The sequence below is a fragment of the Salminus brasiliensis genome, chromosome 2, assembly GCF_030463535.1.
Source record: "Salminus brasiliensis chromosome 2, fSalBra1.hap2, whole genome shotgun sequence".
NCBI lineage: Eukaryota > Metazoa > Chordata > Actinopteri > Characiformes > Bryconidae > Salminus > Salminus brasiliensis.
Genome location: NC_132879.1, coordinates 27046133 through 27175045, shown reverse-complemented (window position 1 = coordinate 27175045; position 128913 = coordinate 27046133). Strand labels below are relative to the sequence as shown.

General features: G+C 39.9%; 8 protein-coding genes across 13 annotated transcripts; 6 read left to right on the top strand and 2 right to left on the bottom strand.

The window, feature by feature from the left end:
• Positions 1-3161: 3161 nt before the first annotated feature.
• rfx7b (regulatory factor X7b) lies at positions 3162-24785 on the bottom strand. Of its 2 annotated transcripts, none has more exons than XM_072672224.1 (10): positions 24308-24785; positions 22429-22462; positions 13965-14050; positions 13473-13511; positions 13199-13321; positions 12277-12393; positions 12002-12086; positions 11258-11465; positions 10091-10395; positions 3162-9597 (listed from the first exon to the last, which is right to left on the bottom strand). In XM_072672224.1, exons 1-10 carry the CDS (start codon positions 24445-24447, stop codon positions 6064-6066), a joined length of 4671 nt encoding a protein of 1556 aa, XP_072528325.1. In that variant the 5' UTR covers positions 24448-24785; the 3' UTR covers positions 3162-6063. The 2 variants fall into 2 exon arrangements, with proteins under 2 accessions (XP_072528325.1, XP_072528326.1); XM_072672225.1 differs by having other exon boundaries at positions 10091-10392.
• Positions 24786-32980: 8195 nt separating this feature from the next.
• On the top strand, positions 32981-43346 carry LOC140549971 (transcription factor 12-like). 4 transcript variants are annotated; one of them, XM_072673761.1, is made up of 13 exons: positions 33098-33164; positions 33507-33585; positions 35562-35661; positions 36509-36648; positions 36959-37100; positions 37211-37275; positions 37797-37893; positions 38430-38503; positions 38671-38856; positions 40195-40291; positions 40394-40622; positions 41186-41418; positions 42502-43346. In XM_072673761.1, the coding sequence occupies exons 4-13, from the start codon at positions 36577-36579 to the stop codon at positions 42645-42647; spliced, it is 1341 nt and encodes a 446-aa protein (XP_072529862.1). In that variant the 5' UTR covers positions 33098-33164; positions 33507-33585; positions 35562-35661; positions 36509-36576; the 3' UTR covers positions 42648-43346. The 4 variants fall into 4 exon arrangements, with proteins under 4 accessions (XP_072529860.1, XP_072529859.1, XP_072529862.1 ...); XM_072673759.1 differs by lacking the exon at positions 33507-33585 and having other exon boundaries at positions 32981-33164; positions 41189-41418; XM_072673758.1 differs by lacking the exon at positions 33507-33585 and having other exon boundaries at positions 32981-33164.
• A 2303-nt stretch (positions 43347-45649) lies between these two features.
• On the top strand, positions 45650-57777 carry LOC140549970 (cingulin-like protein 1). The gene is made up of 18 exons (XM_072673757.1): positions 45650-46754; positions 47018-47112; positions 47652-47748; positions 47929-48030; positions 48140-48288; positions 48418-48553; positions 48681-48893; positions 49353-49559; positions 49853-49957; positions 50486-50638; positions 51154-51324; positions 51755-51907; positions 53184-53273; positions 54934-55017; positions 55652-55776; positions 56018-56126; positions 56542-56705; positions 57218-57777. The coding sequence occupies exons 1-18, from the start codon at positions 45720-45722 to the stop codon at positions 57303-57305; spliced, it is 3276 nt and encodes a 1091-aa protein (XP_072529858.1). The 5' UTR covers positions 45650-45719; the 3' UTR covers positions 57306-57777.
• A 133-nt stretch (positions 57778-57910) lies between these two features.
• Positions 57911-63832, top strand: aqp9a (aquaporin 9a). Of its 2 annotated transcripts, none has more exons than XM_072672210.1 (6): positions 57911-58141; positions 58383-58537; positions 59801-59938; positions 60345-60463; positions 61347-61564; positions 62888-63832. In XM_072672210.1, the coding sequence occupies exons 1-6, from the start codon at positions 58089-58091 to the stop codon at positions 63090-63092; spliced, it is 888 nt and encodes a 295-aa protein (XP_072528311.1). In that variant the 5' UTR covers positions 57911-58088; the 3' UTR covers positions 63093-63832. The 2 variants fall into 2 exon arrangements, with proteins under 2 accessions (XP_072528311.1, XP_072528312.1); XM_072672211.1 differs by having other exon boundaries at positions 57913-58141; positions 58411-58537.
• A 2451-nt stretch (positions 63833-66283) lies between these two features.
• lipcb (lipase, hepatic b) lies at positions 66284-76273 on the top strand. The gene is made up of 9 exons (XM_072672209.1): positions 66284-66481; positions 66762-66952; positions 67238-67417; positions 67592-67709; positions 69057-69287; positions 70712-70954; positions 71097-71211; positions 72542-72760; positions 74456-76273. Exons 1-9 carry the CDS (start codon positions 66361-66363, stop codon positions 74631-74633), a joined length of 1596 nt encoding a protein of 531 aa, XP_072528310.1. The 5' UTR covers positions 66284-66360; the 3' UTR covers positions 74634-76273.
• On the bottom strand, positions 74730-89311 carry LOC140549005 (disintegrin and metalloproteinase domain-containing protein 10-like). The gene is made up of 16 exons (XM_072672208.1): positions 89098-89311; positions 85433-85583; positions 84836-84954; positions 84550-84708; positions 84355-84455; positions 82435-82593; positions 82236-82328; positions 81912-82095; positions 81637-81800; positions 80775-80958; positions 80239-80389; positions 79841-80024; positions 79570-79678; positions 79206-79426; positions 78884-79010; positions 74730-78698 (listed from the first exon to the last, which is right to left on the bottom strand). Exons 1-16 carry the CDS (start codon positions 89162-89164, stop codon positions 78511-78513), a joined length of 2361 nt encoding a protein of 786 aa, XP_072528309.1. The 5' UTR covers positions 89165-89311; the 3' UTR covers positions 74730-78510.
• A 2513-nt stretch (positions 89312-91824) lies between these two features.
• Positions 91825-93259, top strand: LOC140549969 (galectin-2-like). Its single transcript, XM_072673756.1, has 4 exons — positions 91825-91903; positions 92096-92175; positions 92748-92922; positions 93113-93259. The coding sequence occupies exons 1-4, from the start codon at positions 91901-91903 to the stop codon at positions 93257-93259; spliced, it is 405 nt and encodes a 134-aa protein (XP_072529857.1). The 5' UTR covers positions 91825-91900.
• A 602-nt stretch (positions 93260-93861) lies between these two features.
• On the top strand, positions 93862-118425 carry LOC140549004 (calcium-independent phospholipase A2-gamma-like). Its single transcript, XM_072672207.1, has 10 exons — positions 93862-94321; positions 94913-96248; positions 97485-97634; positions 99047-99198; positions 99309-99403; positions 101965-102136; positions 102339-102396; positions 102504-102698; positions 114169-114364; positions 117410-118425. The coding sequence occupies exons 2-10, from the start codon at positions 95001-95003 to the stop codon at positions 117682-117684; spliced, it is 2541 nt and encodes an 846-aa protein (XP_072528308.1). The 5' UTR covers positions 93862-94321; positions 94913-95000; the 3' UTR covers positions 117685-118425.
• The last annotated feature ends 10488 nt before the right edge of the window (positions 118426-128913 follow it).

Here is a 128913-nt window from a genome sequence, read left to right as displayed (position 1 = left end):
CCCCCCCTTCCGCATTCAGGATGTGGACAATGAAAGAACAGCTGTTAAGTCAGCTGAGCTTTATCAGCATCAAACCTGCTCAGACCTAACTGATGTACAACACGGAAAGCTAAAGAGCACAGATAAGAGAGTCATCCTGACCACTCAATTTTGCTTTAGAAATAGCAGTTCGTAATGATCTGGACTGTGGAGCTTTTGGATTTGGCTCTGTATTCCATCAGGCTAGAGTTGTAATGAACCATTGACAGTGAAGAATAGAGTAAAGTGAAGAATATCAGCTTTCAATTCAAGTGTGTGTAATTTTATATTGAGTGTACAGGAGCCATGACCCAATCCAGCACCCATTTTAAAAGGCTCTAAGTAATTCAAAAGATTTTCTTTATTAAAAACCCCTTTAGACATATACACACATTTCTTTTGTTATGTTATATTTAATGGTAACATGCAAGGTAGTTTTAAACTAGAAAGATATGAGAAAAACAATATTTGATAGTGTTTCATTCAGTATGTTATATATTTTGGGAACAATAACAACATGCAACAATCAAACAAACGTCATGTAAGTATCTTCCCTGTAAATGATAGGAATAGAAAAGCTATTTGTAAGCTATTTGTCTGATACGTTACTCTTACTTATATTATAAAGTATTACTATGTCAGTTGTAGATATAAAATAGCGAATGAAGCTCCAAAACAATCCATTAACTTAGACATTAAATTAGACTTTACACTCCTGCAGGCCAGGAGGATGAAAGCTTTGGCATCTTGTACCTGAGAAACTGACCTGCTCAACCAGAAGGGCAGGAGATTTGAAAAAGTGTGGAAATTACCATTAGAGTTTCTTGAATGCTGTTTTTCCCCTGGATTTGATGATAGATAAAATCATGATTATATGTATTTCTGTTTAAAATAATTATTGTTATTGTTGTCATTGGTATTATGTCAATAGAAATATATTGTTTAAAAAATTGACTTACAAGTCTTAATTAATCAAATAATTAATTAATAATACCATTACTAATATAAATAGCTTTATTAGCTACTGTTCTTTTACATAAAACCACATTCATAACACCACTATAACTGACATTAGAATGGCAAAGCCAGTGTCCACTAATAATGCACTTTGGCACTGCCTACAAACAAATGGCCATGTATGCAGTTAAATCAGTTATTGATTGGAGCAGATCATTGATCGGCCTTCCTCCCTCACAGCTGAGGGCCTGATCAGCACACTCAGCACAATCAGAGCTGGGATCTCGTCTTCTCTAAGAACACGATTTATTACAAGTTGTCAATGAGACTGTAAAATTGAATATCATTTAATTAATGCTTCTGTATATTTGTGAGCTTCACATCAGATGTGAAAAGGTCTGATCTTTTTAAACTGATCTAAGACATGTTTATGATACACTGATCTGATTCAATGATGTAACACTGAAGTTAACGTTAGATTTAAATACACATATGGTTTCTGGGACAGTGATTAGGCCTAGATCTGAACTATATATTATGTGCAAGACAGATAAAACAACAAGACATCCCTTGAGAGCATGGCTAAATTCCTGAGGATGTTTATTATTCTGGGCCTCTGTGCACCTTCTGATCATGTCTGTTGAGGACCATCAGTGGTGCAACTACTATCAACCACAGACATACACCCTAACCCTCTCCCTTCCGTCCTTCCTGTTGACCAACATACGATGGGGGTTCATAGTGATAAAAGGCCAGTGAAGAGGTCAAGATCAATAGGCCAAAAGTCATTAACATATTATGAATATCATTAAGGCCACAGGGAAAAACCGACCACACCCAAGTGTGTCTCCCTTGTTGGTCAAAGGCATGGCCAGAGCGAATCCCTGCCCCATGACCTCTGGGGGCAGCTGAACAGCCGGAGAGGCCTTCAGCCTTTGTTAAAACTGAGTGGCACACAGAAACCACACACTGCTTTCTCACGGTTAGAATTTCAGATGAAAACCTGTTAAATGTACTTTACTCCAACAACTTCAACAACATTTAACTCTAATCTTCAAGAGGTTATATGACTTTCAGATGATCAAGTACGCAATCATGAGGTCAGTATTTTTACATCCCATCATGTATTCACAACCAATATCCCGTCTTTAAGAAACTTAGGTGGTTTCAGGTAGAGCTGGACAAAGATAAAGATAAAAGTGCACGTATTTGTCACTGTACAGTGTACAGCGAAATTTGTCATAGAAAAGCTGTGACATGTGCCCAAGTTAAAGGTTGCTCATGACAATAAAATCTCAATGATATTCTAGATTGCTGAGCAGCCACACAAACTCACTACATGCACTACAATGGCACAGCGTCCTTCAAAAAGTTGAGCAGCTAAAGCCTTCAGACAGAGCCAGTGTATTTAGTTTTTTGGGGAGGAGAAATGTACATTCATGCATAATTAAAAGAAGGTCAGCCACACAACAGACAAGCTAATGAAAGCTCATAGCTGTATGTTTTGGTTATAGGGGCTTATAGCTGTGTAACCTACCAAATATACATATTAGACCACTAAAACAAAGGCATTGACCTGATGGAAAGACTAGTTACAGTTATTAACAGTTATGTTAGCAAAGGCCATGTTTGCTAGTAAAAAGGGCATTGATAACACAAGCTTGCAAAATTAGCGCCTAGAGATTAAAAAAGATTTTTAAAATGTTATCTAACACAAATTGATGCAGACAGAATAAAAAGTTCACATTTATTTTTTTTGCAGCAAATGAATGAATTAATGTATGTGCGACCATAATTAGTAATATAATACTTACGAACATACTAATTAATATGATCCTTATTGCTACTACTGTTATTAACTAGCAGAGGGTACAGCTGTGCGCATCCCGGTACAACAAGTAGTTTAAAGAAGCCCCTGGCTGGGAATACAATGGTAGACTGTTTTTTTTTTTAAATCATTTCATCATCAAGAAAGAAAGAAACACACTTATTTTAATGATTAGGTAAATATGGTGCATGTTGAGGACTGCTCTGAACCTGTGAAGATTTTTTCACATGAATGTCTTTAGGTGACCAACAGAGGGCAGTGTGTTCCCAATTTACTGTCATCATCAATCAGTAAAAAAAACACACTGAACATGACTATGGAAAATGTGTTCCACACCAAAAACGCAAAACACGCACACTTGTTATTTAAAAATGTTTATTGGCTTTTAAAACCACTTAAAAAAATCTCACCTGTGAGTACTTTCCATTGAAAAAAAAGAGAAAGAAACATTGCTAAAACGCTTCTGCAATATTAAGAAGCTACTGTACATTGAGCAGTACACCAGACAACAGCACAGAGAAGGGTTCAGTTCTACTGTTTCAAAGAGACAGAAAGAATAAACACATTTGTATCTACCAGACCAGTCTGAAATACAGCATTAGACTTACTGTTTGATGAATCTTCTGAGTATCAAAAAAGTAAGGATTAGATCTTTCCTTCTCAACATAAAAAAGTAAATAAAATCAGTGCCTCGATAAATGCCAGAACATAGAAAAAAATATTTACAGTTTTCTTCACAAAGGCATTTTTTTCATATAAAATAAAAAAGGGAAAACAAAAGCAAAACAAAAGCAAAACAGAAAGATGCATGTACTGAAAAAAAGAGAACATATTCATGAACTAAAACATACAGAACAATATTAACTTAGCAAACATCACACATATAGCTTTTATTCCAAAGAACTACATTTTTTTCCTCGTCTATCTGGTCAACACAACCAGCCCTCAGTTTTTTTTTGCGGAGGGAGTGGTCACAAAGTATACTACAATAGATAGTTTTAACATACATGCGCACATACAATCATTGAATAACATAGTGAAGCATGTTCTCTTTTTTTATTCACTTTTAATAATGTTATCTTAAATTTTGTTTGCTTTTATCTTTCTTATTCTCATGGATGAGAATGAGTAAAATGCGTATCTCATTGAGATTAGTGCACATTGCTACACAAGGCAATAATTCATTGTAATTTTCTGACATATGTAATTCCCCTTTTGTAATTTACCTTTGAAAAAAATCAGCTTTTTGCCAGCTTCAATTGCTCCATTTTGTCCTTTAAATCTCTGACAAAGTCATGGTTTACAAAAAAGGAAACTCTTTAGTGCAATAAAGTGAACTTTCCAAAGTTTGCTGAATCATGAACCATTGAATTTCCAGTGCCTGCCACTCCAAGGTTCTCTGCGCAATACATTTGACTGTCACAATAAAATGAACATTGTATATATCATTATTCATCTTTTTTTTAATATAAACCATGCTATTTTCTCCTCTCTCAATGTACACATCACATCTGCAGAAGCAGAGACCAATATACTCTTTTAAGGAAAATGGCACATCAGCAAGCTAGAGACCAAACAGACAGCATTACTTGCACAACACATAAAGCCAAAAACATAACACACAGCATATCGTGCTGACTATAGATTCAATATGATTTTTTTTCTCCTTCTTCAAGGGCGCTCAGCTCTATCTAAATCACCGTACAGTGTATTAATAAAATGGAATTTATTTTTTCATCCTATATCTCTCTTAAAAAAAAAAAACCAAATCAATGTGGTGTTAATAGGATGACTACAAATAGCCAAGTTTTTAATGAATTCATTAAGTAATGAAGTTGGACAACATGCTTCCCACCCTTAATTAACTGTACATCAGATACGTCTGCCATATACATACTATACACAAATATCAACCCACCAGGAACTTGAGCACCACAAAACCCTGTTCAATTTACCAATGAGTTCAACCAGATCAATTAAGCGAGGATGGTTTCTTGGAGATGGAGATAGCAGATCTCGATCACTTATTGTTCTTCAACACTTTCTCTTTGGTACGGATTTTAAGGCTGAAACTCTTTTGATCACAAGCCATAGCCTTAGACGGAATATCTACTCTTCACCATACCGTTTCACTGCTGTCTACCGCAAGAATAATGTGGAGAAGAGCTACATGACATGGGAAAATGGTGGGGACAATAGTTTGCAAGCATCATTTGAAGAGATGTGTTTGGAAATCAAAACAATAATTCACAATGACAAACAGCCAAGCTTTGTCTGAAGTGCAGCAAGATGTTTAGAAATCCTCAAATTCCATACATTAAAGCCTTTCTTAAGATGACATAAGGCCTTGGACTTTGGAAATAAGGCAGACCAGACTCCCTCATATAATATTCACTTTTTTTTCTTCAAAACAGTGTAGATATATCAAAAAACGGACTTCTCTCAGTCATCCTTTTATTTAACAGTACGAGTAATATGTCCTTCTATTAAATATGCTAACTTACTATTTATTAGGCAAAACATAGCAATGACCGAAAAGTGATTTGGCAGATGCCAATGACTTTTATTCAGCACCTATTAGCACCTAAAATTGCATGTTACCTTGACTGACAATTTAGGTAAAATATAAAGAAGTGATCAGAAACATCTGTCATGACAATGAAAGTGACGCAAATTCTTTAGCAGTCTGACTCATTACCTTATTTGCAAAGACAAATGAAGCAACACATTGCTCTTTGCCTATGCAAGTTATCAAAACTTAATGGTCCGTTATTAAAATATTGCATTCAGTGCCACATCACTGACTGATTTATGGGGGTGGAATAATCAAGATTGACTAATTTAGCAAGTTAAAAATCTGTGGATAAAATTGTGGATACGTGGGGAATAATATAAAAAAAGTGGAAATGATGTGTATGTGTATATTATTTAAATGATAATGTTACAAATTCATATTGAAAAGAAATGCCTGATTACTGCCAAATGCTTTAAATCAACTTCAGGCTGATTACCAATGGGCTTTAACTATAAGAAAAAAAAAAACAAAAACAAAAATAAAACGCAAGCCTGTAAAAGATCACTTTAGGTCAGGCTGGCACTTCTCTCTGGACTGACTGATACATCCAGATTGTTGCTGCAGTGACAAACCTTAAATCACATTTTAAAACTATATAAAAGAGAGAAAAACATAAATGAACAATGAGGAAAAAAAACAGCGACAAACAGCAATAACCATGACAGTAAAGGAATAGGACACAAAACTAACCCAACATTTCCACTGTTGGCTGGTCTTTGTTCTCCAACCAGTCAAATCCAGCAGAGTTCACAGTGTCACTGCATATCTGCTGAAATAATGGGTCGTTCTTCAGCTCTTCCAGTGTGGTGTCTTCATATTGGTCCTGTTGCTGACTTGGGTCAAACAGAAGGTTGGGATCTAAAGTGTTCAGGTCGTTGATGCTACCAGAAAGATCAGAGGTCAAACGGATTTCACTGGAGAAATCTGACGCAACCGCGCTGAGTTCTGATGCCACCTGCCCAACGAGTTGCGAGCTGGGATTCAGTCCGTCCTCTCCCAACAGATCCTTGACAGTGCTGTTGAAGTCCAGCTGCTCCTGCTGCTGTTGCTCCTCATCCTGTTGTGAGGTTTGAGGCAGCAATTGCTGTTGACTGAGGTCTGGATCATTTTGTAGCTGCTGTTGGTCCTGCAGTTGCAACTGTTGGTCCTGTAGTTGTAACTGTTGGTCTTGTAATTCCAGCTGTTGGTCCTGGAGATGCAAATGTTGCTCTTGAAGCTGTAGCTGTTGTTCCTGGAGTTGCAACTGTTGATCTTGCAACAGTTGTTGATCCTGTAGTTCCAGCGGTTGATCCTGCAGTTGGAGCTGCTGCTCTTGCTGCTGCAGCTCAGAGCCTGACTGTGCTTGGACATCACTGGAGAAAGCAATCTGTTCACCCCCAGTGCTTATAAGGAAACCAGGCTTCTGGAAGTCAAACGGTGAAGGGCTTGAGCAGACAGGTAGCTGTTGTGTCTGGTGGTTTGTGCCTCCAGGAAAGGCCTGTGTAGTTTCCAGGATCTGTGTGAGGTTCATCCGAGCTGTGTAATTGGAAGGCATGTTATTTACACCCAACCCACGCACTGTGTCATCCCCGTCTGCATCCATCTTGCTGAGGAGCACACTGGTGATCTTGGCACTGTTGCTCTGCTGGCCAATTGGCAACATCTCAGACTGCATCATAATACTTAGCGGTACTGATTGGCTCCTTTGGGCCATGCTGTTGGCACTTACCACTGATTGGGTGTTGGAAAGAATGCTAAGAACTTCAGAGGTCAAAGGTGAATTGAATGGTGAAACAACAGATCTTGGCGCAGGGTTGGTTTGCACAGTGGTGCCACTAAGATTTCGTTGACGTACAGCAGGGCTGACACTTCGACATCTGAACGTACCACTTCCATTCCCAGATGTTGCTTTGTTGTCTAGTGGCGCTGGCACCGCAAAGCTTTCTTGCTTATTTTCAACAGTTTGCTGTCCTTGTTGAACAGGTGACACAGTTGTCAATCTGCCCAAATGTCCATCCTGGTGCCTGGACTGAGACTGAAAAGACTGCCCTGGTATGGCAAATGCATGGGGTTTACGGAAGTGGTCCTCAACCAGGTCCTGATAGCTTGGAAGGATTCCAATGGCGTTACTGTTTGAAATTGATGGGGAACTTGACGTGCTGTTATATCTGTTGTTGATCCAATCCATTTTAGCTTTGTCTGGGTGAGTGGCCATGGGCCTCTGCATGGGCTTAACTGGGCTACTGGACACTACACTGCCATCGTGGTAACCTGGTATGTTGGAGTTAATGGGAGTAAATGCAAAGGGATTACGACACTCAACTGGACTTGGTGGAACACTACTGCTGCAGTTGGACAAAGGAGTGCTGATAGGTGTATGTCGACCCCCTAACATACCATCAACTGGAGTAATAGGTGCCATTCTAGAACAAGGACTTTCTCTTGTTAAACTGTGGCCCCCTGGTAACATTTCAGAGGTCGGGGTTGGGGTTGGAGTCGGTGTCGGAGTTGGCGTGGGTGTAGGAGTGTGGACTGGAGTGGTGCTACTATGTGCAGAGTGATAGAACTGCGTACCGGTCTGGTGGGGGGAAAGGATAGTGCTTTGAGCAACTGACTGGCCTTGTAAAGGTATATCAAGAGAACTAAGATAGGGCTGCAGACTGCTATTCAGCTTCATTTGCTCCTCCATCTGCACCAGCTCTTCCACTATACTATCCTGTGTCATGTCATCATCATTAAAAGGGAAATAGTCCATGCTAGCTTGGGCTCCATCAAAGTCAACAATATCCTGTTGGAGGGTCAGCTGAGCAGATGCTTCAGGCGTTTGGGCTATCAATGGAAGATGGCTAGCTGTTACCTGTTTTTGTTCTGCCTGTATCTGTTGAGTGTAGTCCTGTAATGAACTCTTTAGCTCACTCACAGCAGATGCCTCCTGAGAAATGGCAGTAGTGACTTGTTGGTGGCTCACGATTTGTTGCAATAAAGCTTGATCAGACGCTGTGCTATTACAAGAGGCTATATCAGCTGGGCTTATTCCAGCAGAGTTGTCCTCATGCTCAGGTTGTGAGCTCTGAGGAGTCACAATAGTCTGAGAGGTGTTTTCAATGGGTGTATCTGAAAGTGCCAAAATTTGCATTGGTAGGGAGCTCTGTTTCAGTGTCACTTTGCATGGAGCACTTTCTGGTCTTGCAGGAGTCCCTGGTCTTTGTATCTTCTTTGCAGCTATTATAAGACTAGCTTTAGGATGGTTGCTGGCATCCAAAGGCTGCTGAGATATAAATACCCTCTTCACAGGGATTGCATGCGTCTCCAGAACAGAAGCAGAACGCTTTCTAGGACTTTTTGGACCAAGACCAGCATTTTTAGATAACTGACCAGAGGGGGAAACAGCACCATTGGCTGACAATCCAATATCAGCATTCTGATTCATTACGGTCAAATACAAAGTACTCTCTTGACGGTCACTGCTGTTATTGCTGCTGGGGGCAGCTGCCCCTATGATTGTACTTGGAGGCGTTGCAGAGTCACTTTTGGCCCTACTAACTCTTTCAGGCACTGGGGATGCCTTGACAAGAAGAGAAGGTTCACTGGAAGCCCTAAATTTAGTGGCCCTCTCATTCTTTTGCCCAGTGTTAGTCACTGGTGCAGTACTCTGCTTTTCAACACCAGCAGAGGAGTTACTGTCATTCACAGCTTCAGACGTCATCTTGACTTCAGTAGTGGAGGAAACGGAGGGAATCAGGGTTGTGACAGGATGGCCAACTCTTCCAGCTCCAGATGACTGAAGAGTGGCTGAGCTGCCATTCTGAGATTGCTGGTTCTGGTTAGGCTCTTCCTGGGAAAGAGTGCTACTTACACCAGCTGAAGCAGGTCGTAACGGTGTTGGTGTGCTGCTGCCACTGCTACTGTTAGGTGTTAATGATATAGCGGTCATCTTGACAACATTCACTGAGCTGACATGCTGAGTGGGCATCACTGTTTTGATAGGGCTGTTGTGAGTAATAAGAAGTGTCGGAGGTGATCGAAGAGTGATGGCGCTTGTGGCAGAGGGTTTAGGTAGGATCTGGGCATATCTGTGTCTGGCTAACCTGTCACCAACAGGACTGGCAGGAACATTCTGAGGAGTTTTAGGGGACTGCTTAACAGGCTGCGTAACCACTTGGAAATTCACTGGTAGGACTTTTCCTTCTGCTGCTGCCACTGGACTTGGGGAAGTCATCAGCTGTCTATTCCTTTGCACCTATGGAGGGGAAAAAAGACAACATTAGCTAAAATATTGAATAAATGACATTTTGATCAGAAATGGGACATAAATGGATAGAGGTGTACGGTACTAGGAATTCTCATTAGTAATTTTTAGATGTGTATTTAAACTTAAAATAAATAATTCATCACCTACAATACAAAATTATATATATAATTATTTATATACATCTACAAAAAATATATATTCTGCTTGATTCAGCAAAATGATAAACACCTAAACCAACTATTTTGGTTACACTAAGATTTGTCCAATCTCTTTTATTCCTTAGCTTTAAAATAGCTGGCTTACATTGGCCCATGAGGGAAGTGAAAAAAGCATACTCCAAAGATGACCAAAAGCCTACAATTACGACTAGCTGGTAAAAGCTCTCTTATACATGCACTAATGATGCAGTTAAATACAGGAATAAGACAGATGACAATGTGCTGCCAATGTGAGATGTTATATTAACAACATTAATATTTACCGTGATGGGACTTGGCACTGCAGCTACTACAATGCCTATTGTGGGCTGTGGGGACAACAAAGCAGGACTTCCAGATGTGATACCAGACCCAGGGCCTGGTGTGCCTGCTTCAGCTCTCCTAGCTTGGGCATCACTGGGCAGTGGAGAAGTAAGTTTCTGCTCCTGCTGTTTCTTCTGGATCTTTCGCTGTAGCTGCTGCTTGGCATCGACAGAGGGCGAAGGGAGAGTCTTCACTTGGGGCTGGAAAGAGTTGGCCTCACCAGTAGGCACAAACGCAGAGGCCGGTGTGGGTGTTTTCACTCCTGCTAAGATTAGCAAAACAGTGAAATAATCATAATATAATATAATATAATACAATAATAATATATATTAACGAGGCTCAAATATGTATACACATCAGCTAGAAGAGCAATTACACCTAAAAAAGCATTATAAGAACTGCAAAGTGTTGTCTTGTACTAATAAATGACACACTAATTTTCAAACTGTCAAAGCACTGTTATTGTGGTCAGTCACACCTCTTCAGCACCCCTGTGGTTAAAACAGATTACAGGCGCAAAACAAATAGCTCAGTATTTTGCAGGCTGCAAGCTAGTGTTACCACCATCTTAAGTCGACAGTTGATTGTGAAAACAGTTAGAGATAACCAAACTACTGTTACCATAGAGACACTTAAATATATTCACTACAATTCCAACATCATTATGCAAATCCAAATCCAAGCAAACTTTTATTGCTAATGGCTTACAGCTTAATGTTTACGGGATAACCTTTGGGAGGCATTTGTGAAATTTGGTTACACATCATGTTCATCAATCCTTATTCACTACATGGACCACGGTCCACGGTTACCACATATTGTGTATTCTATTTGCACCAAAAAATGACAGTACCAATATGTGTACCGTCACACCCCTAAACTGTTAATACTAACTGTTTTCCCCTTTAATATTTACTGATACAAAAATGATAACAAATGGAAAAGTATATTTGATATTTTCATTCATTCCTCTTTATCTCGGTCTCTGCATGTATACAGAGATTATAAGAAAGCATAAGACATTTTGGAATGGCATATCTTTAACTCTTTAAGTGTCTCCTCAAAGTGATGGTAATGCGTGTAATTACTCTTTAAGGTGTTATGACTCATTAGACTGTAGTGCTTGCCTGTTGGGGTCCCAGTCATAACAGTTAGGGCAGCCATGGACTTGGTGCCAATATAATGGCTGTTGAGCAGAAAGCGTGCCAACTCTTCCACACTGTCAAACTGACGACTCAGGACTTTCTGGGCCCATTCACATACTAAGCCGCAGGCTGCAGAACGTAACTCATCTTCAGCACTGGGAGACTGAGCAGCTGGCTCCAACAGCTCACACTGTGAAAATCAATAATAATAAAAAAAAAAACAATAGGTCTGCTTGAATACAATGTTGCTTTAATAAGATGATAAGCATGTGAAATGATGAATCCAAGGATTAAGAGACAATATGAATTTTAGATATACAGTGTATTCCATATGTGACTGAACAGTATTGCAATGTTTCTTAGCGGGCATTTACTGAATAAAAAGCCAATTGAAACAAGTAGGGAGTTAAATACTGATTATAAAATGATTAATGGCTAGCTGTTGTATTCAAGCAAAAAATTCACTTCAACGTTTTGTTAGATTGTATCATGCCTGATTTACAGGATTTTCTGAACATGGCATTAGAGATGACCTGAACAACACCTCAATTCTGAATTTGGCATTTGGTGTATATAAAAGGTTTCAATGTGTGGTTTCAGCAGCTTGTCAATTTATTTTCAATAACACCAAAAAACATTTTCCATAAAATGCTGCAGTTCCTGCTTTTGTAGTTATTAAAAATGGATGGGTATGACAAAAAACACTGGTGGCTGACAGAGACTTACCCCATCCCCTGATTTATGCAGGTCCAGGTTGGGCAAAGATGGCATATGCACAAAGGCTTTCTTCCTCAGCCCACTATAACAGTATGTGAGAAGCTGTTAAGTTTTAAAACTTGTTAAAATGACAATGGTTAAACATAATTAAAAATAAATTAGTAACAAGATCAAAATTGGGAGACCACATGTGATCTATACAAATAAGGCATAACGCATACATTCTGAACACTTTGTATAAATGCAATTTACAGAAACCATGTATTTGTAAAACAAAAGGATATTTAGATTTTCCTCGCATTCCAAGGCGGCGTGCCTTCATGTTTGGAAAGACATTTTTCATGATCTTTCCAAAATCAGCAGCACTTAGAGGATGGTAGCCAAGATTGTCACAATAGCTCCTGTAACAAAGCACAATATAATATTGAAGTACTTCAGAAAATTGTCATCCTGCTAAAATAACTAGATTTTGATTAACTTGATCATAGATGAACTATGAGTACAGCATTAAGATGTCTCTAAACATGCTTTGTGAGAATTTCAACTACTTAAGGTAAACACATTTATACTGAAAATTAATGTAACATAAGAAAATCTACCCTGGCAATAAGGCAACAAGACTATGCTTTCATCATGTCAATACGTCTAAGGCCAGAGATGTACTTGTTGGTTGGCCATGCGTTCGTGACAATCAGCTGCGTCATGAACGTGACTGTTCACATACTTGCCTATGGTCTACGCATGATATTGGAGGCTTCCACTGGAGGGCAGACCATAGAACACTAACCATAAAGAACTTCCAGATTTAAGTAATGTGAACATGGCAACAGTCTGGATTAGTCTTATCTTAGGATAATAATACTGATCTCTTGCCAGCTGTTCTAACAGCCATATTTCTCACTGTGCAGCAGCAAAAACACATCATACAGACGCAGGTAACTGCGCAATTGGTCACACAGCCTTTCTTTAAAACATTTGAAGCTGCTCAGTGTCTGTGAACTCTCCCTACCGTTTTAGTGTGTACTGCACTTGCGTATGCAGAGTGTTAATTTCTGAGGATGTTCACAACTGACGCACCAAACTGACGCAGGATACACGAGGCATCATGTGTATGCAAACCATCAGTTAACAGCAACTATATTTCTAGCTTGAGTAGTAAGAGTATTAGCTGATGAACGATCACATCTGGCAAGCAGACACACTTACTTGTACTCATCATACACCTCTTGTTTTGGCAGTGAGGTCTCAGGATGCTCCTCTAGGTGATTTCGGATCCAGTTGAAAGCATACATCTGTTGGGTCCGGCTGGACGACGTGGAATTCTGGTCACTGGACAGGAAAGAAAATCAATAAAAAGAATGGTTTTCCATAATCCAGCAGTACAGAATACTCTGTTGCTTGTAGGTGTCTTTTATATGTAACGTAAGACAAATGTTTTCAGTTAGTTTTTGCCTTAAATAGAGTTGTAAAATTTTAATACCATGTTGCAGGACTTGCAGACCCCCTCTGATTTTCAGTTCTATTGGACATCATGTTGAGAATTAGGGGTTGGAGTGATGAATAGATATGGGGAAACAAATGACAAAACACAGGATGCTGGGTATTGCAGTGCCAGAAATTTTGCGAAAATACTGCTTTATAGTGGCATGATAGTTCATGTGGACTATACGATTATGGACATTGCACAACAGGGGAAACGGTAAACACAAAAGTATACACTGTATACACAAGAGGTACTTCATTTGCTACCCAAAGTGTTTTTTTTTTTATTGTATGAAGCTGGAATTGCATGTAGCGGAATAATATCAAACATATCAGTAGCAGTCAATGGTAAAGTCCGTGGTATGTATAAAATGGGATAAAAGGAACAACAGAAATTTTAAATGGCAACTAAAAAAAACAGTGAATGAAAATGTGCCAAAAGAAATGAATATAAAAAATATTAAGATAATGATGTGACTTGTGTACATACCTTTTGTCATTTCCACTGGTAGGACCAGAAGGCAACTTAAGGTAGAGGTAGAGTTTTTCAATGTCTGTAAACTTCTCAACATCTTGCTGCATAAAAAAAGACAGCCAAGGAGAGATACATGAGTAAGGAAAGAATGGGTGCGCACATTGACTATTTTTCCCCTATGTTAAATAATGTCAATACTGACTTCAAACACCACAAAAGTAATGCTCAGTGGTATTGCTAAATACATTCTTTACTGAAAAAGCATCTTCTGTCTGGTTTACAATTGGGTTATCCCGATCCGATTGAATGGATGGGTGGGAGTCTTTGTTTTAACCACTGTGCCATTAACGGGCATTATAACAGTAAGGACGCTCTCAGAAGGTAAATAAAAGAGTTTAGGGTAATAAATAATAACTTTCTAATAAACTAAATCAAGTTGTCCCACTCTGAGCATCAGAGCATGACCTGATCGGGACATCCCTACTGCACAGTATTGAGTAAGATTTTTTTTAGTACTTTTTAAGAAAAGCATAACATAACAGCCCAGTACACTTTTGAAAATAAAGGTTCTACAAAGGGTTCTTTAAGCGATGCCACAGAAGACCCATTTCTAACTCGTTTGGAAGATGGATGTGTGAAGAACCTTATTAAAAAGAAAATGTTAATGTCGGTTACCAAGTTCAAGGTTCTTCACACCTACAGCTTCTATACATGATGGTTTGTTACAGAACCAAGTGGCTCTTTTAGGGCACTGCTCAAAAAAACATGTTTAGCACTTTTATGCTATGAGTGTATCATAAGGTACTAGCATTTAAGAAGCATGGGTGCATTCATTTTATTTGGACCAGAATGCAACTTATAGGTAGATGTTTTTCAATGTCTGTAAACTTCTCAACATCTTGCTGTATTAAAAAAGGGCAGACAGGGAGAGATAAATAAGTAAAAAAAAGAACAGACGCACACAATGACCCCCCGCCCCCCCGCCCCAATGTTAAACAATGATGTAAATAATGACTTCATACACCACACAAGCAATGCTCAGTGGTATTGCTGAAAACACCCTTTACTGGAAAAGCATTTTCTGTCTGGTAAACATTTACAACTGGGTTGTCCCGACCCGATTCAGTGGATCAGGATCAGGGCTGATCCAGGTCTGTTTTAATGGATCGGGTATCAGCTATTTTAATCCCAGTTCAGTTCCAAGTCTTTATTGTAACCACTGGCTTTTTTTTTTAATGGGACCAAAAGTGGGTCTTGGCATTGCTCAAAAAACCTTCTGTGGCATTTTTATACAATGACTGTATCATAAAGTACCAGAATTTAAGAAACATAGGTGCAATCATTTTATTTGGAAACATACAGATCATCTCATACCATGATATATTTAGAAAATATTGTGATCCAGGATTTTAACTGTCATGTCAAGCACCAATATGGAGTGACTGACACATTTCCAACAACACTTTTATGAATGTTACTACAATCTTCCAAACATACCTACTAGATGACTTTAGGTCTTTGCCTTTGTTTTGTGGCTACGAAAATGATACTGTAAAGACATTGTGACTGTAGTTATAACACAAAGAATATACTGTTTGGTCTATAAAAGGTTTGTTTTCACAAAAAAAAAAAAAAGTACTACGTTTGAGGGTTCAGAAGGAAGGGCTTCAAGTCTTCCATCCACCAAAAAGGGGACATGGCCCTGAAGTGTGCTGGAGACCAACATCAGCAAACCTGAAAATCCTTCTCTTCTCTAAGCTGGTTGCCATGTAAACCCTGACAGTAAGCATGCATGTCAATGCTGACACACTGGCAACACATCTTTTCAGCGTGGGCTCCGCCCCACCTCGCTTTCAATTGGCTTGTGAGAATGAATTCATTTCACCTCTTCCTATTCTATTTGCCTCTTTGTTGCTAGGGGAAACCACTGCTCATGAATGGGGTGAGACTTGTGAGCCAATGAGCAGTAAATAAAAAAATAAAACAATTCAACATGTCTAAAACGTACAACCTCTGACAGGACCGATTGATAAATGACTGGCTTCCTTCATTGCACTGTTACAGTGTAATAAGCTGATTCAGTTAGACCGTTTCAATAGAAGACTGAAGAAGGAGGAAACATGCAGGCCATCTCTGAGCACGTCAGGCTACTGCATGAATCTCTGACAGTGCTTTGATCTGAATCAGACACACAACAAGAAAGCCCACCCCCATTACAGATACTGAACAGGCAATTATCCTTCTATTATAGTGAGGTGGTGTTTGCGTGTGTCCTGTCATAAAAGACTACATCATATCAGAATATCAACACTGTATAACTGCACATACGGTGCAACAGGTTTTATAGTCAGCCTGCAGAGCAAACGGCTACGAAATGACTACATTAAGTAGTACACAAGTGCACCAGGGCCTTTTGATACAAAAGAAATAATAGAACATTCTTAATAAATCCATTGTAAGTTAACCAATCATTAAAATAAAATCTAGTGGATGTACTGCAGAGATCCAGCTTAAGTACCAAATTCCTACTTAATTACCAAGTAACAAATTATTATTTGAAAATAAAAATTACATTTCTGGGTAAGACTGGAAATTCACAAATGTAGAACTGTACAAACAATGAAATGACATTGTAAGCAAAGAGGCTTTGATGCTCCACAAATACGGTGCTATATAGAATCAGTTTATAAAAGTTTTTTTAAAGACCCACATAACAAAAGGTCATCAATCATAGTGAAGAATCATTTTATTCAGCAAAGAACCATTTAAACATTAAATGCTGGTTCTGGAGTTGCCAAGGGTCTATACAGAACCACTGACTTGGTAAGAGTGGTACAAACATGAACATCAAACACATTTTGTAAAAAATATTGCAGTCCATAAGTAACTGGACAGTGACAGTGTTTTTTTTTTTTGCTGTTTTGGCGCTGTTCTTCTGCACACTAGGCCAGGTTAAAGTTCAGAATGTCAGTTTCCCTTTTAATATATGGTCCCCGTTTCAGGAGACAATTGAGCAACTGATGGCTCTGTTGTCTCTGTAAAGAAAGCCAACCTATCATTCTATCAATTTGGGTTTTCAAACATAGCTGTCATTTTTGAGCATTTCTACTGGTCCAATCATTACGGAAATTATCCCAGATTAAAATTATGTCAAACAGTAAAAAAGGGCAAAAATGCCTTAAACGGCTGTTGTGGAGTACAGGACTTGTATGCTATGCCATGTGGGATGTTATGTAGCGTATGAGCTATGTGGAGTTCACTGTTTATCTGTGCTGTTTTGTATGAAATATATATGCGATTTATATGTACAAAGACTTATTAGCAGAATCATGAAATGGGCTGGTAGAGCATTACTAAGCAAGATCCCCAGCATATGGTTACATAAACACTGTAGTTTTGTAAAGATTACAGTGTGTAAAGCTGCTGTTTGCACTAAATCCAGTTATTCCTCTGTTTCAGCATCTTAATAAAACACATTTTAGGATCGCAGACTGCATGGTGCTATGCTTGTGAACTGCTTTACATGCCACAAAAGGGTTATGACTGGGTTCAGACATAGGTCTTTTTTCATAGTTTTTTTCTATGACCTACTCCTAGAGACTTCCTGGAAGCCTTCTTTTAACCACTAGCTTTGAGGAAACTGTGTAGATCTGTCTATCTCTGTATCTACCACTAAGGCTGCACCAAATACCTTATTGCAATCCTAATGTAATCACAATATTTGCCTCTGCAAACACTACTACAGAAGGAATAAGCATAATAAATATTTAGCTTAGCATAACTAATACAATACTGTATCTGTGCATAAAGATGAGTAATTTCTTAGTACGCATGGTTCAACCAACTGATAGTTAGTTAGGGGTGGACAGGTTTTAAAAACCACTGTGGAAAAACTGTCTGTTTAAGCATTTTAATTTAAACTCTGCTGCACTACAGCCAATTATGGTGACTTATTATGCTCTCTGTAACAAAACATGCTATTGGTCAGTGAGTTGTCAAGCACTGATATGCACAATACCCTCAGAAAAGCACACTGTAATTTCACCACATGATAAAAAGTTGTTATACAAAAAGCCCTACGCCTACAATATGTCAGGGGTCCACAAGAATATTAATGACTATGCTTTTATTGGGTAGAATATTTAGTGGCAATTAGAATATGCAGAAGACTAGGAAAAATATGATGTGTGATGTGTGAACAAAGACTCATTTCAGATGTTTCTGATGAATGTTCTGTTGCATTACTGACAAATCACAGTCTTTCACAAACGCACAGTCATTTCTTCACAGCCCTATTTTTAACCACGTTACCCTGGAAAAAGTGCATATTCATCTACCCAGCCAATATCATAATATGTGGTGACACACCGAAACTGAAATATGATCATGTGTAGTTTTCTACAAACAATAAAAGGGGAACCCAGGCTTTTGATGGAACTGAAATAGTGAACTCACTGCTTTTAAGCTGTTAAGCACACAAGTTATAAAATTCACTTTTGTGTCTGCTATTGTAATAAAGAAGCTTAAATTTGAATAATCTTCATTACACTAGTAGTTCAATAAGTGCCTTTAATTTGATTTCTCCCAGTCCAGTGGGTCCTGGGCTAATTCTCCTGTTTTATTTCTGTCCAGATTGGCCATGTCTGTGTTTTTCAGGTCTCTCTCGTCCTCTGAAAAAAATACAGGCAGAATTACTCTTTGCAGTGTTTAACCCCAAACTAAAACAAGAGCTAGTGTCTCTTCAGCAATTTGTCGTTTTATAAATGACGTCTACATTTTTTTAATTATTATTACTGAAGTCCCCCTGATCAACTAACCCAGTCCCAATAGGACTCATGTCGGTGTTTCTCACCCTAGAACTGACAAATACATAAAGTAGCAGAGTCTGCAAACTTCCACAAAAAACAGACTTTTCTACTGAGTTTTTTTTTTTGAGTTTTTCTTTATATTTGTAGAGCCTTTACATGGATGCCAACAGGATGGGGTACTTAGCGTCTTTACTTAGTGGCTGAGCAATTTTTTTTAGCAGCGTCAGTGATCAGGCAGTCAGATACTGTGTTTTGAGGTGAAGTGGCACATTACAGTAATGTAGACGTTCTTTCTTACTATGTCAAAAAGTACTTACAGATCAGGAGAATTACACACACACACAAACACACACACACATACATATATAATGTTGGAGGTATGAGAAATGGGAAAGCTTGTCTTTCAGCAAATTTCACAAGTGCCAAAAGAGTACAGTCAAATGACTATAAAACATCTTCTAAACAGGGCTGTTTTTATGGGAAGATACTAAGGTACTAGGGCTCTCCTTGTCAGAAGGGTCAAACATGACTGCACTATAGTCTGTGATATTGAGTCCACACATCTGTCTTGACTTTCTGATGTTTATTATTTTCTATAGTTATGCACCTTTACTCTGTAAATGCAGTTTCTCTTTTACACTCAATTTCAAAGTACACTACTGGACCTTATGGATCACAGTCATACCTTTGTGGATATTTTCATACTGTTGGAATATATTTATAGAAGAAATACATACCTTTACTCAGAGCATATTGTTTAACATTCTTTTCAGAACATAATTATGTGCAGCCCAAATCTATCTTACTGTATTCAACAATACATCTATTTTAATGTTATATAATAAGTTGTTAAACTATGCAAAACGTGACCGCCTGTATGTCACTTTGACATTCCTATGTAGACCTAGAGCTTATTAAAAAATATTGCAGTCTTGTCCTTCAATAGCAAGACACTTAATCAACCAAAGTGAATTATTGCAACCATTAAAGTTAAGCTGCTAGGTGCAATAATTTAACTGGGTTACTGTATGGCCTGCTCATACACTATATGGACAAAAGTATCAGGACACCTGCACATTCATTGTGTTCTACTAGATTTTGGAACATCGCTGTGAGGATTTGATTACATTCAGCGACAGAAGCGTTAGTGAAGTCAAGATGGTGGATGATCCCGACCTCACCTCATCCCAAAAGTATTGGATGTAACACAATAATTACAGAGAACACAGTTCCTCTGCTCCACAGCTCAATGCTGGGGCGCTTTATAACCCTATAGCCCACGCCAGGGATATCTGTGTCAGCAATGGGTGCAACTAAATTCATTAGAAGGGCTGTCCACAAACATTTGGACATATAGTGTAAACAAATGCACATATTTAAAATTTTACATTTCCTTTGAGCTTGCCTAAGCACAAATCCAAATAAATGGTTTATAACAATCCAAAAATAAACTATCATTGCAGAAAATCTTTGTCACCTAAATTAAAAGTTACCTAAATTCAGTATTTGTCAAAAATATATTCTACTGTTTGGATGTTTATCAAAAGTATAATTATACAAACCAGTTTTTGGTCATTTTTTTCCTTTATGTGTTGGAAATATATAACTTAAAAAGGTGGTATTTTCTGAAAATAGCTATTATCATAAAAACCTAAAAAAATGTGTCCAATGGAGAAAAGATAAACTTACAGTAACACACTTCCATTAATAATTTCTTTTATATTCAATAACAACCTGTATAATGCATACTTTATTACTGTGAACTACACACCATAAGGTACTTACATATTATATTCATTATCTCATATATTTGTCAACAACCAACTTATTTAAGGATAAATAAGATAGATAATTACTGTGTTTGTATCCTATTGATAGGATTTTTATTAAGACCTTAAGATGTGACAGTCACTTGAAATACAAGGCACTGATATTTTATTACTACCTAATTTAAAATTTTTACAATTGTTTACAGCTCTACTAGATTAGTGAACTCAATATAAAACCACATTTCACTCACAATGTTCAGCTCCTTGAAACCTGTTGACCCGTTAGCTCAAGCTGATTGGCGTCTAAGTATGACGAGTACAAATGACACACTAAAGTTGTAAGACCTGCATGATTTTAGAATTATCTACAGCGATGTGACCAAATAACTGGCTTTTAGTTTACACATTATTTGTTTGACAAATTGTGTAAACTTACAACAAACTCTTGACCATTTCTAATAATGCAGGCAATAAACAAAATAAGCTAACTGGTCAGATTGTTTTAGAAATATAATTTTATACTAATGCACAACCACTGCAGTGATATATTAAAATTAGAAAAGAAATAGAATAACCAACATCAATCAACACATAGTTCTGACAGTCAGCTCTCTTTTTCCCCCTTTATCATGTCTTCTAAATTTTCTGTTTCGCCACGACTTCTCAAAAAAATACTGATGACTTTCTACTGTACAATGTTATCATATGTAATTCTAATAATGTTTATAGGATTCAAGAAATGCAGAAATAAATATGGTACTCTTTAGTTTGTTTGATTCAATGGCATATGTATGACAAACAAACATGAAGTTTGTAAAGCATGTGTCAGATATGCAATATGCCAGAACTAGGCCCTTAGAATGACTATAGTCTTATTAGTTTGCTGAAGTTGAAGAATTCTACAAGTCACATCTAAGATTTCACAAAAACGCAATCAGTAATTATCATGTTCAACACTAGGGTGTGACTCATATCTAATATACTTAAATAATATAAATATAATAATAAATTAGTTATTACACGATATAGGAAGCAACTGACTCAGTGTCACTTTGATCACCATATGTGGTTCCAGTCTTATCACTCACTGTATTTGCATTTACGGTCATATTTGCTGTGTGGTTTACATACCCCAATTTAAGTAAACTTGGGCTACCATTATGGTTCAGTGCATGCAATTGTTGGGAAAATACATGGTAGCCTATGTGCAAAAATTGAAGAACAAAATGCCATACCATAGGTGGAACAAAATGTAAGTTGCACTTGGGCAGGACAATATATGGTTTCAGCATAGTCATTGCAATGTGGCAATGCGCAACAGTCACAACGCATGATGTGCAATGTCATATAAGGCAAATTAAATTAAATGTTCAATATTTTTGATGCTGCCTGCAAATGGAAGATTCACCGTCGTAATTTTTCATGACATATCTAACATCTAACTCAGATTATATCTTCCCAATATCATTTAATTTACTTCAATCATTGACTTCTGGTGAAATCTGGCAAATATTCCTGTATTTTTCCAATATTGTACAGCTTTTATTTTAATGACTATCTGTTTAATATAAATGAGAAGAAACCTAGCCCTATGTTTTAGGGGTTTTTGTGTTGCTTTTTCCCAGTATACCAACATCAAACCCTGATGTCTAAACCTTGGTGGGAACCGAATGATACCCTGGGTCTAATTACATTACCTTACACAGTATTGTGTATTCCCTGCTCTCAACATACCTGATCCGGCTAATTATCTAATAATAAACCCTCCATGGTGTGTATTAAAGCAGGAACACAAACATTGAAACCTGTACCCTACTACATAACTGCATGACAAGAAATAAATACATTTATTAAAAATATATAAGTTTCCAATATGTGCATTATGTGCAAAACATTACTTACCAAAATGCTGTCCACTTTTGATTGTACAGATTTGCTGAAAGACATGGTAGAAAGACATGGAGAACATAAATATAAGGTCTGATCAACGAGTATAATGTGCACATTTTTCATCTGGAGCACAGAAAGTGTTCCCAGCTAGCCACCAACATCAATCTGTATGTTAATACATGGTTGAATGTAGGTTATGACGTTGGATGTCCAAAATTCAATGTCAGGACAATGTCTAATGCCAACATCAGTTTGACGTAGAGTACTGATAACGCAGGATACCCCATCGACACATATCCAGGTACTTTTAATAACAATACAGACTCTAAATCTAACTTGGGTTTTATAGATTTGTAATAGAACAGTATTTACATTTATTCAGATATCAACCCAAAATCTAGTGCTATCTGCATGTAGACACTGTAGTTTTATGACTTTTGTAGATTACCATATAGGTAGTAAGGAGGGATTTGAGATTCAGCCAAAAACATGCATGGTTTTGACGTGAGCATATTCATTTCTCTGTCTACACAGAAAACCACCTTAGAGAGTGTTTTCAAAAAGCCCCGTTTTCAGTGGTCAAAAACAGTGACAGATATATTTAAAATATATATATATTCGTATAAAGGTGGACGGGGTCTCCAATGCCTTCCAAACCTCTAATGCCAACGTCATATTGACATTGAATAGCCACCTATAGTCAAGGTCTTGTAACCAAAATTTCTACCTGACATCGGAGCTTGATTTCAACCCAAAGTTGATTTTGCAGATAACCAAAGTCTGTTGTGGGTGGATGGCAACCCAACATTAGATACTAAGGTAAACCAACTTTTGGGTTTAAGGTAAAACAACAAATTTTTAACTAAAATTTAATGTCTCTTCAACACTGGAGTTGTATGCCAAGCCAAAATTGGGTTGAAGGTGGATACCAAGTCAGCGCCGGGACATCTGGGATGTCAACACGATTTTCATGTTCAACAAAAATTTGACATCCGTCCGACACTGGAGGTGGAGGTCAAGCCTACATCATCTTTATTTTCAACTAAAATTCAACAGCCAAGTCCAAATTCAATCTCGGCCCAACGTAAGAGTCAGACATCATTTTGGCACTGGGTAATAGGAGAAGGCATAACTCTGAAAAGACTCAGCATCACGTTGGTTGGTTTACAATGAAAAGTCTTCATCACATCCCCTAATTTATGACTTAATTACATAGCAGCAAGCAGAGCAGAGGCAACCAGGTGCGTTTCTTCTTCCAGCTCCTGTCCGGCTGTTATCCAGACAGTAATGCATCTAATACCCTCAGGTAGTTGCACAGCAAATGACGCCTAATTCTAAATTATATGTCATTATATTTAATAAGGCTTGTAGGGCAGCAGGTAAGCTGTCTGTTATAGCTGAAAACTGACTAGTTCTGAGGGGGGGGGGAGTAAAAAACATAAGCTACAGCCATGTCAATCACAACTGAAGAAGGCCAAACTTGACCGTCAACCGTCAGTGCAGCTTTAGGGATCAGACAGCTAGTGCTAGAGATGCTAGCTGGAGCTGCTGGCTAGCTAACTCGAGCTATGTGAGCCCCGAAACTGCACTGGCGGCGGACGTTCAAACGGTGACCCCTAAATTACGGGTTTAGCCGTTTTTGGTGCTAAAAATGCAGAGCAGCTCTGTCAAAACAACAGCTCCGAGGCGCTGGTTTACAGGCAGCTCGTCTTCATTACAACCCCTAGCAACCGCAAGCCATCTCGGCAAGCAGCTCGCTGCTAACACGACCTGGAGAACCGCTGTTTTCGAGAGCTACAGCCGCTAATCTGTCAACATGTTTTCGCCTGGCAGGCGGCTAACGAGCTAAGCAGCTAAAGCCACTAGCCGGTATCCAGCGCTGCCGTCTTACCAGATTGAATTCTTTATCTTGTTGTACTGCAGCGCGGTCGCCTCGGGGCCTTGTAGACCAGGCACCGCGGTGGGAAGAGAGCCCAGGCCGGACAGGGGACTCTGCTGCAGCTGCCCAGGTTGTTGTTGATCATCAGCCATCACGGTGAAATTTCTCGCGGGGAGGAGGAGGAGGAGGAGGAGGTGGCGGTGGTGGTAGTGGTGGTGGCGGAGAAGGAGGGGGAGCGAGCTTTAACATGTAGGCCTCATCTCAGAGAGGAGCAGCAGCAGCAGCTCTCCGGGTGGTGCGCATAGCGGCGGACCGCGACGAGTTACTCTCTCCTTCGACCGAGCAGCCGGGTGTAGCATGAGCCGAGACCGCGGTCTTTAATGCATTAAAAACGAGGACACGAGCGAGTAACGCGGAGGGACAGAGAAGCAACCGTCGTGCTGCAGCGGCAGCCGCCACGGACGCTGCTGCTGCTGCGGCCAAAGCAGTAGCGATGTCCGACTGGTGAACGACTCGCTTTGAATCGGCTCTTTCCTATGCATCGGTCGAACCGACTCACACATGCAACTGTAGTCTGTTTACGCGGGGGGGGGGGGCTTAAACAATTAAGCGGTGAGCGACATTGTACATGGGGACGCTCATCCACCTCAGTGTTATTATATCGTATAATTTAAATACATTATGCACCTACATATACTGCTTGCAACAAGGAATCACTCTGGTCTGATTATCGAGTGAACTTTTTAATTAATAGTTAAACATTTTATCAATTATATTATAATATTATAATAATTCTACAAATATAACAATTTAAAAAGCCACGTTGTGCACAAAACCGAATTGTATTACCCCTTTTCTCTATAAAGAATCGCAGAATCTTTCGCGCGATTCTTTGAATCAAACCTTTCGGAAGAATCGAATCAGTAAACTGAACCGAACGTCCCATCACCACTGAGCAGAGGCAATCAACGCATGCGCACTGCTGGGCGGAGGGCAGCGGGAGCAGAAAGCGCGTTGAGGACGAGGGTGGACCTGCACGTTTTGTACAGTTCTGGATAATAAGACACCAGAAACATGTTTTGACACATTACAGCATTCATTATCGAGAAAACATCTGAATAGGCTGTGTTGGCTTAGTGGGATCTACAGGAGCAAAGGATAGGGCTCCATGACAAACAGTGTCCCAAAAATAGGTCACTTTAAAATCATGTCTATAATCAGTTCATACAGTCTGCAGTCCGTTTTTTAAACCTGGATTGGAGGAGGCTGCTGTCATCTAACATCCAGACACAGTGAATTATTTAAGGAGCGCAAATGTATTGATAAATAAGCCTTCAGTTCATTGCACAATTCAGTATTAGTGAATTGCCAATACCCACAAAATGTAGAATTAGTAATTTAGCTGATGGTTTTGCATAGACGACGTATATCACCCCAATGTATGACCCTGGATAGACTTGGTCAGTATGTGGTTCAGGGGCAAACTGGCAGTAACCAACAGGTACTCAATTTAAAGCTTGAGTTTCAGAAATGACTGTCCGTGCCTCGTTATTTCATAAAAACAGGAGATATTTATAGAAATATCGTGTGTAAAAATGCAAACACCTGCAGACGAGTGGGACTGCCATGAGTAATGGGTGTTGTTGTTGTGATGCTCTTTAGTACCACAAGAGGGAGACACCTGAAGCTGTGGGCTCATGACATTCACAGGCACGCCCCCTTAGACTAAAGCCCGCTGATAGCAGCACCACGCCCACAAATCCGCTGAAATGTAGCGTGGTAAAATACATTACGACATAAATAGTCAATATGAATCTGGTGAAATGCATAAATCATTCCCTTATTCAAACATTAAGTTTGAATATACCAAAAGATTGAAGATGTTTCATAGTTTAAGCTTAAACAGGAAGTTCATATGGGCTCTGTAACCCCTGAATCTCTAGGATTATTATTTAATAAGTACTATGGAACTAATAAGTAAGTCTGTATTAGGGCTTCTACAATATGCATGTTAATATTCCTTTTTTAAACAGGGAATTCAGTACAATGTGTGCCAATATGTGGCATCAAGTGCAGTTTAATTTCATGTAATCAAAAATTTATGATACTAGACAGACATACAGACATACATTAGAATGTTTTTCACTGCTCTATTAATCTGTTCATGTCCATATCTAAAGTATTCATTTCCTTTCATTTACATTTCCTTTCATGTAAATGTATTTAATCATCTGTTCAAGTGATTTGAATATGAATGCCACTTTACAAATTCTTTATGATTTTTTATTGACACTTTCTGAATGTTGTAAAGCCTACTTCTATTTACACTGTGACTTTCCACATGTGGAGCTACGTTTCGCTGCAATAAGAGATTTAAGTCTGTTGGATTCTTTCTTTTTTTTTTTTACCTACAGTTTGAGAGGGACTTCCTGCTTGAAAGGGACCCATCCTTCCTGCAGATTTGCTCCAGGTTGTTCAGGTTTGTTAGATGATGCTTGAGGATTGCTGTGATTTTTTTCTGCAGTAGTGCTGCAGATTCTTGATTGGACTGAGATTTGGACTTTGACTTGGTCACTGTAGCACATTCTTTTATTATTGTTTAAGTATTGCTGTGTAGATCTAAGCTTGTACTTGAGATCATAGTTCTAAAACTGAGGTTTCTGCTAAGCTTCAGTTTTTTAGGGGATTGAACGAGGTTGTCTTACAGTATCTCCCTGTATTTTGCACCATCCATCAATCCTTTTATCCTTCAATTTTAACAGCAAGCCCAATCTCCACACCATGATGCTGCCACCCCCATGTTTCACTGCTGGAGTATTGTTTGTTGAAAAATGAGCTGTGTTTGATTTTCACCACGCATAGTATTTTCAGTTTTGGACGAAGACCTCTTTGTCCCATCTGACCACAAAACCTCCTACATTTGAGCTGGGTCACTCTGATGCTTTCTGACCAACGTCAAACGGCATGCTTTAATGTGTTTTTTTTTTTTTCTAGTAGTGGCTTCTTTCTAGCCACCCTCCCATATAAGCCAAAGATCAGTAGTATGTAGAGCTCTTGATATCATTCAGTGGTGCTTCTTTTCTTGAGTCTCAGTCACTGCAGTCTGTGGCTCTGTAGATCTATCTATCGCATCAAATGACAGCCTCTCTGTCCAGATTCATTCCTGTGTCAGTCTCTTGTCACGTCCCATCTAAATTCAGCACTGTGTCACATCTGAGCAGTCCCTGCTACCTTGGTTGTTGTCCAGTGGCCTTTCAATGCGAAAATCTACAGACTATATAATATTGCCATGGACAGATTTATTTTCACTTACTAAGATATTTATAGCAATATATATATTGCTGTGTTGGAGAAGACCAGGGTAGCTGCACGTCTGTGCACTTCTGTGATGTTTCTGACCCATTTTTTGTGTGTTATCTCATCATGTTCAAAACCACAGGATTTTAAGACCTATTAAAGTAATCTAATCTGAAAAGGATTACTGTAACTTAATCCTGGTGGTCTCCCACTGTAATGGAAGACCATAAATGGTGTGGAAGAAGGTAATGGTCCAAGTGTTGAGTCATACTGACTCAAATGGGACATTTGTGCAGTTTTTTTTTTGTTATTTCACAAGTGCTATGTGTCTACTTTATTAATTACACAGTAAGGTTATTGGGACTTACCTGGTTGTACTTATATTACCTCATGAGATTCTGCTAGTCCCCATATGGGAATTTACAGAAAGAAAAAAGTCTGTTTAACTATAAATGTAAGTCAATATTGTAATTTTAGAGCATTTCTAATGGTATATTCATCAGACAACAACATCATAAAATGTAATGAACAACTATCATATTTAAATAATGTCAAAAAGGGAAAAGCTAAAGGGAAGGTTGTCGCATGAAACTGCATGACAATACATTTGACATGTTTCCGTTTTAAAGAGCCCTGACACAGAGCTGCTGCCACTGTTCTCCATTTCTAACAGTTGACTGAATCCTGATTAGGCAGCCGTTGGTATTCCCAGTGATGTATACAGGACTTTCAGAAGGTACGAGTGCTTTTTTTCCCATCCACTTGAAATTTGCCCCACCTACTAGAACTTTAACTGTGATTGTTTGGTAGCTCAGTCACTTCCTATCTATGTAAGCAGTCAGTCTGATGTTTTAGGCCTTCCGTTCTGTTCATAAAGTCCTAGTTAACTGAAAAGCTTGCCAGGTTCACACTTAACGACTTTCATACTCATCAGATCGTTGTACCCTTTACATTACACAACTTGTCTTGTAATTGGAAATCTTTTCGTCCTTGTGGTTTGCACACTATATTACTGATCAGCGGCCGCATCTTCAATAGTTCAGTAGTCTCTCACATAGCGACCGAGCCAGTGCCAAGCAAACACTGATTTAACCTAAGGCTTTTGTCAGTAACCTCCAAAAACAGTCTGAGATTTGAAAATCGTTGAGTGTAAACCCAGCATTAGCTGTTTCTACCTGGATACCATAGAGAAAAAATCAGGATCAGGATTGTATCATATTTCCACATGGCATTCTCATTTGTTAACTCTGCTCCCAAACAAAACATGTTTATGAAATATAAAAAAATCATAATCAAATAAATATTATTCAATATCTATCTAAATAGTAAGTCTTAGGAGTAATAATGGAATAATAACCCTGCAGTTGAAAGAATTGATTAGGAATTTAGCCATTAGACTTGACTTTTATTTAAATTTAAGGCCAATATACGTATATATGAATAAAAGTGATTCTGCAGATTAATGAGTGGTCACACATGCAATGTTTACGCCGATGATGGAGATGAGGAAGATTACAGGTGCCACTTTGCCCTTGCGTGAATCTCACTGAGAGATTCTGGGCCAGTGTGGCTCAGGTCAGAGTTCAGTCAGTCTGGTGCTCACATGCTCCAATCCTCTTACTCTTTGTCATCCTTACACACAAACACACACTTACAGACACACACTGACTGTTGGAACGACCTGGCACCTGTTCACCATAACAAAGTGCAATCCTTTACAAGGTTATTAGCTCACGTCAAGAGTGTTTCTTGTCTGTTTTTGTGGCAGGATGTAGACAATGTCTGTAACTGGCCAGACGGGCCTTTGCTTTCATGGAATTCCCATGTGGGCCAGGACTTTCCATCAACAAGCTATATTGTGTCAGAGTAGGTGGTTGTAAATGTTAAATGGATTTTAATGTAAAACAGAATGGTTCATTGGTTGTAGTAAGTTGTTTTACATATTTACATTGAAAACAGGCCAAACAATAAAAAAAAAAACATCTAACTTATAATGAACAATAACAAACTGTGCTTGTAGAAAGAAATGCGTTTGTCCATCAGGCTCTGTTTCTTAGTCAAGTGTTGAAGTACAGACTGAGGACATTCTGATACAACATATTCATAAGGAGACTCTCTCATGGCTGTCACCTTACATCATGTCCTGTGTTGTCCTGGCAGTGGTGGCCGTGGCGAGACAGTAGGGGGTTGTCTGGCCGATTCGAATGAGAAGTCACAGTGTTGGCTCTGTTGGGGGTCCCTAATTGGATTGACTGGAAGCTCACTGTTAGCATCGTGCTGCATGATATTGTGTCACCCCAGGGCGCAACGGTCAGGCTTGCACCACCTCAAGATTTGGTTGCCAAATCTAAAAGCTTAGGAGATCTCAGTTTTTCAACTGGGTGTATGTCCTTATTAGATCATCTGTCTCTGAATAGAACACCAGAATCGCAGTGTATCACTGTACAAATACCTATGCATCGTAAAAAACACTGGCTTGTATGTCTTGTATGACCTTGCACATATGCCCATACATACATATTTGCATTTTCATCTCTTTGTGGCTCTTCTTAATTTTATTCTATTTTATTGCAGTTAGCAAGTTTCATTGGGTCATATTTCGTTGTGACTATTTGTCAAGATGTATATTTGACACCATTGTTGTATAGCATACATGTTTGGTGTTTGTAATTTACAGGATTAAAATGTGTCAGATGTCCCTTCTCTGAGTGCTGCTTCACCTCATCGGCTAACACAGATAACTGCTCACTTCCCTATTTTTCTGAAGTAGTCATTCGTTTAGCCACAAAAGTATTTTACTAATGGACTGAGTATGTAAATGTTATTTGGGGGGAGTGATCAACACAGGAGGTTCACAGTATGTCACCACAACGTACAGAACTCTCATTATTCAACTATTCCAATACAATTTTTACACATGCTAGGGCACCTTTAAAGGGGTAATTTACCAAAAAATTCCACAAGTTACCACTTTACCCCAGCTGTAGAAAATCAGCCACAACATGTTTGCTTCTTTAGATCTGGGGTGTAGATAAATAGTTGAATTTAAAATTTTCAAAGTAAAAACAAGCTTTATGGTTCCAATGTATTGAATGTGTTGACTTAAAATAGACACTTGTGTTTATGTATTTTATTCATGTAAACAAATATTTTAAAATAATGAAACAATTATTTTTCAAAGTGATTGGTGAAGTAGAACAAAACATAACACTTCATTTATAAGTAATAAGCTGTATTTATCTGGGGCTGGGGGACAAAGGCAGCACTAACCTCATGCCTTTTTTAATTAATCAAATGACATTTTACATAATTCCACATTTGTTGCCATTTAGAATAACATAACATACACAGTAAGTTGAAGCCTCCAGGTTGCAACTGGAGCCTTCAATTTACTTGAAACATTGCTGAAGATTTATTTAGGTAGGTTTTTATTTTCTTTGTGACATTCACCTCTGTCTCGTAGATTCTTTTCTCCTGGAGGGTGACGCGTGCTTTCTTGGGTCACCCATTCAACAACAGACAGGTCGGCAGACAGTAAATCAGGGATTAAGTCGTAGTGGAAGTCCACAAGAGGTAATGAGGAAAAAGCACCACAGCCGAGACCCAGACAGAGCAGTGGAATAAAAATAACTTCTGCTCTCCCACCCTCTCAGACTCATCACACAACACGTGCTAGTTTACCTGAAGCCGTCTGAGTCGGAGTCTACAGAGGAAGTAGGTCAGAAGACAAAACAGGACACCACTTAGTGGCTTAAAAATAAATTAGAGTGAAAACGCCTCTCTGATTTGTCTTTTAAGAATAAAGGCAGTTTGCAGGCCTGAAGTATGCAGGAACTCCCTTTCAACTACATTATGCTGTATTTGTCATTGGGCCTTTGAGCCATACATGTTTAACTTGCAAGGTAGGTCTTCCTGACTCGTACTGTGTGGTCTTGTAAACATAAGCGTGTGTGTACGTTGTGCCGAGAGCTTAAAGCAGTGCTTTTTCATGCACACTCACCAAGCACTTTATTAGAAACACATAAAATCATAAAATCACGCAGATACGAGTCAGCAGATTCAGGTAATGTTCACATCAGTATGGAGAAAAAATATGATCTCAGTGAGCATAAATGGGTACTGTATTATAGTGAAAATAGGTGTTCTTTGCAGCATTTAACTGGTTCTTTAGGTTGTCAGGGTTCTGTTTAGAACCACTCCCTTTCATTTTTTGATCTCAGTGATTTTGAGCCTGGCACGCAGGTATTTCTACAACTGCTGATCTCCTGGAATTTTCTGAAGAACAGTGTCTAGAGTTTACTCAGAATTATGTCAAAAAACATCCAGTGAGCCTCAGTTCTGCAGACAGAAACGCCTTGTTGATGAGAAAGGTCAACAGTGAATGGGGAGGCTTGTTTGAGCTGACTGAAATAACCAGTCTGTACAACTGTGATTAGCAGAAAAGTATCTCTGAATGCAGAATCCAATATGTCAAACCTTCAGCCACAACAGCAGAAGACATTATGTTCCTCTTCTGTCAGCCAAGAACAGAGAGCTGAGGCTGCAGTGGGCACAGACTCACCAAAACACATCTCACATGAGTTCAGTGTTCTTCAATTGCTTTGCCAACCACAGCATCTGAATGCATCCAATAGAACACCTTTTGGGATTCACTGTGTCATGCAATCATGTTACCATTGACCCCCAATATGAAAAGAATGCTTCCAACATCTTGAGTCCATGCCACAAAGAATTGTGGCTGTTTTGAGAGCAAAGGGAGGCCCGACCTAGCGTTAATATAGTATGTGTTTTTGATGACTGTGTGGTTGGGGTCTTCTTGATCTTGATTTTTTACTCAAAGATTTTTACTCAGAATATTTATTTGAGTTGATTTAAACCAGTTGAAGTACTTGCTAACTCATGACGTAATTAATTTAGGTTGAAATATTTTATATATGTCTTAGGCCCAAGGCAGTTCTTTTAGAAGCATTGATCTGGTGCCTATTGCCTTCGCTGTGAACAATTCTGAATCAACATTTTCTCTAGAACTGCTCATTTCTCATTAATCCATTCTGGTCAATCACATCTATCACTTTCTTCTCATTTTAACATTTTAATTATAAAGCAATTTGAACAAAGAACCAGTTGACCCCCCTCCTCAACAACCTGTGGTGTTTTCTATGAACAAACACTAACATCATTTCACTCTGGGCAGCTGAGTTCAGTACAAAATCTGATCAAAAGGAGATTCTACTTGCACCCCCCCTCCCCCCCCTCCATCCTGTCTCACATGGTTTGTCCCAGCCTCAGTAGCCACCCCCTCATGCGCCTCTCGCAGTGGTTCGGTCTTACTTTGCATTAGCAGTGTGGGAGTAGGTGTAAAGTCAGATGAGAAGGGCTGTGAAGAGAGAAGACCTCTAAGCATCTGAGGCTGAATCTGATCTGAGTGAGAGAGGAGTTTTGGGAAGTTTACTGAGCAAAGGACACCTAAAGGCACTGAAGGGATTTTGCAGCAGCAGTCATGTTTTGTGCATTTCCTGGCCCAGGGTCAGCCAGCAACTCTCTGGTGTATCACTATGGCAATGGGAAAGGGGTGAGTTGTGGCATTTCTTTATGTGTCTGCTGTAAATTAAATTGGACCTAGCAGTGTTTAGGATGTACAAATGTCAGGTATGCCTGTGTAATACAAATGTGATATTAATACTGATGTGATTGTAGTCTTCTTTCAACTGTCTGTCAGAAGCAGTACATATAATAGATAGCAGCAGTTAATGCAGGTCCAGGCTCAGCCAGCAACTCAATTACTAATGTAAAGTTACACTCTGAGCATAAATGGGTACTGTATTATAGTGAAAATAGGTGTTCTTTGCAGCATTTAACTGGTTCTTTAGGTTGTCAGGGTTCTGTTTAGAACCACTCCCTTTCATTTTTGAAGGACCCCTTTATAGAGGTGTATGGCAACTGCAAAACGATGAATTGGGAGACTTCCCCTTCCATGCGTCGGCTGTAAAATAGTAGGTTTGCACACAGGATCTTTTGCAATATTCAGGATGTATATACATATGTACAATAATACAACCAATACTAGTCATGCACAAGCTACCACATATATTAATAAGATATGTAAGATATATAACAGTCTGTATAACATACGTATAACATTGGCAGCTATATTCCATGAATATTTTGCATGAGTGTTTGTTTTATTCAAACAAACATTCATGCATAATACTGTTTAGTACACTAAGAAAATATGCTCATGATTCCTGTTATCTATCACTTATCATACAATAATCAATAACCTAGCTGATGTCATCATAGATTTTGTGCATGTGAAAATGATTCAGTAATTCAATGCATAATGCCTCTAAAACCAGGCCAGTGCATGTCAGTGATTGTGTACATCCCTAACATGCTCCATCCTCTTTGTATAACTCAAGCAATTCTCTGGAAGAGTGCTGCTCATCTCTGCAGTAGTTCAAAGTTTGTTTAGAGCCTCTGGCACAGTGTACCTACTACTTTCATGGTTCTTCTTGCCCGCCGTTGGCTTTTGGGGCTTAACTTTAGAAGTCCGAAAGCAGCCTATCCTGTGTATCTTAGAAGTCCGAGCCCAGCTGTAGTAACGAGTGGGATATTTTTTTGCCGTGAGGTGAAATGCCCTGGATGGTATGTGGCTGAACTCTGGCAGATGTTTTCTTCCCCCCATGCTCTCCACCCCATTACAACAGTGCACAGCCCCCTCTTTGATCTGCACACATGGTAAGTGCCTCCAGACGGGCATGGATGACACAGAGCAAGGGGGGAAAAATGAGTTGCACATGTGTGGGGCTGATTTGGGCTAGGCCGAAAATCTTCAGGCCAGCCAGTCAGTGAGCTTTGATGAAACGTGTTTCATTGAATCCAGCCTTTTGTATGCCATGAGACATTTGCAGATACATTCCTGCACAGTGCCTTGCTGCTTTGGTTTCTGTGGCAGTGTTTTTACTGGCTCGGGCACATACTTGCTCAACGTCATGGCTGTAAGTAGCCCCGCTGCTTGAACGAAGAGACTTCTTTGATCTTCATCTTACTGAGTTCTTTGATATCTAATGAAGTCTGGGTCATAGAGTCAAGCAGAGAGACAGAAAGAGAGAGACAGAGAGACAGGGAGACAGAGAGAGAGAGATCTCTTCTCTTTCTTGGCCACAACACTTCCGTGATGACCCCGGCAGGTGAGAGAGGTCATGCTGAGGGTTGTTAAGATTATTAACGGGTCGCCTAGCCAGCCACTACTGACTGGGGGCAATTGGCTTGATCCTGCACCATATGCTGCACACCGTAGGTTAGAGCATGGCTGCGGCTGACGCGGCCCAATCCTTTTGGGAGAGGAGCCAATCAAGGTCAGCGCTGCGCTTTCTGGGTCATGTGTCTGTGAATGGGGCAAGCGGAATCCTCAGCCGTTCTTGTGGGAGTCTGATTCCAGAAGGCCGTTGCCCAGGCGATGCACGTGCCATTGATGTGGTCCAAGGAGGCCTGTGGTCATTTCCTGCAGTGGGAGGGAGAAGGAGAGAGAGAGAGGCAGGGGGAGAAGGGAGGGAAGTGAGATCAAAGCACAAAGCAGGTGCATAGCAGGCTGAGAGGAGGCTTAAAGTGTGTGTGTGTGTGTGTGAAATTAATTAAGATAACCACATGAAATCCATGTTAATGACTGTAATATATAGCTGACATATGTATTAAATAAAAGAGCAATACATATGGACACAGGGTGCAAAGCTGCAGGCCTCTTTACCGGACAACCATGAATTCTAAGCATGATATCATCATGAAAGTTTAATAGGTCAATAAATAAATTGACAAAAGTGAGTCAGTTGTGTTGGTGAAATATATTTTGTTAATGTGAAATTCCAACTTAAGTACAAGTCGATTCAAATGCATGACGCTCTAAAAGTGTGTGAGATTAGCGAGTGAATGGGCATTTGTTTCAATGTGTTTTTTGTTCTTTATATGGCAGGTGTACTCTCCATCTCCAAATCCAGAGGAGCTGAAAAGGGAGTCTGCTTCCTACTCATCATTCAAACTCCCCAACACAAACTTCACAAACACAGTGTTTGGTAAGTCTATCTTTTGTATGCTTCAACAATGTGTTCTGTCAATTTTCTACTCGAAATCTTTTTAGTCGACCAGGGACTACTATTGTGTGTGAACACTGTGTGTGAATTGTGCATGTGTGTGTGTGTGTGTGTGTAGTGTAGATGATTTCTGTTGTTGGAAAGTGTTTTACTCTCAAGGACACCACAGTCCCTTGGGAGGGGGAATGAAATAAGATATCCTCTACAGAATTTACTCCACTGCTGTTTCAAGGACTTCTTTGGGGCAGGGGTGGGGGTACAGAAAAGCGTACACACACACACACACACACACACATGCACAGACTATGTTTTCTCAGCTGCTTGGGAAGCCTGGTTGGTTCACATTTTGAAAAGAAAGTCAGGCATTTACAGCCAAACCGAAAATCATTTTGAAAGTCACAAAGGAAAGCACTGTGAATTGAATTCCTGGTATTAACTGCGCTTTAGAAGTGCTCTCATGAGCTTTGGAGTTCTTTGCCACACTTTTGACTTCTGCCAAAGCCAATACGCAGTAGTGGACTACTTTAGGCCTTCGCCAAAGACTATATACACTCCGGATTTGACAGTGATGCAGCTTGACATTTGCTTTGAATTGCAAATTAAATTGTGTAACTGCAGGGAAAAGAAGTGCCATTAGCAAGTTACACCTTCCATTATTGCTCCATCTATTTTCCTTTGCCTGAATTGTGCTTTTTATATGCCATGCAATAATTCCCACTCAGTTGTTAATCTTAGGGAAAGGTCTGAAGAAATAAAAGAGAAAAGAAAGCAGGAAGGAAACCATACTCAGATCTTGTTTTTATTAGTTTATTTTGTCATTTTCTTTCAGATGGGCCAAACAGCTCCACAGACCCCTGGAGCTCATCCAGTGGGATCAGCCCATCAGGCCATGGAGGCATGCTGGGATCATCACCATCTAGCCAATCACCGCCTGGGAACTACTGCAACCTTCCAACACATGAGCGTCTGGTAGGATGTTACTTCAGAGTGCAGATGTGTGTGTCTTGAGATAGTATAGATGTTCAAAAATCAACATTACTTAGAAACTGTGCCAATTCAAAGGAAGAAACGTGATGATGCACAATGAGAAATCTTCAAGGCTGTATAGGCCTCAAAAACAGTAAACACTGACAGTGCTGTTCTCCCTCCAAGACTGATTTAGCTTATATTTCAGAGTCTGAATTGTTTTCTTACAATATTCACCTACAAGTTAATTATTTCATTATATTTAAATAAACTCTCATATTCAATACTAAAAGTCAGTGTTTGTTTTCCTCAGAACATCCTATCAAATTCTGCAGTACCTGAAGCCAGCAAGCGTCTTCCACCAATGTCTACATTTCATAGAGGCAGCGGCAGTGCTGCACTTTTTGTGCCTGCACCCCATACTGTAGCACCCAGTGCCACAGACAGATGCATGGGTAAGTAATTGTGTATAGTCATCGTGATTACAGCTCAAATTGACTGGGATATTGTGGATATATTGATATTTGTAGATATAGTCCTGAATTATCTATGTGAATGCTTTCAGGTGGTCAGGGGAACCATGTTGGAGGATCACACACTGGAGACGCCCTTGGGAAAGCCCTGGCTTCTGTAAGAACTCACTTATTACAACAGCCAGTTTCACGTACACTTAAGGATATAGGATGCCTTGATCACCATAGTAATGATGTTTCATTTTTGGGTAAATTAATGCTTGTCAAATTTACATATAGGTAAACTTTGATCTGGCAGTTGTGTATATTGTTTAAATTTTTCATGATGAATGGACCAATAGAAATGCTTTATAAAAATTATATTGACCTCCTTCTCTTATCAAATGACTGTTTTGGATGTATGAGGTTTTTGCACGACAGTGGCAATTTACTGTATGTGATTTTTTTTTCTTTCTGGCTCATGTGTTATGAGGGACTGTAAATCCTGGGTAGTAAAAGGGATCAGGATTGATGATGTAATTTACTTCACTACATTTTCACCTAAGACCCTGAGGTGTTGAGAAAAGGGTTTCCTATAGATGACAAGTTGTGCTTTTAAAATGATGCATGCGCTGTCACTGAAATCCCATCCCTGCTTCTCTTTAAACACCCTTCTCTCTGTCTCTCGCTCTGTGTTAGATTTATTCCCCTGATCACACCAGTAGCAGTTTTCCATCCAGTTCCTCCACTCCGGGGAGATCTCCATCACCTCTTGCTGCTTCTACAGTCTCAGCAGGTAAAATGCATTGAGGAGATCAAACAGCGTTTCCTTTCCTTTTAACATTAGCGTAACTGGCCAGGAATTGCTAATGACACCTCTTAGAACTGTAGTGTGCACGGTACATGCTATTCACTGTATTTCTATAGCACATTCTTAAGAAATAAAGAACTTCAAATCGTTCTCTGAGCAATGCCATAGAAGAACCACATTCCATAAAGAACCATGTTTGTGATAGAGAGTGAGAGTCTGAAGAACCATCACTTTATGTAAGCATTCTTTACCAATGTAAAGGTTTTTCTGACTCATCTCTACATGTATTTCCACATACATGGTCTCTCTGGAACCAAATGTGGTTCTTCTATGGCATCACTCAATGAACCATTTGAAGCTCCTTTATTTTTTAATATTGCAGGTCATAACTCCTACAGGATACTTTTGTGTAGAATTATAACTATAATTGATAACTCACAGACACTGAGAATCACTCTTTGAGATGGTCAGTAGAGGCCGATGATCATTCCATCTCATTCATCTTTTTTTTTTTTTTTCAGGAGCCAACCAATGGCCCAGATTAGCTGGACAGCCATCACTGCCGTCCAATTACGATAACTCCCTGCAGTCTCTGGTAAAGTCCTCTCAGTAACATCTGTTTTAGCTGTGAACTCTGACTAATCTAACTCCTCCTGCTGTTGGATGTTCAGCCGGATTTTATTAATGCAGTTTCCAAAGACAACATGATGGTTTCACATTTTTCCTTACTCAGAGTTCCCATGTCTGCTTTCTGCATTGCAGATTGAGGACAGGTTGGACAGACTAGACGATGCCATTCATGTTCTACGAAACCATGCAGTGGGTGGGACAAATATCCCCTTGACCAATGACATACGCTGTCTAATTGGACAGACACAACACGGATCAATCACAATGAGGCCTAACTACCCCATCTCGGGACTAGTGACAAATGGATTACCAACAGATGTAAGTCCTCCTTATCTCTTATACTAACTGTTGTCTACGCTATGAGTGAAAAATACTGATACACAGAAGTGACATGATATTATGATTTTCATTACTGTATTAATTCTCAAAAACACAGTATTGGTTTTGATTAATAGTTTAAAAGGAAAGATTGGTACCAGACAGTGGTTCATTTGTGTCACTAGATAGCAGTGTTGTACTATGTTGATCCCGCTGTTCTGATTGCACAGAAAGTAAAATTCTTTTGACTCAGATTTACTGCATAGTGTGTTTTTATTCTCAGATTTTCTTCCTAAATTTTAATGTAAAAATTTGCAGTATCGCAATATATTGAATCGTAACACCTGTATAGTGCTACGTATTGTATCGCAAGGTTTTTGCCAATACACTGCCCTAGTCTGCACTGACGTTACAGACATATGCGTAACAAGGGTTTTGCCATTGTGTACAGTGGGTAAAATTATATGACCTTGCATATTTTCCATGTACTGGAGAACTGATGATCAGGTTCTTTTGGATTGAGAACATTTTCATGACTCAAGTTTATAATGCAGGTGTTATTGTTATGCAGAGTACTAAAAAAACATTATGGTGTTCAAGAAGCCCAGCAGATATTATCAAAGCAGGGAGAAAAAGACTAAGAGATTAAGAGAGATATTTAACAACTTTCTCTGAACCAGTGGCGACGATACAGCCACCACTACATATTTACATAGTTTACAAAGGTTTAGCAAAGGCAGTGGTTCTAAATTGAACTACGACAACTCAAACAACCATTTGGATGCTTAAATGGCTCTTTGCCTAGTCAACAGGTTCTTCAGATTGGGGGAAAACCTAGATGCTTCCACACAGAACCTTTTAAAACTGCTTTTTCATTACTATACACAAGCCTTTTTTCTAAGAGTGTATGAACCTTTTCTGCTAATTTCCAGCATTTTTATTTTAATTGGTACAAATATTATAATATTTTACATCATCAACACTGCAAACATGTTCTGCATGACCCTACAATAATGACAAAAATAGTTTATTATATAGATGATAACCGTAACAGCATCCATCAGTCATTTCTCCAGACAGGCCTTGGATTTTATTTTTCACACCAGCCCACTTTTAAATAACCATGGGGTTGACTGTCGTAGACCAGCATGGCCTTCACATTTTAGTTAGAATGAGAGATGTGTCTGGAGAGCTGAAGTTTAATTTAGCGAATAAAATGGTTCAAAAAATGAGATATGCAGAGGAAAACAGGGGACTAAAAGAAGGAGACCAGAGGACTAGGGGTGGGCAATGTGACAGATATAAACTGTTATGGTTTCTGCTTGTGTGTCTTGACAGGTGTCAGCTGACCCAGGTGAGGCTGCACATTTGGCCATCCATTCTTCAGCTGCTCCTTCCTCTTCTGATCTGACTAACCATGAAGACAGTTTCAGAGGTCTGAATCTGTCAGATGTGAATAGCTCATTAAGTCAACATCATTGTTTTAACTGATAACTGATCATAAAAACAGCTCACTGATCAGAGTTGTCCCTCTCAGCTCTGGCTGCAGGGCTGCTCTCCAACTTATCTCCCGGCCCTCTGGAGGTGAAAGTGGAGCCGTCTGACGGAGAAGAATTTAGACTGCACCAGGCGCACCTTGCCCACCCGTCTCACTCCTCTCATTCCAGCTGTCTGTCTCACCCCTCGTCTGATGGCATGCATTCTGATGCAGAGAGTGACACCAGAGAGCCAGAAATGCACAGTGTTGATCCTTCCACCAGGAACAGGTGATGTCCTCCCGTAACAGCAGGATATCTTCATTTCATCACCTACAGCTTTATAACTATATTGTAACTATATAGCTGTTCTGTGTTATGATAATGTATGTACATTGTTTTAAGGTGTGCAGTATGGTTGCTTTGCATTAATTACGGTCCAATCTTTTCAAAAATACTAACCACATACCCAAATTGGCCACAAGAGGGCAACAGGGAACTACAATAGAAATATACAGGTTAATGAAAAAGCTGAAAACCAACATTTTGAGCACTGTCCGTAGGCCTGTCCCACTATCCTATAAACACATTTTGAAATTAAAATTTCCAGTGATCTATTTTGTTTCTTGATGTCATACACCTCAATAAAACAGGAAATAGGACTGGAAAACAGGAAAGGAGCTAATAGAGTAAAAAAAGTAAAAAAAGACACATACAAAAGTGCAACATTCAGTTATTTGAGCTTATACTTACATCTTTTCTTTGTGTGTTTGTGTGTGTGTGTGTGTGTGTGTGTGTGTGTGTGTGTGTGTGTGCACATCCGTGTCTGCCTGGATATGTGTGTTTGTTTACAGCAGCATCCATGAAGATGAAGAGCTGTCTCCGGAGCAGAAGGCCGAGCGGGAAAGGGACAGGAGGATGGCGAATAACGCCCGCGAGCGTCTGCGTGTGAGGGACATCAACGAGGCGTTTAAAGAACTGGGCCGCATGTGCCAGCTGCATCTGAAGAGCGATAAACCCCAGACCAAACTGCTCATTCTGCACCAAGCCGTCGCTGTCATCCTCAACCTAGAGCAGCAGGTCCGGGGTAAGCATTCCCTGCACTCAGAATCAGCAGTTTACTCACTTAATCTATATGTGGGCCCTCACTCTCATAACTACATAACTTACATATTAGTTCCATAGAGGTTACCAAGTAATATTTAGTAATTATTAAATAATTAGACATAATAGTCTTAAATAAATATCTGAATAACACCACTAGACTTATCATGCTCTAGAAAGTAGCCATTACAACACGGGTAATGAAGGAAGGGTGAGCCTGTGCCCATTGCAGCCTCAGCTTTCTGTTCTTGGCTGACAGAAGGGAAACCCCACATGTTTTTCTGCTGTTGTAGCCCACCCACCTCATGGTTGGATGTGTTGTGCATTTTGAGATGCTTTTCTGTTCGGTATAATTGTACAGTGGATATCTGAGTTACTGTAGCTTTTCTGTCAGCTCAAACCAGCCTGACCATTCTCTGTTGACCTCTTTCATCAACAAGGCATTTCTGTCTGCAGAACTGCTGTTTACTGGATGTCCTTTTCTTTATTACACCACTCTTAGTACATTCTAGAGACTGAGGTGCTGAAAATCTCAGTAGATTAGCAGTTAAAGAAATACTTAAATCAGCCTGTCTGGCACCAACAATCATGCCACACTCAAAATCACTGAGATCACATTTTTTCTCCATTCTGTTGGGTGGTGTGAGCATTACCTGAAGTTGCGGATTCCTTTCTGCAAGATTTTATTCCCTGCAATGCTGCCACATAATTGGCTGATGAGACAATTGCATAAATGAGTAGGTGTACAGTCTTATTTATACTACTGCCTTGATCTAAACCTGTATTTGAAAGATATCCACCCACATAAAATCTGTTCTCGGGTAGAGAATATGACGAACGAGCTTGTCCTGAAGAAAGTAACTTGGTAACTAACATGAGAATAATATGTCAAGGGAGTGAATAATTTATAACTAAAGCATGGGCCTACATACAGGCCTCTGGGGTTTAAAGACCCATATGTGGCCTACTTGTGTGAAACAATTCCGTTGTGCTGGAAAATGTAATTATTTTGATACCTGCTGTATGGACTAAAGCAGCATCAACCTGTGCGCTGTGTCCCCTCCAGAGCGTAACCTGAACCCTAAGGCCGCATGTCTAAGGAGGAGAGAAGAGGAGAAGGTGTCAGCCCTGACGTTGGACCCCCACACTTTGCACACAGTCATCCACACAACACTGTCTGACCAAATCAACAGCCTGCCTGGACATCTCTGACAGCCCATATGTGGTGTTTGTGTGTGTGGCCGTATGTGCGTGTTTGTGTATGTGTGTGCATCTGGTTTAATTCCATTAATGGCAGTATTTAATCATAGCCAGATATGTTTTACCAAACGTACACTCCACTTTTATAGCACTTTCCTAGCCGTTAGCAATATAATTGTCCTTCAAAAAAAAAGATGTACATTTTTGTCTCCAGTGTACACTGTTTATATGTACACAGTTACCTGACAAGCCAGTTTTTGTTCCTACTTCCAAACTGCTGTTGGAAAACAAGCCGCAGGTCAGAGAATCCTTAGCATTCTCCAATGGCAATCCCACTTTATGAGATAAGGAGACCAAGATCATTCAAATATTATTCAAATCATACCATTGTTGATATAGTAGACTTCAACGGAGTAGTTGTGTTGTGTAAAACTGGTTTTACAGTACTTACTCTTTGTAAACCTAGGTCTTTGACGAGGATCAATTTCTACAAAAAGTGGATTTTCTTGATGTATCTGATCATATATCAATTATATGGCTAATTTGTCTCTTACATTATATGTGACGACATTACAGAGTATGGAACCAAAATGTTAATATTTTGTTGTGATTTTCTACAAATACGTTTTTTACATGTGAAATGGAAAGACTGATATTTCGCTGTATAACTTACTTCTTTCATAGCCTTTTGAAATAAAGTGCATAAAAAGAGCTCTGTGAGGTTGTGTGTTACTGAGACGCCCCCCCCCCCACAAATCAACATCTCTATATTACAAGAACATATCTTGTTAGTATTAGATATGTCATGAAGACAATGTATTATGTTGTAATTATGACATATATCTTGTAACCAAGTATCCTTTAAGTATTTCTGTAACACAGAAAGCTTTAGCACAAGTAACAGCCAATAGACAATATTTCAGAATAACAAGAGATTCCCTCATAATTACAAGATCATAATTGCAGAATAATACCTCATGATAACGATATTTTATTAACATTTGAAATTCACAACAAAACATCTAGTATTAGTGACATGCTGAAGAAGCAGGACACCTCTGTAGTCACACCTATGGACGCCCATTCTCACCACGTATAAATAACATTATTTTGAGACACTGTCTTATTATTTTAAAATATTCTCTCATTCTTTTAAAATACTAAGAGTATAAAATACTTAAGGTATTATTCTAAAATGATTTCTAGTTATTTTAAAATCCTTTATATTATATATTATATATTTCTTTTTTAAAAAATGATTAATGCTCTATACTATCTAAATCATATGCTATTTTATACTATTTATAATAATTTTATACTATTTATTTTTGGTTTAGGGACTGAGCTTTCATGCACACGTGTTGGTGTTTATGTATTTTATTTTAGACCAAAAGTGCCCCCCCTAAAAAAGACTGCTGGGAGTAGTAACTTCCATTGGTTACTCAGTTTTTATAACCTTGCAACTCTTGCACTTTTACTCACGTTATGTTTAGAAAGACCCTTTTATTTCACTGAATTTTCCACTATTTTACTGATTTGAACTTTTAGTTCAGCTTCAGCTCTACCCATCTCAGCGAATATCGTCGCTGTCCGATGAAAAACATGAATCTCCAAAATGGTGAATTTCTAGAAGAAGGCTTTTTGAATTTTCTGATCCTGAAGTCAATGTAAAATAAGAGTTTATACCAAGTAATCTAGAGTTTCTTCTACTGGTCTGTTCATCCAGAATGCTTGACACAGTGTACAGAAGCAGCTACAGGGTTGAAAAGTAAAAACAGACAAAAATGGAGATCCATGTTTTTCATTGGACAGCAGTGAAATCCTAACGTATCGTAGGTGGACGTCCTGTTGACACCTAGCTCCAGCCTGGAGTTCTGATCAGTCACACAGAGAACCAGGGTGTTCTACTTCAGGAACCAGCGTTCTGGAACGTTCTAGATCGGCGGTCCGTTAGCTCTGGGTCAGGGTGTGGACTCTCCTGGATCAGTCGCGGGAGTCAGAGTTCAGCACGCGCCTCCTGCCGACCAATCGATGCTCTGTGGGAACTTGTAGGAGTGTCATACCAGTCCAGCGAGACTCGCTTCCAGACGCTGGAGCTCAGAGTTTCTCACAGGACGCCAGCCTGCTAACCTGGCGCTGGACGAGCGAGCTGGCTTCAAACGCCTGCTGAGCGGGATGCCGTCTCCACTCTGAAGCTCTGAAGCTCTGAAGTGAACATTGGTAAGCTAGCTAACTTTCACACCTACTTCGCTGCCGTTATTCGACCGAGCAGCAGGAGAAACGGGCTTATTGATAACAGTGAAAAGGGGGTTGAGAAAACATGGAGGAATTAACCAGACATTTTAACGCTGTAGTGACATATAAAGTCGTACAAAGACACCACAAAACGATACACTGAGGTGTGTGCAAAATACTCATCGAAAAGTCATTGAAAGTTGACATTTTTTCTCGTCCTGCAAGCTGTGTGAAATGTAACCCACCTGAGACAGCCAGCGAAGACCAGGTTATGTAGAGATAGTTGTAGGTCACGTCAGTTGGGGAGCTAGCTAGGTCATTTTGTAGCAGGTATGTCTTGGTTTTATTAGCCTTTCAAACTATGTTGGGGAATAATTTGAGGATAATTATTGAATTTTTGTATTAATTAACTTTTTTTTTTAACTCTATTAATTATATTTGAATAGTGAATATTAAAAAGTTGGTCATCCGCAGCCGATCCTCATGCCTTTTTCTCTCTTAGACAAATCCAATCCAGTGCTGATAAGGACCCGAGCCGTCAAGTAGGAGGCCGATACAATAGGACACTGTTAATGGACAAGAGCATCTGTTGTCACAGTAGACCCCAGAGTTGGAGCACTGCTCGATTTCTTCTCCTCTCATTTTGTCGTAAGTGCAGCTGGATGACCTACTAATGCTGTACTATTGTTCCACAAGATGATGTAAAAAACTTGCTGTCATTGCTCACTATTGTTTAGTGTCAGCCTGGACAGAAACATACATACACAGAAGATCCCAGAGACTGCGTGCCTATCCTATTGTTTTTTCAGCATCTCCTGTATCCTGGAAGACCTCACACACAAACTCAGAATGGCACTGCATGGAAACAGTGAGCTACAGGATGACCACATGCATCTTGGCGATAATCAGTATGACCAAATTCAAGAGTCGCACGCCGATGGACCAGGATCCTTTGGGTTGAGGGTACAGGTTCAGGGTATACAGGGCCGTCCTTATGTGATTCTAAACGGGCAGGGTCCTCACAAGTCCTCGCAGCCTCCTGCCTACCCAGATGTCTTCTATGAGGATCAGCCACATCAGGAGTATGTTTCAACCATGAATGGTCGAGGTTCCAGCATCTCCAATCCTCTTACGGATTACAGATCAACGAGGCATCTTCAGACAGCGTCTTCAGAGGTTCCTGTGTCCAGCCCAGGCTCTCCCTTGCTAAACTACCAGAGACACCCTGAGCTCCTCAGACCCTATGATCCAAGGTCCAACAGTCTGGACCTACAGAGAGTTCACCATCATGCTGACAATATGGCTGACTCTGACATAAACCAGTGTAGCACAAACTCTTCACCTGTATATGCATCTCACGTTATGGTAAAGAGAGCCAGGATTCCTGTGCCCGGGACAGGGAGGGAAAGAGCCCAGGGCCAGCTTGATTCTGAAGTACCAACAGCAGAAAGTGTACCCTATCGCCCATCACACATTATCTGTAGACTGTCTGTACCTGACTGTGGCAACGAGCACCAACGGTCCTCACAAAGAATCAGCAGAGTTAGACACCGGAACCAAATGGGTCATGAGGAGAAGAGACGATCACAAAGTATTGGAGCGTCCAGTTCTGGTGACTCTTCCAGGACAAGCCCAGTACATGCAGGATTACGAGGAATGGGAGAAGGAGCTGACGCTGTGCCGGCCTCCTCTCGGAATGACACCCTGCTGAGGCTGAAGACAGGAAAGAGCATTTATGAGGCTGATATACGATCTCTGACTGCTGACCAGTTTGAAGAACAGCAGAAGGAAATTGTAAAGCCATCAAGGCCAGGAAGGCCCATCTACAGAATGGAGAGGGCAAAACAAAATGGTGACCACGCTAGCTCAGAGAGGGAGGCACAGGTAAAGTCTTTGTTGCTGTGTCCAAATGTTAATGCTCTTGCTGTCGCTATCTCACTGCCACATTTCTAATGTCTGTACTTCAGTAGTTACATACTTTTTTGTTTATGTCCTATAACATTAATTATTAATTATTTATTATCATAAATTGAAATAGAATTAAAATAGATTAATGTGTAGATAAACAATATTCTGTAGATCTCCTTCAGTATGGGAAAGATTTATTTTTAAGTCCTTATGTGGATTTTTATATGTTCCTGAGTAAGGTTACCCCTGATATTTTGAAAGGACAGCGAGAACTTCTAGACCAGCCAGATGAAGATGCAACTAAACTGGTGCTGTTCAACTACCTCAAAGAAGGGTAAGAACTTAAATATCAAAAATCACATTAGTCAACATAGATTCATAAGATAGATCTTGCGGTGAACTGGTGGGGTTATCTTGTGAAAAAATCTCATTCCACTAAGCTTTAAAGCCTTGTTTGAATCTTTTGATGATGAAAGTTGGGGAGAGCTGTGCTCTTCTATAATCCTCAGATAACGTGATGTTATTTCAGCTGAGTGGACTCAAAAGTCCCAGGCTTTGGAATGTAGGATTTCCAAGCCCGAGTCTGAACGTTCCACATTAGCAGTTGAGCCCTTTGTGGTGATTCACATTTTACAGATGTGAAATACATATCTAAACATCTCCAATAAAAAAAGCAAACTATATTGATTCATTATTTTAGAATGGGTATTCAGGCCCCAGACCGAGATGTTCATGTACTGCTAAAGACAGTGAACCAAATGTCCCTCAAGCACAAACAGGATCATATCTGTGATATGGTGAACAACCTTCTCGTTTAAATGTATTGTATGTATTTGCACACTATGCTGTATATATTTGCACACTGGCCTACAGGAGTGGCGAAGGTGATGAGATCATCAGGCAGAAGGTGAATCTGTTGTTTGAGAAGATCCAGATGTTGAGGTCATGTGCTGTCCAGAACATGGAGGAGGTAAGGGATGATGCGGCCACTGATAGATCAGTGTTCAGGGTTTTTCATCCCTTGAAAAACAAGTGTGGATACTGATATATTAGACATATTTGTAATTCTAATCATCTTGTTGATGTGAGCAAAGAAAAAATGTGAGAAATGTGAGAAAACCATTGTCATGGAATTGTGTTTTGAGTTTAGCTGTCTGACTCAGTGGCTGAAATAAAGAAGCTCCAGGACAAAAAGACAGCACTGGAGAGCGAGGTTACTCAGCTTAAACAACAACTGGAGGAGGAAATCAAGGTAGTTATTAATCCGTGTCAATTGTGGTGAGATCTCACAAGTAAACAATGTGAAGTTTTGTACGGCGTTTTGTCGTATTCCTAACTGTAGCTTGTATTTGTCTTCACAGAACCGAGAGAGCCTGTCAGAGACAAGTGAGAGGAGTACAGAGGAACTGAAGAAGCTGCAGGACAAGTTATGTAGAAGTGAACAGGAGCAAGTATCCCTTCGTCAGCGACTTACTGACATGGAGAAAGAACTGCAAGTCTCACTTGAAAAGTAAGTAATTTTCATGTACAGAGCTTTACAAGTGCTGAATGACAACCCCTGCCTGCTTGTTCCTGTCACACTAAAAGAACTGTTTCATGCAGATGTGTATCTGTGTATCCGCTGTTTTGTGTACGCCAGACTCTTACAGATAAAGAGGGAGCGAGAACAGTATCGGGCAGAGACGAAAGGTTTGCAGCAACAGCTTTCAGACATGCATGATGAGCTGGACAGCACTAAAAGCACTGAGCAGGGGGAGAGAGAAATCATTCTACAGGTTAGAGACCCCTTAGAGTCACAAACAGTGATACATCAGTGCACCTGCTTCTTTTTACCTTCATTTTGTTTTGCTAAAAAGTGTTGCCCATTGTTTATTCAAGTCTGGCTTCATTTTCCCCCCTCAGGAACTTGCTAATTTACGCATGGAATTCCAGGAGCTGCAGCAGGTGCAGGAGGAGCAGGAGGAGCTGCTGCGCTGGAAGGAGAGGGAACTCACTGCCTTAAAGGGGGCTCTAGAAGAGGAGATCTCAGCCCATGCAAAAGAACTAGAAACACTGAAGGAGCAACACAAAGAGGAGGTGCAGAAACTACTCAAGGCCATTGAAGATGCTAAAGAGGCAAGTTGAAACCACATAGAGTTACTATGAAATATATTATTTTAATTACAATACACTACATTGTATGTTCACTGAACATATTATCACTGTCTTGCTAAACTTGTATTTCCAAAATGGCAACCTTATAGGAGAAGGACCTTCTTAACTTTGGGTAGAAGTCAATGTAAAATGATTTTATTCCAAGTCATTTTGGAGCATTTCTATTGGTAATATTGAAACCAATGTAAAGAGCAACTGTCAAATTCAAATGATGTCAAAATGGCAAAAATTACAATTAATTACATTTCTGTAACACATTTACATTTCATTAATATGCTCATTACACCAATGAATATGCACTTCCTTACCAGCAGTTTGTTTCTTACCACATCAGTGTCTGACAGAAAAAAACTCGTTGCTTTGAGTTAGCAACCATGAGCGACTCAGCTTTCTCTCTCTCTCTCTCTCTCTCTCTCTCAGGGCATGGCAACTCTGGGACATCAAAAATCAGAGGTGGAGGCTGAACGAGGAGCAAGTAGGGCCCAGGTCCAGGAGCTCACCTTGGCTAAAGAGCTGCTTCTCAGCCAGGTCCGTAGCCTGGAGACTCAAATCACTACCCTCAGCAACATCATACAGCAGGCAAAGAACCAAGAGAGCCAACTCAGAGAACGTCTGGACATGCTGATGGTGAGGGAGGGAATGTGTTTGCATCTTAACATCAGTATTTATAGATTTGGCACTGATTATTATTCAGTTATTAATTCAGTACCTATTGTGAATTATTCAGCAACTGCTATGTATGCTATGAGAGTAGTGTAAGTAGTGTAAGAGAAGTGTAAGGAACCGAAATGTGAGCCCACATACTTTTGGGGCTTTAAAAGATTACCTCACACATATTTTATTTCCCTATTATCTTCATATATTGAATATCCCCATTCCTTATTTAAAAGAATAAGAATAACATTAGTGTGGTTAACTAGGAAGAGAAGGAGAGGCTTGAGGAGGAGTTTTCAGAGGTGCGACAGCAAGAAGAGGACATGTGTGGTGCTAACAGAGCTCTGACCAGACACCTGGAGGACACACAGGTCAGACACAAGTGCATAATATGCTCCTGTACCTGCAGACACACCTAAACATATCACATAAAACAGATACTGTTGTATTAGAGGTGAGTATACTGTTGCTGTCGGACAAAAACATGAATCTCCATTTTTGCCATTTTTGACTTTTTGATGTAAAGTGATTCTGCTGTTCTTGTGTCATGATGAATGGACCAATAGAAATGCTCTAAAAATATTTGGAATAAAATATTTTTACATTGACTTCCATTGAAAGTTAAGATTTTTCATTCTCCTGTAAAGTTGCTATTTTGGAGATACAAGGTTTTTGTCTGACAGCAACAATATCTAGAAAGTTCACAATAGAGTTTTTTTTTTTACATTAATTTCCTTATTCTCCTTATTCGAGTGTTCTCTGAGTAATCAGGAACTGTAAAATGGTTATTGTACTTTGTACATAGCATTGCATTTCTCCATATGCCATATCCAAAATAGTTTGACTGAATTAGACATGGTCTTTCTTTGCAATGAAATCCGTCATCTCCCTGCTTGTAGAGTGAGCTGACCAAGCTGAACTGTGAGCACCGGCAACTGAAGGAGAGATTGAAGGAGGAGGAAAGGCAAGTAGAGGTGCTTAGGAAGAGCAAGAGGGAGCTGGAAGAGGAAAGGAGGAAGCAAGACAGAGCTTTTGAGAAAATACAGGAAGAGGTGAGGGGAAATTAAAGCAGCGTTAAGTGAGAACTGATATTCCTTGCTACTGGGGTCCCTCTACAGTCAAGAAGTATAATTCGCACTTTGAGGCACCACTGATGGACACGCTTTACACATGCAATTCTAGACAAGCTGTGAGATACAAAGACATCACCGAAAGTGATAGAAGCATGTAGACTGATGCAGTAGAGTAATATCACAGGAATTACACCAATATGGCTCAGGTTGTGCAGCGTTACACAGTTCTGTCCTGACAGCTTTACCAAAGTTACATAGTGCAGAAACCGGTGGTCTGTTATTTTAAGGTACAAATTTTGCATGCTACGTCACATGTTTCTTTAGGTGATTTACATAAATGGAGAGCAACAAAAACACAATAAAGGGTGTCAAATATTTATTTTAACAGGCATTTGAACAGATGAATAGTAAGAAAATACTGTTTAATAGAAAGAGTTGCACTTAACAATTCCATTCCACTTTCTCTTTTCCTTCCTCTTTGCATGTTTATGTAGATGAATGCAGTGCTAACAGCTTCAGAGAGAGAAACTCAGAGATTGCAGGATCAAGTGGATGAAGCCAGAGAGCAGAGCCTCAAGGAGCTCAGTGTATTGCGCACACAGCTACGCAACTCACAGGCTGAGCTGGAGAAACACACACACGCTGCAGAAGAGTGTCAAAAAAAGGTATTATGTGAACATAAACACACCCACCCACACACACACACAGTATATGTACACACACTGCTGGGTGTGGTCAGACAATTGTCATCTGGTACCAATTATTGACCCTGGGAATAAAATCACTGAGTTGCTGCCAAAAAGGCGATAGAGGTAAGAGTAGTATAGTAAACAATCTGTGGATGAGAATTCTGTTTAGTTTTAAAGACACCAAGCAGGATTATCCACTGGAAACTGTATGTTATAGTAAATAGAAAAGATGTATGATAAATGTAGAACTTCCACATTTATATTCCACATGTATATGACCATAGCAGCAAGCTCTTAGTAAAACATTTACTATTTAGTCTATTGTTTTGTACTTGTGCGTGTGTGTGTGTGTGTGTGAGAGAGTGAGTTACTTAGTGCACTGCTTTGTCTTTGTGTGTGTGTGCAGCTTTGTGGATTGGAGGCTGAGTTGGCTCAGCGTGAGGGGGAGTTAGAGCAGGCTGAGTTAAAGTGCAAGCAGCTGGAGAAGAAAGTGGAGGAGCTGCAGGAGGGCAGCAGAATGACACATGATGACCAAGACAGACATATGAAACTAATGGAGGTACAAACACACACATACAAATTTATATTTATACTCACAGTAAAAAGAATTGCCCAGATATTCATACAGTGATGTTTCGCTGTTGTTTTGTTGTACACCAAAGCTAAAGTCTTTCAAGCTCAGTTTTTCCTAACTCCACACATCTTTTGTCCCATGTTTATTTTGACAGGTTAATTACAACTATTGTAAACACACACATTCATTTCAGCTCTTATTAACTGCATGATTATTAAATGGCATACAAACTCTGCATTGTTCAGCAAAGAGGTGCCAATAATATTCCATTGTGGTGAACCAATTTTGGTCCGAAAGGTTCAAATGAAACCAAAGACATCAAGAAAGGAACTGGTAAGGTGTGGAGCTGGAGACATTAAGTGTCTACATTTGCCATTAAGAGACTGCAACATCACCCTTGCATGGGTGGGTGTGACCCACACATAACCCCCCTAACACACCCACATACTGTAAACATTCAACATGATGTCATTTGATGGCAAAATAAAAGAAGGAACAGTAGACTAGGGGCCTCATATAAACAATGCAAACTCCTTACTAGGAGCACAAAGGTCACATATATATATATATATATATATATATATATGTGTCTTTTTATATTTTTATATCTGTCTTTTTGCCACTCACTGGGTGTGGCCATAGTGACTCCCACATGTCACATCAGATGCATACCCTCTATAGGAAAACTTTGTAGTTATTTGTATAATTACAGACTGCTGTTAAAAGCGCAGGTAGTATATGGGTGATGGGTCATTCTCACCTTCAGTAACACTGTCATGGTGGTAGTGTACTAGTGTGTTTTTTGCTGCTACGAGTGGATCAGACACAGCAGTGCTGCTGGGGTTTTTAAGCACTGTCCACTATATTAGACGCCCCCACCTAGTTGGACCACCTTGCTCATCTGTTGCTGCAGTTTGTTGCCTTCATCATAAGTCACAAGACACTGCCACAGGACACTGTTGGCTGTTTCTGGTTGGTGGACTATTCTTAGTCCAGCAGTGACACCACCACCACGTCCATGTTACTGTGCAGTGCTGAGAATGATCCACCACCCAAAAACATACATTTATATTTATATATATATATATATTTATATATATATATATATATATATATATATATATATATATATATATATATATATATACACTATTTTAATTGCATTAGTATGCATAATTATATATTCTGTTGTCATATAAAATTTCCCGTATAGTGACCTTATTCATTTCCTGTGATAATATTGCATTTTGTGTGTGTTTAGGCACGGGTGGCTCAACTGCAGGAGGCTCTGGCAGAGGAACGTAGCGGCGGCGACTCACTGATGCAGAGAATGGAGAGAGTCGGAGAGCAGGTGTGTACATTACTGCACACAGCTCTATTAATGAGAAACACATCAAATCTATCACAACTACCATATTAGCTGTTATTAGCTATATTAGCTGGTATATATATCTATTATTTACCATTCTGGAGATTGTCCTCCAGACCTTTTAACACAGACCTTTGTTCACATGTGCTTGAGACCTGATTATAACATTTGTAGATATTATCTGCTCAGGACTGACAGGATTTACTGCTGCTTTGGTTTTTCTCTCTGCTTTATTTTACCCCCTTTACTTTTTTAGCCTAAATAATGATAAACTGTCCTAGATATGATTGTCCATGAGGCCAGTGCAACAAAGTTACCTAACATTGACCCTAGTAACTGATTACAGGGCATTTTTAAGTAAATTCAACTTAGGATAACTAAGATGTTCCCCTAATTTTTTATTTAGTTTGGTCAACAGTTCATTTTGAATTAGCATCAAAAATGTATGACCTTCTCACTCTTGATGAGCAGGCAGTTAAGATTGTTGTGTCACTTAAGGGCAATGAATTGACACTACATGAAAACACAGTTCTGAGTAAAGATCTTGAGCCATCTAACTCCTTGCTTGATAAGCACCAGGATGTTTGTATCCCCTCAACACAACACCTCTTTGTGGTCAGAAGTCTGAGAAAAAGGGGAGTTGTAAACTGCACTGAAGAGTACAAGTTAAGGGGGAGAAACAACTCATGTGTTTTTGACCAAACTAAGATGCAGAACTTAAAAAATGTGAGTTAGAGCAACTTGAGGAAGTTGCTTTAACTCAAATAACCCTCTGTAATCAGTTACTATATTGTTTAACTTGCCTTTAATTTTTTAAAATATTTATTAAGATATATTTCAATCCCACTTTCAGGCCCAATTAAAGCTATTGTGTGTCTCATAAACAAAAGTATGTCTACCTTATCAAACTTCAGATTGCTGTTGAGGCTTGTCTTAAGGCAAAGTAGTGGGGCATAAGCTGAGTCTTACAAAGGGCTTCTCTGAAATGAGTGTTTACTTTTTTTTTTAAATCCTACAGTCAGCAAATAAGCTCGGAAATACTGGTTTGTAAGCTAACACACACCTTCTCTCAGCAGCTCACATATCACTAGACATGTTGATTCAACAAACCTATGAAATCTTAAAAGGTGGAGGTCTCTCCTTTATGCTCTTCTTTTCTCTGGTTCTCTGTTGCTCTCTCTTTCTGTCTTGTCTGATTCTAACAGACAGGCATAACAGGGCTAAGTGTGTTAATTGCTAACTGATCCGAGTTCAGCTGCTAATGCACTCCAAGCCCCTGACCCCATTTAGGGCCCATCTAACAAAGAGTAGCGACCATAGCTATTTTTGGTAACCATTGAGTGTTGGCCTCAAACTAAAGCTCCTCAGTTGAAATCTTGATGAAGTTGGCTTAATGGAGCACTGCCTGTCATGTTTGTATAGTAGGTTAGTAGTCCATGTTGTAAAGAGAACCATGTAGCATTTAAAGGAGCACTTATTTGGGTGTGTTTATATTTTATGCGGTTGATCCTCTTTTCCTCAGCACTACATTCTTATTACAGTAGTAAAAAGGCACTTTTTTGTTCATTAGTTCATTTTTGTTGTATTTGCTCGCCCTGCTTACACAAGTGTGTGACTGTGTGTGTATGTATCCTTCTTACAGGTAGAGCAGGTAAGAGCAGAGTTGTTGCAGGAGCGAGCTGCTCGGCAGGATCTGGAGTGTGACAAGATCAATTTGGAGAGACAGGTAATGAGCCACAAACAAATTACGTCAAATAAACAAATAGACAAATACACACAGTAATTGTGTTCATGTGACATATTTAATTAGTACTGGTACTATTAAATAATGTTCTATTGAACACAGTCAAATCAGAATATTATGACCACCTCTGGTTTGGAATGAACTCAGACCATTATATCAGCTCCATTAACCATACAGGAGCACTCTGTAGTTCTATAATTACAGACTGTAGTCCATCTATTTCTCTACATACTTTGGTAGTCTTCTTTCAGCCTGTTCTCAAATGGTCAGAACCCCACAGGACCGCAGCACAACACACACTAACACACCACCACCATGCCAGTGTCACTACAGGGCTGAGAATGACCCACCACCCAAATACTACCTGCTCTGAGGTGACCTTGTGGGGTCTTGGCTGTTAAAGAATAGGGTGACAAGGAGGTTAACAAAGTATCCAGAGAAACAGATGGACTAGAGTCTGTAATTATAGAACTACAGTGTCAGGTGTAGGAAGTGGAGCTGATATAATGAGCAGAGTTCATTACAAGCCAGGGGTGGTCATAATATTCTGATATGATTGTGCATTAAATGTTTGAATGTCATTGTCTGATGCAGACTCATTGTAATCTTTGTCTAGAATAAAGACCTGAAGTGTCGAATATCCCACCTAGAAGGCTCTCAAAGGTCAGGTCAAGAGGGTCTCGTTTCCAGACTGGAGTTTCGTATTCAGGAGCTGGAGGAGAGACTTCTGGAAGAGGAGAGGTGAAAATTCATACACACAGAAGCACAGTAGCTTAAACCTCTCCTTTGTCACTTATATTTAGATGTTTTAGTTTGTGTGTGATGATTTGCATATGGATTGACATAAAATGTGATTTGATTTAACAATGTCTAAAAATGCCTTTCTTTATCAGACCCAGAATGGTAGATTTTTACTGTGCAATATTTAATGTATTTGAGGTGGTCTTATGTGTACTCCAATAGTGCCCCATCTTATGTGCAGAGACAGTAACACTTTGCAGCAGGCAAACCGTAAGCTTGAGAGAAAGATGAAGGAGATGAGCATGCAGGTGAATGATGAGCAGCTTTCTTTGCAGAACCAGAGGGACCAGGTGAGAGCCAGCAAACTTTCTACTTGGATCATGCTGCACTGCCCTTTACACTTACATGGGAACTCATAACTGTCACAACTTGCTGTATTACAAAAACAACACATACTTACATTTCTAGTTCAGTCTTACTCTTGGCTGGAGATGTGAAAACTCTTAGAACTAGTTGCTTTTCAAATCCTGAGATGGACCTGGTTCACATCTGCAAATAAAAAGGGGGAAGTCAACAGAATACACTTCTGTTAAGAGACTGATAACCCCTAGTTCAAATATGAAATGAAAAATACCACATTTTCATTTTTTTTAAATAACAAATCTGTAGTATTTTTCCTAGGCTAGCAGCTGCCTAGACGTTCAACTGTAGATATGTCAGATCCCCTTCAAAAGTGCATTGCTCTTTCTTAAACTGCTCTTTCAGTTGACTCTGCGACTGAAGACAGTAAAGAGGCAGCTGGATGAGGCAGAGGAAGAGATAGAAAGGCTTGAACACAGCAAAAAGAAACTCCAGAGAGAACTAGACGATCAGCAGGAGACCAACGAGCAACTTCAGAGCCAGCTCACAACCCTGCAGACTGAGCTCAGGTCAGACATCAAACACATATATACATCAGATAGTAGGATGTACTAGATTTTGTTCTATTTCAGAGATATCTGATCAAAATTATATTAAACTGTCAAACAATGTAGATCATTTTGCTGTAGTATCTTCATAGATGATATTATGATGATTGATGGGCTTCCCCTACAGTCGGGAAGTGTAAGTCACTTAGCCACCACTAAAAGACATTTTTCTGGACGTGTTGAGAGATATAGAACATCACAGAGTGAAAGACGCATGTGGACTGGTACAATGATACTACAGGATCTTAGACAAATATGACTCTGGTTATGCAGTGTTATGCAGTTCTTGTGTTCATTATCCTGCTCACTTTACATAGTGCAGTTAGCAGCATGCTGAGCCCAATGACAGTCACTTTTCAGTCAGTGAAGCATCTCAGTGACTTTGAAGCTGTTATTTTAACGTAGAAATGCTACACTGTGTTGCTTTATTCCTTCATTAGCACTTAAGCTATGTATGCATTTCTTTCATCTAGGCGTAAGAAGAAACCAGTTCTAAAGAATCTGGATGATGATGATGATGATGATTATGATGACGAAGACGGGAATGTGAGCTCAGCATGAGGGACTTAAAAAAAAAAAAAAAAATCTGACTTATTACTGTATATTAATATTAATATAAATTATTGTCTTGTGAATTTTACCCTCTTTGCTGTTGAACATAACTTATACGGTCAAGCAAACATCTTTTGTTTTTATCTTTTTACTGAACTGTGTATCATAAATTGTGAACCTGCCTCTGACTAACCAGTGAGTTGTGAGAGAGTGTGATCTTCTGCCTCCCTCTGGCAATACAAGGGAAGTGCATTGCTGCCGGAATATTACTTACTTTCAGTTTTGTTACTGCCTAAAACTATATTACTAAACTCAGGGAAGGATTTAATTACAGTTCACTAACTTTAGTGTGTAGGTGTCTCATATCTGTCTTTTATCAGACCATACAGGCCATGTGACTACAAAATATTATTCATTAATTTAAATAAAGAAAATATAAAGGAAATTATGCCTATTCGTCAATTTATTGTAAGTCTGCACAAACTTAATCAACACATAAGGACTGTGTTTGAATACCATGCTATTAGTCTTAATACAATCAACCAGTAGTTGACAGTGTTTGGATCCAGTCTCATCGGTCTACACATTCAATAGGACGAGATGAGGCAGCTCTAACAGATCAATGACCCATGCTAGGACCGCTCAGTCATGCTGGGGTGGGGGGGCGTGTTAATGTGGCTGAGCTTAAACCTAGTCAGACAATTTGTGTTTGACTGGACCAGAGAAGAGCGTGTTCCTGTGAGAAGGAAAGCGAGCCAGAGAGAACCATGAAGCAGCACTGTGCTCTGAAACATGGCATTTTTAAAGAGTTCTTGGCAGAATTTCTTGGAACGTTTGTCCTGGTGGTGAGTATTCAATTCTAATCTATTTAATGAGGATGAATCTACTGAACATAATGACACACATAGTCCACTCATTAAAGGGTAGCCTGAATCCTTCTGCAAGAATGGCTAGTAGATTCTTCATACACACAAAAATAAATATGGGTCTTTTAGCTGGTTTAGCCTCGATTGATTGTTAATATGCTTTCTTGGTTTATGATACAATTTATTTAAAGGGACATTTGAACCATCATCTTTTCTGCAGTGTAACTGTCTTCTGTCTCTGGTGTCAGTTATTTGGCTGTGGATCTGTTGCTCAGACAGTCCTGAGCAGGAATACACTGGGCGAGTCTCTAACTATTCACCTTGGCTTTACAACTGGGCTCATGATGGGTGTCTATGTGGCTGGCGGAGTTTCAGGTAAACACACAACCTTTCTAACTTGAACCTAGAAAGCTGTTTGACCTGGGTGCATGAATTTGAGCAACACATCTCCAAACACTTGTTTTAGCTTTTCAGGCTCTAAAATCACAAATCTTGATGGATCTTAAAATGTACTGAAATGTGCTTAAACTGGACTGGTGTAAATAGGTTTAGTACTCTATTGATTTATAAGTGTGTGTGTGGTGGTGGCGGAAAGAATGTCTTGTGAGAGATTAGAGGAAAAGCATTGACATTCCTGACTTGCTTCTTGGAACCATCAATAAATCAATGATGGCCATTGTCAAGTTATATAAGTGGCATGACTTATACATTGTGATGGTGTATCCTGTTAGGTGTGTTAGGTGTTCTTGTTTTAAGCCTAATTATCTTTTAGATCTCTCTAATTAAACAGTGTATGATATCATCACTGTCATGCAAAAACACTACATCTCCATTTTTGCTGTTTTTCATGTTTTGACATCATTTTAATCTGACATTCCCATGATGAATGGACCAGTAGACTTTACATCAACTTCCATTGAAATAATTCTGCATGACATGTCAGATGTGTATGTGGTGTATTGCTTGTTTATTAACATGAAAGATGAACCGATTTGCTTCATGTGTTTCTTTTGTTTTATGGGACACATTTATTCTTTTGTTTATTTACCCCTTTACCATTTATAAACTGTTGATTTCTATATGCCGTTCCAGTTGGTTCTCGTGAATGGATAATTGGATAAATAAATGGATTTTTTTAGGCCTAGCCAAACCTTCTCTGCCTTTCTTTGAGAGGTCACATGCAGCCTGAGGCGAAAAACACCCAGCATTCTGACAGCCACATTGATCTACACACACACTCACTGCATGTACACTAGCTCTGGTGAGCAACCCTGGCCCCAGTATATATATATTTGTTTCTGTCAGAAATGTTGTAACCATCGGTTCAGTTTCAATGGCATAACACAGTAATTAGTTAGCATTATTTTCAGCTTTTAAATCTTTTACGATCTTATGTTGACATACATGTCATTATTTTTTTTCTGTTCCTTTGCTAAATTTAACAAACAAATCTAATAATACAAATATTTTAAACAAATTAATAAAAGTAAAGTGTACTGAATTGTGCAAACTTTACATTATATTTTCACTTGAAAAATAAACAAAACTTTTTAGTTGACCAGGACCTTTTCATACGACTGTAATCTAATATAATGAGTCTATTGTAATTATCTGCTGTTTTTTATTACTGTACACCAGGAGGTCATTTGAACCCAGCTGTGTCATTGGCCATGGTCATACTTGGAAAACTGAAGATCTGGAAGTTTCCTATTTATGTAATCGCTCAGTTCCTGGGTGCCTTTGCTGGAGCAGCTGGAGTTTTTGGGCTGTATTATGGTGAGTGGGATTAGAGAGGCTCGTACACACAGACATTCTCTATAGTCCTTCATGCGAGGAGATCCTTACCTATTAGGAGATACCTACAGCAAGAATATGGTATAAACTCATCACTCAATTCGCATTTAGTGATACACACACAAAACTAAACATTATCAGCAGGGTATTCTGACGATTGCTACATTATTCATGTACCTATGTTGACTGAAGGTCAGAAATAACCTTGGCCGTATTTAGTCAACAAGTAACTTCTGCTATAAATAAAGGTATCCAGCATTCAGCGTTCAGACTGATGTTACTAAAAGTTGTCCATTTTTGTTGATACATGATACAGAATTAAGGTCATCCAAGGTGGCTTTACATTTTAATACAATTAATACCAAGTGTAACAAGCATGTTTCTGCAGATGCCTTCATGGATTTTACCAGTGGGATACTGTCAGTAACTGGCATCAATGCCACAGCACACATTTTTGCCTCCTATCCTGGACGACATCTCACTGTACTTGGAGGATTCGTAGACCAGGTGACTTCTTCCACAGATTAATGGCAATATTCTGGGATCTGCTTTTCCATTGTAGTCCTTTTAGCAAGTTATCAACTATATTCTCACCAGAATTTGGAAATTGGTCCATTTATTGAACATTTTATAAAGTATAGGGAATGTTTTAAAAAGCAGAATGAGCAGGTTGGGAGGACAGATGCCAACTTGAGCAGTGAGACAAGATTCAAGGTCTGCTAGGCTTGGTCTGCATGACAGATTCCCAACAAATGTTTGACCTTTTTAGTACATCACAGTTATTTGTCCACTATATTCCATAATTGAGGGTCTGGCCAATTCATGGTGCCAAGACAAAAATCTAAAGGTGCTTGTATGTCACTAGCCAAGTCAGAAACATTAAACTTATCAGAAATACAAATTTACAGCAGTCAAAACAAAGGGAAAATGGTGATGAATATAGACAGGTTAGCCCATTTAACCTCAGGTTAGCAAACATTTTGTTCTGTTTTTTAGGGAACTTGGCTAATGTGTATCGATTAGCTTCTTTATTCTCTGTACATCCACCAATTAGCTGATTTTAGGTCCCAGTGACCTACTTCTGCCTGTTACTCACAGAACAGTCATGTAATTGTCTTAAATTGACCATGGAGGTGTACACTAGGTTAGTAGGATTCACAAATGAGGTTGCACAAGTGTAAGTGCTACAGATACTAGATAACCTACACATACGGATCCATTCCCCATTATGTACATAAATACCAAGGTATCTCAAGTACTTGGTTATGCTTCAGAAGTCACCAAATACTGATTTAAGGCAAATACTTCTCTTCTGACACACTAGCAGTCTCAAATCAGACTTGAATGATGAATAAAACCAAACCAGTAATGCACTTTTTTGTTCCTGCAGGTGATTGGAACAGGTATGCTGGTGCTGTGCATCCTGGCCATAACCGATGGCAAAAATATAGGAGCTCCTAAAGGAGTGGAGCCTCTGGCCATTGGCCTGATCATCCTGGGCATTAGTGTCTCAATGGGGATGAACTGTGGATACCCACTCAACCCGGCCAGAGACCTAGGGCCTAGACTCTTTACTGCTGTGGCTGGCTGGGGCATGGAGGTGTTCAGGTAATGCTCTCAATTCCAGCTGTTGTTGTTTCTTAATATAATTAGTTCTGAGTGGTGTTGATAATATTTCATATCACAGTATTTTTCAAATAGATCATGATGTCATGGTAATTGATGACATTAAGGTAAGCGCTAATTAGGATGATAACCAAGGGAACCTTACGCAGTGTATTTCTATAAGCACAACAAGAACTGACTGGACTAATGGTACATGAAACACTCTGCTGTGAAGTCTGTCAGACTTCTGTCATACACTACTGCATCGTGCCTCTCCATGATTAAACCAACAGAAATGCATTAAAAACAAATATTGCACTACTATCAGACTGATGCTGCAGTGAAAATAGGCAAAATTTCCATTGTAAAAGTGTACTTAAACAAAAAGCTGGTCTCGGACTTTGCACAGTACTGAAGCTTTATTCTTCCAATTCATTAATTGGCATATGCAAATCTGAAGAAACGTTGATGTAGTCTGCACAAACTGTGACTACTCTAGTTTTATAGCATCTTCTATATCCAAAGTGGATTCACAATACAAAGTACTTGGACTAGTATACTTAATAGTGCGAACTTGGCAAGTCCAAACTTCTGAGGACGGGAATATGCATCAATTTTGCAATTGGAGATGACACATAAGTCATCTCCTGATTCTCGATAACATAGGGGGAAAACAAGCGCATTTGCACTGTACTTGGCTAGATGTGAACTTCTAAATGGAACAGTACTCAGGCTGTGACTGATGACATTTTAAAAGTCCACAGATAAGAACGCAGACTGAGAATCACCCAAGGTTTTCCTCTCAGAGGCTGTCACTGTGTAATGAATTTTTAAAACCTTGGCTGCAACATGGCTATACTGACGGCACTGTATTGTCACCTGCACTGCTCTTTAGGGGAACAGCGGTTATTTGAATACAAACTTATAATTTCCTTCTAATAGAATAGGCATGTTGTATTTGCAATTTATTTATTTATTTATTTATTTATTGTTCATATAAGACATTTAGATTTATTGTCAGTCTCTGCATTAGACTTCACCAAGTTACTCCCCACCACCATGAAGCACAAACTGCATTCAGAATGTGAAGCATTTAGTTACTAGTACATGCAGATATTCTATAGGTTAGACCATAAATTCAGTATTTACACATTTACACAATATTATTCATGGAGCTGCTATAAATCATATCTACAAAATAGTGGTATGGGTATGTTTTGCAGAATACATTTCTAAAGCTATTTGTCCATACAAACAAGGTTTTTGGTTATCTGTTAAATGTTGACCCAAATATACTCACATACCTTCATATATTCTTCGCTGCAGCACTGCAGATTACTGGTGGTGGATCCCAGTGGCCGGCCCGTTGATAGGGGGAATCACAGGGGCTGTGGTCTACTTTCTCCTGATAGAGCTCCATCACTCCGACCACTCAGAGCAAACCCACCAAGAACCTGAAGAAGAGGAGGACGAAGAAGAGGAAGAGGACAGCAGTCTGAAGGACAAATATGAAATGATCACCATGAGCTAAAGAGATAACAATTCACTCTGGACTGAATGAAAATATGGAAAAATAGCTGCATTATTTGGCATAGATACCAGGCCATCAGTATAGTTTTTGGGCACTCGCTTCAATTCACTTTCACTGTTGTCAGGAAGTAAACCGAGACAGAAATTCAAATGAAGTAGGCTATTAATAAATAGATCACAAATTTGTCCTGTACAGAAGACACCTCTACATGAATCCCCCTTTTGGGGATACATTTATGAGCTTGGCTAGACGTCAAAGCGGCAAGAGGGGGAAAAAAATCTTGACTGGACTGTGCTCTTCCCTTTGCAAAATGTATTTGCAAGGCTAAATTGTGAAAAGATTGCCAAAGATGTGCCAATAGAGCAATTTAATATTGGGAAAATTAGATTGTTTACTTGTTATTTGTACAATGTTTGTTTATTAAACCTTAAGGTGATGTTTTTATGTTTTGTCTTTTTAATAGAGACCTTCGTAGGAGTATTGATGATTTAAACAGGAACACATAAAGGGTCATAACAGCAGAGAAGTAAAGAAAAGTGGATATAATGTAATGTATTTAAAGAATGGGATGCCTCACAGTGACAAAAATTGAAGGCTCATGGCAGTGTGTATTTCTGTTTAAATGTCCTTATTCATCTTTGCCACCGATTCTCAGTTGTAGAGAATATACAATTTTGTAATTAAGCTTCTCCTGTTAAAATCTTGCTGTAATTTTGCTGAAATAAACATCTGAACTTTTACGGTGAGTGTTAACATTGCTTGTGGTTGTTTTATGGGGCGGCTTGGTGACAGAAAGGACTTTCCTGCCTGTGTCCAGTGAAATTCCTTGCTGGATCCCACATATGATGCTAGTCAAAACTGCTATTGTTGTGCAGCTAAATTGTAGGCTTAGGATGATCTGGACGAGGAGCTGGCCAAGATCTGAAATTCCTGCTTCTGTTGCTAGGCAAGTTCACCCGCTATTCAACTCAAGTCCTGCCACTCCAGTCATCGCTGCCCTTGCTACTTATGACCACAGGTTCCTCCCTGTGACCCTTTTTACAATGAAGAGGATTACGTCAAATAACTTTTTGGCTACTCCTTGGCAGCAAGGCCCAACAGCACAGGACAGCTAATTCTGACACGATATGCTTGGCACCTACCTATCCATGCCCACAGCTGAGGGTGTTGCCCCTCTTTGTCTCACACTGCACCCATAGCCATCACAGATCCCACCAACGAGCACCCACCCAAGGCAGAAGAGTGTCTAGTGCACTGGTCTCCAACCCTTGTCTTAAGGACAAAGACAACCATATTTCACTATTTGTGTTGGACACAGATGGAATTTGGTCTCCGCCTTTCACCTATCCGTTCAGTGAACACACACATCCACACTAGTGAGCAAACACACCCAGTGGACAGTAAGCACACATGTCTGAAGTGGTGGGCAGCCATCCCTGCAGCGCCCGGGAAGCAGAGAGGGTCAAGGGTCTTTCTCAAGGGCTTAAGTGTCAGCTTGCCGAGTCTGGATATCAAACCCAGTTGTCAGGGCCAGTTGTCTGGGTCTAACTCTTTTTGAGTTTGCAGGGGAGGCTCTATCATGGGATCTTCCTTGGGATCACTTCAAGGAATAGTTCAACTCCACCATAGCTGCAGCCCACTGCTATCCCAAAAATGCGTCTTGTTATTCTTGGCCTGTCGGTGCGTATGCAGTGCTGGTTTCTTGTGAAGCACATTAGCCTGGAAGTCTACGCTTTGCCTTCTGGTGTTTTCGCCAGGTTTTAAAATGCAGGATACGCCTGCATTTTACCTGTCTGTCTGGTATGTGCTTTGATCCTGTGTCAGACTCTTGCAACTCCCTTCTTCTACTATACTTATCCAACGCTGTTATATGGTGATCATCTAAATCAAAGACATTCAATTGCATTTTCCAGGTGCAGGTACTGCAAGTTTTCCACTCCTCCCCATCTGGTGTGATGACACACTTGCAAAGCATCCATCAGACCCATAACCTAAAAAACCTGCCTACCAAGGACTCAGCTGTGTTCATTTATTTAAACGACTCTATTTCTGTTGAAATGACTGTTTTTAATATGAACATATGCCTTTAATATTTATTGGTTCCTTAATCTGAATGCGGAAGCAGTTCTTGCTGCTCAGTGCTCCCATGCTATGTCTCTCATCTTCCTCAAAACAAAGGGTTTAGAAGCTGGTGTCCGTGTGAGGTCAGGATAACAACAGCAGCTGGGGAGAGTGTTTAAGCAAGCTGGCCTATAGTCACAGCCATATGCACAACTTGTAAATATTAGCTATGTCACACCAGGAGACAAAGAAGGCATTCAGAGATGCTGGAGTGTGCAGGTGTGTGTGCAGGTGTGTTTAAGGAATAACTCATCCGAGATTGGTATTGTTATCTTTAGGAAGTTTGTACGTTTATCTGACTGGTGGTCTTAGATCAATGTCTTTTGACAGCTACATGGGACCTCCTGTGTGTTAATCTAATATCAGAGGGGTTGAAAGCCCTTTTGTCCTGCCCGGAACGAGGAGCCCACACCACATACCCTTGTCTTCTTCTCTCTCTCTCTCTCTGGGCCACTAGGCAGAGCTAAAGCTAGAAACCATCATGTTTCCCTGTCTTAGAAACTACACAGGTTCTCTTTCAGACTCATGTGCGTCACTGAAGCGGTCATAAAGCTTCAACATTTCCAGACCACACCACTCAGATGTGGTAGTCTGTTTATCCTGACTCTGCTAAGTCAGACACATTTTCCAGTTTAAACCTTATTTTATGTCTCAGATCTTAGATCCCAGAAAGACCTCAGAGCTTTCTCTTGAAGGATTCCAAAAATAGCCATTCTACACCCGCAATTAATAATAAAATAATAAATACATAATAAAAACTGCTCCTCTCATGTGTATATTTCACCTGATTAATGCAAAGGCTTTTACTGAATGATGCACAGGAGAGCTACTCCCATCAACCCAAAGCTGGCATCAAATCTGTTAGTCTCTTTGTCTGTCTCCTTCTCTACTGAACCATCCTGGTGTTTTTTTTTTTTTTGTCCTCCCCCGCTAAACAAAACTAGCCAATCAGAGCAAGGAAATTCTCCTTTCTTTTCCCTCAGCCTTTCCTCCACCCCACTCCACCCCACCTCTACATGCACGTTTCTCTTTTCCTCTCACACTCTCCTTCTCTCTTTGTCAGCTGCAACTTCATATGTGTGAATCACTCCACTAGTCAAGACAAGTCTGCGGATATTTACACATATTTATCCTTGTGTTCCTGGAAATGACAGGCAGTGGAGTTGGACACGCTGGAGCGACGATGAAGGTTATAAAAACAGCCTTTTCTTTTCTCCTATTTATCCTTGCCATTACAGACGCAGTGAAAGCCAAAGAAAATACAACAGGTAAGTGAAATGAATTCTTTTTCCTTATTAGATTTTTTCTAGCACTACATAGTGTATAGTCCTTTCAGTTTCTTTCTATAGTCTATCTCTCTAAGGCCTCTTATTTTTACCCAACAGGCCTGCTCCATGATTTACGTTAATTGTATGTTCCAAGCCATACTCTTTGAACTTTTGCCACAAAAAATCAAAATGTTAAAGCAGGGAGCAGTAAAGCACATGTGGCAGAGATTGGTTGGAAAACACATGGTTATTTAAAGGATCCGTTTGCCTCTATTTGTAGCTCCTGTTGAGGAGGTTCCCCAGACAAATGACACGGAAGCGCCGCTGGTGGTGAAGTCAACTTTTCACATGCATTTACAAGGCGATGTGTTTGAGGACACATGCAGTATTATACCATTTCGTCCGGATACTCTCCATGCTTGCAACTACAACACAAGCAACCCTCTAGTCATCATCATTCACGGCTGGACGGTAAGGAATGCTTTGAATTTTGCCCATCTAACTCATTACATCACAAAACACTGTCTAGGAATGTAGATGCCGCTTTGAACGCACTTCGCAGTTGCTCCACATTCCTGACACATTAAATCCAGAAGCAGCTGCAACATCTGGATAGCTGCCCATTTCAGAGAAGTCCTTAAAGCAGTATTTTACCTTGGAACGGTGTGCGACCCATAAAGTGGAGGTGGCACCTATTAGAAGGATGAGAAAGTATGAGAACTATGCTATGCTGACCTGTACCGACCTTCGTCATAGATGAATGGACTGATGGAGGACTGGGTACTGAGGATGGCCTCGGCCCTTAAAACAAGGCTGGGACATGTGAACGTGCTGATCAACGACTGGAGACCTCTGGCCTTCCAGGCGTACCCAGTTGCAGCCAAGAACAGCAGGCAGGTGGGATTGGACGTGGCGAGGCTGCTGCAGTGGTTGGAGGTACTGAAGCCCTAAGTAAACACAGCATGATATTATTAGACATTGTATTTGTCTTAGGAAGTGCAGGCCCACAAATGTTTTAATACAACAGAAGACATCACCAAATCGCACTACTGCTTTCAATTCACGGTTAAGCTCAATGACATGCTAGTTCACCCCTTCTCTTCTTCACAGGAGACCACCCAGCTCTCCATGGACAAGGTCCACCTGATTGGTTACAGTTTGGGAGCACATGCGGCTGGCTTTGCAGGAAGTCATTTAAAAAAACCCAGAAAGCTGGGCCGTATAACAGGTACAGTATTTACACAAGGGCACACTGAATAGGTTTTATGCTACATGAGATTTAGGTCCTTGCATTACAGGAAACATCCATCAACACACAGTCCAATAAAACAGAAAGACTGTAAGTAACAGTGTTTATTTAATCTGCTCCTTGCGGCTTATGAATGGTACTCCCATTAAAAAAAGTAAAAACAGTAGGTTTAATAAATTAATTAATTAATAAACGATTCCTTGGAACTGTCTAGTGCTGGGATTTGCCAGGAGCAGGATTAAGAAACGCCAATCTAAAACAGTTGTAATAACAGTTCTCATCTCCTAGCACATAGTGAAATAGTGGAAATTCCCCTTTTGAGAATTCTGCAGAAAAATGACAAAGATCTTACCAGAAGTGACAAGGTGGAAGTAAAAAAAAAATATACTCTGCAGGAACTTCGACTACATACTTCCCAAATAATAAACCGCAGTATGAAAGACAAATGTTTGTGAATTAGCAAAAGTAGGGATTTTTCTGACCATGAAAAGATGGTGTTTTTGCTTGTTGAAAGGTTGACAGAGCCTTCTGCTGGGAAAATTGACCAGGACTGCATGTTCTCTGCAGCTATAAATATCAAGGACAAAATCACAAACAACATGAATCATTTCTGTTGTTGTTGTCAGAGTTCAACACTTATTAAAGGATGTTAGGGTTACAAATGTAACTGTAGTGGAGTTGTGGATGACTGCCTGTGGACACTCCTTATCACCTACGCACCAGGCGAGACGTCACACTGTGATGTGTGAGACGCAGCCAGTAATACCACCACTGATCCAGAACTGGCTTTGTGCTCCTACTCACTTCCAGAAGCAACAAAGACTCATTCGATAGGACTCACTTATAGTGAAGATGATGTAGCCTCAAGTGCCCTCAGGTAAAGTGGTCATCTCCGTTCTAAGGTGCAGCATGGACATGCACAGTTCAGAGATTTTTATATATTTTTTTGCACTCTGACAAGGGTGCTATCTGAAGAATGCAGGAGGCCAGGCCGTACTATATATATGTATAATGGACCATACAAGAGCTCACTATAGCCAATTCATCACACATCATCACAAGAAGAGGATTATTTAAATGTGCCTCCATATCACTGCAGGACATCGAGTATATCACATGGTACATGGTAGCATATCAGATGGAAAATGGTACCTTGTGCATAGCTGAATGATGGTTATCCACTGTTTTTGCACCAGCGCCCAACTGAAGTATATGGCCACATTCAGCACCATGTTTAGAAAAGTTAGTCTGAATACTGAAACTGGAGGGACGGTTCAACCTGGTTAGAACTGTGACTACAACTGTGACTTTTCTCTTCCTGGGTAGGTCTGGATCCCGCAGCCCCCCATTTTGAGGGAGTTCCTGCCTTTGACAGACTGTCTCCTGACGATGCCAAGTTTGTAGATGTTGTGCACACATTTTCTAAGACTGGCATTGGACTGGCTATAGGCATCAGGCAGCCTGTGGGCCATGCTGACTTTTATCCAAATGGAGGCTCAGTCCAGCCTGGATGCCAGGGGACAGACATATACAACCTCTATCAGTTTGGCTTGCAAGGTAGAACATGCATCACAACCGTCTAAAGAATGAAGAGCTGTATTAACCTTGAGCACACAGAAGTGATATATTGTGAACACTGTTGTCTCTCTATTGAAAAGGAAATCCTAACCACAAACAGGGCAGTAATAGACTGTGAAATGTTGTGAAATGTCATCACAGAGATATGCGCCCAATGAGGGAGCAGAACAGAAAGTACTTCTCACGCTACAGAGCAAAACCGACAAGGTGCGTCAACTGCACCAACCGCAGAGAAGAGGGGTGGAAAATCTTTCATATTCTGAGAGGATCGCATCTATTTGCCTTTTTTGTTTGTTTTTGGCCAAAATTTTAGATAATGATAAACAAAACAGTCATAATAAGTTGAACAGACAAACAAAACAGAAAAACTCTGAAACCAAAATTTTCAAAAAAATCATGTACATTACAGAAGTTGACCAGCGTTACAATCAAGCAACCAGCTTTCCTGTACAAACATTACCTGGTGTGTGCGCAGCCAGGGGACAAGAATTGTGATCTCCACAATATTAAACATTTTTCAACCACCTTCTCCGCAGTTGATGCAGTTTACTGCACAATACCAACCTGTAATTTTTGCTCTCCACCATGAACTGCTGCTTTCTGATGCTTTCTGCCTCTTGTTTGCATGCATATCTCTGTGATGGGGTTGCACAGAAACCTGCTGCTTGTTATTTATGCCCTAAAAATGTACACAGACCAAGCCCACCAGCGAAAGCTTTTTGACAACTAACTGCACCGTATAGCTGTGATGCGGTAATACAGAAGGTGTTTCAGGAGACTATGTTGTTGATAGTTAGTTGATCCTTAGTTAGTTTTCGGGGACAATCTTTGCCACGATTGTGCATTGGTAACTATCGAAAACTAGATATCGAAAATAGGTTGCTATGCAAACCAGGCCTAGTGACCGTGTCTTTGTCTGTGCCAATGTCAACGAATGGGGAATCCAAATGCGGCGCATGCCAAAGTGGAAGCCAGGAAAGCAAGTGATTTTCTGTGTTAGGCTAAAAGCTACAGTTAACCAAACAGCTTTTGCCCCCCCCCCCTCTTCAGCTAGTCTACCCCAGACTGAAATATAGGATATAAGCTCAATTCTGTAGGACTACAGTAGTATAACGTTTATATATATTGAAATGCAGCTTCTGTGCAAGCCATATTGGTGCTTAAAGCCAGTCAATCAGAGCAGAGATCATCAAATGACTCATGAGGCCAAATCATGGGGTTGTAAAAAATAAATTAATAAATTAAAAAAAGAAAAGAAATATATATATATTATATAATTTGGAACAAATGCATTGGGTAGTGCTTTTGAATCAAAATGTGCTCAAAGTTTGGAAACCCAGTCACCTGTTCAACGTGTAACTGTGTGATACAGGCGCTAATAATATAACATTAATTGTCAACAGGTTTACCAAGAACCATAAAATGTGCTCACCAGCGATCTGTCCACCTCTTCACTGACTCCCTTCTGAACACGGATCAACAAATGACAGCCTTCCGCTGCCGGGATGATGCTGCATTTGACAAAGGTCTGTGTCTGGACTGCAAAAAGAATCGCTGTAATGTTCTGGGCTATGGTGTAAGAAAAGTGCACACTAGAGGCACCAAAGGCCTCTATCTGAAGACTGGACCCCAAACACCTTTTAGAGGTAAGTCTGTTAATATCAGCCTTCCTGGGGATTATCTTTACCAATATTAGGTAGGGTGGTTGACATGCTAGCCAGTGCTGCATTTGTAATGTCTACTAAGTCCTTTTCCCTTTTACTGTTTCCCTTATTAATGTCCATGCAGTCTACCACTACCAGGTTAAAGTCATGTTGATCAATCTGATCGAGCCCGTGGATGCCTCTGTCTCAATCTCGGTAACCGGAACCAAAGGAGAGAGTACCTATCAGACTGTTACTCTGTGAGTACTCCTTCTATCGCAACCACTTCAGATAGAACACTATTAAAGAGCACCAGCTGAAAGCCTTATGGGCAGGTCACACTGATTTTGAAGGTGGGCTCAATACATTCAAGGCAAGGCTACTTAACATCCAAGATCTCACAAACAAATGATGGCAGTTTGTACACTATAAGTTCAAATGTTTGTGGACACCCCTTCAAACTGAATGCATTCAGCTACCTGAAGTTGCATTCATTGCTGCCTCAGTGAAGAAGTACTGTCAATAGAATAGCACTCTCTGGAGCAGATAATCATGAACCTATTGGCACTGGGCCTAATGCCAGGTGCGGGCTAGAGGGATATAAAGCCCCCAAGCATTGAGCTCCGGTGCAGTGGAACTGTGTTCATGGGAATTATGCTGCTCTGTCCAATACTTTTGTGAGGAGTTGGAGAGTTGGGGATGAGGTGGGGTGGTGTTCATCCAACATCCTGACCTCACCAACATTCTTATAGCAGAATGTAATCAAATCCTCACCGCAATGCTTCAAAATCTAGTAGAAAGCATTCCCTGGAGAGTAAAGACAGTTAAAACAGTCTATTAAAAAGGATAAACCTTTTTTTAATAACCTTGATTTTGGAGGAAACAATATGTGAGCAGGCACCTTTGTCCATATACTGTATTTGTGATACAGTGACTTTTATGGACATTGACTACATGCATTCTACACTGACCTCCTACTAGTCTCTTAATAGTATTCCCATCAAGACTGTTAATGACCCCTGAAAAAACCCTAAAGTTAATAATTCAGTTTTTAATCCTAAAGTGACAAATATTGCATAGCTGTTAATTTTGGCCCTGGTTGTATTCCAGTGCCTATTTAAGGTTTTAAAGTAATTTTAATAATAATAACAGTAATGAAGTGTGGGCCTGCATACAGAGTTAATGCTACTTACACTAACATAAATCAATGGGAGGTGAAACAGGGGAAATGTGTCCCTGTGAAAGGAAACAGGAACACCTACAGTAGCTCAACCAGACCAGCGTCTAAGTACAGCAGTATCTCTTGATCATTGCTTGAAAGACTGGTCAATACTGGGCTGCCAGCCAGCACCCAACACCAATCCCACAGCTTATTATTCAACCCATCACATGCCACGCATCAACAGTGACTACAGCACACTCCCAGCACTACAGGGCCTGCATTGAAGATCGATACCACTAATGAAAGCAGCTGCACGTGTCACCGAGAGCTTGCATATGCAGCTTTGGGTGTGCATGTGTATGAGTATATTCTTCTCTGCCAGTCAATTCACTTCAAAAATATCCATTCACTTCTCTGATGTTCTTTAGGTCCCATGAATATGCTGAGAATACAACATACTCAACCCTGATTGCGGTAGGCCTAGAGCTAGGGGAACTGCAGGCTTTGCGGCTGCGCTGGGAAGGAGAGCCTACCACAACCAGTTGGTGGAGACGTTTCACAACCTTCATGGGTAGGAGCAGAAGCTGGGAGAGCACAGAGCTCAGTGTGGCGAGGATACGACTCAAATCTGGGGAGAACCAGGAAAAGTAAGACTTTTAAGAATGAAAAGTTACAGTCTTTGGTCTTTGAAGGACATCACTGAGCATTTCATGTGTAATAGTCCCTCTAGTGGCAGCTGACGCTCACTGCCAGCTGAAACGTCTGCAGATTAGAACACCTATTTTGATAAAACACTGCAGAAACATTTTTGAGGACCTGAAATTTTTTGAGGGAAATATTGAGGTCCAATATTACAGATCTGTGAGATCATTTAAAGCTGAAATTAAAGAGTCAGGTGTTTTCAGTCAATGGGTTGACAATCAGGTACCCTTTTTTGTCTGATCTTCACAACAAACATTTGAGGAAAAGTATCATAGCACAAACAGCTGATTTCTGAGGAAGAGCTGTTGATGCTCACCAGGTTGGAAAAGGTTACAAAACCACCTGGACTCCACTAATCCACAGTCAGACAGATTGAGTACATATGGAGCGACTATTATTACCCTCCTGAGCAATGGTCGACCAACAAAGGCCTGTAAAAGTCACAAAAGAGGTCACAAAGAAACCCAAGGTAACTTCTAAGCAAATTAAGGCCTCTCTCGCTTTGGCTAATGTTAACGTTCATATGTCCAGCATCAGGACAACATTGTACAACAGTGATGTGCATGGAAGGGTTTTCCAGCATAAAAACACAGTCCATCATTCATGGAACAATGAATTCTGAATGAAACCAGCATCTGTCTGTGAGAGAATGTGGGCCATGCAGCAAGACAACGACCCTAAGCACACAAGTCGTTCTACCAGAGAACGGTTAGACAAGAGTAAAGTTAATGTTTTGGGATGGCCAAGCCAAAGCCCTGACCATAACCCAATAGAAATGTTATGGATGGACCTGAAGCAACCAGTTCATGGGAGGAAACCCACTAACACTAAAATTCCTTCCATCTGATTTGCAGGAGTAATCAACAGTTACCAGATTTCTTTTTGTTGCAGTTATTGCTGCACAAAAGGGGGTGGGGTCATATCAGATACTGAAAGCAAGGGTTTACATACTTTTACCAGTCACAGAATTGTAATATTGTATAATTAATACATAAATGGCCAGGTCTAATATTTTTGTCTGATTTGTTCGATTCGGTTCTTCTTATCTACTTTTAGGAATCCGTTTGTTTTTTGTCACATTTAAGCAGAAATGTAGAAAATTCAAACAGGTTCACAACCTTTCGAGCACCACTGGACAGGATTCAAAACTAAAATTGATACGCATGCATTATTACACAAGCTTTACATCCATATCTTATTTATAACAGTCAGTGAATCAACATTAATTAAATTATTACTTTACTGTAATTACTTAGTAGACACTTAGTGTAAAGTGTAGGCAAATAATTTAAGTACTTTTTACAACAATTACATTTTAAAGAAAGAAAGTGGGGGGAACCCCCCAAAAAACACTTACTTTACATGTGCATGTAAGCTGGTTAGAGATCTCAAAGACCAGGGTAAACTCACACAAACACAACCAAATTATTTTTTGTGGTAAATAATTCACATGTACTTTTATTTTTACCTGAGTTTTTGACTCCATAGAAGCTGGAGAACACAAAACTATCACTTCAGGAGTTTCTTTGTATTGTTTACACCACAGTTTAACAGAGAAACCTATTATATTGTGTCTGATAATATAGTACAACTTAAAACTATACTAGTTTTAACTTGTGTCTCTTCTCCTCTACCTTCAGGACATGGTTCTGTGGTCAAACAGGAAACATTACACACCTGAAGCCCTCAGAAGAGCAAGAGTTTGTTCGTTGTCAAGATGCTCGCAGAAAGAGGAGAGCCAGCTTCACATCTTCACTGCCACTACAAACACACAAGCACATGCAGGAACAGGAATCAGTAAAGACTTCAGTGAATTAAGAAGCAGCTTTAATAATTCTGAGGAGAAAAGCGAAAATTAAAAGATATGAAAGCTGATGGTTTAACAGCGTCAGAAGAAATGACTTACACATCAGGTTTTCAATTGAGCCTTTTTATTAATGCATTTCAAGTACTCCAAAAATTACATCTCTTTGCACAATACGGTTTGAAATGTTAAGTAAAAATGTTCAAAGTGAACAAAAATTTAGGTACTGTATAAAACACAGTTAACATTAACAGACAGTAGTTTTTTTTTCTTTTTTCCTAACTTTTGTGATCTTTCGGCCTATATCACCTACAACATTTTGACTCACTTCGGACATTTTCAGTGCACATTTTTTTTTCTATAAAGATTCACCAAGACTACACAAATTAAAAAAAGCAAAAAGCAAATCAAAAGCCAAAACAAAACAATGAGAGAGATAAATCAGATACAGGTAGGTATTTCCCCCCTATATCTAGTTCACACCACAGGATAAACAGACTGAAAACAAAGAGAAAGCCTATGCACTTCATCGCATTGAAATATTTTGAGCATCAACTGCTTTAAAGAGAAAATAACTTTCTATGAGCACAAAGTCTATTCTGATAAATGTGATGGAAATAAAATAAAAACAAAGTAACTTTAGAATCGAGAGAAATGTCACAATATGGTTACATTAGAATCTTGACTGGGCAATTTCTCTAAAATTAAGAGGGAAAAATAGACATACAAGTATCAAAATCTCATATTTATCTTCAAATTGAAAAGAAATGCTCCAGGAACTGTACATAGTTTACAATGGAGGAAGTTTACAGCTTTGTCAACAGAGCCGCCTTTAAATGATGGCATTTTAGCTGCTCTATGACCCTTTAAGACAAAGATCTCACATCAGTGGCTCTCACACAAGGCAGAGTCCAGTCACGTTATGTAGCAGATAGTGTTATTAATGCATTTGAAAAACAAAGGGGGGGGTGGGGTGGTCCATGGACTGAGCCCAAGTTCATGTCTGGACCTCTTTGTACCCATGAAACCCTTAACAATGGAAAAAAGGTCATTTGAAAAATCTGACCGTACTGAAACCCCTGCTTCAATGGGAATGGGAATGAAACTTTGTGTTGTTTAGATGAGCCTCTCTCATTCTGAAAGTGAGAGATGACAGCCCTGAGGTCAAACAGTGCCATCCCTGCTACCAGTCTCCGACATGCCCGAGACCTCTGTGTACGCCTGTCCATCCACTTTACAGCATGGCTTCAGGAACATGGCGAGCCTCCATGGAAATGGCAGAGGTTGGATTGATGTAAACGTAGTGGAACAGCATCAGGCATCTCATAGGGCCTTGACTGAAAGGACAACTCAACTTACTTTTGGGACTGCGCTATGAAACCGAATCACTCAGTTTGCTAGAATGATTACGGCCACTATGAACCCTGCTTTGACTAGTTTATTCAAAAATATTACGAAAAACTAACGCTCGACTCAAGTACAGTGGCACTCCCTTGATGCGCTTCACAACTGGTGATAAAAAGTACACGGCAAGCTGAATTGGGAGAAGCCAAAAAGAAAAGCCAATCATTTCCATGGAGGGTTTATGCAAACTAAACAAAAAAATAATGCTTGGTTAGCTTTTCTCTTTTTTTTTTTTTTTTACAATGACAAACCTCATCACCACAACTAATGTCTAAGCCTTCTCCGATATTTCAAGAATGTAAAGACATTTTCCTTGCCTAAATGAATTAGGCTTTCCAGTTTCGACTGAAATGTGACCTTTTTATTTCTTGTATGTATTATGGGTGTGTGTTTGTTAGAAAACGAGTAGAACAGTTTAGTTGACAGCTCAATGTAGTCAATGAAGCTTTAAACCACAGTGTGTGGCGTGTTGTGGTGTACTGTAAGCTGTACTGTATCATTTCAGAGAAGACTTAGGGTTCAACGCTTACTTAGCGTCTTCTTAATAAGCAGTCGTACTGTGGACATTTTTCACTAATAAACTGTAAAAATAATATGCTGTACAGCAGGTGTTCACTTGATATGATGTTTGGCATGAGAAAGTATGATGCATGAAAGTGTCCCGTGTTGGAGTAGTCGTTAGGAGCAGTAACATAGACCAATCGCAGTTTTATAGAGGACACTGGTTAATCCGTAGGGGCTTCAGGAGAGTGCTGACTCTTTCTACATGTGAAGTAGCAGGCATAAGCAAAAGGTAACAGTTTCTGAGTACACAGATTCTCCCAAATGAATGAATGTACCTTAAATGAAAAGTGTTAATGAATAATCAAAAACTTCACTTCATATCTTACTCATACAGATTAAGACGTACACAGTTAGCTTAGATGGACTAGTGTCTGTCCTAGAGTACTCATGGCATGCACATTCTAATACATGGGTGCTCTGGGTGTGAGCAGTAAATTAGTGCAGTGACAACAAAAGTGATAAGTCAAGTCACTTCTATTAAATAAAAATAAAAGAAAAGAAGTTAGAAAATGTTGGAAAGGTGAGGGCAGCTTTCCTCCAGACTGGAGTTTTTGTGCTGGCTGTGTGTGCGCCTCTTCACAAAACAACACTGCATAAATGATAATGACCAAAAAAAACAAAAAACAAAAACCTCAACAGTACAGGGGCAAGTCAAACAATTGGCTCGACCAAGACTGGACCTTCATTTCTGTTCTCCTTCGTCTTTAGGGGTCCGTTAAATCCCTTCATTCTCACTCATCAGTACAGTTCCTTCATGTGTGTCTGAGTCCTGAGAATATTGAGCAAAACGGCAACTTTTTTTTCTTTTCCCAACGGTAGAAGAAATACTTTTTGTTCTCACATATAATACAATTCTTTTTTTACTCTTTACAGTTGTAATTCTGTACAGTGGCGCAGTAGGCAGTTGCTGCATGGAGAAGACATCAATCAGGCTTGATCCCTTTGCTGGATTGAAGAATATGTTGTATTGGAAACATGTTGTAACTACCCAGATGAAGCTTGCCTCACTCCCTGGCTTTAATGGCATTAAACAGATTCTTTGTTATAAACCATGTGCGTCAATGTTAACTGAGTGCTTGAAACAAAAAGTTGATTTACTTGATGCCGTTTTTATGCCTGGTCCCTGAAACCTTGGGACACTTTTAATATGCCAACAGTTAGAGGACGGTATAAACGGGGGTCCATAAAAACAAAAACAAAAAAAAAAAAAAAACATAAGACTACTTCATGAATGAAAGCTTCAATTTCATCTGCTGTTCATTAGATTTTTTTCCAAGGGCAAGAGAGAGAAAAAAAAAAGATGTTTTCATTTTGTCTGTTGAGATTTCCGGTACAGAAATCAGAGACATCCACACAGTATGAACTCAGTCCTGCAAAACACAGCAGAGATCTTGACCAACACCTAGTGGCTCAGTATAAAGACTGTAGGGTGAACGGAAGCATAATGAACTTGTCCAGGTTCCTCTGCGGACAGCTGGACAGAATATTGTAAACGATTCCTGTTGAGTATATGACTACCAACAAAAGTTGCTCTCATCATAGCATACTGTTCGTTTTATAATCTGTAGCTGTGGCATACAGCTGTTAAAAATGGTCCCGGATGATGCAATGCAAGATTAGGAGTGTAGTGATGATTCCATGTGCTAGTCCAGTTGGATTCTTTGGAGTAAAGCCTTGTTCTACAGCCAGAAGGAACAAATCCAGATCAAACCAAACTGGAGTTCATGAACTGCACATAGAAAAGAATTTTAGAATTCTCAACAGCTGGAACTGAATTTGTGTTTTTCCAGCCAAGTTGAAACTAGAATTCTCCACATCTGGCTGTGAAGTTGTGAAAACTTAAGTGACTGTTATCCCACTGTAGGCAGGCACTGGGAGGGGAGTGGTAGTGGTGATATCTGCTTGCCGGGTGTTTCAGGGGTCTCAGCGTCTCATCTGGCCCATCTGGTAGTTCTCTCTAGGCTGCCGGTGGTGGCGCTGGGGCTGTGGCTGGCGCTGGGACGGGCGCTGGTTCTGATGGCCATGGGCATGGGGGTGCTGGTTCTGGTTGTGATGTTGATGATGATGTTGCTGCTGGTTAGCATGCTGGGCTCGTCTTCTCTTCAGAGTGCCTGAAGAAGAGGGAGAAAGACACACATCTCTTTTATGGACAGCTAAATGAACAACCCCACATGTGGGTCCACTGCTTCCAGCACAAGGAGAGCTTTGAAGTAAATATCAGTGACAGAAGTTTTGCTCAGAATGTGTGTGTGTATCGCTAAGACAGAGCTTACATATAAGAGGTGATAAAAATTACCTGGTAGAGGCTTAGGTGGAGGTAGTTTGGGGTTACTACTGGGCGTGTGCACGCTGCAAATCTTAATGAATCCAGCCATGAGCATGATCAGAGCAATACCCATCAGCAATACTGCCCACCAGTGAGCCTGTGGATTTAAAGATACACAAATCCACAGAAGACCTATTAACATTGTACTAAAAAATAATCAGATAAAGCAAAGACTAACAGCGTTTTTTTTTTTTTAATTTCCAAAAATGTTTGACTGTATTTAAATATTTCAAATAAAGAACCGTAATTTAACAAGCCACTGTCATTTCAAAAATTAAGTCAGAACACTTGCCACTATCCACTCAGCGATGTTCTCGTAGAGCTCAGGATTGAAGATAGCTTTCTTCAATCTGGCCAGAGGCCCATCAGCATCCACCAGCCTGCACTTCATAAAAACATCGCAGTAACCCTTAAAGTCGTTGCAGGGAGAGCCAGCCTGCAGCGTTGTCACCTTCTTATTAAAGAATCGGGCCAAGCGCTCAGAGCCTGTACTGCTACAGGTGCTGGGGTTCGCTGTAGAAGGCAGAGAAAACAGGACTCAGGAGAGTGAAGGGGTTGGGGGGGGGGGATTTGTAACCCCATATAGATCTCACCATCATAACACGTGTCAAACTAAGTGCAAAATACAGATTAAACCACTTGGTTTAATGACCGACCTTTCTCCATGCAACAGACATGGCACAGTTCAGTCTCATCTTTCCCATCAACACTGGCACAGGTGCACACTTCCAGTCCATACTTCTCACATATAGAGCCAGAACATCCCTGTGCAAGGAAGGACAAGAAGAGACAATGAGACATAAAAAGCAAAGGCAGAAGCAATAACATGTAACGTATATGTATTTTCACCTTAGATTCAGAGTTTAGCTTTTATAATATTTAATACCCACAAATTCTCATCTCATACCATCTCATCATCACCCTCACCCCATTAAGGCAGACTTGGGTCTCTCCATGACAGGCAGTGAAGTTGGCTTTGGGTTCTGATGTAGGGCACTGAGCTGAGGCGCCATTACACATGCCCTGGTGGGCACACTCTGACTCATCCCGACACTTCTCGTTACGACTCTTGTATGTGCATTCAGAAGTGCAGCATGGTCCCTGACTGGGACTGTGAAAACAAGGGGGAGGAGGAGGGAAAAGTGGAGCGTGTGATAAATCTAGCACCTTCACCGCCTTTAACGCCTCTAGAATGCGATCCTGTTTAAGCGATTTTTCTCTAAACAGAGAATATTTCAAGTAACAAAACACACTACAGGTCACGTTTTCTGATCTATACTAATTTGCACTTGCACAACATTTCCACAACAACCATTAATGTGTACCTGCAAACTTTGTTAGGTTTGAGTTTACACTTCTTGTTGTCAGGCTGGTTAGCATCATAGCAGCATAGGTCTCTGCACTGGTCACTGTAGCCACAGTCACACTCCTCGCCTGGCTCTACCAGGCCGTTGCCACATATCGGTTGCCCAGACTCTGTTGTAATGCACACAAACAGGCATTATAAAAGAATTTGCCATCAGTTTAATCTAAAAACCCTTGAATGAGTCCTATGGGTTTACGGCAGACTGTCAATAACTTGGAAGTTAGTGGACAGGTTCTGTCAGTGTGTCATAAATCTGAATATTACAACAGCATCAATCACTAATGAAAAAAGGTGATCCCTCAGCATTCTAAAGACGCTTGACAAATCCCACTTCACTGAAAAGAGGAGTTCGACAATATTATGCGCAGCCTGCTTTGTGTTCAAAATGACATGCAATACTCTACACAGGCTGCCAAAGCAGATGCTTTATCACGAGCAACCAGATAAGGATAAAGAAAAATCTGGATTCAACATTTTTCAAAGAAAGGGACTTACCCACAAAGCAGTTGCCCCTCTTTTTCTCCAGTACTTGGCTGATGTTTCGAACGCTGCACACTGAGAACTTGTTGTTGTTAAGTTTGTCTCCTGACGTAGCTCTAGCGTACATGATGTAGTTGCCTTTCTCTTTCTTATCCTGGCTCTTGGATTCTCCAGGAGTGCATTCAGGTCCTGAGTCATGCTGATAAAAACAAAAGGACAAAAATAAATCAATACAGACTATAGCCATTATCTATTATCTAACCTTTAATGAATAATGGCCATTGATATTGATACTCTCTTTAAAATAAGCTGCAAGTTGGGTGGATGGATAGACTCATGTCACAGAAAGGAAGGAAAAAAACTGACTGCTTCATAAATGAACGAGGAGCAGGGAGTTAAAGATGCTCATATCTATACTACATGGACAGTATTGCTTCTTCTGAAATCAATTATTTTTTTTTTATTTATTAAAAGGGGTCAGGATTTGATTGCATTCAGCGACAAGACTGCAGGTAAAGTCAGGATAGTGGAGGATCACCACCCCATCTCATCACAAAAGTATTGGATAAAGTGCCATTGTTCTAGAAAACTCAGTTCCGCTGCTTCACAGCTCCATGCTGGGGGCTTTATACCCCTCTAGCCCACACCTGGAATTAGGTATGGTGCCAATAGGTTAACGTCTATCATGTCCTATTCTATTGGCAGTCTTTCTCTACAGGGACTAGACAAGCAGCGTGAGATGCAAGTTTTAGTTGTTTTAGTGTGGTAACCTTTTAAAAGCATGCATATGGTAAATAACTGTGGGTAATATTTTGAGCAAGTGAATAAAACAAGTAAATACATTAGTGCAATATTAATAGGGCAAGCCCAAACTTACTGGAGAGCCAAAATTGTGTCCCACTTCATGGGCGAAAGTAATGTGTGAAACTTTTGGTGGCACATGGGAAGCATAGTTTTGCACAGTAATAATCCCAGTGTTCAGGGATTTTCTTTTCCCATCAGAATAAAGCTTGCTCTTCTCACAGATACCACCAGAGCTCCCTGTAAAAGCAACAGTTAATACCAAATTCTTACACAAACACAGTGCCCAAAAAACAGATTCATATTTAAAGAAACCCATCAAAATAACCCAAAGCATCAGCTGATATATACCCGACGGTGCTCCAACCCAGGCCAGCCCCAGTACACCATCATCAAAATCTCTGTCAGTAAAGACGTAGGCTAGGCAGTAATCATCATGGTTCTGTTCAGAGTTCAGCTCCAGAAACTTCTCCACTCCAATGTTAGCAAAACGGAAAGGGTTGGACCTGTCCCTCTCATCACTGGTGGTATTGATCTAAGAAGAGAGAGCACATTAGGTGCTGAGGAGTTTCATAACAACAACAAACCAACTTGAAATGATTACGACATCGTGTGGTGGTTTTACTCACTACTGTTTACAGACATTTAGAAAGCAGAGACAAAAACAGCACTCACCCTAATTCTCTTCACCATGAAGCTAATGTTACGGATGCCGAGAAAATCTGTACCTTGGTAGATTGCATCAATCGCTTTAACATGGCTGGAGATCTGAGAAAATAATGACATCATAATTTCATCACACCATTACATGCTGATCTGGAAAGCATGACTACCAGTCAAATCAATCAGGCACACGATTCAGTAGTCTTATCACCTGAGCAATGACAGCTTCTCTGGTCTTATAGCGTTTGAAGAAGAGATGGTCTGTCTGGATGAAGAGCTGACAGGTGTTCTTCTCCACCTGAGTCATTCTCTTTTTCCTCAGCAGCACATGGTCATCTGATGACTTCTTCTCTGACACTACATTTGTTTCCTGTGAATCAAACCATATCAAACATATAACATTAACATTACATTTACATAACATTACATTAAATATTTGTATAAAAAATATTTTATAATTTAAAAAAATGGAGTCAGATTAGTGAGACAAATAAAGAAAAAAAAAAAAAGTGTATAACCCGACTAGCAAGTTGAAAGTCATATTATGCACTTATTATTATTAACAACTGACTAAACTGGCAGCAGCATAGCAAAACAGCTATTAAATGTGGTTCCACGTTAGTTTACATTTACATTTACATTTACATTTATGGCATTTAGCTGACGCTCTTATCCAGAGCGACTTACAAGGTTACTGGTATTACAGAGGTGGGCCAGTGTAGTGTTAGGAGTCTTGCCCAAGGACTCTTATTGGTGTAGCACAGCATAGTCACCCAGACCGGGAATCGAACCCCAGTATCCCACGTGGTGTGGTAGCACACTGGCAGGTAGTGGTGTTATCTGTTGCGCCACACCAACCACACGTTTACATTACTGTATAACAAGCAGTTAACATTTACATCACCACAAAATAGAAAAAAGAAAAAAAAAAAACAATAAATACAGCTTCATGTCTGTAGAAGCCAGTTTGCACTATTACAGGTAACTTCTCTAACACATATCAGCACTGCCAACCCTGGAGCACCTCCAAGGGTTGTGAAATCACCCACTGCATCTTTTTAAATTGCTTCCCACATAATGTGCAGCACAGCATGCTTGGTGAACACATCTCTGTTCAGTTTTATCTATGTCATCTGGCCTTCTGCGCACAACTTCAACTTAAAGCTGTGGTCACACACACAATTTGAAAGTGAAAAGACTCATTTTAATGGATTCGGTGCAATGAGCAATTTCAGGTCAGCAAATTCCTGATTGAATAAATTGTGTGTGCAAAACATCATGGTGAATTCTACTTTGGTGAAATGTGCGTCCACGACTAATAGCATGCCTGCTGTGGCTGCACTGACCTCTGAAGTGGCAGCACAGCCCCAAAGCCCCAACATAGAGAAAATGCTAATGGTAGCCAAGAGACTGCACACAATCAATCGGGAGGCTGTATTTTCTTCTATCTGTTACTTTACTATTTATTGTAGGTGATGCTGATCACCAAGTTAGCACCTTAACTAAAAGGGCGTGGCACACAAATCACCTACTGCCCAACCCACAAGTTCTATATATACACAGTTTTAGCCTAAAATTCAACATGCTGCAACTGATTACAGCGAGTATATACTTATTTGCCATAATTCAGCTCACTTCTGTATTTTATTGTTTGTGGTAACCCAGTTAGCTAACATGCTAATCGCCCAATGCAATCAACCACAGCTGGTATAAGAAGATTTATACTAAAACACAGCATGCAGTAGTGTACTTTGATGAGTATATAACAGCACGGCCTAAATATGTTCACTTTTGTGTTTTACTGTTTATGATATCAGAGTTAGCCTTTCAGCTAACTGCTACCCCAAATACTGTCAACCACAGCCCTGTGCTCTAGTTAGTATCAAGTAATCTGATATAATTACATACATTTTTACTGTTTATGAAGAAGGCCTTTTGTAACCATTTGTAACCAAACTTTATTGACATTTTTATTAACTATGTGAAACGTCTTTAAAAGCAACAGAAATTCTGAAATTCAGCTCCGAGTGTGGCGTATTTGAACAAAACATTTGACTCAACAAGCCAACAGTTCAAAGCCAATAAAACCTTTAGGAGAGCATAAAGTGTATTGAACTGCATTGAGACTGACCTTGGCTGGCTCTTCTACAGCAGAAGCCTGATATTTCTTCATCCTCTCAAAGACCGAGTGGTCTGCACAGCCACCCTCAGGCCCATACTTATGAGGGTAGTCTAAGGCAAGACGAACAAAGAATATATGAAAGACTGCACATGATTTAGAAATCACTTTATGCTTAAGCACATGGAGAAATAAGAATATACTCACTGATGTCATCTTCATGGTAGATGACAGAGTGGAATGGCACTTTTTTGTCCTCCAAGTATCGCTCAGTGGGTTCCACATAAAAGGTCCCATGATGTGTCTTAATAAAACCCTCAAACTTACCATCGACAATAGAGCCATGAGTCAGGCTGTCCTGCTCGCCTGAAAGTGAGAGGTGTAGGAGTTTGGGTGAAAAAGCCTGTCTGTGTGTACTTTGATAAAAATGGACACTGAGCCTTCCTTAATTGCTGCCCAGAAATCCAGAAAAGACTTAAGTAAACACTCTTACCATAAAGTTCCCCCGTGTAGATATGTGAGGTGTCATAGTTGATTTCTTCTCCAGACACATCCAGCTTAAAATCTTCAGAGAACAGCTTAGTGTCCCGCCTCATTCTCAGGTTAAAATGTCTAAAATGAAAATTCAACACAGGTAAGCAGTTTTACTAGTGTTACCCTCAAAGAAAAAAAAATTGTGAGGCTGTGTAGCTCAGTGTTATCCTGTTTTAGTAAACAATTTGTCTGTCCATTTCTTTGCACGCATACAGAGCCCATCCTTTATTCAATCCTGTGTTTTCCAGATGACCCAGACTTTGTTCTTGTTTTCTGAAGGCTAATGGAAAACAAAGCTAAAGTGCTTCAGGGGTTCATGTTGTATAAGAACTACAACTTTTTTATTGATGTTTACTATTTGGATAAAAAAATGAAAAAGACACATCCCCGCACAGTGAGTGAGCTTTAAAAAAAATATGTATAAATAAATCTTTTTTTTTCTCAAATTAAATTATCTATTTAGAAAGAATGTTTTTACCACAAGAGTAAAGCACTTCATTTGCTTAAATGTCTCTAAAGCTGCTGTATTCATGTAGAAAAATGAATGAATTCACACCTTCCATGAGCATGGAACTGCAAATGAAGGAACCGGTCCTCGTGAGAGAGCGCTCGTTTGGCTCGCTGATGGTTGTTGTGCACCAAGTCTGTGTCATAGGACAGACCTTCATAGTGGCGGATGTGTTTGTTCAAAGGGTTGCCATAGTAACCTGTAAAACACATAATAGGAACAGGATGGTGTCAGTATTTGGCATATACAAATTTACTGTAAAATTCAAGGCATGGAGCTACCATTAAAATAAACCACCCCTATGAATGTCTAAGAGGTTAAAGATGAGCAATATAGCAAAAATATAACATCATAGTTATGAGATTTAGCTTTTAAGTTTGCAAATAAGCTGAAATGTACAAAATGCAACAAGAGTGACTAGAAACTACACTATGCCCATGGTTTTCTTCATTTAACATTTGTTTAAAAAAATAAATAAATCAAATGACCACAACATGGTATATGGCATTTTGTCATATTGGCGGAGGCCATTCTTTATGGGTTGCACCGTTACTGCGATGCACGTTACAAAAAAAGGGGCACACATTTAGTGCTAAACATTTTAGAGAATATCACATATATACAAAATCACAATACTGTATTTATTTACAAAATTACCCCTATTAATAAGGCAATGCAAATAAGCGTCCTTGCTAACATTCTTAAGTTAAACTGGTGAAGCTTTAAACAACCATTTACATAATTCCTACACTAACACAACCTGTGTTGTGTTAGCTGGAGTTTGACTGTCCACCTGAGCAAGCTCTCCATAATGCACCATTAATAATATCAGTAAAAACTTGAGAGTCCTTGAGTAAAAGGCCTAGCGCTACATTTACCCCTGTAACATGATTAAAGAGTAAGCTGCTTAAATCTTATTCACAACACTATAAATACATCATCTAAACAAACCCAACAAGATAACTATTCAGAGTGTACTCGTTTCTGCACAAATTCACTTTTTACTTACTTAACTGGTGGAATGTAATGGTGTAATTTTCTATGTTTTCTTGTATTTATTTATTTATTTATTTTATAAATGCTTGTGTCAAACAGTGATTTCAGGTAATAGAGACATTATGGTGGGCTTTCATATACATTTACAAAATGTTGACATAGGAACTGCATCTACCTGGATCTACTCCAGCATTACCTACACATTCTGGAGTTCAATAAATACAAACATCAGTGATAGTGAAATATCTATCAGATCTAAACATTAGTCCGATTACGTTTTCTGAACAAATATCTGCTGATCCTGAAATAATTCAATATCAGTGTGCATGTCACATACACAAGACCAACATATCAACTATAAGCTACAAGCTGTATATAGATGTTTTTTTTTATGTCTGAAGATATAGTGAACATTCAGTGATATTTTAAATCAAGTGTGCAAAATAATAAATAAAGAAAAACCAGAAAGCCGATCTCCTCCCACTTTGCTCTGACTGGATGGACTCACTGATCACTGGTACATCTACTGGTGCTATAAAGTGGTGCTGTAAGAAGCTGAGAAAGGTAGGGTTTTACATTGCAACCCTATTGTTTACAGAATTTTAAAATTGTAGTTACACTCATAGAAACTGGCAGCCAAATTCATCAAATTAAACTTATCAGACTGACCAGCAGATAATATTAAACGATCTTATACGATCAATGTGGCGGTATTATCTCCAAAAATGCAAATAGCAAATTCCCTTTAGTATCAGTAGACAATACAGCAGTCAACATTAAAGGACTGGTACAGGTTATTTTGTTGTTTTTTGTCTAGCTATACACTTGATCACTTTTATTAAAAAAAAAAAAAAAAAAAAAATAATAATATATATATATATATATATATATATATATATATATATATATATATATATATACACACACACACACAATCACATATAGAAAGCACCTGTAAAACATGGCATAATTTGTCCAATTAAAGAGCAGACCGGGTTTGACGACTGTTTCACAGGTGGGCTCATTGCAATCACAACTCAAGAACTCAACAGCTGGTGTTGCTTTGCTGTTTTTAGACAACACTCGGCATCACCACTGCTCTAGTAATTCTCACACCACTGTTCCTACAGTTAAACTTTGGTCAACGCTGAATCTGAAAATGTAATGTTAGCACTCAACACACCAGGCCATTTCTTCATAGCAAATGTATCCAGAGCACTGTCTGTACAACTACACAAGCTATTTCTTTCACTGAAACTGAGGAAGCATTAACACCGAGACCCCAAAATGCATTAGCGTCTGTATACCCACTTCAAAAACTAAAAGATAAAAATGTGACAATTTGGCAAACTGTAAGATGCTGATCTGAACAGTGTAAATACGGCACTTTCAGCACCACAAACCCCACTGAAATCCTGACAAAATGTTGTGGATTTTTACTAAAGCCCATATAGAGCTTAATATTTGAATAAGAAGTAGTAGAGTGGAGAAGCAGGGTTGCATAATTTGGTGAGACTCGAGGTAGGCCATTGTTAACGAGGCATCTTGCCTGTGTAAAGAGGGCGAAGTGATTAATTGAGCTGAATTCTGAGGGCCAACTGAAGCCATTACTGAGCACGGCCACCGACACCTTCACTCACAAATATTTCACATTATAATTCAACTGTATTCAACGTAAGGGTAATGAGTATAACCGAGTAAACACTGTAAGATCATATGTTGGCAGCAGAAATGTCTTTAAGCGCAACGGCCCGTTTGTTTACTAGCCCATATCCGTCGGGCTTCAGCTGAGCTCCGTTCAGAAAACAATGAGATAACGGGGCGCTCATAGCTGGCTAGCCTACTGCAAACAAACGGCCGAGATTACCTTCACGCCGCAATGCTCAGATTTAAGCAGTTCATACAGGCTCAACCGTCGATTTGCAGCAGCAAAACTGCGGAACATGTTAGCTATAAACACCGAGCCATGTTTTCACCATAGCTAGCTAATCGTAGCTGATCGAGATTTTCTATCCTCACTCGATCTGCGAGTTAGGCAGCTAGCTAGCACTAGCTAGTTGCTGTAACTTGGCTAGCTAGCTAGCTCCATCCAGCTCAATAATAGCTAGCTAGCTACAGTCCCTCCAGCTAACAAAGCTTCCTCCCAGCTAGCACTGTGTGTATGACTTTAGCGCAGTCTTGAAAGAAACACGGCTGACTCTCGTTGACAAATGCTAATTAAGTGATTGGCAATCGCGACAGAGATGGATATAACAATGACCGCTGTAGCTCGGCTAGCCGGTGGTCTAGTTTGCTAAGCGCTGCCCTAGCGACCGTTTTGGACGTTGCTAGCCGAGCGTTGTCAGCTAATGCAGCTCACAGAGAACACCTCGCTAAAGCTAGCTAGCCACGTTAGCCTGTCAGCGGCTGCCAAACACCGAGCGACAACTACATTACAGCAAATATATCCACACCACTGAGTGTCATATGCACTCCCGAGTCTGTTTTTTATTATTATCGCCCATAATAGCGAAACCAGGGGTGCTTACAACCACCAAGCGATGTAGCTATGTGTCAATTCGGCTTTTAGCGCGTCCGCTTGTTAGCCAGCCAGCTAGCGCTAGCGGTGTTAGCTAGTCGCGCCAGCTGCGTCTTCTCTATCCAGCTAGCTAACGATACCCCGTTTTATCTCCGAGAAAAAAGGAATAAATCAGAGACAGGACCGCTGTCACACTTACCTTGAGTGGGGGTCAAAGCGCACAACAGGCAGAGCAGCTTTATCGCGATCATGTCGGCTAAGTTCATTGTTAGTGCATTGATAGGCAAACCGCTTTATTGTCCTAGTTAAGGCGCAGCCGCCCTGCTGTGTTTACAGCTTTCCTCTCTCATAGAGAGAGAGCTGCTCTCGGTTAACGGCGGGATGGCAGGAGCCGAGTGAGAAAGCGAGTGAGCGAGCGAGCGAGCGCCCCCAGACAGCCCACCCGTCCTTTCAAACTAATGGAGGACGCCGTGTGAAGGATATATGGCACGGGAAAGAAAATACCCTTAAATTCGTGTCTGAAGAGAAGAGATGAAACATAGTCCGGACGAATGGATTAACGTTAGCTAGCTAACTTTGCTGATCTGAATTACTTCGGTGTGAGATTCGTGCATGTTAAAAATGTACTTTTTTCTACTATGATACAATAACAGGTTTTTTTTTGTTTGTTTTGAAAAAGCTGAATCCCACATTCATCACAACCCCCTGTTTGCTCAGTCACCCCCTCCACCCCTCCACCCCTCCATCCTCAGTTTACAGTTCAGAAGCTGCTCTGGGTCTGGCAGTGGTTTGCTCGAGTCTAACCCCAGTGCCGCTGTAAATGGGCGCTCTGGTTTTGATATGTTGGTGGAGGCTGCCAGCAGTTTGGGTGGGAGGAGACTGGGAATCTCAATAATAGGCTATTCTGGGTATAAAAATAGACTGTGTGGAGGCATCTCAGCTCAAACCAGTGACTAGACCAACATGATACCAGATAGTATGTAATCATGTTTTCACTAGGATGTCTCTGAAGCATTTGCTCTTCCCCCCTCGCTCACGAAGCATGGGCGAACAGCAGAATATGCATGACAGGGTGCAGTTAATCTGGATTCACAGGAGTGCATCCAAAGTGAAGCATGACCTGGGCCCACCTGTATGGCAGGCACAGATAACACACAACTGCAGTTTCTGGCATCTACAGTAGGTGGGCATTTCTGTCACAAGCTGGCAAATAAGACCTGGCAACAACGCAGTGCCCCTGCTGACATGTTTCCTGTAGATCTGCCATTTGAAAGCCATTTGTGAGTGAGGCGTTCCACAGCACTGTCAGATTTTGAAGTGGTGTAGTGATATCTTTTGGAAACTAGTGGATTTGGTGCATGTCCTGTATTTAGGATCTGTACTAAAGAACAGGGAAATGGCAAAACAGCCATGAATAGGCCCTGGAACAAGCAATAGACAGGCCTACACTCTCAGAAAAATGATTTATTTGTATTAAAAGGGTTATTTGGAGCCTTATGGTGCAGTGTAGAACTGATATATATATATATTAAGGACTATGTATAAAATGTTTTCCATCATAGAGAATAATCCCTTCCCCAGGCAAAGAACCATTGTTTCTGTAACAGTATTTAAAATGTGACACTGGCTTTTTATTTACATCACCATGCACCAGTGGGCAGAGGAAAATATCCAATACACTATATAAATAAAAAGTATTGGGACACCTGCTCATTCATCGTTCCTGATTTTGTGAGAGTAACTGCCTCTACTGTTCAGGGGAAGAAGGCTTTCTACTAAATTTCGGAGCACTGCTGTGAGGATTTGACTGCATTCAGCGACAAGCACGTTGGTGAGGTCAGGATGTTGGAGTATTAGACAGAGTACACAGTGCCACTGCTCCACAGCTCAATGCTGGGGAGCTTTACCCCCCTCTCTAGACCACGCCTGCCCAAAAGGTTCATGTTTATCTGCTCCAGAGAGTTCAATTCTATTTGCAGTACTTCTCTACAGCGGCTAGACTTAAATTAGCTGAATGCATTCATTACTAGGGGTGTCCACAAACATTTGGACACAGTGTATCACAGTTCACAACATGACAATCTCTTTGTGACAAGTGTCTTTAGTATTTAATAGGGCACTCTGTTGCTGTTATGACCTGCTACAAATGTGATGCATGACCAGACACCAGCTTCTGGCAGCATTCCTGAGGAATCGTAGCCTATTCCTCATTGAGGAAGTTCAACATAATTTGTTTAATCTATAGCTTAATTTTTTTGGCTCATCTGCGTATATCGCTGCTGTCCAATAAAAAAATCTCCATTTTTGTTCATTTTTAGTTTTCTCCATGGTTTGAACCCTAAAGCTGGTCTGTACACTGTGTAAATGACTCTTGATGAATGGACCAATAGAAGTGCTCTAAATTACTTGGAATAAACTCTTATTCTACATTGACTTCCATTCAGACTTAAGAACATTTTTGCCTTCTCCAGTAAAGTCACTGTTTTGCAGATGCATGTTTTTCATTGGACAGCGACAATATTGTAGCCCAAATATGACTTTCTTTATCAGTTAATAATTTGTATTGTTTTTATTTCAATAGTGATCTGCTTTTTCACAGGCATCACTTACCATTGTTCACAAAGGAGTCTTATTAATACCCATGATTATGAATACCCAAAGAGACCCATGATTAAATTTAGACAAAATGGGATTTAGAAAGTACTCTTATGATTAAACACCTGATTTAAATAGATAAGACTGACGTTTGTGGGTCAGATTCGCTGACTAACAGAGTGCAGAGATAGAAACAGAACGATTAAATCAATTAAAAACACATCTTTTTCTCTTTGTTCTGCTTCAGCTCTTTGATCGTATGTGGACATTAGTATGCGCTTCACTTTGACAAGTTGTGACAACATCACTGCCCCAGGGATTTCCTGGTATTTAAAGGAACGATCAGGATTACTGTGGATGTGTGGAAGAGGTTTGCTCACTTGCATAAGCCCCTAGAAGATCAAGAAATGGTACTCGTTACTAAAACAAGTGAATTTACCTTCTCCTCAGGTTTTTTCACATTGATAGTTATACTGTGGGGAGATTTCTGAGATACTATTATTTTTGGTGTGCTGTTTATGGAACAGTGATTAAGCAGTCCTTAAATGAAGTTATATAGCACTTTCTATTGTCAGTTTCATTAACACTATGTTTGCCTGTAGGAAGCTGAAATGAAGAATGTCTTTCTCAGGGCAGGAGACCAGTTGAAAGTCCAAGGGAAGATATATGCTGATGCCAAAAGGTAAGACTAAATGCCTGTTAATAAAAGCGTAGTACTAATAAACGATCACATTACTTGCTTGTATCACTTAGACATTATTAGCATGGAAAGCTTTACCACTAAAGACTCATATTGGCTCCAAATGTCACCATGACAGCTATGCTTATCAGGAAGCCAGCCTGACAATAGCATCAGCTTTTTATAAAGCCAAGTCAACAAAAATAGTGTCTGCATCTGCATCACAGTCTGTTGTTTTGCTTGTGAAAACCTTCTCATTATTCCATAATCATGAAGAATGACCATGGAAGCGTAGAATAGCCTATTTTTGAGACCTATATGCTTTTTTGGTGCTTGGCATTAAGAGGTTACATGCATGGTTTATAGTGTTGGTTCTCACATCCATCATCGGTGATCCCCAAGATAGTCCACATTTTATTCTATGGGGAGTAAATTGTATGTTGGGATTACAGCAAAAATGTGGGCCATGCAGGGGCCCCGAGGGTTGGTTTCTAAACCAGTGGTTTATGTAATATTATATAATAATGTTAAATAGTTTGCTAAGCAGTTACTAACTCAGCTTTGTTTTTCTGAAGATTTCAGATCGATCTGGGTTCGAGTTCAAGTGAACTGGCTCTTCACTTCAACCCCCGTTTCTATGAAGACGATAGTGACAGACCAGTACTGGTGTGCAATTCACGGTGTGATAATATCTGGGACCAGGAGCAAAGAGACACACCCAACCCTTTCCAGCCAGGCTCTACTTTTAAAGTATGATAGAGATCTTATGAACAAACACTATATCTGTTTATTTCTTCACAAGCTGGCCTTTTATATTCTGCATTCTATTTGTTTATGCTACTATTGAAAAACATACTAATACAAGTATCACACTGAACTCAGAAGATGCATCACTACACAGGATTGCTCTGAAGTGCACGTTTTTATTGTCCCCTTGCAGGTTGTACTGAAACACACAGGAAGACTGTTTGAGGTGAAACTACCTGATGGGCAGGAAATCGAGTTTCCCAACAGACAGGGGATGGAGGTCATCAGTTACATTCGTGTCAAGGGTGACATCAACCTCACGTCTTTCAAAATGTATTGAGAAAGGAAGAATTTCTACAAAGCTAACTGTAATCGCTCTGTAATTCTAATCATAGGCCAAGCAGCCCCACCTGCTGGATAACATGTGTAGTGCTAACAAAATAAGGCGTCAGTGAATAATAAAAGCAATAAAATCTCAATAACATAACCTTGTGCTTTTCTTTCAACCCATGTAAATTAAATTGTTAACAATGTACGTTTCGGTGTCATTAGGGGTAATACACGCACACTACAGATTTCCCACATGACTGTGGTGGCGTCCCAAACCACATGCCAGCACACTAAACAGTATGTGAATGTTGTTGATCACCATATATTAGCTTAGTACAGAGGTCTTCAAATCTGGACCTTGAATCCAGTTGGGCACGTAGTATCACACCTTCCAATAATTACAAAGTCTAGATGTGAAGACACTCAAGTTCATAAGTGGCTATGTGATTTGGGACGCAGCACGTAGCTCATGTTTAGTCTACAATGTAATGCGGTCATAAAAACAGTTGCCTTTAACCAATCAGCGTTCACCTCTATCATCACGAGCCGCGCAGTAGCCAATGGTATTTTCGGAGAAGGCCACGTGATCTTTGTTTTTCCATGACTGTATTTTTGTCCGGAGTCCTGTCAGGTCCACTGACCTTAGCTAACAACCTAAACGTGAAGCCAGTCGCCTTTTAACGCTTTTAAAACAACGTTAGGTCCGCGGGTCGTGGTGCGCAGGTAGTGTCTGAACATCCGGATTGTAGATGATTTTAAAGGGGTACAGGGTGTAGCTCTATAAAGAAGGCAGTCGTGTTAGCTAGCTCGCTAAATGAACGGTGTCACTGTCGCCTCACCGGTGAAAGTTTCTGTACGGCACCGGGGAATTAGCTGCTAGCGTTGCCTTTGAACGATTATCCAGACTGCTTGTTTATTTGTTGAATTCTCAAAAACACGTTGCGCCACTTTTCTGGCGTTTGGTTAACGCACATAGCGTAAGGTCTCTTGGGTTTGTAGCTACTAGCTACATGAAAACGGCCACACCAAGAACCGATAACATTAGCCCGCTAACTCCCCTCTCTTCTTTATGGTGAGTCTGGACTAAGGTAGCTAGCACTAGCTAGCTAGATTCAACATAACGTGATCTGATAATGTGTGTAAGATGCTGCATTTACTAGCCTGTCACAGAAAATGAGTTTCGCTATAAGAGATGTTATAAATGCTGTCCCTTACCTGTGTATTTTCTTGGTAAGTTACTCGTCTAACTGTTAGCTAGTTATCCTAGTTATCTGGCAGCCCAAGGAACCCATTGGTTTGTTTTTAGCCCTTCACCTGTACACCTACAACGTAGCTACTGCATTCAGCTACTGCTAGTATGAATCACATGTTGCTTTGTGTAGAAATATATCACCAACAAAATGTGTTTTTTTTTTTTTTAACCCACAAAGAGTTGTATGGCATATAGAAGGATATGGAAAGGGCCCCGTCTTTCAAATTGTTTTTTTTTAAATATTAAATAAATAAGGAAATGCAGCTAAACTGAAAACATGGCGTTGACCTGTAACATAAACATTCATCAAGATGGTTTACCCATCATGGTTCATCCTGTAGACCCACGTAGTGGTCACCTGTGATGGTGTATGTGCTGTTAAATTTCTAAAATATATTTTTCTTCCTGCAGGCAAATCTGTGCAAATAAGGTATAGGGATGTGCCGTCCAAGTAGAGAAACGTTGGACCAAATGTTAACCTCACTAAATTGAAGGAAGCATGACTTTCAGATGGGTCCCGGATTCATATGTGCAGTCGTTGAATAGGGCTGTGTACTTCTGGCACGCACAAGGCAGGAGGGCTGTGAACATCTCTTTCTATCCATTGTGTTCTCCGACCGGCCGACTTTATGCCAGAAGGCCATTCAGCTACAGAGACAGCCAACATATCTGGAAGCAAGTCCATAGCCAGAAGAGCAAAATTGGGAGGGTGCGCCCCTGCAGAGATGCTTCCCTCAGGCACAAGATTTTGCTCTACACCAGCATTTCCAGTTTCAATACCTCAACCTGCCTTGGGTCCACTGACCTGAGTCATCGCATGTTACGACTGAAAAGCACTTTGGAGTCTGCCTCAAAGGCTGTGAGTGGAACGCAAGCAGAGATTTTCTCCAAAATAGCATGGCTCAAAACGAGTGCCAGCCAGGAGAAGAGAAAGAGTGAGTCGAGGCCAGAGACTGCACCCCCTAAGGATCAGAGCAATGGCTCAGATTTGGCAGCTACGCCTATACTTGTACCTCAGCCGCCATCATCAGCTGGGTCTTCACCTCCAGACACAACCCCGAGAATTCCTGAAACTCAGTCTGTCCCACCTCCGTATGTCCAGGAACAAAGGGAAGTGAAAAAGAAAAGATCTGTAGGCCATACCTCAAAAGTAAGTGGAAAAGCCACAGACACATCTTCCCGAACTCAACAAGAAAATCCTGCATCTCAAACCGAGAGCTCCACTGCATCCAAAGGGACTACTCCACTCTTCCACCCGGGTTCTTTCAGTGTCAACATAGGTGAAACCTACAACTACCTAGCCCATCATATTAATGCTTATTTTAGCAGCTCCACGAAGGAGCAAGAGAATCAAGAGGCCAAAGATGCCACTGACCAGCCATCCTCTTCCATACCTGATCAGTGCCATCAGAAGAGTAACCACACACCCACCCCTGTGCCTGCGAAGGTCCAGACATCATCCACTACACCTGCACCTCTCTCAGCGCCAAGTTCACCATCTTCCAAAAAGAGCCTTGGCCAATACCTGGGGTACTCTACACCTACAGTCCAGGCATTCGTAGGCAACTACATTGCACCCCTTGTCCCTAGGTTTAGGGCAGAGACAAAAACTGCACTGCCAGAGGCCGATAATCCCCTGCCTCCTGAGGACTCAAGCTCAAGTTCAAAACAGAAGGAAACTCCAGAGATTAAAGAACAGAAAGCTGCAGATGAAAAGGCCAGGAGACTGCTGATTCAAAGAGAGAAGGTATTGAGTGGCATGTAAATGCTTAGTAACTGAGTGTATATATGGATTTGCAATTTGTTTCATACTAGTTTTTATTTTATTTTATTTTATTTATTTACATTTTAACCAAATTATGAGTATCCATCACTGATTGACCAGGAATACAAATGCTATTGTAGTGTTTTAAAGGGGAAACTGATGTATTTGTCTCTAGCTGAGACAGAATTGTGAAAGTGTGCAATTACGTTTATGTGCTTAATGTGTTTTAGTTCTTTTTCTAGCTCTTAAAATAACATTTTGTTTTTGCTTCCATAACAATACGATGAAACAATGAATTATGCTTGCCCTGCATTGTGTGCTTAGGTTCAGTCATGCAAAAATAGTTCAGAAAAACAATATTTTGTTTAGAGGTGTGCAAAGCTAATGTGTGTTTTATATTTGTTTGGGAGAGACCATGTTTGTGCCTAAGGCAATGCCGAGAATCCTATTTATTTAGATCATTGCTGTCACTTAAAAAACCTTGGGCAAGATTCACAAAAGCTTTAAAAGGAAAAAAATAAGAAGAATCCTATGGTAAAAACTTAAATCTTCTGAAATTGTTCTGAAATAATTTGTTTTTGAGAAATGCCAAACAAGTCTGTCAGATTCATGATGTGTGTTTTAACCACAGAATTGTTCACAGCTCTGCTCTGATAATGATTGATCCCACTGTCTTTGTAAATTGAACGAGTCCCACATAAGAAGACCCTGGTAAATGTCAGAATCTTTGAAAACTCTGCAAGTGGATTTTAGGAAGAAATCTCTTCTTAGATTTCTATAACATTGGATAAGGCCCAATGTTCTTAAATGCAATTCTCCTAAACAACATTGAAGGTTTTTAAATATTCTCTGAGAATTCTTAATAATTACAGATTTTCTAAGAGCAGTCTTTGTGATTTTAGGTCATTTGTAACTTAGCATTTGATGCTGAATTTTACAGCTTTTAAAAAACTGACATTATTCTTTAAAAAAAAATACAAGAACAAGAAGTGATGTTGGAGGAAATGGCCAACAGGAAGAAAATCCTAATAATTATTTATTATTTTATTATTTATTATATATATATATATATATATATATATATATATATATATATATATATATATATATATTATCCTTATGTAGAAGCTAACAGCATATTCATTTATTCACACGTATGTATGTCTCTACATGATAGCATTTATTGAGCTTCTCTCTATTCCGCTTTCACTCTCCTAGATCATTGCGCGGGTGAGTGTGGATAATCGGACCCGGGCACTGGTGCAGGCCTTGCACAGAGCATCAGATGTTAAGCTTTATATCAGCAGAGTGGAGGAGCTCAGCTACCACCTGCTGGAGTTCCCTGAGACCAGATTGGTGGCTGTCAAGGTAAGTCACTTTATTAACATGACTGTAGTTTCAGATTGTGTTTTTTCTGTAGTATTGTTGACTGCTGTGTCTCACGATTGCAATTACTACCAGGTCAAGTGAAAAGGGTGGTAGTAGTAACAGAAGCAGTTTTCTTCGTTAATTTTAAGGAGGTTTGTTAAGAACTAATTTCATTTACATTTGTGTGCGGTGTGTACTATTTGAACTTTCAAAGTTCTGCATGTGTGCAGATTCTTCCACTATTCTTATGTACAGTACTATAAAATGTTTTCAGTGAATATTAGAATGAAAAAGCTCCTTATCTGGACTGAAAGTGTTTATTTGCAGTAAAATGCCAGTATTACAATAAACTTAAACATAGAGGTTTGATATCATTTTGTTCATTACAACCTCTCAAGTTTTCATGGGGGTCTCAGTTACAGTTATCCAACACCTGGTTTGGTAAATCAGTGCTTAATGATGTTAATTGACCAAATTCAGGCACTGGCTGGTGATGTCCAGGAGGAATCTGGATCTATTTGGATTTGTTCTTTAAACTAGCTCTTATTGTTAAACTACCTTCACCTGTTCTAATGTGATCTAATGTGATCATCTTCCAAGCAAAACACTCTTATTGCAGAGATAAACAGTTTTAAACAATGTTCTAAAACATCTGCACGGTACTGTGTGTATGTGGACTGTTGGCCTGCAAACATTGGGTGGTAAAATATAATACAGTAGTGGTTATTGACTGCTGTGCAAAAGGAACTAGTTTTTCACTCTTACATGAGTAGTTTCGTATAAAGATCTCTCCTTGAATCAATAGACTACATTTACTTCTGCTTAAGCAGGTTCTGACCTTGAGCAGCTTTATTTCTTTTTGAGTGTAGTTTTCTATGGCTTTCTTTTTTTAAGTGGTGAAATTGACCTGTGGGCTTTAAAATGAGTTTAAAGAAGAACTGGCTGTTTTTAAAGTCTTTGTCTGTAAACCACCTGCGAGCGGGCAGGTTATTGGGTCTGGTGTGAAAGTGAGGCAGCTGATGTCATGTGTATTTTTCTATGGATGGTGTTCAGATATGTGTCCGATGTCAGCTAAGCTGTGACTGCTGTTTTTCTTCTGTGCCCAGCTCTGCTAACTCTTTTGGAAAGATTGAGTTTGAAGCACCTTAAATGTTACTTTATTTATTTATTTTTATCTAAAGATCTCTGTTTCTGCAGATTTAATAAATTTTGGACATTATTTAAAAGCTCCAGACCCCCTGAATTTCAAAATTAAGTGATCAGGGAAAATCTAATTTCAAGAGAAATTCTAATAAAATCTCTAAAAGAAAACAAAAAAGCTTGTTTTTCCTTGTCCTGAAATGATCTTTTTGGAGATTAGTCTGACAGCAATGATATAATAATTTCTTTTTTCTTTTAAATGTGCTCATCAGGAGAAGGTTACACCATGTCTTCTGCGCCTGCGGCAGGCCAGTGATCCGTCTCTAAAGGCTGCGGTCAGAGAGGCCCTAACCTTGGTGGGCTATGTTGAACCTGTCAAGAACAGAGGAATACGCATATTGTCCATTGATGGAGGGGGCACAAGGCATGCACCTTAACCTCCACAGTTCTGTTCCGAAATTAACAGAGCTTTGAGTGTTTCTTTGCCTGGCATTCCTCACCGTTCTCTGTGTACGTGTGCATTTTTGTATTCAGGGGGCTGGTGGCACTTCAGACATTACAAAAGCTGGAAGAGCTGTCAGGAAAATCCATTTACCAACTCTTTGATTACATTTGTGGGGTGAGCACAGGTAAGATAACAGTGTCTGCTCAAGTGAATATAAATGGTTTGTAGAATAACGATCATGATCATATGGGGGGGTTAGATATCCTTATAAAATCCTTAAATATACTACTAAAATGTAGTAATCATAATGGGATGTGTATGTTCTCTGTAGTAGTGCCTCTAATGACCACTTGGGGGCAGCTTTCACCATGATTCGGCTCAAACTCTGCTTTCTCTCAACTACCCACTCTCCTAGGTGTTGTTTTCTAAAGTGAATGATCTGGACTGTACTTTAGACAGCTAGATCTGATGTCTGTGTCTATTTTTAAGACCACCATGCTCCATTTTAATATTCTGCTCATTCCTTCCAAAAATCACATGTTCTGCCAAAACCTGGGCTTACCTGGTGAGAGTACAGAACAGGAACATTAGGGATTTTCTGTGGAAATTATACTGACTTGGCAGAGTCCCAGTGCTGTGGGGTGTGTGGGTGTTGGAGAAGGACTTGGCCTTAATGCCTCACTGTGTGGCCATATAATGTATGCCACTCAGCTAGTGGTTCTGGCACAGGGCATCACAATGGCAGTTGGTCACAAGAGGGGTTCCCTTAGATGAAAAGATGACATGTTGTGTTTGAATTACCTAAACCTGCTGGATATATGCAAGTACCCTTATTTAGCAATAAGCTAAAAGCAGGTTGAATTTGTGTGTAACCTGTATTTATTTATTTATTTGTTTGTTTGTTAATGTTGCAGTTTTTATTTCTGTAAATTCTGGAAGACTGTTCAAATAGTGGTTTGGCATTGTTGTTATTAGAGCTGCAACCATAGTTTACTTAATAACTAATACAAATATATAGACAATGTTTCTGTTTTGAAAAAAGAACTAAGTAAACAATGGCACAATAAACCTGACTTTGAAAATCCGTCTTCCAAAATGTTACTTTTCAACTTAAATAAATTAATATTGCTAAATAAAAGAAATGATTGAATACAAGATGTTTTAACCAGCTTCTGTTTATATGACTCCATGTATCATTTACTGACTGCCTTAGCATTTAGTTGTTTTTTAGAATTAGTTGAGTTGAGTTAGTTGTTCTCCCTCATTTTGGTCCCGTTCTTTCCTTTTACATGTTCTCATCTTTTACAATAACGTACGCTTTCCGACATGTAACCTAACATTACCAATGACGTTAGCCATGGCTAGGCTAGTTAGTTACAAGCACTTAACATACTAGGATCATTTAAAATAACCTAGCCTACAAAGCCAAAAATGCCCCAGACCCTTCCTACCTTATGGCAATGGTCAATGCTCAGTGTAATATGTAATCCTTCAAGACTCATGGTAGACAAACATCTAGACTGTTTTTTGTTCTGGCACCAGAGTGGTGGAATGAACTTGGCTTTTTACTTTAAACTCACAGAGACTGAACTAAACCCCCTACCTCCACTACCCATAGCATTTTAACCTGTCTGCATCCTAGTTATCTTCTTTATGTATTCCATACTTACTACCTCAGTACCTGCGGTGTTTCATGTTTCATGTGCATTATAAGCTGTCAGCATATAATGTTATGGCATGTTCAATTTCTGTGCACCTTATTATCACTACTCACCTGTTAAATATCTATGCACCTTACACTTAATACCTCTACTCAGAATTGAGTTGTATTTATTGTATTGTCTTGCACTTTGCATTTTCTGCAGTCTGTCCTGTACTGTATTGTTTTTGCTCTCATTTTTGTTCCATGTTGCACCCTTGTTCTGGAAAAATGGCAGTAACTCATCATAGAGGAATCTTTGACACTAGTCTATTCACACTGACTTGACTTGACCTGGAAAATATCCCTAGCTAAATTTATTTGTATAGCGCTTTTTACAACTGTTGTCACAAAGCAGCTTTACATAATTAGGTATTAGTAAAAGACAGGAAAAATAAAGAAATGACATAAGAAGACATGAAAGTTGAATAATGCAGCACTTTTGGAAGTTGCTCTGGATCAAAATGGCTGCTAAATGTCATAAAAGTAAATGGTAATGTCCCTGGGTGCTTTCAGGTTTGTGTTATTTAGTTTTGTTTTCGTTTTGCAATGTTACCTGTGCAAAACATATTTGACATACCTTGTATATCATGCTTTGCACAGTGTGACGTTTGTAAGACTTTTTAGCTGATCTCTCTTTGCCACCACCTCTTTGCCACTTCACCATGTGAAGTTCTCACCGCACCAAACAACTAGTTCTTATAATCAAATGAATCTGCCAAAGCTAGTGTGCCATTGTGCCCTAAAGCGCTAACACTAATATTAACCATATGCAGCCTTTTTTGTAGTTAATAACAGAGGAAATTTTACATTGAAGTAAGGCATTATTCTCTGTTTTATGTGGAGGATTTTGTTGACCTATAGTTGCAGTCCTAATTGAAATATGATCTAATGTTTATCACAGAATAATGAATAATTAGTTTGAGTAAACATAGTTTCTATAAAATTTATGATAATAATAATCTATAATAATTTAAACAGTAAATCTTTTTGGCGTTGTAATTATTTGAATTCTATAATATGCATGTGTTTGTTTCTCTCTTCAGGTGCAATATTAGGTTTCATGCTAGGTGTGCTCCATATCCCTTTGAGTGAGTGTGAGGAGCTGTACAGGAAGCTGAGCTCTGATGTTTTTAAGCAGAATGTCATTGTGGGTACAGTAAAAATGGGCTGGAGTCATGCCTTTTATGACAGCGAGGTCTGGGAGAAACTTCTTAAGTGAGTACATAAACATTTTCTGTTCACAGTTGTTCAGACATTGCGGAAAGTGGGAAGTATTTAGAGGCAAGTTTACATCACAAGCAGTCTCTAATTGCATCGCAACATAACGTATTTGAGCGTAATATCAGCCGTTTGGTAGAGCTGTACCAATTTTTGTTTTTGGTTTCTGCTTGCAATAATTATTCTCCTTTCTCCACAGGGAGAAAATGGGCTCTGATCTTATGTTTGAAACAGCAAGAAACCCTGATTGCCCTAAGGTCAGTCTATAGGAATTATATTGAAGGTCTACTATAAAGTCCTTAGTGAAGCATTTTGTGTGACATGTACTGCTTCCTGAAATCAAGCTCTGTTCAATCTCCACTAGGTGGCAGCAGTAAGCACAGTGGTGAATAAGGGCACTCCATTAAAAGCGTATGTCTTCAGGAACTACAATTTGCCACCTGGTGTGCGCTCCCATTATCGAGGTGGCTGCCAGCACAAGATGTGGGAGGCCATTAGAGCATCCTCAGCTGCTCCTGGGTACTTCCAGGAGTTTGCACTGGGAACCGACCTCCACCAGGTAACATCAAGTGTCCCATAAGTACAATATGCAGGGGAGGAGGAGGGGGGTCATTTTTCATGATGAGCGTCAATAAGCTTTAGCTTCTTACTGCTCTTAGTATTTGCAATTCATACCGCACTGTCAGCATCTACCTAAAGCTCTCCACATGAGTGAGGAAGGGAGATAAAATAAGAACGAGAGTCTCAGGCTGTCTGCCGTTAGAACAAAAACAACAGACCACTTAAGCACAATCACTAGCACTATCTCCAGTCCATTAGGGGACTGAGAGAGTCTGGTTTTCATGTCTGTAGTGTTCTTGCAACTTGCAGCATCTTGTCTTGAATAAAAAAGCCCTTTCCGTTTCTGTTTGAAATAGCTGTCAGATTTTAGTAAAGAAGCCATTTTCCTTTTTCCCTGAATCACTAAAAACAGACTCAGCTGTTTATTTTTTTTCTCCTCTCCTGTATTTTGCCCTTGGATTGAAACATCATGGAGCAGGTGCTGAAGCAGAGTTCCGTGTTTAATTGAAGCGTGTGGGACTGGTGGGGAGCAATGAAAGAGAATTGCTGATGGGTCCCTGTAGAGTAGGGATTTCCTCCCTGTATCTTTTCCTCCCTGCAGAGCCTTTTATTAGCTGCATATACTGTTGGAGGTTAAGAGCCAGGAACAGATTTTTACACAAATGTACCATTTATTTAATCAGTTTTAGTTTGAATTGTACCATTTAAACCAGAAAGTGTGAAAAAAATAGGACACCCTTTCAAAACCTTAGAGCGAACCTTAGATATCTGGTCACTTCATGTGACTAGTATCTGAATTGTATCTTGATGAGATTTTAGCCACATGCCTATACACTTTGTAGTCGAATACATATCCAGTTATTCAGGCTAAAATTTTGTTACTGTGTGAAATATGCAGATTTGTTGGTTACGTTACAATTATTACTGGTGTTTGTGTGTCAAATGCCTGTCAGATCACCTCCTGAAGTTGTTTGAGTGATTGGATTTGTACCTGTTTTAAATGCGTCTTGGTTGTGTTTACACCTGCATTTGTTATGTTGCTTGACCTTATCCTGAGATAACCTTGATCCTCAAGCCACATGAAGTGATCAGGTGTAAAGGGGTCTTTGTCTTTTTTCAACCTGAGACATTTAGTTTGGTTTACTCTTGATTGTTGAAGTGAGTGGTGTCAAAATGAAGAAATTTAAAGAGCTCTCTGGGACCTTCAGAAAGAAGGTTGTAGATGCAAATGAGTCTGAGAAGGGATTCTCAGAACATTTTAGAAATCAGCCGTTCCACTGTCCACAAAATAGTTTGCAATTAAAAAACTGGCCAACATGGCCAACATTCTAGTTAACACTAATTTTCATTGAGTGTTTTAAACCTTGGGTTCCTGTGTGAATAATTCTAAATATTGCTCCTGATTTATTTATTACCAGATGATTACATTTCTGTGTGAATTGTTATGTGAATTAATGAGTGAATTTGTTAAATATTTAATTGCTCGCATAACTTTTGGATTCCTTCTATAGAGTCAAATGTTTGAGTCAAGTCTTGTACACATGAGCAGTTCCTATAAAATTGTTAACCACTGACATTTTTAGTACTCTTGATTTTTTCCAGGAGCTTTTAGGTACTAAGCTTGACAGTTCCACAGCAGATCAGTTCTCTTGAAAGTCCGCTTCCCATGATTTCTTTGACCTGTCTTTTTCTCATCCTTTATTTTGGGAATTGCTTACACACACACACACACACACACACACACACACACACACACACACATGCAGTGCTCCTCTGCTCTCTCTGTATCTCTGGTGCCAGGCTGATCCTCATAGGCTCTTTCAGACTGCTCAGACTGGCATGTCAGATGGTCTCGAGTGCGGCATTCTTCCCACGGCAGTCTCCTTCTTAAACTCAGAGCTTAGCTCAGAGGTGCAGAAACTGCAGCGTCCTGCCGATCCCCGCTGTTCTCTGTAAACTGCTGTTAAAAAGCGCCAGGCTAACTTCCGACGCGCTGAGCTGAAGCCTCTGATGTAAGGATTGGTTTCATATGGTGTCATCCTGCCATTTTCCAAGGACACCCACAGAGCAGTCCGCTTCCATCCAGCCATACCACAATGAACCTCTTGTCTCTGGAGTCACTGGTCGAGTCATTCCCTAAACCGCACACAAAGCAGTAGAGTTTATAGCTGACTATAAGGATGCACTGTTGTCCTCTGATAGTCAGAACATGGTGGACTGGTTCACAGGTTTCACCTGTAAAAAGAGCCACAGATCATGAAGGAAGACTCTCCATTGTGATGCTTTCCTCATCAAACAACTAACAAATCTGCACACTGGCAAGCTGTCATCTTCTCAAACAGTTCTGCATCATTTACGTATGCAAGCTTTATACCATCGAGGATCCAGAGGGAGGAAGTTGGTGCTGAATGCCCAAGCCTGGCATCTTTTCAGCGGTTGCCATGGACTCTGCCAGGGTGGCGTGCAGGAATGACGCCTGTTAGGCTGTTTGTGCCCACCCTCACACAGCTGCTGAAAGACGCACTCGCAGCAGAACTGAGAAACTGCCACCCAGGCGAAAATACACAAAGTTGGACTGAAAGTGAGGCTGAAAACATTAAAGTATATGTTCCACTGTAAAGAGCTGAGGTACGTCACATTGTTCTCAAAGATAAGTAATACACTGGTGTGTGTGAGGCTAATCAGTAGAGAAGCAGGGGGTATGAAGAACGTTGGGCATCGGTATGTCCTTTTTTCCATTTTGAGTTGTTTTGTGCTCAGCTGTGACATGAGCAGTTGGATAGCATAGTGGAAAACACAGTCACCTTGCACATATTCAGGCACTAATGCCACTGCTATGGCAGTAAGAGTCCTTGGGCAAGACTCGTAGCACTGCTTCTGCCTACCATTACAATTCGCTATGGATTCCGGTTTGCTAAACTTTAGCCTAGAGTGGGTGCTTTCTGCAACATCCACACTGGCACTGTGTTTCTCTCTAGAAACTCCTTAAGCAGTGAAAGCTGGAGCATGTACATAAAAGAAAAAAATCAATGCCCTCGCAGCACCTCCTTCAAGGCTTCAAGAAGACTGTAGCGCAAACCCAGGAGAGTGTCTAGAGTGCTAAAACCTGCATACGTGATGCTGTATTGCTATGGTGGGATGCCCATAGGGTTAGACATGTTTGTTGATTGTATTGACTGACTAAAGGCACAGTGAAACCTTCCTTCTAACACAGCTGGTACGTCTTACTGATAAAATAGACAAATAAAGACGTTCTCGAGAACAAAGCGTTCGGATGTCTTAAATCATATATCTCTATATTGCTGCATTTAGTGACTGGCCATATAAAATGCATCAAATTTTATGGAGAATTGGGAGCGATTAAAGAGAAACCTAATTCTAATTTGCAACTTTTGTAGTATGAAATGGATATGTACCTTAATATGACTCTGGTATCATTTATACTGCCATGCAAGCGATGCTAGCGATTGCTTTTAATTGGTCCCTGGAGACAAACAGATTGCAGAGGTTTGATATCAAGCTGAGGTGTACAAGTGTGTGTGTGTGTGTGTGTGTGTGTGCGCGTGCGCCAGTCTGCCACAGTCTAGCTTAATTTCCTGGCCATAGCCTGAGGGCAATGTCTTCAGTTTCTCTTGCCCAGATGGGACCTTCTTGTTTCAGTCTTTATGATGACAACTCCAACCTCATTTGAAGCCTCTGGCTCCCAAGGTCAAATGTCATGATGGGAAAACTAGTCAGAGTAATTGCATAATGTGGCATAATGACCTTCTGCCCCAACCAATCAAGTCCAAGTCATGGCTGTCCATCATGCTAAAGCTTGTACTTTAGAGTTTTATTTTCAAGTGAGGATGGACACGTTGAACTGTAATCTGTAATCTTGCTTTCTCAATATTGTATGGTGCTGTGTTGCACAACAAATGCAGACCTAACAAAATGTCAGAGGAATAATGGACTTGGATTTAACTCAGTAGTGCAGTCAATCTCAATTCCTCAATGACCAATTGATAAGTGCACTATCAGTGAATTTTGCTGTGAAATGAGGTTTATTTAAAATCTATATGCTCAGAAAATATAAAAATCTATAAAAAGGCCTGTTTGTACTATAAGGTGTCTTATTTATGCGTCTTTTGGTATACTTTTATTTAACCTCTTGACAGAAATCGCCAGAGCCAAAATAAACATGTCCTAAGTGCACATCTAATTATCCATCTGCCTGTCTTTGCTTAACTCCATGAGACCCTTGATCATTAGACACCACCTCTAGATTATATAACCTATGTCTAATGAATGGCCACTCAGTCTCCTAGTCCTTATGGCACTAGAGTGGCTTGGCAGATCACAGCATGCTAACTTTGCCCTCCTTGCCAAGTATTCCCAATTCCCCAGCAAGCCAGAAGCAGAGAGTTCCTCCACTAATTGCTGAGAACGCTGACCGAGGTTTTAGATCTATGGCCTAAAATGCACTCTGCACTAGTGTGGGTGAGCGAGGACCTCTGTACTCTTTGTGCTGTTAATTGTATGTCTGTCAAAGAGCCCTCTGTCCATAGAGAAGAAAAGTGCAAGAGTGCAAATGGTGAGAAGACTTAAAGGCATGTATCCAGTGTTGCTTGATCACAAATTGTGGTAGAAATGTAACTAGTGCAAAGTGGACGTATTAAGATGCAAATGGTTAAGAGAAGGAATGGCAGATGGGGACTTGGGTTTGGGGATTTTAGAAAAGAAAGTTGTCTTCAGAAGAATGTAAAACGTACTGTTAGTTCAGCACTACATAGCAGCAGATTATTCACCCTAAGCTTTGACTGATAAGTGCTGAGCTGTCAATAGATATCATCCTCATCATTTCCATCTAAATGAACTCTAATCAGGATTGGCCAAAAATGAAAATTTAATGAGGAGCATTTTAAGAGCATGTTGTAATAGAGAACTGCTATTTTAACCTTCTTCATGCCTCACCATTTACATAGCCAATGTGGTGTATGATAATTAGTTAGATTAGATACAGTCATGCACATCTTGTCTTGATTGGAAAAGTTCAAAAAGTCAGTTTTGATCCAGTTTATGCTGAAAATCATTGCAGCATTTAGATAATCTGTGATTCTTAAATTAGTTTAAAACTAAAGGACACACACAAGTTACATTTCTGTCAATCTGAAGTTCTTAAATGTTGCTCAAATGTTGCAGCAGTACCTGAGGATTCAGAGCTCAGTGGTCATAGCTCAATATTCATGGCTCGTTAAGTGGAGTGTGTTTTCCAGAAGGTGCAGGTTCTTTGCTGAGCAGTTTCCTCTTAGGCAACGAGGAGCAATCTAATTATCGGAAGCATTGTGAAAAGCAAGACTCTGGAAAATAAGGATGATAATGTAAACCAAGTGGGGGTTGCCGAAGGAGAGGTTAGCCAAGCAGCAGTGTAAGATGGCAAGTATTATACAGATTTGGTGCAAAAAAAAAAACATTTGCATGGATGGCATGGATACATCAGTGCTTAAAAGTTCACCACAGCCTTGTGCTTTGTTTGTCGGAAGCAGTATATTACGAACTGTGACAATTCTTAGTGGACTGAGGACATGTTATCTTTATTAAAACAGCATTCAGAGGGACACTGTCCGAATCAGTGACTGTAGAAAACATGGATGCCGTCATTCCATTCCATTATGTTCTACAGAAATGAAGTCAGCACTGTACACCATGTTGTCAAACTGGCAACCAGAGGTAGACCCGCCCCTCCTCCTAGACCAAGACCACCTTCATTGAGCTTTCAGCGCAGAAGCAAAGCAGATCTTTCCCCTGGTTAGCCAGTTTGTTCAGTAAGCTTCCATGTTTTCTAGACTCATTGGTCAGAATAGTCAACAGCTTACGAGCAGCTGTGGCTTTAAGGTTAAAGAAGCAGCCTTGCAACCAGAAGGATACCGGTTCAATCTCCAGAACTGACAGGAAGTGAACACAACTGAAGTGCAAGTCCCTTAAGCAAGATGTCCTACCCCCAACCCCCAACTGCTCCCTAGGAGCAAGGGCTGCCCACTGCTCCAGGCGTGTGTGTTTGTGTTTACTGCACTAATAAGTTCAAGGTGGAGGTCAAGTTCCTATGTGTGCAGCACAAATGGTGATTGAGTGGTTCTTTCTCCCATCTTCCTTATCATTTTCTTTTTTCACAATTTATTACACAAACGTCAGGTGAAGGAAAAGATGCATAGCTTTTCAAATGACAACAGTTGTCACTGTCAAAATAATGGAGCCCTTTTGGGTGCTATATAGAACTATTAATTTATTGATTGATCCATTTTTTTTTTTAATTCTTAAGTTTTTAGATATTTAGATAGTTTGGATAACCAATTACCCAACCCACTCCAATTACCCAACTCTCCTCTACATGTACTGCTCCTGACACTGGGAGGGGAATACTAACGAATGTCTCCTCCAGTACATGCGCAACCAGAGCCACCTCCTCTTTTCAAACTGGCGCTCATGCAACATCACCAAGCAACCATCGCGCACAGAGGAAAGCACTGGGTACCCAGCTCTGATGCATCAGCTACAAGCATCACACTGAAGTGACCCACCCAATGAGAGCAAGGTCAGTTGTGCTCTCTAGGGCACCGGCTGCCGATGGCTCCTCGGATCACAGCGGCAGCACTGTTGAATGAGCCTACTTTCAAATGGATCTTTGAGTTGTTAGGGTTCAATAAAGAAACATGGCCTTTACTTAAGAACCATTGAAGAACCCCCTTTTTTAAATGATGCAAATAAAAAAACTTTTCTGCATGTGCTAGTGCGGTTTCTTTAAAGTAACTTCAGAATTAGAAATGTGCAAAGGTTTGGACACCCTTAAAAGTCCATACTTAGTCTTTATCATAACCTCCTTTCTTAGGACACGTGGTTCTAGTATATTTTACTTGATGGAAGACCGTGATCCGCCCAGGCCTGCCACCTGGGTGCTAGCTGGCAAATCAACAGTATATTCTACTTTTCACTCTTCACTTGCCTTAAGACTGCACTGTGCTGCTACAGAGTGACTGTGTTTGGCTTGTTTTATTTTTTTGTGTTCGCTTCACGGAACTTGGCCACCCGAATTTGATCGCTCCAGTACAAAAGCCTTCATGGGCCATGTGCAAAACCTCTGCCAGAGCACATCAGTGAAAGAGTAACAGTGTCTGATCCCTAGCTCTGCTGTATTTTGGCTGTAAGTTGTAGGCATTTAGGAGAGAGTGGCATTAGCAGTCCAAATCCTCTTGAGGGAAGTGACCTTTACCCTGCCACATGCTGGGTGTTTGACAGTTTTGGCTTTTGGCTTGAACTTTTTTTTTTTGGTCCATGTATTTCGCTTAGCTTAGCTTTTGTTTTGCAGTTTGCCATTAAGTAGGCCATTGTTTCGAACCCCAGCCCACTTTGATTCAAATATGCCTCCGCTAGAGAAATCCCCAGTGTGAGAATATGGCAGTTGTCCAAGTATGGATTTCCACAGGCTAGATAGCAAAGGAGCCAGGAGCCCTGATGTCCATTGATTGGTCGTAGAGGTCTGCCAACCAGTGTGAAAGCCTTACTTCTCTCGCTCTCGCTCTATCTTTAACTTCTATTTCTATCTGTCTTTTTTTCTCAGTGTCTTCTGTCATCAACATGGGCTAGTGTGTTTCTTGCAGCTGTTGGTATAAATGAATTATTGATTTATCCAGAAGTGCAACATTGCACAAACCCCTGCCCATCTCCCAGCTCAGCTCTGAAAGAAGGATGTTTTTACAGGGCGCTGAAACCAACTTCATTAGTTCACTGCAAACAATTCTAGCAGATGTACATCTGTTGACTGGCTGGTATGTTCCAGCAAGTTTGAATAGCTGAATGTCTTCACTTAAAAGCTGCGCTCTAAAAACGTCTCTGTTATTTTTCAAGCCAAATGCTGGGTTGAGCATGTTTGGTCATTTTCTGGGTTATTTCTCTGGGCAATAGTCTTCCTTATATCCTAGAGCCTAGGTAACTTGGACTCCATTTCCACCTGCTTACTTCATTTGACTAGTATCTGGGTTGTGTCCTAATGAGATTTTATCCACATGCATTTAGCCACACTCTGTAGTCAAATACGTCTCTGGTTAGTCAGGTTGAAATCCAGTCGCTGTGTGGGAACTTGCTTGTTGGGCGGCAGTTATTATTGGTCTTTCAATTGTCCTGTTTTGGTTGTGTATGTTTTGGTGAGGCAGATGTGTTTAAATCAGGTGCTATAACAGTTCAAATTTGTCTCGGACCTCCTCCTGAAGTGGTTTGTGTGATCTGTGGGATCTGTGTGATTTGTATTTGGTTTAAACCCAATGGTTTAATGTCAGCTTCCTACGAAGTTATATTTGTTTCCACTGTTTAACTGGAATTCCACTGGTAGTTGTAGCCCATTGTGGCAGTAAGTACGTACACTATATGGACAAAAGTATTGGGACATCTGCTCATTCATTGTTGCTTTTGAAGTCAAAGAAAATTTAAAAAAGAGTTTATCCTGCTTTTGTTGGAGTAACTCTCTCACTGTCCTGGAAAGGCTTTCTACTAGATTTTGTAGCATTTCTGTGACTATTTGATTGAATTCAGCGAGGTGAGGTGAGGATGTCTGATGATTACCATCCCACTTCATCCCCAACTCCCTAACTCATCCCAAAAGTATTGGATGGATCATTCCATCAGTTCCACTGCTTCACAGCTCAGTGCTGGGGTACTTTATTCCCCTTTAGCCTATGCCTGGCATTAGGCATGTTGCCAACTGGTTCATGTTTATCTGCTCTTGAGAGTCTTATTTTATTGCCAGTGCTTCTTAACTGGGACTAGACGAGCTGTGTGTATGTGTGCATTTGCACGTCTTTGTCAGCAGTGGGTGCAATTTAAAGTAACTAAATGAGTTCATTAGAAGGAGTGTCCACAGACATTTGAAAAGAAAAAATAATTGTAACAATAGTGGAGCTCATTTTGAGGCTATACTGGTACCTTTTTTAAAAAAGGTTCTATAAAGGAATATCCACAAGATGTTTTCCGTGTGTGAAGATCCATTTTTACTGGACAAAAAGGATGTATTTAAGCATTCAAGTCTTTTTTGGATTTATATAGAACCATTACAATTCCAGTACCTTTACAGTAACCTTTAAGAACCCCACTTAAGGGAGTAGACTTTATACCACTGTTTGGTACCTTGCTTTGGGTAAGGTGTTTCTGACTGCAAAATGTCTTTGTGTTATGTGTTTTGCTTGTGCATCTGTAAAAGTCAAACATGATAGAATATCTACAGTAAGAAGCGTTTTAAGATATCAATAAAGACTTGATTTTAATTGTCATTATACCAGAATTTCTGTTTATCATAATGATATCCTAATAGACTGGAAAGTAGTAAATAATGTTTAAACAACATTAAAATAAAATCATCCAGTGCTGCACCAAAGCAACCATATAACTCTTGGGCTGGGTCACTTTTACCCAGTGTGTGTTGTTACTTAGTAACCCGGAACTGGATTGAGTGTAAAACCCCTCTCTTTCAAAATAAATATTGCAAGAAGAAAAGGCTCATTTGTTAGGCTGGGGTAGGCATTACTAGGGGTTGGCAAGATTATGATATGTTTTTAGAACAAATTACATTACGATGTGATTATGTTGTTGGTATGGTTATTATCTAAACACTAATCAAATATGTGTTTTATTCAAGACTAACTATTGTTTAAATCTTTTAACTGATTCCCCATACTGGTAATGCTTAGTAAAGTTTCACTAGTTTATTTTAATGAAGCTACCCGTAAAATAACATGACACATCCACAGCCAACTGTACACATCCACCAGTTGCCATGCCCATTTACGCTGAAGTTATAGGGAGTGTTTCAGCCCAGATTGCTTTTTGAATGAGGCACAATACATGGCAACCAATCAGCACAGAGATTGTTTACAGCCTGTTTAATTCTAAAGGATTAAGAGGGATTGGAAAAATGTATTCACCTATCATAGTTTTATTTCTGTCATATCTCCAACCTTTTTGGCTACTATTGGTTTTGCTTTGTCTCATCACTCTGGACTGTGCCCTGACTCTAGCATCCTCATTTTATGGCACCCCCGCTGTCAGATTGAGGGCTCAGACTGGTTTAAGAACTGAGTTGGTTTCTAGGGTCACCAGGGGTTCCACAACATTATTGCATAGCCCTTAACCTCATCACGCCTCCATTTTCAATTCTGTTGCCTCTTTTTTTTTTTTTTTTTTTTTCCCTCTGAAAATCCTTGCGGCACTGACACAATTTCTCAGCTCTGATGATTAAGAGTGCTGTTGTCCTGTGGAGCTTCCTCGCTTCACATTCACTGCTGAACCCCCTTTCCAGTAGAAGATTGATCTTAGCATGGCAAGATAACTCATTATGCCCAGCCTGGAGAGATGGTGCTTAAAAAGATGGGGTTGAGACCCCAAGAGGCCCATCCTCCTCTCTTCCCCTCCCCCCTCCAAATACAGACACTCAAAGTCCCCAGAAACCTCCAAGTGCAGTGGGGCCCTGCCTCTGGCCCTCAACACACTAATGAGGGACCCTCCTCTGCCGTTGTAAGCCCCCCAGTGTTATGCCTATTCAGAATACCCGCCCGTTTCTCTCTCCTGTTTCCACAACTATCCAGGGAAGATATTAGGTGACTAACCAGTTTAATGCAGTATCTGCTGTATGAATGCTTCAATATGTATTGTTTGGTATTAGGAGTACACCGTCTTCATCATTTTTATGGCTAATTCTGATGTTAAATTATACCTCTTGTTCTTAGTGTATTTTATCAACAATGCAATCACAAGGCCTATGTGTCAAAATGTGTTGGTTAAAAATAAAGTGTGGAATTCTTCAGCCATCCGATTATTCTGGTTTCACTCCTTTTCTAGTGTTTGTTTTTTACCAAGCACCTTGTTGGACAGTGAAGTGGCGCCAGATCACTCTTTCCAAGAAATGATTCCGACTTCTTCTTTACAGCCAAATTGGCTGATGGCTGATTTTTATTAGCCATAATTTTGTTAAATTATTAGCCAAAATGTTTATTTTGCTCTTTTTGAAGCTCTCACAAATGAAATCATTGACATGGCACACTTATGCTGATGGGCAGGCCTGACACAGATGAATGCACATAGCATTCAGATAGATCAGACATGTATACTTGACTGGCTCACAACCAAAATAAGCAGATTCTAGCAGTAGTGTCAGTGAATATGAATAGAGATGGACCGTTTAGTGTTTTAGGGACTGATACTGATTTCCTGTATATGAAGGGTCCTTCACTTTGGAATAGCCATCTGTGATGTAGCAAAGGAGAAATGCAGGCCCACCCAGGCTACAGCCTATGCTTTCTGATCAGCTCTCAGGATTGGCAAAATTTGGGATGAAAATCGTCCAATGCCAATACGAGGATTTCTCAGGGTAGTGTTTTTATTGGTAGATTTTATAGTGAAAAGGTCAGATTTACTACTGAAACTCACTATTCACTCTCTCTTTGTAGGATGGCGGTTTGCTAATAAACAATCCAACGGCCCTGGCGATCCATGAATGCCAGTGTCTGTGGCCAGGAACCCATCTGCAGTGTGTGGTCTCTCTTGGTACAGGGCGCTTTGAGGCTCCCAGCAAGAACACCACCACCTACACCAGCCTGAAGACCAAGCTGACCAACGTCATCAGCAGCGCTACAGATACAGAGGGTGGGTGGAAATCTGTGTGTTTGTCTTAATGTCTGTGCTAGGGTTCGTTCCTGGAGCCGTCATCATCATCAGGGTAATGCAATTGTATAACTGGAATGACAGGCTCATGCTAAATTATGGATACGCACAGAACATTACATATTACACCAGGAATACTGTCAGGAATCTTCTATATTGCTATCAGTCAATTAAAGTGTGTCTCTGCTTTTGAGAGAAAAAAAAAAAAAGGAAATCGCTGCTCTCAACAGAAAAGCTCAGAATAATCTATAGTCTACTCATCAATCCAAATATACTTGTCACGCCATGTAGCCTTGCACAGCGTTCCGCTTTTTGCAGATGTTTGGGAGGTTTATAAGTTAAATGAGCTTAGTGGCTTAGAAATGGTGGGTGAAAATCTCCTTGTGTGTTCCTCATAATATGAATAATAATATGCAGCAATATTGGCAGGCAACAAAGAAGTATGTTGGTGTTTTATGCCTAATGCTCAGTTCTCAGTCAGAAGCAGGTCTACATGCTGAATATTTAGCACAAAAGTGTGTGTATGGATACGAGTGTGTACATGCATGCATGTGTGGGACACCACGCTTTCTCTATGCCTTCCATTTGGGATTAAACTGAGCTGTGGTTTAATCATGGAGGTTATTTATAAATCTTGGATTAACGGTCCTCCAGCCTGGATTTCTCCCTCCTGGTCGAGAGAATGTTGGCTGTGCGGCACACAGACGCGCACACACACACACACACACACACACACACACACTCCTGTTTAGAGATAATGAATAGCCACATATTAAATGGTGATACAAGTAAACAAAAATTGCTGTAAAATTATAAGAAGTCGGGTTCTGCAGCAACATGAGCCACTTTTTATATGATATGACAACAAAGAGAGTCCACTAATATCTCCAGACTCCAGTTTATAACTGAGAGGGAAATTACAGAACATCTCAAATGCAAGTGTCATTTATTATATCCTTACATTCTGCAGCACTGAGCCTGCTTAACAGAGCTGCGAGCAGTGATGCCTGTAAGTAGAGCTGGGCAATATGACTATTTTATCGTATCATATCAGAAATTTTGTTATGGTGGTACACAATATGAAATATGCAGATAATCAGTGCTCTTTAAGCATTGACGATATCCATGAGACACCCATAAAAGCTTAAAGATTGTAAAAAAAAAAAAATCGCCCAGCTCTACCTGCAAGTCTGGTCGGAAGGTTAAGTCATCAGGCTGTCACAGATGGCCCAACTATAATGAGGCTGCTGATCCTTGAAGTAAAGTGAGAAATATTGGGTGGGGTATTAAATATGGCTGCCTACTCAGACTTTACTGAAAATGACACTTGCAAGGCTAAAGTCTGCATCTCTCTCTCTCTGAACTGCAGACTTGTGTGGGGTCTGTAGCTCTTAAATTTGACACTTGGATTTTATAAAGGTAAAACCTGATTGAAACATGTTTTATAGACTTTTTAATGTTGTGTTTGGGGGAAGTTGTAGTTTTGGCGCATCACAGTCACTTTGAAACTGTTTATTAAGGGAGTTCATTTTTTGTTTGTTAGTTTAACATTCTAGTATTGGTTAAACATCACACATACTTTAAATGTTTTTTTTTACTAGTTAATCTATTTACTACTTTTTCTTTCATAGTTTATTAAACTGCATTTGATATTTAAGTTGGTTGATGTACAAGGAACAATCCGAATTCATGACTGTTTTCCTAACTCTCTATTTTCTTCCACAGGAAACAAATCTACCGTAAATATAAATAAATCTGCATGTTTTAGAAAATATTTTCTAGGTTACAATCATATAGGAAATAAGTCACTGAGAGGCGGACCACTAATAGACAGTGTATTGTGACCTATTTTAATTTTGTGGCCCAGTGAACTTGCAGGCCAATTGCATGAATTGCAACTCAGCCAATCAGATTTGTACATTATGATGCGCGCTGCGACTCGAGTGTGTGACACAGGAGAGAGACGAGCTCTTAACGAAGGATGGACAGACTGGGACATGTTTGTTCTTCTCGTAGGCAGTTCTAAACCAGTACGTCTCATATGTTCTAAGACTAAAAGCAGTAATATCAAGCATCACTAGAAGACAATTTATAAAGCACTTTATTATAACATGCACATTATATTTTATTTAGATTTAATAATGTGTACATTTCGATGTGAACACTGACAATAATATTTATGACAAAAATATAGATATTGAAATATATTAAATTGTAATTGTGCTTATAATTTGATTTGACATTTAGGCGATGACTTCATAAAATGTTGACATGACTACTGGGATACTTCAGTATAGAGGATATAGCACTGAATCTTAATGCTAGTTAGACATTACCATGTTCCTGACCTTAGCTTGAGGAAATGTTCTCTAATTGTACCTTGTGGAATTAAGGAAATGCCCCTAAAGAAAATAGGAGAAAAATATTTTGCACACGTTTAATGTTAAATTAAGCTACTTAACAGTAATTATGCCTTACACTGTATACCATGTAATTTGACCAAAGATGTGTTGTGCCATATTTAGAAACAATCCAGGCTGAAACATAATTTGGGGGGAGCTGAAGGGATGAACGCTGAATAGCCGATAGCCACTGTTTTGCACTTTAGTTGTCATGGACTGTTGTATGGAGTGAGGAGTAAATAGTAATTTTTGAAACTTTAAGTGTTTACACACTACATCAGACTCTTTCATTTCACACAAAATTCAGATTTCCATTATAAAAGCCTTTTAATACAAGTTAAGCAAGAAATGGCAGAATAGAATAGAAATGTACTGAACGGGCTTGCTCCAGGTGTTTTAAAAGGGTATAATGTAAATCGTTTGAAGGGAGGTTGTGCATTACCTTGTTGGTCTTGATCTTTTTTGGAAGTACTACATAGAATTAAACAAACAAAAAAAACCCAAACAAAGCACATTTCAGCCTGCTGTGGCTTTAATTACATTCTACAAAATATGCTAATTTTATTCCATCTCACTTACCCATGATTTTCTCTGCTTTTTCTGCTTCCCTGTTTCCCACTCTCAGAGGTGCACACTATGCTAGATGCCCTGCTGCCCCCCCACACGTATTTCCGCTTTAACCCATACATGAGTGAGGAAGTGGCGCTGGACGAGAGCCGCAGTGAGAAACTGAACCAGCTGCAGGCGGAGGGAATGCGATATCTGGAGTGCAACGAGGAGAAGCTGAAGCGAGCCATCCGAACACTCGCACAGGAGAAAAGCTCAGCTCAGAGGCTGCTTGAGTGGGTCCAACTCAAAGCACGCATGTACGACAGCCTGTCAGGCTTCTCGAAACTGTAGTGATGCATGATTGCCATTGCTGCAATTGTAGCACATGCCTCAAAGAAATACCATTTATTGATTAAGCATGTTCTGATCACGCTTCCTCTAGAGGCTTACACTGCTGTGCTTGAGTATTAGAGTAGTATCCTAGACACACTCTGAAAAACCCAGCTGAATGAGTGACCTCTGAAATTCCGAGGAGCACCACTGTGTAAGCATTGCTGTTTCTCATAGAGCACATAATGTTTTATCAGTCATCAAACATATGAACAAATCCCCCCCGACTGCTGAAACCACAAAACAGTACTCAAGTTTTTTTATAACAGAAATCCCATAGATTACTTGGGCATTTTCTTAGAAGTCACAGGGACTCTCAAATGGCTTAAAGACCTAATTATAATGATAGATTTCACAATAGGCACGATAGTAAAAGAACTGTGTAAAGCTGCTTTAGAAACAAGAGGAATTGTGATCATCAGTGACTGTACTATAAAGACTCAATTTGTATGATCTATATGATTTTAAAACCTAGAATCCACCACCTGCATCCTCAAATATAAGCTAACAGTTTCATCTGCAACTTTGAAGAGAATATCTAATTGCCTAACAGGAAATAATTTCAAGCTCAGTCCTAAGAACACACAAATGGATGTGATCTACATTTAAAAGTGTGAATATGTAAAAAAAAACAAAACAACTGAAGCTTGTCTTCGCAAAAGTGTGTGTGTGTGTGTATGTATGTATATGTATGTATATGTGTGTGTGTATATATATATATATATATATATATATAATATAATATATATATATATATATATATATATATATATATATATATATATATATATATATATATATATATAATATAATAATAGTATATAGTATATACAAATAGTATGAATGTGTACATGAATGGTAATATATGAAACAAGCCTCATGACCACATACATGTCTCAGATGGTGGATGGTTTCCTTAATACCAGGCAAATCTTTGTATAACCTTCTATGCATATATTTATTTTGATAATTAATCCCAATAATTTGTTATAGCTGCGAATTGAATGACTTGATCATTATTGTGGAAAATATTCGATAGGTGAGGCATCAGTGTATTTTTTTTTTTTATGTATACATATATGTATGTACATCTTGGTCTTGTTTGAGATTATTAGCATTAACAGTTTGTGGTGCATGAAAGTGAATCAGTCATGTAGAGTTTGATCTGAAGAATTCAGCCTTCATTAACTGAGGGCAAGAAATCCCTTTTAGAGAGGTCAAATCTGTTTGATGTTGAGTGCATTTTACCAGACCAGAACAACCTCACGTATTAACACTTATTTTTCTTTTATTTAATCTACATAAGGAGCTTGAGTATTATGGAAGCTGAGTTTGTTGTTCTCTGGGGACTGACCATGACCAATCTACCATCAGCCATCGCTTATCTGTACAAATAAGTGTTACAATGCCGTGATTTTATTTGATTGATTGCCTCATAGAATAGAATTGCTTGGCTGAAGCTTGTCCAGTCTCATTTCAAGATTTGCAGCAGATGCAGTGTATTGTTGGAACACCACTGTAGTACATTACATGCAGCGAAACTATTTAAATGCTGTTTGAACACCATTTGAAGCACTCAACGCAGCTCCTGGTGTTGACTACTACACACTTCCATTTTCAGAATATTGTGTATCTTTCTGCATTATGTCATGTATTTAAATATGATGCGCATTGACTTCATTCGTTATTTATTGGATTTATTGGTGGTGCCTACAGCAGGTTTAGGGCTAACATGGCTGTATTATACTGTATAAGAATATTATAGATAAACTTGGTAGACTGATCCAAAACCAAGACATTTGCTGATTGAATGCGTGCTGTATCTGTTAGAGGATGGAGGGCGGAAGCGTGGAGTTAAGAACTCACTGTGGTCTCCAGCCTTCCTCGTGAAAAGCTACCTTCTTGCAGGCTTCAACTCTAATCCAAATATAACACACCCCATTCGGCCAATCAAGGGCCTCTGAAGGCAATAATTAATTGGATCAAGTGCGGTGAATGTGGATTGAATCCAAAGTCTGTGGGAATGTAGCTTCCCAGGAGCAGGGTTAGAGACAGTCTTCTAGAGCATTATTACAAAAACATTGCAAGGTAGCTTTTTCAGTTTCGAATAATTTGTTTTGGGTCTTAAGCCACAGTAGAAGTGATATAAACAAATAGATTATATTAAAAACGCCTGTGGATTGTAATACATTATATTGTATATTTAGTTTGATGTTATAGATGTACCTTCAAATGAAATGTTGCCATTATTCTTAGTTAAAATAGCTTATTTTAATAATGGTCTTCTCTCCTATCAATGCAGTTGTAAACATATTGTTCCTATAGACATTTTCCAGTTTCACCCTGTGCCATAGTTCTCCTGCCTCTCCCACTGTGCTGCCGCGTGTTTGCTGTGCTGTACATTATTCACCTGTGTTCCAGTGCCTGAAAGAAGAAAAAGAGTTGAGAGTGCTGTTTTAGCTGTGATTGCTGCTCATTTCGCTCCACTGACTGTAAGTCCACCAGTCTTATTTACAGAACATCTCACAACAAAGGTATAAATCTAGGGTCAGTTAATTGCTACTGTCTACACCAGCCTAAGTAAGCAATACTAACCTCATTGCCTACCTTGAGATGCCTTGTAAATAAAACCTGGTGCTGGTGGGAAGAAAACACTGAAGTCAAAACTATGTACATTTTGAGTTGTCATCTTTAATTGTGTGAAGAAATAACTGTAAAATATCAAAATCCTATCTGATTTTTATCCTATTGGCTATGAGCAAAGAGTGATATAATAAAAAGTAGAATGGTAGAACTATTTATGTCCTGTTTGATTTGTATATGTCTCACTCCGAAAAGTAGAGGTGCCAAAAGGGTTCTTTGGAACAATGACTTGGAGAATGCGTGCCAAATTCAGTTCCTTCTGGGCCACAGCTCTGCAGAAATTAGCATTCTCCCACTTCTTAATACTCCATATTAAATTTCCAGAGGGAAAAACACCGCTGCCTTAGAAATACTATGTTTGGGTTTCAATGGAAAAGGGAGAGAGGTCAGACAGCACCTATAATATAACTACAGACTTAACATCTATAATATCTAATGTATTTATTTGACTTGCAGATAAAATGTTTCTGCACTTAGGCCTTCCTAATGGTACGCAAGCCAGCACTAAAAAATATATATATATCCAAACCAAACCAAGGTGTACCACCCTCTTCATGACTAGGTTTGAATTTTGGAGAATGTTGAATTATCCATGTAACCTGATGATTAGGTCACATAGATGGTGGTATACACCTTTGGTCTATATAATAGTGGTGTGTGCTGTAATATGAGTATGCTGAGGAAGTCCTAAGTGCCGAGACCTTTGTGTTTTATCTATGAGTCAAATTAATACATTGGATGTAATACAAGTGCTGTCTGACCTCTCTCTATTTTGATTTGTTCCTTTCAGATTCAGCACATGGAAAGCATTAAGGAGGGTATCCTGTTTTGTAGTTCTTTGTGGTTTTCAGTGGAAACCCTGGGTGTATTTTAATGGATAGTTCCTCTATGTGATTTTAAATGTATAAATGTAAAGGTCCTTTTCCTATAACTGTACACCAAAAAACATGTAGAAATCACTGTACTCAAGATTGATCAAAAAGATGTTCCAAAAAACAATAAAGGCTGATTGGATGATTACAGATTTTAGCAGTGATGGGAACAGTAGTATTCAGAATACAGTTCATGTCTTGTTTTTCACTTTCCTGATAAAGTTATAATTTATTAATTTAATGATAAATATTACTCTCTGTCTCTCTCCACAGTACTACTTTCTTTTGGGATATTCAACACACAGGCCAATTTCCTTAGATATGTTTTACTACCACAAGACAGCATTTCAACAGATCAATTCCACTGAATATTCAGTTCTTTTAAAACCATGGTAATGAAGTTTTGGGTCAGGTGGTTTTCCAGAAGCTCTGTTTTTTGACTGTGACAATTGTGCATATGTTAGTGTAGATTTGCCCTAACTAAAGTAAAATAGGGAAAATGGAGTTTAGGTGAAGTTTGTAGTTTACTATTATTCAGGTGTTCCCAAACTATTGATTAATAAGTTCTTTTATGGCTGAAAGCTCCGCTTTTGATTAAAGGCACAATTTACATAACTTAATCAGTTACATTTAGATTACTTTTACAGCATTTAGCTGACGCTCTTATAGCTCTTATAATGTAGTGTTAGGAGTCTTGCCCAAGGACTTTTATTGGTGTAGTGCAGCGTAGTCACCCAGTCTGGGAATCGAACCCCAGTCTCCCATGTGGTGGTGTAGCTCACTGGCAGGTAGTGATGTTATCTGTTGCGCCACACCAACCACGTTCTCGCTGTCCAGATCCATGCTGTCTAATGCGTCCGATTTTAAAGCTTGTACATAGTTTAATCAGCACTGTGTAGACATTTTGTCTTAACCTGGAGGTGTACAATGGTGGGCTTTCAGTGGGAGGGTACAGGAAGAGTTGTAGCTGTCAGAACAGAAGTGTAGTTTGAGCTATTTGACAGTTCTATCGAAATTTTGACCCGGGAGGTCTTTTATCATCTGATTTGTTCCTGTGTGTGTTGAGTGTTGGGAGTCTGGATCTCTGTGTGGGAGGAAATATATTCTTAATAAAATCTTAGCTCTTAGATGTGAAACACATGAGCCTGCGACAGCTCCCATATTGTGAAGACAGACTGCCTAGTTGGTGCAAACACAGCTGCCTGCACTGTAGCCGAACCTAACAATCTGCTTTACGCAACCATTTTACACCCAAGAACTGTCTGGCCTCTCTGTAGTTCAGGTTCAGGTCCTCTGTGAAGATGATTGAGGTTCTGTGTATTTGTCTGATGGAGGTTTTATTTACACAGTCTGGGCTAAACTTGCTTGTTAGCGAGCCAGAATCTCAGACAAGAGATTTCTATGATTAAGTCTTGCTTGAAGCAAGGTCACATCGACTGAGCTTGAGAGATGAAGGCCTTAGAGTGTCACACTGGCCTGCACCATTATATCCCAGCTTGCTCTTGAAAGCTAACAACCATTACAAAATTTGCCTAGCTAGCTGTAATCTGTGAGCAATGAGTGTATCAGGTAACACACACATACACATGCAACAGTGACCTGAAACTCTAGCGGTTACTCTGTGGTAAATACTACAGATGCAATCTGAGAGTGAGCAGGATAAATGCACTTGCCTGATTAAACAGGAGTATGGTTACATTGCAGCTACATGGTATCGCAACTTCACAATGTGCAACAGAAACAACTGCAGAGATGCAAAGCACTGTGGGCTCTACCTGAGAGCTAGTATAGTACAGCTAGTAGCTAGTATAGCATGTATTTCAGGACCATTTGGATGCCCTCTATTTCTACCGTCAGCAATGCCTTGCAAAAGGTTTTTTAGAAGACTGAAGCATTGTCTCCCTGTGTTCAAGACAAGACAACTATATTCACCATTTGTTCTTCTGCTTTTAACCCATCCATGCAGTGAACACAAGCAGTGACGGTGAGTGCACATGCCTGGAGCAATGGCACCCAGGGAGCAGGGAGGGTGAAGGGCTTTGCTCAAGGGCCCAGCAGTGGCAGCTTGCCAAGTCTGGTATTGTATGCAAAACCCTGTCATCAATAGCCTGCTTCTTTAACCGCTGAGCCACCACTGCTCCCCCATTCATTTTGCCCCATTTATCTGTTTTAACAAGATGCCCAGTCCTCGTTGAGGAACATTATTCCTACAACTCGATTTTGCCACCACCATACTTCACTGTCTGGATGCTTTGTTGAGAAATGGCCAGTGTTAGGTTTTTGTCACTCACACAATTTATAATGTTATCCAGAAAGGTCCATTTTTGTCTCATCTGACCACAAAATCGTATCCCTTATTTAGGTGGGTCGTTCTGATGCTTGTGCAATATGCATTGGCTTCTTTCTTTGCCATCTTCCCATGCGCCCAGTTGTATTCAGAGCTTCTGGTATCATGATTGGTGCACCTTTTCTCTTTTGGTCTTTGGTATTTTCTTAAATTCACTGCCTATAAAACGTATTTAGCCTTTTTCCATTTAATTCTTTTATAAATGAAACAGTAGTCAATATAGCTCATATAGCTTTTTTAATATCTCTACAATGTAATGTTAATTATAATAAAAAATAATGTAAAATAAGTGCATAAATATTGCATAAATAGTCACCTCCCCTTAAAAGTGACTGACCTGATTGAACAACGGTCCAGGCAATTGGTGCTAGTCTCTCAGTTAGTGAAGTGGAGATCACCTGAGTGCAGTAAAAGTGTCGAACCATGTCTGTTACCTTCAGATCCGTTTGGCCCTGCAGTGGAACAGTGGCCTTAGTTGTCGGGATTATTTTGTTTTTGGGCCGCCCTTTACCTGAACTCCAGAATGGGTTTGCACATTTTGAGCTTGTATCTTGAATTTGTTAATGCTTTTGATTCATGAGAATAGTGACCACAGGTTTTTATGATTCTTTTCATGAAATTATGAACTTACCTTACAGTCACATGACCCTGATACTTAACTTGAATAAAATAAATCTTGAGGTTCATAAATAACCTGTACACCTTCCAGCTCTCTGGTTGGAATTGCTTTATGGGTAAGTTCACATTGCCCAAGTCTTTGCAGTACATTGCTCAGTGCTGCATCAACCACAGGCCGCCTCTGAAAAGCCTGAGGAATAAACGGTGCAGCTGAGTGCTGGAGGCCCATATTGGCTGCAGGGATACAATAACACAAGCAGCTCAAAGCAGCATGTGTGTGTGTGTTCAACAGAGCAATTGCCTTGTGCTGCATTGATCCCAAGAGCAGTTTCAGAGCAGAAGGAGTATTGGGGGATTGTGATGCACCTTTGGCAAAGCTGAGAGTGCTGATTCATCACTGAACTTCAGCAGGGTTCAAGGGAGGCAATCAAACAGGGCGTGATTATGAAAAATGCAGCAGCTCCTCTCCTCTCCTCTCCTCTTCTCTTATTTTTCTCTATTGTTCTGTCTGTAGATTCCTTTCCTTCAGACATGTGGTAGGGTTATTGATGTGCATCGCTCAGTCCACCCCAGCTTCTTTCGCTTAGCCTAATGACTCAGTTACTGATCTTCTGTAAGCTGATCAACCATCCTGGCCTGCACTAGGCAATTGACTTGTGCTGCAGTTTAGGGTTACTGACTCATTTGACCCTGGCTGGGCACTGTGACATTCACTGCAGCATTCAGGTGCCCAAGTCCGGTTGCAAATGTAAAGGTATTCGATTTGGCAGTTGTGTTTGTATTAATAAGGAATCACAGGCTATGGAAATGTACTTTCTGTGGATCAGTACATTTTCCCCAATATGTAGCTCATAATAATTTAAAGGAGATTATATACAGAAAATATCTTGGCAAGTGAAAACATCTTAAATCTAATCAATATATCAAATGTTTCTGATTACTGTAAGAATCTTATACGATAATTCAGCTGATATCTAGATGCTTTCCCTTTAAAAGGTGATAAAGAGTGCATTTATTTAGTATTATAGGTTATTTGATGTATAAATAGGACTCGTTCGTAACTTTGGTTTGGGTGAAAAATGCTCAGATGCGGTTTGAAAAGCCTATGTATAACCGCTATATAACGTCAGAATGACACAAACACTGATTTGTGTCCCACAGAAGCTAATAGTTAATAACACTGTGACAAACATACTGAACATTTTTCTTGTAATTATTCCTTTTTTTTTTTTTTTTTTTTTTTTTTTTTTACTGGAAGGTGTTTCTGTCCTTTCAGACAGTGTGCTGTTAGCTAGCTAAAGAGATTGTAGCTAGGATAGCTTTTAGCCTTACCCTCACTTGCTTATCCGGGTTTGGCTTTCTCGGGTCAGCGCTTTTCAGTCTGATATGTGTTTAGCTCCACTTTGGTAGTTAGCTAAGATAGTCCAGTTTGTGTTTGAGGGAGTGGACAATAAAGAGAAGAGATGGTAAAAGGCAATCAGCTAGCGTTTAGCCTAGCACATATCCCTGTTTCACCTGGAAACTGGCACAGGAAAAGCAGAGATCATAAGGCCTGGTTTGCGTAGCAAACTTCTCCCAAAGTGGCTGTTGCTTCGCTAACTTAGACGAGGGCTTTTGCTGGTGAGCTTGGTCATGTGAATTTGGGGGCATAAATGAAATTAGTCAAAACAAATAATGTTATTAACCCGAAGATGTCAAACCCTGATTTTAACTATTTTGTGCTCTTGAGCGAGGAATTTAAAACACACCACTTGACATTTCAAAAGCCATGGTAGCAGTGAAAAAACATTTCTTTGCTCAAGTACAATAGGTAATGTACACCAGTCCATAACTGTTACATCATAGCCATAATTCTTATTAGCTAAAATAAGCTATTTTAGCTGAATCCAGGCTGTTATACGACAGTTTTACACTCAGAGTGACACCCTGGTTCTCATTTTCCATTGGCTTGAGTAAAGAAACTCTTCCACAAGATAAGGCAAATTACACAGGATAAATTCATCTTCATTTGCACATTAGACTCCACCTGGAGCTTCAATCAGACGCTTTTGAGTCTAATGATTCATTTGCTTTCAGTCACTTGATCTAAATCAAGCACTGCACATGCTTTTGACAGGCTGTGTTTTGACAGGCCTCTGGGTTTTAGCGTGTTAAATGCCAGTGACATCCATGGCTTGGCCTGGTGGTCCTCATTAGGCGATGCTGTCCAGTGCTTGGCTTTGTAAGAGCTGTTTCTGCTGGGTCATGTTTGAAGCTTCAGGAGAGCGGGACAGAGGTTCATTCACATATCAGCACGTGGCGCACTGTGTGAGTCGTCTGCCATTGAGGTTACAGTTATCTCACATAATGATGAAGCTGGATCGTTCTGGATGATGAGTTCTGGACCATCTTTCTTTTGTGTGGCCTCTTTGTGATCCAGAGCAGGGTGTTCAAGAAACTCTCTCTACATCTCCTCCTCTCTCTGCTTTCTCTCTCGCTCCACGTCTACTTCTCTCTCTCTGCCTCTGCCTATCTTTCTTTTGCTCTTAATCTGCCTCCCCCTGCTGTCTTTCTCTTTCCTCAGTTTGTCTCCCTCTGTATCATTTCTCTCCCCCTCAACCTCATTGTCCATTTGCCTTTCTCTGTCGTCTTTATCTCTCTCTCTTACTCTCCCTTTACATGTCTGTCTCCTGTATCTCACTCTTTCTCCTCCACACTCCTTGATTTGTCCTCCCTCTCTCTTCTGCCCCTTATTTCCTCTGCCTTCTCCCAGCCAACATGCTCATGTGGGCCTCACATGGATGGAACGTGGGCGTGGTGGGTTCCAGGTAGGCATGGCCTCTGAGTGGGTTTGTAACATGTGATGTTACTGGGACTGGGACTGGGACCCTTAAACTCACATAGGTCCCGTCTTGGCCCTGTATGCAGTGTACAACCCAAATGTGGCCATGTTTTAATTCCTCCTGGTCCCATCACTGACCCTGGTGGGCATGCCTATATGGGGCCAGCATGAAACCCATGGAGGACACTGTCTGGTTCCCTCTCGCCCTTTTTCCTCTCTTTTTTCATCTCTCTCTCTCTCTCTCTCTCTCTCTCTCTCTCATACACATATGTACGCATCTCCTGTCTCGCTCTCTACTTCTACACCAGTCTCATTGATTTCTGCTCCCTCTCTCTTTTTCCCCTCTTTCCTCTGCCTTCTGCTTTTTCTCACTCTCTCTCCCCCATTTATATCTCTCTCCTGTCCCTCGCTCTCTCTGTATTTCTCTGTAGCCCAGGCCGCATCTATTCCGTTTCTGTCCCCTTTTTAAATCCTATCTGACGTTTCATCAGCCCTACAAACAAGCGCTTTTGGTTCCCGCTTCCCCATCACCTAAACGCTCTGTAGCGACCGCAGCTGAGCCCTCCACACACTCTCAGTGAGCGGGCGGATCTGTACGATGGTGAAAACTGTAGGAGAATATGTATGTCGCTCGCAAAAAATGAGTGTTTTAATTGGATGCAGATAGCATGCAGACGTGTCTGTAGGCAGTGGGAGATGAAAGGCAAGGACAATTAAGGCACTTCCTTTTGTCAGCTATGGGGCGGATATGGGTACGCATCCCATGATCCCTTGCAGTTAATAATGAGAGGTGCCTGAGGGGTTGGTGCTAGAATAGAACGAGGCAGAGAGCGAGCGAGAGGGAGGCATGCGTGAGGACCGGTGTCAAAAAATTGAGAGATAGTTGAAAGAGCGGGCCATGGGAACAGTGAGATCCTTTCTGCTGCAGCGCCGTTCTGCCGGCCAGCTTTTCTCTCAAGCCTGATCACTGTGATTATTCACCCCTCTCTCTCTCTCTCACCCTCTCTCAAACTATCTCTCGTTATCCCTCTCTCTCTATCATAATCTTTTGGTTGTGCTATCAGTATCTGGACAGATTGACTGTGGATGGGAGCAGGATGAGCGAAAATAGAAACGGTTTTGAATAAGATTTCTTATTTAGAGAAGGTCTTTCAATTCTGAACACCAGAGAACAAACAGATTCATGATCAAGTTGAAAAAGAAAGGTAGAACTGCCTGTGAGAAGCCACCTAAGGGCTTAGCACTAGAACAGTACATGCAGTACCACATGATATGTCAAACATGCTGATGGTACAATATATATGTTTAGTAACACAATGTTTTTTAAGCACAATTGGTCTTAATTTATCTTAAAAATTGACCCCAAAAAGGCCACAGATTCTCAATCAGATTAAGTTCTGGCCTTCGGCTGCGCCATCCTAACATATTCAGGTTCTTGGCTTTGAACCACTATAGTAAAGCTTTGACAGTATGCTTAGGGTCATTGTCCCATTGGAAGGTAACCTTTCACCCCAATCCTGCAGTCACTTGCAGACTGGAACCAGTTATCTATGAGAACTGTATTTGGCACCACCCATCTTGCCCTAAACTGTAAGTGTTGTAAGATGTCAGTTCACTGAAGCAAGCGCCTGTGCTGTCCTGGGTTCCCCTTAGGATCTGAAGATTATCACTGTATAATTTGTATATTGTATAAAACCCTTTTGTGTCCATTGCTCACTAAAATATTATCCAGCTTACATGTAGTTATTTACAATTATATATTTTACAAACTAATAAAGGTAATATTTCAAAATAACTGTAGGGCCAAATGTAGCTGGTTAGATGAGATGAGCTCATGCAAGAATTAATATTTCTTCCTCCCCCTACAGTCAGGAAGTGTATTTCCCTTT

Bases quoted from the DNA above. Each gene is read 5' to 3' on its own strand.
- rfx7b (XM_072672224.1), bottom strand. From the start codon at position 24,447: ATGGCTGATGATCAACAACAACCTGGGCAGCTGCAGCAGAGTCCCCTG. The intron at 22,463-24,307 runs GTAAGACGGCAG...CATGTCTTTCAG, and splicing joins AAGATAAAGAATTCAATCTG to CAAATCTGTACAATCAAAAG. The intron at 13,512-13,964 runs GTATGTACACAA...GATGTCCAATAG, and splicing joins ACCAGTGGAAATGACAAAAG to AACTGAAAATCAGAGGGGGT.
- LOC140549971 (XM_072673758.1), top strand. From the start codon at position 33,093: ATGTTTTGTGCATTTCCTGGCCCAGGGTCAGCCAGCAACTCTCTGGTG. The intron at 37,276-37,796 runs GTAAGAACTCAC...GCTCTGTGTTAG, and splicing joins TTGGGAAAGCCCTGGCTTCT to ATTTATTCCCCTGATCACAC. The intron at 38,857-40,194 runs GTAAGTCCTCCT...GTGTCTTGACAG, and splicing joins CAAATGGATTACCAACAGAT to GTGTCAGCTGACCCAGGTGA.
- LOC140549970 (XM_072673757.1), top strand. From the start codon at position 45,720: ATGGCACTGCATGGAAACAGTGAGCTACAGGATGACCACATGCATCTT. The intron at 46,755-47,017 runs GTAAAGTCTTTG...TTCCTGAGTAAG, and splicing joins GCTCAGAGAGGGAGGCACAG to GTTACCCCTGATATTTTGAA. The intron at 48,894-49,352 runs GCAAGTTGAAAC...TCTCTCTCTCAG, and splicing joins CCATTGAAGATGCTAAAGAG to GGCATGGCAACTCTGGGACA.
- aqp9a (XM_072672210.1), top strand. From the start codon at position 58,089: ATGGCATTTTTAAAGAGTTCTTGGCAGAATTTCTTGGAACGTTTGTCC. The intron at 59,939-60,344 runs GTGAGTGGGATT...ATGTTTCTGCAG, and splicing joins AGTTTTTGGGCTGTATTATG to ATGCCTTCATGGATTTTACC. The intron at 61,565-62,887 runs GTAATGCTCTCA...TCTTCGCTGCAG, and splicing joins TGGGGCATGGAGGTGTTCAG to CACTGCAGATTACTGGTGGT.
- lipcb (XM_072672209.1), top strand. From the start codon at position 66,361: ATGACAGGCAGTGGAGTTGGACACGCTGGAGCGACGATGAAGGTTATA. The intron at 67,418-67,591 runs GTACTGAAGCCC...TCTTCTTCACAG, and splicing joins GGCTGCTGCAGTGGTTGGAG to GAGACCACCCAGCTCTCCAT. The intron at 70,955-71,096 runs GTAAGTCTGTTA...ATGTCCATGCAG, and splicing joins ACCCCAAACACCTTTTAGAG to TCTACCACTACCAGGTTAAA.
- LOC140549005 (XM_072672208.1), bottom strand. From the start codon at position 89,164: ATGAACTTAGCCGACATGATCGCGATAAAGCTGCTCTGCCTGTTGTGC. The intron at 84,955-85,432 runs GTGTGAATTCAT...TTTTCATTTTAG, and splicing joins CAGTTCCATGCTCATGGAAG to ACATTTTAACCTGAGAATGA. The intron at 81,801-81,911 runs GTATATATCAGC...TTGCTTTTACAG, and splicing joins CTGGGTTGGAGCACCGTCGG to GGAGCTCTGGTGGTATCTGT.
- LOC140549969 (XM_072673756.1), top strand. The intron at 92,176-92,747 runs GTAAGACTAAAT...GTTTTTCTGAAG, and splicing joins ATATATGCTGATGCCAAAAG to ATTTCAGATCGATCTGGGTT. The intron at 92,923-93,112 runs GTATGATAGAGA...GTCCCCTTGCAG, and splicing joins AGCCAGGCTCTACTTTTAAA to GTTGTACTGAAACACACAGG.
- LOC140549004 (XM_072672207.1), top strand. From the start codon at position 95,001: ATGACTTTCAGATGGGTCCCGGATTCATATGTGCAGTCGTTGAATAGG. The intron at 99,199-99,308 runs GCATGCACCTTA...TTTTGTATTCAG, and splicing joins ATTGATGGAGGGGGCACAAG to GGGGCTGGTGGCACTTCAGA. The intron at 99,404-101,964 runs GTAAGATAACAG...TTCTCTCTTCAG, and splicing joins CATTTGTGGGGTGAGCACAG to GTGCAATATTAGGTTTCATG.